Raw genomic sequence first — 144,179 nt, 5'->3', positions numbered from 1 at the left:
AAATGACACACCCACAGGCTCCATGACAGTTCCAAGGATCCATAAGGATCAAAAAGTGGGCAGTGGTCAATTTTTGGAAATCCCCGCCCCTTCCTGAAATACTCCTCTCACTCATTAGCCATGAAATTACCCGTCCCTATAAAAACTGACAACCTCCATATCCTGGTGACTTTCTCACCTTCTGAGATGGCCCACAATCTGTCTGTGGAGTGTGTTTCTCTCTAAATAAATCGACTTCTTACCTATCGCTTTGTCTCTCACTGAATTCTTTCTGCAATGAGACATCAAGAACTTGAGCTTCATTAAGTCCTGAAACCAACTGTGTGATCTCAGTTGGAAGACGGTGGGTTTTGGCCGGGTTCAAGTCCCGGCTGCGTGGGTTCTAGTCCAAGTCAGGGTTTTGGCCAGGTTTGAGTCCCAGCATGTAGGTTCAAGTCCCAATCTGAGGTGCACGGTTTCAGTTTACAGGTGCTTTATTTGTTACAAATTACTCAGATTTTACTATATTTTCCTTGGGGTGGGGGGAATCTTCCTTTTTTGGCTTTTTGAAAATAACATAGATTTCTTCATTTGTCAAAAGAATTAATGACCAGTCCAACAGCTTTTCTTTAGCCCTAAGACTAGAAGAATAGTGATTAACTCCCATCTACTGTTTAGTAGTTTCATTCCCTGCATTCATAAAATTTCCATTATATTCTTGCTGGAACTGTTCAGATTCTGTCTAAAACCAAAGGCTCTAGTACTACTGACAGTTTTGTTCGTTTGTTTTTTGTTTTTGTTTTTTTGGCCGCACCTAGGCCCTTGGCAGTGAAATCTGTCATAAGTATCAATGTTCTACACATTTTTACTCTCTTTACAATGGCAACAGTGCTTTATAGAGATATGTGCTGCTGTTAATCAAGGCCCGGAAAGGCTGGCCATTTTTTTCCCATGTCATGGACAAGGAAATTAGCCCCTTCTGAAATCAACACAAGAGCACAGGCACATTTCTAAAAGTTGAAAAGCCACCTAACAAAATAAGATACTTCATGTTTTACTCCATGGAACAAATATACAGAAATGTAACACTTCTACGAAGTCAAATTATTGTTTCTAAATTTAAGGTTCATACCTTTTGGCATCAGACTAGAGGGCCCTATCCATCCCAAGATAATGCAAATATTCAACTAGGTTTTTTTGGTATTTATTGTTTTATTAAAAGTGTTTCGACATTTCATTTTGCTCCTCTATATTTTTGTATTTTAACTTGAAAGATAATTAAAAATGAATAAGAAAAATAAAAACACATATAGGAGGTACACCGTGTCAAATAAATAATAAGGTAGACAATAAGGGTAGAAAGAGTTAGGGAAAAAAGGATGAAAACTAAAGGGTGCTAGATACAAAGTCCTTGCAATCTCAAGAGCATAAATATTTAGTGTTTTCCAGTAATGCAGGTTTGTTTTAGGCATTATTATCTTAAAATAAGGCTTCGTGAAGGAGGTAGGATTGATTTAGGCCTTAGAGAATGGAAGTAATATGGGTTAAGACGAGAGGAAAAAGAGTAGAAAGATCAGGGGAAGGAAAAATGCAACAAAGAATTGAGATTATCTTAAGAGGGAAATAAGCCAGTTTGTCTCAAGTATAATATTTAGGCAAGGAGAAAGCTAGGGTCATAGGGTCCACATTAGAAGAACTTGGAATTAGGATTTAAGGACTTTTACACTTTAATCTGCAAAACTCAGAGACAAATTGAAGAACTGACTAGAGTTTTAACTTGCATTTGCAAAGGAGACACCTAATCAAGAAAATAAGATGCATTTGCATAGAAAACCACACGGTCAGGCGATAACTCAGATTGTTACATGGTAGTGGACAATTCTGATTGGGTAACAGCTGGCTCCATTTTGATAAAAAGAGAAACAAGATGTTTCTGTCTTTTGAATAAGAAACAACTTTATGGCTTATCTTGGAATTCAAGGCTTTTAGAATATTCCTGTATTTCATGGCTTATCTTAGCGTGCAAGGCTTTTAGGAATGTCAGCCTTTTCCAGGCTGTGGTACAGGATGGGATTGATTAGCTATTATGGTAGACAGGGTTAGACAAGATATCAGTTTTCTTTCTCATGTTGTATAGACTAGAGTGTAGAACCTCAAACATCCATAGGCTTTAGCAGGACCACCAGGTAGAGTAGTGCTGATTGTACAGGTTGTGCACAACTCTAGGGAGTGCTATGCGCACAGTCCCCCTGGAGTTATACAATGCAGTCTGCTCAGCCATACTTGGAAACCTGGAGGCCAGGCAGGTAACACAAATCAGTGAAGCATCTAAAGGATTCCAACTAATTAAAAAACAATGTTCAGAACACTGAACACAGAACACAATTTGCAGACTATGTCCGGCCTTGGAGCTGGATCCAGTTTGGGACCTCTGCTACAGAATGTAGAGTCAGTCAATATTTTTGAGCAGGGTAATGATACATTAAAGAGGTTTATAAAATAGATTATAGAGAAAAGAGATTAGAAAGAAGGAGACCAGTCAAAAACCTACTTCAGTGATTTGGTGTTGAGGAAACAGGGACCTGGGCCAGGGCCATGGTAATAGGAATAGAAAGGAAAGAATTACTAGGATAGAATTCAGATTTGATTCAGAATCAAGTCAATTCAGATGATTTCCCATAAGAAAAAAAGAGAAGTGGTTCAGAGTAGTGCAAGGTTCTGAACTTGAGTCCTTAGAAATATACTTGGAGGGAAAATATTTAACTTTGAAACAAATTCAGATATTTTCTTAAAAGGATTTTAGATCTAAAAAAAATTAGATTTTACAAGCAAAAAGAAAATTGAGTTTTGAAAGATTATATAGGACTTCCCTGTTGGCACAGTGGTTAAGAATACTCCTGCCAGGGCTTCTCTGGTGGAGCAGTGGTTAAGAATCTGCCTGCCAATGCAGGGGACACATGTTCGAGCCCTGGTCCGAGGGAAGATCCCACATGCTGCGAGGCAACTAAGCACGTGTGCCACAACTACCGAGCCTGCGCTCTAGACCCTGAGAGGCACAACTACTGAGCCCACGTGCCACAACTACTGAAGCCCACGCACCTAGAGCCGGTGCTCTGCAACAAGAGAGGCCACAACAGTGAGAAGAGCCACGCACTGCAACGAGGATTAGCCCCCGCTTGCTGCAACTAGAGAAAGCCCGTGCACAGCCACGAAGACCCAACGCAGCCAAAAATAAATAAATAAATAATTTTTAAAAATTATATAATGTTATGGTACTGCTTACAATTAAAAATGTGGAGGGAATTCCCTGGCGGTCCAGTGGTTAGGACTCCGCCCTGTCACTGCCTGAGGGCCAGGGTTCAGTACCTGGTCCAGGAACTAAAATTCCTCAAGCTGAGCTGCGCTGCCAAAGAAAAAAAAAGCAGATGAGAGGGAGAAGGAAATTGGAAAAACTATGCAGAAATGTTAACAGGGGCTATCTATGCAAAATGTGATTACAAGTTATAATAATTCTCTTCTTTATGCATATATGGAGTGTCCAAAATTTCTACAATGAATGTGTTATATTTATAATCAGAAAAAATATTTGTAAATATCCTAAGGGATTTGCCTTTCGCATAGTCCATAAATTAAATCTCCACTATTTGTTTTGGTGGCAACCATTTGCAATAGCAAATGCTAAATAGGTCAGTTTTTTGGTGCTGGGAAAATAGGTCCTATTCTAGGGTGCTAGATACAAAGTCCTTGCAATCTCAAGGAGATAAATATTTAATGTTTTCCTGTAATATAGATTTGCTTTAGGCATTATCTTCTGATTCAAAAATTAATTTCAAATGTGTTAATATTTTCAAAGACATAGTTTTTCTTTTTTTCAGCATTAGCTATTAGCTATTAGCCTTTCTCAATCTGTATTTAAGACTTAAAGCCTATCATAGCTTTTGCCAAGAACATAAAGATTCTAGGTAATAAGGAATGATAATAGTATCGAAAATTAAAATAATAATATGTTTATAATACTGTAAAGTTTTTTAAAAATGGCTTCACATATATTTGATATGAGGCTCATATGACCTTTAAGAAAAAAATCAGGATGTGGTAACAGCAGGGTTTTTTATCTCTGTTTTGTGGAAGAGACATTGAGACCCAGGTAAAGTCTCTTGTTCAGTATCACTACTAAATAGTAAAACCAGAATTCAGGGAATTCCCCAGTGGTCCAGTGGTTAGGACTCTGTGCTTTCACTGCTGAGAGCTTGGGTTCAATCCCTGGTTAGGGAACTAAGATCCTGCAAGCTGTGTAGCTTGGCCAAAAAAACCCCCAAAACAACAACAACAATTAAAATCAAGGTCTTCCTTTTTCAAGCACTGTAACTTTTCCTACAGATAATGAATGGGAACCCATGAAAACCATGCCTTGCCCACTGGGTTAGATGTTTCTCTGAAATGACAGTGGAGCCTGTTAATCTTGTCACCTTTGCCCAGCCCCATGACTTGGTCAAGTTCCAGGCTCTCATAATGGTCCAGCCTGTTCCAACCTAGTGAAATCCAAAATACAATAAAGGAAAATAGAAAGTGGTTAAAAACTCTTTCATTAAGGAAAAAACACACTTTCTTTAAAATTTTTAAGGCATATTTGTCATTTTTAAATTTTCACAATGGTTTGCACATAAGTCCTTACTAAAATGAATAAAAGAGTAAAGGTCTGAGATAAATAATGGAAATGATTGGAAAATTTGCAAGTTTAGTACTGCAGTAAGTCACATCCACCAGCAAAATAATTTTTTATGCTTGACTCTTTTACTTATCATAAATGGTTAAAAGGGGAGGACAATTCTCTTGGATAATCTGAAGCAGAACTTCAAGAATCAGTTTCAGTTCCACCTGGTTATACCCTCAAAATTAGTTTTCCCTTCATACTTTTTTTATATGATCCCATTTGGCAGTCACACCCTCTTGCTGGAAGAATTTCTCATTGTTCTGTGATCAAGGGTATTCATTTGTCTTAACTGGTACTCTACTGTTCGTCATGCAAACATGATTTTTGCTTTGAACACAATTTTGATTTGATACATTCTTAGATTGTTCTTCACGCATGTGTGGGTTTTTAGTATATATCATTTTTCTCTGCCTGGTTAATTCTCACGTATGCTATCTGGGTATTTGTTCATGCTTTTATGCTAACACCCATACTGCTTTGTTCAGTAAAGCCTTATTGCTGGATAATTTGAATATAGTAGCAAATAGCTCACCTATCACTACTAACCACTTTAAAAGCAAAATTGCTTTCTCTAAAGTTTATAATAATGTCACATAACACATCTTTATCAAATGAATGATTAAATGGATATCAGCTAAGAGAAGAAGTATTATGGCCAACTTTGAGTGGGATGTTACAAAAAGTAGGAGATTCTAATGTTTTAAATATTTTTTGAAGTGTAATAAAAATGGTTTGTCTAGTCGTAGGTTAGAATTTGAAACATTTTAAGAAATCATGCCTAAGCAATAAAGGGTGAGCAGAAGGCTCACCCTAATAATTAGTTTCTGCAGAGAATGGTAAAAGTAAGAGCTGCACCCAACTTCATGTCAACTCCTATGTGCCAGCAGCTCCTTCAGATACTTCCTGGTGGCTGTCCCAAGACTCCAAGAACCTTGCTGCATTCTGTCCTCCTAGACAAAATTGCTCAACTAAGACTGAGTTCTCCCTGGAATGCTCAGGGTTTCATACCTAAACTTCTCCTCAATCACTGTCATGAGACCAAATTCTAAGAGTTATGTCCCACAGTGTGCTGTTAGCATAGACGCTGAGTCCACATCCTGCAGCTGTTACTACTGCAGCTACTCCTGCTCTCCCTACATTTCTACCATATAAATGTACTGCAAACAGGGGTTCATCATGCTCAATAATACCATAATGCCCAATCGCAGGGTACCAGGGAGCAGCCCGCTGTTCATAGGCATACAAGACCAGATATTTTAACATCTCCATGTTGGTATATGCCCTTCCTCAAGAGCAAAACCAGATGTCAGGTGGACAGGTGTTTTCTCTCATTCAAGACTTGATCCTTATTTTTGCCAGTGTAATCACTGTCATTGAGACCGAGCACTCAGAACTTCTTATGCTGCACTCTCCAGAGCCTCCATTCTAAGAATGATGAAACCATCTCTGTACTTCAAGCCCATCTAGTCAAAAAGACCGCCCAGAAGCCGGTCAGCAGTGCTACTGAGGTCCTGAGGCTTAAAACTGATCAGGGGGAGGGACTTCCCTGGTGGCGCAGTGGTTAACAATCTGCCTGCCAATGCAGGGGACACGGGTTTGAGCCCTGGTCCGGAAAGATCCCAGATCCCACACGCTGCAGAGCAACTAAGCCCGTACGCCAACTACTGAGCCTGCACTCTACAGCCCGTGAGCCACAACTACTGAGCCAAAGTGCCACAACTACTGAAGCCCGCGTGCCTAGAGCCCGTGCTCCGCGACAAGAGAAATCAGTGCAATGAGAAACCTGCACACCGCAACGAAGAGTAGCCCCTACTCGCCGCAACTAGAGGAAGCCCACGTGCAGCAATGAAGACCCAATGCAGCCAAAAATAAATAAATAAAATAAACAATTAAAAAAAAAACTGATCAGGGGTAACAACAAGAAACTCATGTTTCATCCAAGAAAACTAGCTAAACACTGAAAAACTTCAATAGTATGTGTGGGGGGGGGTGGTTATAAAATAAAATGAAATTTTAAGTAGAAAAAAAATTGAAACACATAGACTGAGAAAATGCCATGTTTAACAAACAATGCTAGTCTTAGATTATTTATATAGCTTTAAAAAAGCAGAGAGGAAGGAAGGAAGGAGGGAGGGAAAGGAAAAATATAAAAAGGGAGCCTCTTTATCCAGAAATCAATGAGAAAGGTATAAGCCTTGGTTCTATATACCCTGAAACTACCTTTTCAAGTTAGTTAACGGTCCTTCATAGCATAGTGCTACTTCTTTATTTATCATTGGTATTGCATAAATTTATGGCTGATGTACTTTATACTGATATGTTCGTATTTTTGTTATGTTGAGAATGCTTTATAGACTCTTTTGTAACTAAGACATAATTCACATCCTTTACTACATAAATTATTTGTAGCCATATGTAATCTTGATGTTCTGATGATTGATTGAGAAAAAGGCACAAAAAATTTCAAATAGTATCTCTGGTGCCAGGACAAACCAGGAGCATTGTGATCCTAACAGTTGTTCAAAGACTGAATAGTACTGACTTCCACTGCATACCAGAAGCCCACAGTAAGAAGATAAGCTACCAGGTATGACCTTCACGTCTGACATCATCAAATTAGGAGGAAGAATTTCAGCAGCAGAGCAAATTACAACCTCACTCCATTGATCTACCCAGTTAACACTCCATATTACAGAGTGGTGCATATGTGCAAAAGGAACCACTTCAAGTATCACAAACACTCACTATAGGATGCAGATAATGGTAAGGAGACTGATTAATGTTGTAAATTTGGGATAGCTTTAATTATATATGTTATTTCAAAAAGTTCTTCTTACTAGCAGGGTTTAAGAAATCATGACACCGACGTGAATTACAAGATCAATAAAACCTTCCAAGATTCTGCAAACCTCGCACTTCTGTCTCCTTGACATTCTCCTGTTACACTTGAGACAGGCTGTTGAGATTGAGGGGGAGGCTGAATGGACAGCCTGAAGAAAATTGTAAAAGTTTGTTAAAACCTGATGAGGGAATTTTGGAGAAGCAGATGGCTCAGAACAAATAAAAAGATTGCTAAGCTCTGTTGGAGGTTCACCTGAATTTAGAGGTCACAGATTTATTGTGGTGTTTGCATGCCAGACCCCTTAAGTTTATTTTCACATTTAATCCTCATGACATCCATATACGTAAATATAATTTTCCTGATTATACAGAATTTAAGTCACTAATATAAGCTTCCACTGCTAGTTAGTTAGGGTTTTATGGTTGTAGACAACAGAAAATTACTCTGGCTAATATAAGATAAAAGGAATTTCTTTTAAAGGATGTGTGCAAGCTGACAAAACAAAGAGGAGGCTAGTGAACCAATATGTAAAGGATGAAACTAAAGCATTTTCACGGGTCTCACTAATAGAAATGGATAGACTGATTCTTTAGGACATAGCTGCCTGTGTAAATCACTTAATGTCTTTGGATCACTCCACTCCAGAGTCCAATTCCAGAGAGAGAGAGAGAGAGAGAGAGAGACTATTTGCCCTAGCAAAGGTCATATGCTTACTTAGCGGGGTGCCTCCAGGATTGGAACACAGTGTTGGAGAGTTAATTCACCAAAGGAGAATTGGGATGCTGTCACCAATAGAAAAGGGGCTGCGATCTCTTACCATACTAAGATATTACATAGTTATTGACTAAATTCCCAAGCTGTACATTTTATCCCTGTGACTCATTTATTTTGTAATTGGAAGTTTGGAACTCTTAATCTCCTTCATCTATTTCTCTTCTCCTACATCATACCCTTGCCCTCTGGCAACCACCTGTTTCTTCTCTGTTCTATGATTCTGTTTCTGTTTTGTTATATTATGATAATTTTGAAATGTATAGAAATATTGAATCACTGTGTTGTACAATAGGAACTAACATAGTGTTGTAGGTTAATTACACTTTGAAAACAAACAAAAAACCAAACAAACTCATAGAAAAAGAGATCATATCTGTTACCAGAGGCAGGGGGTGGGGGAGGGGGAATTGAATGAAGGTGCTTAAAAGGTAAAAACTTCCAGTTATAATATACATAAGCACTAGGGGTGTAATGTACAACAATTAACATTGCTGTATGTTATATACAAAAGCTGTTAGGACACACACCTATGGTCAATTTATCTGTGACAAAGGAGGCAAGAATATACAATGGAGGAAAGACAGTCTCTTCAATAAGTGGTGCTGGGAAAACTGGACAGCTACATGTAAAAGAATAAAATTAGAACATTCTCTAACACCATTCACAAAAATAAACTCAAAATGGATCAAAGACCTAAATGTAAGGCTGGATATTATAAAACTCTTAGAGGAAAACAGAACACTCTTTGACATAAATTGCAGCAGTAACTTCTTTGATCCACCTCCTAGAGTAATGAAAATAAAAATAAACAAACGGGACCTAACTAAACTTAAAAGCTTCTTCACAGCAAAGGAAACCATAAATAAAATGAAAAGACAACCCACAGAATGGGAAAAAATATTTGCAAACAAAGCGACTGACAGGAATTAATCTCCAAAATATACAAACAACTCATGCAGCTTTATATCAAAAAGTAAACCAAACAATCTAATCAAAAAATGGGCAGAAGATCTAAATAGACATTTCTCCAAAGACATACAGATGGCCAACAAACACATGAAAAGATGCTCAACGTCACTAATTATTAGAGAAATGCAAATCAAAACTACTGTGAGATATCACCTCACACTGGTCAGAATGGCTGTCATCAAAAAATCTACAGTCTACAAACAGTCAATGCTGGAGAGGGCGTGGAGAAAAGGGAATCTTCTTGTACTGTTGCTGGGAATGTAACTTGATACAGCCACTATGGAAAACAGTATGGAGGTTCCTTAAAAAGCTAAAAATAGAACTACCATATGACTCAGCAATCCCACTCCTGGGCATATATCTGGAGATTCAAAAAATACATGCACCCCAATGTTCATTGCAGTACTATTTACAATAGCCAAGACATGGAAGCAACCTAAATGTCCATTGACAGAGGAATAGATAAAGAAGAGGTGGTACATATATACAATGGAATATTACTTAGCCATAAAAAAGAATGAAATAATGCCCTTTGCAGCCACATGGATGGACCTAGAGATTATCATACTAAGTGAAGCAAGTCAGACAGAGAAAGACAAATATACGATATACTCATATATGGAATCTAAGTTTTAAAAAAATGACAAAAATGAACTTATTTACAAAACAGAAACAGACTTACAGATATCGAAAACAAATTTATGGTTACCAAAGGGGAAAGGTGAGGGGTGGGGAGGGAATAAATCAGGAGCTTGGGATTAACATACACCTACTACTATATGCAAGATAGATAACCAACAAGGACCCACTGTATAGCACAGAGAACTCTACTCAATATTCTGTGATAACCTCTATGAGAAAAGAATCTCAAAAAGAATGAATATATGCATATGTATAACCGAATCACTTTACTGTACGCCTGAAACTAACACAACATTGTAAATCAACTATACTCCAATAAAATTTTAAAAAGAAAGGAAGTTATTAGGAGAGTACATTCTAAGACTTCTCATCACGAGGAAAACGGTTTTTTTCTATTTCTTTAACTTTGTATGAAATGATTGATGTACTTAGTGTGGTAATCATTTCATGATGTATATAAGTCAAATCATTATGCTGTACACCTTAAACTCACAGAGTGCTGTATGCCAATTATATCTCAACAGAACTGGAAGAAAAGAAACAAAGAAAAGGGGTTGGATGATGGTGAGCAAAAGTTAGTAAGTATCCACAGCAGATAAAATAGCAAAATTAAGATGTGAATTTGTCAGATGTAAAACCTAATGTTGTATGTTCTTTACCAAGTTGCCTCCTGATAGGAATGGAGAAGGTAGATTGCCATGTGAGGTTAGAGCACAAGTGGAACAGAAGAGTAAGAATGTGCAAACTTTGAGAATGCAGGAAATGATGGTGGCTGACAGGGTCTCTGAGCGAGGGAAGAGAGTGAGGCCAGGAGGGGACTGGAAAACCAGGAGAAGTGGAGGGACAAGGCAGTAAGACATGTGAAGTGAGGACATTTCTGAGAATGTTCTGAAATGATGCCAGAAATTCTATCATGTAAACCAAGCTAGAGATGTCCTGAGAAGCTGAGTATGTCATGAAGGGTCATCAAAGAACAAATACATTTCTAATTGTGTTTTAGTTTCTGACATGATCAGAAGCACACTAGTCATTTGGTTTATTGAAAAGTTCAGCAGGAGGGAGACAGTTAATGGCCATAGACATCTTCAAAATAAAAGCTGCCCCAGAAATATTATGGCTTTGTGTTAAACAAAGAAAAAATGAAAACTATATTGATCATGATATTTATTTATTTATTTATTGGCTGTGTTGAGTCTTTGTTGCTGTGCACGGGCTTTCTCTAGTTGTGGCGAGCAGGGGATACTCTTCGTTGCGGTGCATGGGCTTCTCATTGTAGTGGCTTCTCTTGTTGCGGAGCACGGGCTCTAGGCGCGTGGGCTTCAGTAGTTGTGGCATGCGGGCTCAGTAGTTGTGGTTCCCGGGCTCTAGAGCGTAAGCTCCGTAGTTGTGGCACATGAGCTTAGTTGCCCCGCGACATGTGGGATCTTTCTGGACCAGGGCTCAAGCCAGTGTCCCCTGCATTGGCAGGAGGATTCTTAACCACTGCGCCACGAGGGAAGTCCTTGATCATGATATTTAAAAAGTAAAGAATGTCTGAAGAACATTTTATGAATGAACTTATTTTTCTACCTACCCCCTTTCCCAAAGAACTGCGCTATGATTCTAATTCTCTCAAACAACAGAAGTGTTAACAGAAACCTAGAGGCAATAGGTTTTAGGTGCTTAAAGATAGTCTTACTGGTTGGAAAAAAAAAAAAGTAAAAAGGTGTCTTTATTTGCTTTGTATGAAAGAAAGGAAAATACATCAGAGGAAACCTGCCATTTATGAAAAGAGCAGAGCATACTGAAAATGAACCTTCCTAGAGAGTAGAGAAATGGCTGTGGCTATAAAAAGGCAACATGAAGGATCCTTGTGGGGATGGAAACACTGAATCTTGCCTGTATCAATGTCAATATCCTGGTTGTGATATCGTACTATAGTTTTTGTTTTGTTTTTGCAGTACGTGGGCCTCTCACTGTTGTGGCCTCTCCCGTTGCGGAGCACAGGCTCCGGACACGCAGGGTCAGCGGCCATGGCTCACGGGCCCAGCCGCTCCGCGGCATGTGGGATCTTCCCGGACCGGGGCACGAACCCATGTCCCCTGCATCGGCAGGCGGACTCTTAACCACTGTGCCACCAGGGAAGCCCCATGAACCTCTGTTGTTCTACCGGGAAGCCTGTGTTTTTCAACTGTGCCAGTGAGTAGTGCATAAGTCTGGGGAAAGTGTGAGTGTGCCCACTTGGCTACATCTTACAGTCAGCTTTATTAAGATGATATTTTGACCTTCATCTGTCTGACTCATATCTCAATTGATTCTGAATTCAGGAGGAAGAATGGGACAATATTTATTAGGTACCTGGTGCTTGCAAGGAAAGTTTTTTCAGCTGGTCTGAATTCTTAGATCAGACCCAGCGACCCTGTGGACATAACCTTAGATTTGCCTTCTTGCCACTCTGCTCTCCAGAATGTAGTGATGTAAGATAAATGTGGAATGTTAGTGGGTCAGATTACACCTGGTTTACAGAAGCACTCACTGTGAAATCTCTGACTGATGGGTTGCAGCTGCACTGGGAGGCATGTGACTTGGCACTCACTCCTAGAGAGACCATGCAGCAAGCATAGGACACACACAGGCAAGGGAAGAGGAAGGGTGGCTGCCCTAAGGTGAAGTTGTCTGCACCGGGCTCTACCTCATTCTTGGGACTGAACCCTGAGGAGTGGAGGAGAGTAGGAGCTGCACCTAACCTGTTGCCAGATGTCAGAAGGCCTCTGCTATTTGGCTTTGTGCATTGTTACTGTGTATCTTTCAAAGCTAAGTAAACTGGTGTAGGTGCCGGGAACATGTCTTGATCTGTGAGGCTTTTTATCAGTTTTGAACATAGGACCAACCAGTATTGAGTAACACTTGTAGCAAATAGTCCATGAAAATTCCAATACCTGCTACCTGCTCTTCAATAACGAGATAAAGTTCTTTGTTAAGTTCACTTGGTTGTTGCAGTACTTCTGTAGGTTAGTATATATATCACTCATTTCAACTTTATTTCAATTTTCCTTCCTTTTTTAGAGAAGCGGGAAAATAAAAAACTTACCTTCTCAGATTTCCTTTCCGTTAGAGGTGATCTCATGATTCAGTTCTGGCTAATAAAATATAAACTGAATTTTTCTGGCCCTGCCCCTTCTACTTCATTATTCTTCCCCAGAACACATGTGTGATGCCTGAGGCTTGGCAATCATTGCTAAATATGGTAAAGTGCAAGACAAAAGGGGATGGTTTCCTTGATGGCATTATTGAGCTACCATACCAGTCTTGGACCTCCCCTTTCCCAGACTTGCTGGTACATGAGACAAAGAGATCCTTTACTGTTTTAAGCAGTCAAGTGCAGTCTTAACTGATATATTCATCAATTCCATGTGTTGTAGGCAAAATAGTGGTCCCCTAAAATGTCGATGTCCTAATCTCTTGAATTTATGAATATATCACCTTACATGGCAAAAGGGGCTTTGCAGCCAGGATTAAGGACCTCCAGGTGAGAAAAGTATCCTGGATTCTCCGGGTGGACCCAATATGATCATAAAATTCCTTATAAGTGGAAGAGAGTGGCAGAAGGAAGGATCTGAGAAAGAGATGTGACAACAGAAACAAGGTCAGAGGAATGCTATGTTGCTGGCTTTATAGGAGGAAGGGAGCCATAAGCCAAGCAATGTGGGCATCCTCTAGAAGCTGAAAAAAGAAAGGAAATATTTATTTTTCCCCAGAGCCTCCGGAAGAAACACAGTCTTTCCAAAACCCTGATGTTAGCCTAGTGAGGCCTGTGTCAGACTTCTAACCTTTTATTTTTGGCTGAGTTGGGTCTTCGTTGCCGCACGGGCTTTCTCTAGTTGCAGTGAGCGGGGACTACTCTTCATTGCGGTGCACAGGCTTCTCATTACGGTGGCTTCTCTTGTTGCGGAGCATGGGCTCTAGGTGCGAGGGCTTCAGTAGTTTCAGCACGGGGGCCCAGTAGCTGTAGCATGTAGGCTCAGTAGTTGTGGCACACGGACATGTTCTCATTTAATTTTTTGCTATATATTCTTTTTTGCGGGGGCTGCATCAGGTCTTGGTTCCGGCATGCAGGAGCTTTTCGTTGCCATGAGTGGGCTTCTCTCTAGTTGTGACGCACAGGCTCCAGAGCGCACGGGTTCAGTAGTTGCAGCACACAGGCTTAGTTGCCCTGCGGCATGTGGGATCTTAGTTCCCCAACCAGGGATGGAGCCCACGTACCCTGCATTGGAAGGCGGATTCTTAACCACTGGACCACCAGGGAAGTCCCTGTGTATAAACTTTAGAATTAGTCCATCTCTTAACATTTTTTTCTTAAAATAGGGGTGGGTTTTATAGATGAATTTAGAAAGAATTTTACGTTTTATGATGTTAAGTTATCCTATCCTATGCCTTTGCATTTATTCAAATCTTCTTTTGTTTCCCTTGGTAGTTAGTTAAAAGTTTTCTTTGTTTACTGCACATTTTCTGTTACATTATTCCCAGGAATTCAATCTTTCTTTTGCTATTGTAAGTAGAGCTTTTTGAATAGCTTGTTGTTTATATGTATGAAAATGAGTGATTTCTGAATATTAATTTCATACTAACCCACCTCAATTGTCTGATAATCTGTAAGATTTTGTGTTTTCCTCTTAGATTTTCTGGGCATATAATCATATCATCTGCAAATAATTTATAAATTTACCACTTCCTTTCCATCAAAATTATTTTTTTCCTTTTTTGAAAAGTTGACTACTATACAATACCTTAACGCTTGGCAATATTTTTGAGATATAATTAAAATACAATAAAATCTATGATTTTAAAGTGTGTAAGTTAGTGATTTTTAGGATATTCACAAAGTTACACAGCTATCACCACTATCTAATTCCAGAAGATTTTTTTTTTTTTTTTACCGGTACGCGGGCCTCTCATTGTGTGGCCTCTCCCGTTGCGGAGCACAGGCTCCGGACGCGCAGGCTCAGCGGCCATGGCTCACGGGCCCAGCTGCTCCGCAGCATGTGGGATCTTCCTGGACCGGGGCACGAACCCACGTCCCCTGCATCGGCAGGCAGACTCTCAACCACTGCGCCACCAGGGAAGCCCCCCAGAAGATTTTTGTCACCCCAAAATAAACCCCATAGCCATTAACAGGCATTTCCCATTCCTCCCTCCCCTTAACCTCTGGCAACCACTAATCTACTTTCTGTCTCTATGAATTTGCCTATTCTGGACATTTCATATAAATGGAATCATAAAATACGTGCCTGTTTGGCTTCTTTCACTTAGCATAATATTTTCAAGACTCATCCACATTAGCAAGGTTCATTACTTTTTTTTTTTAATTTTAATTTTTGGCTGCACTGGGTCTTTGTTGCTGCGTGAAGGATTTCTCTAGTTGCAGCGAGCTGGGGCTACTCTTCATTGCGGTGGGCGGGCTTCTCATTGCAGTGGCTTCTGTTGTTGTGGAGCATGGGCTTTAGGTGTGTGGGCTTCAGTAGTTGCAGCATGTGGGCTCGGTAGTTGTGGCTCACAGGCTCTAGAGTGCAGGCTCAGTAGTTGTGGCACACAGGTTTAGTTGCTCTGCAGCATGTGGGATCTTCCCGGACCAGGGCTCAAACCCATGTCCCCTGCATTGGCAGGCGGATTTTTAACCACTGTGCCAACAGGGAAGCCCCCTCATTTTAGTTTTGATTTGTATCTCCCTGATGATTAGTGGTGATGAGCATATCTTCACGTGCTTATTGCCCCTTTGTATTTGGAGAAATGCCTATTCAAATACTTTGCCAGTTTTTTAAGTTGGGTTGTCTTTTATTGTTAGGTTGTTAGAGTTCTTTATATATTCAAGATACTTATCCCTTATCAGATATATGACTTGGAAATACTTTATCCCATTCCATAGGTTGTCTTTTCAGTTTCTGGATAGTGACTTTTGAAACACAAAAAATTTTAATTTTAACGAAGTCCAATCTATGTTTTTTTTTTTTTTTTGTGGCTTGTGCTCCTGGTGTCATATCTAAGAAACCATTGCTTAATGCAAGGTCACAGAGATTTATATCTGTGTTTTCTTATAAGAGTTATATATATATATATATTTTTTTTTTTTTTTTTTTTGACTGTGCCACTTGGCTTGGAGGATCTTAGTTCCTTAACCCAGGTCCATAACAGTGAAAGTGCCAAGTCCTAATCACTGGACCACCAGGGAATTCCCAAGAGTTTTACCTCATATTTAGGTCTTGATCCATTTTGAGTTAATTTTTGTATATAGTGTGTGGTACTTGGGTTCCAAATCGTTCTTTTGTTTGTAGATAATCCAGTTGTCCCAGAACTGTTTGCTAAAGACTATTCTTTCCCCTATTGAATTGTCTTGACACCTTTATCGAAAATGAATTGATCATAAGTGTATGAGTTTTCTCAATTCATTCCATTTATGCCAGTACCACACAGTTTGATTACAGCAGCTTTGAAATAAGGTTTGAAATGCAGAACTGTGAGTCCTCCAACTTTTTTTTTTTTTTGCGGTACGCGGGCCTCTCACTGCTGTGGCCTCTCCCGTTGCGGAGCACAGGCTCCGGACCCGCAGACTCAGCGGCCATGGCTCACGGGCCTAACCGCTACCACGGCATGTGGGCTCTTCCAGGACCCGGGCACGAACCCGTGTCCCCTGCATCGGCAGGCGGACTCTCAACCACTGCGCCACCAGGGGAGCCCGAGTCCTCCAACTTTTAACTTCTTTTGTTTGGTCATTTTGGTCATTCAGGGCCCCCTGCAGTTTTATTCAAATTTAAGGGCCAGATTTTCCATTTCTGCAAAAAAGGCTATTGGAATTTTCGTAGATTAATTTGAGTGAATATCATCAATATTAGGTCTTCCAATCCATGAACACAGATATCTTTTCGATTTCAAGTTTTCTTTAATTTCTTTCAGTGGTGTTTTGTTCTTTGAGTATAAGCCATCCACATTTTTTTGGTTAAATTTAAGTATTTTATTCTTTTTTATGTTATTGTAAATGAAATTGTTTCCTTAATTTCATTTTTGGATTGTTATTACTAGTGTATGGAAATACAACTATTTTGGGGACTTCCCTGTTGGCACAGTGGTTAAGAATCCGCCTGCCAGTGTAGAGGACACGGGTTCAAGCCCTGGTCCAGGAAGATCCCACATGCCACGGAGCAACTAAGCCCATGTGCCACAGCTACTGAGCCTGTGCTCTACAGCCTGTGAACCACAACCACTGAGCTCACGTGCCTAGAGCCCCTGCTCCACAACAAGAGAAGCCACTGCAATGAGAAGACTGCGCACCACAACGAAGAGTTGTCTCTACTCACTGCAACTAGAGAAAGCCCGCACGCAGCAACGAAGACCCAATGCAGCCAAAAATAAAGTAATAAAAACAAGAATTAAAAAAAAATACAACTATTTTTGTATATTGATATTATATTCCCACAACATTGCTGAACTCATTTATTAGCCCTAATGGATTTGTAAATTCTTCAGAATTTTCTTTAAATAAGATTGTTATCTGCAAAAAGAGATAATTTTACTAGTTCTTTTCCAATCCAGATGTCATTTATTTCATTTTCTTGCCTAATTGCCCTGGCAAGAACCTTCAGTGCAATGTTGAATAGGAGTGACAGGAGCAGGTATCCTTGTGTCCAGAATTTTTATACTTCTAATTTTTCTTCAAATTATAAAGATAATCACATTAGATAGAAAATGTTAGTGGAAATAGTAGTCATAATTTTTTAAAACTTTTGTTAATGAGAGTGGCTCTAATATTTTCCTATTGAACATAAGCTGGCTTGGGGGTTAAAATAGATTCATGTTAAGGAAGTGTTCTATATTCTTATTCTCTTTTTTTAAAAACATCTTTATTGGAGTATAATTGCTTTACAATGGTGTGTTAGTTTCTGCTTTATAACAAAGTGAATCAGCTATACATATACATATATCCCCATATCTCCTTCCTCTTGCATCTCCCTCTCACTCTCCCTATCCCACCCGGCTAGGTGGTCACAAAGCACAGAGCTGATCTCCCTGTGCTATGTGGCTGCTTCCCACTAGCTATCTATTTTACATTTGGTAGTGTATATATGTCCATGCCATTCTCTCACTTCGTCCCACCTTACCCTTCCCCCTCCCCGTGTCCTCAAGTCCATCCTCTATGTCTGCATCTTTATTCCTATCCTGCCTCTAGGTTCTTCAGAACCTTTTTTTTTTTTTTTTTTAGATTCCATATATATGTGTTAGCATACAGTATTTGTTTTTCTCTTTCTGACTTACTTCACTCTGTATGACAGACTCTAGGTCCATCCACCTCACTGGACAGCTCCATGTAAAAGAATGAAATTAGAACACTCCCTAACACCATACACAAAAATAAACTCAAAATGGATTAAAGACCTAAATTTAAGGCCAGACACTATAAAACTCTTAGAGGAAAACACAGGCAGAACACTCTATGACATAAATCACAGCAAGATCCTTTTTGACCCACTCCTAGAGAAATAGAAATAAAAACAAAAATAAACAAATGGGACCTAATGAAACTTAAAAGTTTTTGCACAGCAAAGGAAACCATAAACAAGATGAAAAGACAACCCTCAGAATGGGAGAAAATATTTGCAAATAAAGCAACTGACAAAGGATTAATCTTCAAAATTTACAAGCAGCTCATGTATCTCAATATCAAAAAAACAAACAATCCAATCCAAAAATGGGCAGAAGACCTAAATAGACATTTCTCCAAAAAAGATATACAGATTGCCAACAAACACATGAAAGGATGCTCAACATCACTAATCATTAGAAAAATGCAAACCAAAATTACAATGATGTATCACCTCACAGCAGTCAGAATGGTCATCATCAAAAAATCTACAAACAAAGGCTGGAGATGGTGTAGAGAAAAGGGAACCTTCTTGCACTGTTGGTGGGAATGTAAATTGATACAGCCACTATGGAGAACAGTATGGAGGTTCCTTAAAAAACTAAAAATAGGACTACCTTACGACCCAACAATCCCACTACTGGGCATATACCCTGAGAAAACCGTAATTCAGAAAGAGTCATGTACCACAATGTTCACTGCAGCTCTAGTTACAATAACCAGGACATGGAAGAAACCTAAGTGTCCATCGACACATGAATGGATAAAGAAGATGTGGCACATATATACAATGGAATATTATTCAGCCATATTCTTATTCTGTTTTTGTTTTTGTTTTTGTTTTTTTGCGGTACACGGGCCTCTCACTGCTGTGGCTTCTCCCGTTGCAGAGCACAGGCTCCGGACGTGCAGGCTCAGCCGGCCATGGCTCACGGGCCCAGCCGCTCCGCGACATGTGGGATCTTCCCGGACCGGGGCACGAACCCACGTCCCCTGCATCGGCAGGAGGACTCTCAACCACTGCGCCACCAGGGAAGCCCCATATTCTTATTCTTTTAATGACATTTTGATTCAAAAATAGATGTTAAGTGTTTTTATCAAATTCTTTGCAAAGTCTGTAGAATTGATCTTTCTCAGATCTATTCATAAAATATATGTCCTAATATTTAATCATCCTTGTACTCCTGAAATAAACCCGATTTTGTCATGTTATTTCTTTAAGATACTGCAGGATTCCCTTTCTTAATATTTTAGTTAGTATTATTTCATCAATATTTACAAGTGAGATTAATGACCAGGTTTTTTCCCCTATAGTCTTTGTCAGATTTAGTTTTGAAATTATTCTTGCTTTGTATAAAGAATTTGGAAGGTTTCTTTTTTTATATGATGAGATAGCTTAAATAATTTTGGCATTAGGTGCTCCTGAAAGGTGCAGCATAACCACCTATGAAATGCACCTGGCACTTTTTTTGTGCTTTTTTTTATGGTAATTAATTCGTTTAGACTTTCTTTTGAGATCAGTTTTGGTAAATGATAGTTTCTTTAAAAAGAATCTATTTTGGGACTTCCCTGGTGTCCCAGAGGCTAAGACTCCATGCTCCCAATGCCAGGGGCCCGGGTTCGATCCTTAGTCAGGAAACTAGATCCCACATGCCGCAACTAAGAGTTTGCATGCCGCAACTAAAGATCCCACATACCTCAACTAAAGATCCCGTGTGATGCAACTACAACCTGGAGCAACCAAATAAATAAATGAAATAAATAAATATTAATAAGTAAATTAATTAAAAAATAAAAAGTATCCATTTTATCTAGAATTTCCAAATTTTTGCACCAAGTATATTTTTGCTTTTTTTCTTAATTAACTTAGCCAAAAGTTTACTTTTTCAAGCAACCAGCTCTTGGGTTATTTAATTCTACCATGTTTGTTTGTTTGCTTTATAATTAAGTAATTTCTACTTTTATCTTTTTAATCTCCTCTTTCTATTTTCTTAGATTAATTTTCTGATCTTTGTTGAACTTCATTTGGATACCTCATTTGTTTTCATTCTTTCTTATTAGTTGATATAGTGAAATTTTCTAGGTGCTTTGTTATTTATTCACCTGTGAATAAGACCTAGTTTGGAATATTTGTAGAGCAAGATTCTAGGATATGTTTGTGTCAGCATAACTTGGAATATATGCAATTTATATCTGCAAAACCAAAATCATTTAAGAAGGCACTGACAGCCAGTGAAAAGGCTGGTCAAACTTAGCTTGACATAACTTTAGTCTGTTAAAGGAAGGTTAGGCCCTGAACTTTATGCAAACTTTCTACACTGTAATTTGTTTGCTCTATCTAAGACCCAAACTCCACCCCATGTGCCTAACCACTGACTAATACTTCCTGCCTTGATCTTCCTGTTTTTGCAATATTTGACATAGTTCGTTAAGTTTAGGACTTTCCTTACCGATTTTAATACACCACTTCTTCTTTCCACAGCCACCTGTCCCATGGTCTCTACATATAAAGCTATGCTTGGGCACTCCTTCTCAGAGATGTTTCTGGCTTCAGTTTTGAGTATCTGCCTATTGCAATAGTCTCCCTTAACGAAATGTTGCTTTGCAGACTCACCATTTTGCCTTGATACCAGAAGAATTTGTAAGACACTTTGATTCCTAGAGTTACATTGACTTTTCTCTAAGTTGAAGTATAGTAGGTTTACTATATTATTTATATTAGTTTCAGGTGTACAGCATAGTGATTCAGTATTTTTCCAGATTATACACCATTAAAAGTTATTACAAGGGCTTCTCTGGTGGCGCAGTGGTTGAGAGTCCGCCTGCCAATGCAGGGGACGCGGGTTCGTGCCCCGGTCCGGGAAGATCCCACATGCCGCGGAGTGGCTGGGCCCGTGAGCCATGGCTGCTGAGCCTGTGCGTCCGGAGCCTGTGCTCTGCAACGGGAGAGGCCACAACAGTGAGAGGCCCGCGTACCGTTAAAAAAAAAAAAAAAAAGTTATTACAGGATAATGGCTCTAATTCCCTGTGCTATACAACATATTCTTGCTCCTTACCATTTTATACATAGTAGTTTGTATCTCTTAATCCCATTCCCCTAATTTGCCCCTCTCCACTTCCTTCTCCCCTTTGCTAACCACTAGTTTGTTTTCTATGTCTGTGAGTCTGTTTCCATTTTGCATATACATTCATTTGTATTATTTTTTAGATTCCACACATAAGTGATATCAAATAGTATGTCTTTCTCTGTCTGAGTTATTTCACTTAGCATAATACCCTCCAAGTCCATCCATATTGAAAATGGCAATATTTCATTCTTTTTTATGGCTGAGTAATATTCCATTGTATACATATATACATAGCACATCTTCTTAATCCAATAGTCTATTGATGGGCATTTGGTTTGCTTCCATATCTTGGCTATTGTAAATAGTGCTGCTATGAACATTGAGGTGCATATATCTTTTCAAATTAGTGTTTTTGTATATTTTCTGGATCATATGGTAGTTCTATTTTTAGGTTTTTTTTTTTTTTTTTTTGGCTGCACCATGTGGCTTATGGGATCCTAGTTCCCCAACCATGGATTGAACCTGGGCCCCAGCAATGAAAGTGCTGAGTCCTAACCACTGGACTGCCAGGGAATTCCCTATTTTTAGTTTTTTGAGGAACCTCCATACTGTTTTCCATAGAGGCTGCACCAATTTCATTCCTAGCAGGTACAAGGGTTTCCTTTTCTCCATATACTCACCAACATTTGTTATTTGTAGACTTTTTGACAGGTGTGAAGTATTACCTCATTGTTGTTTTGAATTGCATTTCTCTAATAATTAGTGGGTTGAGCATCTTTTCATGTGCTTCCTGACCATCTGTCTGTCTTCCTTGGAAAAATATTTATTCAGTTCTTCTGCTCACTTTTTGACTGTGTTGTTTGGTTTTTTGTTATTGAGTAGTATGAGCTGTTTATGTATTTTGAATATTAACACTTTATCAGTCATATCATTTGCAAATATTTTCTCCCATTCCATAGGTTGTCTTTTTGTTATGTCCATGGTTCCCTTTGCTGTTGCAAAAGCTTTTAAATTTAATTAGGTCCCATTTGTTTATTTTTGCTTTTATTTCTTTTGCCTTAGGAGACAGATCCTCCATTGATTCTTGGATTGTAATTTTGCTGCTAGTGATTTCTACATTAACTAGTATGTTTATATATATAGTAGGTTTTTGGAATCCCCTAGTGCAATCCCTAGCTATTCTGAGCAAATCCAGGTCAATATATCTGCTAGTATGGCATACTATAAAAGTATTTAAAGTATAATGTTTCCTCTGAACACTGCTTTAGCAATATCACATATGTTTTGATATGTAATGTTTTCATTATCACTATTTTCTAAATAGTTGTAATTCTATGTGGATTTTTCCCTTGGGTTCAAGAACTGTTTAACCTAAGATATTTTACTTCCAGATGGGTAGAAGATTTTGTTTTCTTGTTACACCTTCTAGTTTTATTGCATCGCTACTAGAGAAAGCTGTCTGTACTGTTTTATCTTTTTTAGAATTTATTGAGGTTTCCTTTTTAATTGGGAATATAAATAGGAGGTATATTCTCTATTTTCAGAATCACAGAATTTGATATCTATAAATTAATTTTACCTTATTAATTATGTTATTTAAGCCCACTATATCCTTCTTTTTTTTTTAATGTGCTTCATCTGTCATGGACTGAGGGGATGAATTAAAGTATCCTGCCACTAATGTGCTTCTGTTCACTTCTCTGTGTAGACCTTAACTTTTACTTTAAGGGCTGTGTTTAAATTGATGCCATGTTATCTGTACATAGATATCTGTAAACGCTCTCTCTCTAAATTGGGCCCTTTAGCATATGAAGTGCCCTTCTTCTTATTTAATGCTTTTTGTCCCAAACTCAGTCATATTTGAAATGAAGATCATGACCACTTTTTTTTGCATTAGCCTATTCAGGTTTGCCCACTTATCATTTTTTTTTTCATTTCCTATTCTTTTGATGGTTTTAAGTTTCTCATTCTTTACAGTGTTAAATTATTTTTGTTTTGTATCCAATTTGACTTTTCCCCTTTTACTGGGTGAGTTTAACTCATTTATAATTATCATAATTATTGATATGAAAGATATATTTAGTCATGGTTATGTTGTGTTATTTTGTGTTATGATTCATGTTTTCAAGGTTAAAAAGTAATTTCTTGTGTAAGATTTTGCATGGTTTTATGTGCAGTCCTCTGATGATTATGAATGTTTGTATTTTTATGTAATGTATAATCTTCTTTCTTTAGACATTATAAATGCCCTATTCTGAATAATAATTAAATTAGTAGCTTTCCTCTTCCTTCTCCCCTTTCTCTCCACAACTTCCCAATTTTAATTAATTATATTATCTTTCTTAATATTATCTTTCTGTTTAATAACAATTATCCCCACATTTGTTTTAGTTTTAGTCTTATTTATCTGCAGTCCTTATGCTATCTACCTTATTCTTTCTAGTCATCCCTTTGATAAAACATGTCCACTGGCAGATTATTCAAATGAGTTCATGGAAACAATACCCCTAAAATCTTGTGTTTTCAAAATTGTTTGCCTTTATACCTAAGCAACAGTTTGACTGGGTATAGAATTCCTGGGCCACACCTCTTTCCTTGAGGATTTTGTCTGTATTGCTATATCTACAATGTCTTCTAGGAGTGAATGTTGTGATCAAATACAAAGTCAGCCTAAGTTTTCCTAATTATAAGTAACTTATTTTCTTTAACTTTCAAAGAATACTTTATTTTTGAAATCTAATAATGTTATGAGGACATATATTGGTGTTGACCATGTGGAATCATTTTTTAAATTAATATGTGTCCTTGTACATTTTCAGACTCAAGTCTCCTTTCATTTCTGCAGTTTTTTCTTGAATTATATTTTTCCTATTCCATTATTTTTTTCTTCTTTGCTTTCAGGATCTGGATTTATGTTTCTCATCATTTCTGGAAAGTTCACAGCCATTATCTCTTTATATATTACCTCTATTCCTTTCTCATTTTTCTTTCTATTTGGAACTCTATCAATTGTTAGATCATATCATTCTATCTTCCATGTCCTTTAATCTTTCTTTCATATTTTCCTTTTTTGTTGTTGTTGTTTCTCTTTCCTGAAGTTCTTCAGATATATCTTTTGGTTCACAAATTCTCATTTGAGTTATCTAATCTAGTTAATCTCTCCACTGAGGGTTTTTTTTTTTTTTTTGCTGCCAACAATTATATTTTTTATTTCTGATTTCTTTGGATTGTTTCCAAAACATTTCTGTTCATTCCTGAGTGGATTTTTTTGTTTGTTTGTCTGTTTTTTTGTGGTACACAGGCCTCTCACTGTTGTGGCCTCTCCCATTGCAGAGCACAGCCTCTGGACGCGCAGGCTCAGAGGCCATGGCTCACGGGCCCAGCCACCCCACAGCATGTGGGATCCTCCCGGACCGGGGCACAAACTCGCATCCCCTGCATCAGCAGGTGGACTCTCAACCACTGCGCCACCAGTGAGGCCCCATTCCTGAGTGTTTTTAGCTGAATGTTCACTTTTCAAATTGCATGCTTTATTTAACACACTTCCCATATATGTGTTTTATGTTATATGTATGTAATTATAACTCCAATACTTGAAATCTTTGGGAAATTTAAATCTGCTGTTTCTTGTTTCTGCTGATTCTCACTCATGGTTATTGCCTTCTTGTGTGTTTGGTAGTCCTGTTTGTGAGTTCATTGCTTGATCATAATATGTGGGAGTCTCTGAACCAAACTTGGATAGCTCTCCTTCAGACAAGGTTTGTTTCTGTTTCTGTCAGTAACCAGGACCACTCAATCCTTCTTGGAGTTTGGGCTTAGAGTGTTCCAGGTTCAGTTTGTCCATACAGCTGCCATTCCAAGATTTGGTACCCACTACAATTGTATTGCTATAGGAATACTTCCTTAGGCCAACACTGTACTGTCTGGCTTCCTGCCCACCCAGGCAGCTTCCTGCTACTCTGGCTCTCTACTGTTTTTCAAGCCATCAGGAATTTGGATTATGACCCAGCATTCTGCGTGTGAGTCTGTTTGACTTTGACTTCTCCCCAGCCAATGGAGGTAGGCCATTACAGGGATGTTTGCAATGTAAAGTCTCTCTTCTCCCTGACTGTCACAGATGCAGACTGTTTTCTGCAAAAACAACTTGTCCGTGTGATACGTATGTTGCTACACTTTCTCTGCTTCTTGGAACTGTATGGGGTCTAGAGAAGCTCCTCCAAACAGCCTGTGAATCTCATTCCTACCTCTGAAATGAAAGATTTAGGCTCTAACAAGAAATTTAAGTTATGTCCTTAACCTTTACGCAGTATATTTAGCTACTTAATCCTAACCCTGACCCATATCAAATCCCAAACCCTAAATCTAACAAGATCTTTCTAAAATATGCACTCTTAACATCCTCCCATACTCAGCCCTTCTACTTTTTGTAATTTAGGGATTTGTCTCATAATTTCTTCTGCTCAGTCTGCTTGTCACTTCTGAGTGATACTCCCCCAAAAAGGAAAAATTCTAACTATACTGCTGTCTTCAAATCTTAAGTCCCACTATATCTTTTGTGATAATTTCATTTTTGAAGGTACAAGATGCACTTTAAAAACTGTGTTTGGCAGTTTGTCTCCACTAACATTCAACTACTAGGTGCAACTCATCGTGGTTTAAATTATTTTCACAAGACTTTAACTTTTCGTGTGGTTACTGTTGTGTGGACTTCAGTGTTTAAAAAAAAATGTTATCAAGGATTTTGAAAGTGTTTTACTAGAGCAAAAACATAATGATAAAAATAGTAATGTAAACATTAAAGTTCAGAATGTCATAAATGTAAAAAAATGGACAGTACTTCCATTTTTAGGTAAACCAAGAGGCAAATATGATAATTTCATAGAAACAAGTGAAAAAGAAAAAATATAAACACAAGTATGAGAGTGGATATCTAAAAACTCACAATCCAGCTACTTTTTTTTCTCACTGTGTTATCTTCTGAGAAACTTGGTCAAGTTTCGGCATGAAGTTAATGCTTTCATTTCAATTTCTAACAAAACACTGTGGCTTCTGGTAACCCAATTAAATTTTTCATTACTAAAACAAAAAATATGGTACAAAATTAAATAATTCTTTTGCTAAAGTCAGAAAGAGGCCAAAACTGCAGATATTTTATACAAAGTTGCACTCCTTATACACTAAAATAGGCAGTTCTTACTGTTCTTGAAAGGTTTGTAAAAATCAGCTGCAAAGTTATTGAAAATACACTCAGAGCAAAACAAGCTATTGGCAAAATGCTATTGTCGTATTATTCATCATTGTGTAATGTCAATGCCATACAACGTGAAAGAGGAATTATGGCCCTGTGTATATGCTACCAAGTATTGTTTAGAGCTGGATGAAGCCACTAACCACTAGAAAATGAATCAGTTCGTGGCATATATGTGGTGTATGAAGGAGAAGTGCTAAAGTAATTTTTGTTCTGCTCATTACTAAAATCCATTGCTTCAGGAGAAAATATTTTTATTTAGATTATCAGTATTTTGTAAGCTATAACATAGACTGGAGGAGTATGCTGGATTCAGTTCTGATGCTACACCAGCTAAATACATGTAACAATGCAAGGTGCACTTTAATGCCAATACATGCATTGCTTTATAAAGAAGAACAGGTGGTCGATAATATGCCTCCAGATCTTATTTAAAAGAAACTGTAAAAAACATGAATAAACCAAAGGTTGGCCACTTGTCCAACTCCCCAGTGTGTTGTGTAAAGCCAATCAGGCTTTTATCTGCATCACCAATGAAATATCCCTTATCAAAGTCGCCAAACATTTTTATCTTGTCAAATCTAATGATTTAAGTCTCTGTCCAAATCATAGTTAATCTCTTAGCAATATTTGATCATTCTTTTTTCTTTGAAACATTTTTCTCTCTATGCCACATTTTTTTCTCTAAGCCACAGTCTCCAAAATTCTTCATCACTGGCTGTTCCTTGTTAGTCTCCTTTTGTCTATATTCTTTCTCTATGTAATCTCAACCAGTCCCATGGCTTTATGACAACAATATGGTATAGATTCCTATAGCCCTGCTTCCCTCACTAAACTCCAGATTCATTTATTCAATTGTTTGTCTTTTTTTTTTTAAGTGCTTTTATTTATTTACTTATTTGGCTGCATCATGCGGCATGCAGGATCTTAGTTCCCAGACCAGAGATCGAACCCATGCCCCCCTGCAGTGGAAGCACGGAGTCTTAACCACTGGACGGCCAGGGAAGTCTCTCCAATTGCTTTTTTGACTTCTCTGCTTGGGTATTGAAAAAGCTACTCAAAATTAACATATCCTAAAGATAATTTTGTTTCTTCCCCCCAAACCTTGCTCTTTCTGCATTCATTGCTGTCTCAGTTATGGCACCACCATCCACCCTTTTGCTTCAGCCAAAAACCCATGAGACATTCCAAATGGTGTTCCTGATTTGTCTGTTGTTCCACTACAACTTGCTCTCCACATACAGTATCCAAAGTGATTATTTCTTATTTATACTTTTAAATCTATGAAATATAGTCTACATACAGAGAGTATATACAATACGTTATAAAGTGAATGTCCATGTATCTACACACAGCTTTAGAAATTGAACACTATATTCAAAAGAATTATGTTAAACTCTCTACCTCACACTATATACAAAAATTAACTTAAGATGTACCAAAGATCTGAATGTATGAGCTAAAGCTGTAAAACTCTTTGAAGAAAATATAGGGATAAATCTTTGTGTCTGTGGATTAAAATATGACACCCAAAGTATAAGCAACCAAAGGAAAAATATATATAAATTGAGCTTCATCATAATTAAAAACTTTTGTGCTTCATAGAAATGGAACTTCTGTGTTTCATAAGGCTACTTCCTACTCATATCTCTTCCCTCCTGTTGAAATAACCACAGTACTTATTTATTTGTGTTTTGGATCATTCTGTTGCTTTACTTTAGTTTTACTATATATATATATATGTACAATATAGTTTAGTTTTATCAATCTTGAAATTATATAAATGGAATCCAACTGTATATGTTCTTTTGTGACTTGCTTCTTTTTTCTCAATATTATGTTCATAAGCTCCATCCATCCTGATGGATATAGCTGTAGCTCTGTATAAAATTTTATAATATAACATACCATAATTAATACCATTAGATTATACTAGTTATGGACTTTGGGATGTTTTCAGTTATTAACAGTGCTACAATGAACATTCTGATACATGTCTCCTGGTACTTATGTGCAAGTTTCTCTAAGATCTTTATCTATGAGACTGTAGATATTGGACTGTCTAATAAACATGAAGGTATGCATCCTCATTTTTCCAAAATAGTTACACCAATTTAATACTCTGACAACTAGTAGAGGGTGAGTTTGCATTGATATTGTCAATGTTTTGGTAATGTCACATTTTTTCCCACTTTTACCAAGCTAGTGGCTTATACAGTTATGTTATTGCAGTTGTTTTTTTTTGGGCGGGGGGTGGCTAGTAAAGAGCTGGCCTTTATTTGCCTCAGAGATCTCCAGGCATAAGTCTCCTCACATAAATTAGGTCTGAACCATTGGACCAAAGGTTAAGGTAAAAGGGGGCTTATAATTAGACACAGAATGGGCCAAGCTTCCGGGTAACTGAATGTGCAGGTTTCTGAGAGAAGCAGTCTCCAAACTAACCAGAAATGACTAGCAAGTCTTCTCTTGTTTGGTGTGTTTGCCTTATTATTTCTCTCTTCCTTTGTTATAGACAATCAGTAGCTTAATGCACAGGGAGAATTGCAGGCCTGTAAGCTTTGTATGCTTTTATGACGGAGGCCAGCCCTCTACTGGGAGTATATTTGAGCTGATTCCAGAGCAATTAGCTGAATGGAGCATATTTGATTGTTATAATGAGTAGAGCAGAACTATCCAGAAAACTGTCCTTTACATCACATCTCCCCCTTTGGAGTTTTCTCAGTGTTAGTGGAGGTCGTTGTCTTTGAGACTCAACTTCTTGAAACCTTGAAGAGCATACATCCCACCCCGGATTTGATGGACTCTTCTCCTTTACCCTGCTCCAGAATCGAGCTCCAGGCCCTGGGCAAGATCTCAGAAGGAGAGGAGCTGACCGTGTCCTATATCGACTTCCTTAACGTCAGCTAAGAGTGCAAGAAGCAGCTGAAGAAGCAGTACTACTTTGACTGCACGTGTGAGCACTGCCAGAAAGGGCTGAAGGACAACCTCTTCCTGGGTGTGAAAGACGACCCAAAGGTACAGGCAGCCCCACTACTGGAGTGCTTCTGGGCATCTTCCCCAAGAGCCAGGCAAGGGCAGATTCCACAGCTAACCAAGCTACCGCTGCCCTTATGGGTGGTGGACAGAGCACTGCAGATGGGTCCCAGCTAGCATCCTGGTACCACTGCTTGCCAGGTGTTTGAGTTTGGGGAAGTTACTCTGTTTTCTCATTTGTAGAATAGGAGTGATGGCCCCCACTACAAGGGGTTGTTATGAGGATTAAACAAGATGATATATGTGAAAGGAGTGGCATAGAGAGTAGACACTCAGTAAATTTAAGTTCCTCTTCTTGCCCCTTTGCAGGTTAAGTGATGCTGAGAATTTCATATAGAGAGACAAGATGGGCAAAGAGATTTGTTGTCTGGTTATCACAAAGATATTCCTAGTCCCATGGAAATTGGCAATGTGGAGATGGGGCAATGTTTAGATTGCTTAGTATGCTTAACTTGCCTAATTGATGGTGAGACCACTGAGCATTGGAAGTCTTACCAAGGGGGATGTCAGGAGCTCTGCTGAGTTGGGAGATAGCTAGGCTGCCAGGTGTCAGAGTAGCCGATTAAAGCAGCAAGCCTTTAATCACTTCCTATGATGGTAAAGAAGGAGACTGAGACTACAGCAGGTGCCAACTCCCCCTGGTCCATTTTTCCCCCATGGGAAGGCACACAGGTGGAGGGTCAGATGGATCAGCACAGATGTGAGGGTCGGCTCACTGCTGAGGGACCCAGAACAAAAGGCTCCAGCAGTTTTAGGGACCCTGAGGAGCATGTGTTGGGGAGGAAGGTGGGGGAAGGGTGAGGAGTGGAAAAGTACTGGGTACAGAGTCAGAGTGGGGAAAAGTGCCTTCAAATCTCCCCCAACCCTCCCTTCACAATAAGCAGGTCTTAGTAGAGCCTCCTGAAAAAGACCTCAAGACCTCAGATAATCAACTATATTTCAATTAAAAAAAAAAAGAGAGAGAAAGAGAGAGAGACTTAGGAATGAAAGCAACCTGGGCCAGGAATGCAAATATGCGAAGAGCGTGACCTGCCAGGGGGACCTGAGTCCTTGGCTGCATCTCCCTTCACAGACTGTCATGCACTGGCCCTGCACCAAATCCCTTGTGGGGAGGGCAGCTTTCCCCCAACCCATGAGGCCTGCCAGGTAGAGCCTTTGTAATTGCCTATGGTCGGGTCTGAAAAATCACACATAGGTTTTTAACCGGGAGCCATTTTCCTTGGGGAGGCTAACCCTGCACTTCTATATAATTCACAGTTCACCAGAGGATTTAAGATACAAATATACTTCTGAATTAACTTCTGCATCCTAAGTGTGAGCAGAAACTTTTCTCTGGTTAGAGCAAAGGCTACAAGCAAGCCCTTTTTTTTTTTTTTAACACCTTTATTGGCGTATAATTGCTTTACAATGGTGTGTTAGTTTCTGCTGTATAACAAAGTAAGTCAGCTATACACATACATATATCCTCATATCCCTTCCCTCTTGCGTCACCCTCCCACCCTCCTTATCCCACCCCTCTAGGTGGTCACAAAGCACCAAGCTGATCTCCCTGTGCCATGCAGCTGCTTCCCACTAGCTATCTATTTTACATTTGGTAATGTATATATGTCAGTGCTACTCTCTCAGTTCTTCCAAGCTTAGCCTTCCCCCCTCCATGTGTCCTCAACTCCATTCTCTATGTCTGTGTCTTTATTGCTGTCCTACCCCTAGGTTCATCAGAACCATTTTTTTTTTTTTTTAGATTCCATATATATGTGTTAGCATACGGCATTTGTTTTTCTCTTTCTGACTTCACTCTATATGACAGACTCTAGGTCCATCCACCTCACTACAAATAACTCAATTTCGTTTCTTTTCATGGCTGAGTAATATTCCATTGTAGGGCTTCCCTGGTGGCGCAGTGGTTGAGAGTCCGCCTGCCGATGCAGGGGACACGGGTTCGTGCCGTGGTCCAGGAAGATCCCACATGCCATGGAGCGGCTGGGCCCATGAGCCACGGCCGCTAAGCCTGAGCGTCTGGAGCCTGTGTTCCGCAACGGGAGTGGCCACAACAGTGAGAGGCCCAAGTAATGCAAAAAAAAAAAAAAAAAAAAGAAAAAAAAAGAAATTCCATTGTATATATGTGCCAAATCTTCTTTATCCATTCATCTGTCAACGGACACTTAGGTTTATTCCATGTCCTGTTATTGTAAATAGTGCTGCAGTGAACATTGTGGTACATGACTCGTTTTCAATTATGTTTTTTCAGGGTATATGCCCAGTAGTGAGATTGCTGGGTTGTATGGTAGTTCTATTTTTAGTTTTTTAAGGAACCTCCATACTGTTCTCCATAGTGGCTGTATCAATTTACATTCCCACCAACAGTGCAAGAGGGTTCGCTTTTCTCCACACCCTCTCCAGCATTTATTGTTTGTAGATTTTTTGATGAAGGTCATTCAGACTGGTGTGAGGTGATACCTCATTGTAGTTTTGATTTGCATTTCTCTAACGATTAGTGATGTTGAGCATCCTTCATGTGTTTGTTGGCAATCTGTATAACTTCTTTGGAGAAATGTCTATTTAGATCTTCTGCCCATTTTTGGACTGGGTTGTTTGTTTTTTTGATATTGAGCTGCATGAGCTGCTTGTATGTTTTGGAGATTAATCCTTTGTCCATTGTTTCATTTGCAAATATTTTCTCCCATTTTGAGCATTGTCTTTTCATCTTGTTTATGGTTTCCTTTGCTGTGCAAAAGCTTTTAAGTTTCATTAGGTCCCATTTGTTTATTTTGTTTGTTTGTTTGTTTGTTTGTTTAGCGGTATGTGGGCCTCTCACTGTTGTGGCCTCTCCCGTTGCGGAGCACAGGCTCTGGACACGCAGGCCCTGTGGCAATGGCTCACGGCCCCAGCCGCTCCGCGGCATGTGGGATCCTCCCGGACCGGGCACGAACCCGTGTCCCCTGCATCGGCAGGTGGACTCTCAACCACTGCACCACCAGGGAAGCCCTATTTTTGTTTTTATTCCCATTTCTCTAGGAGGTGGGTCAAAAGGATCTTGCTGTGATTTATGCCAAAGAGTGTTCTTCCTATGTTTTCCTCTAAGAGTTTTATAGTGTCTGGCCTCACATTTAGGTCCTTAATCCATTTTGAGTTTATTTTTGTGTATGGTGTTAGGGAGTGTTCTAATACCATTCTTTTACATGTAGCTGTCCAGTTTTCCCAGCACCGCTTATTGAAGAGGCTGTCTTTTCTCCACTGTATGCTCTTGCCTCCTTTATCAAAGATAAGATGACCATAGGTGTGTGGGTTTATCTCTGGGCTCTCTATCCTGTTCCATTGGTCTATAGTTCTGTTTCTGTGCCAGTACCATCCTGTCTTGATTACTGTAGCTTTGTAGCATAGTCTAAAGTCCAGGAGCCTGATTGCTCCAGCTCCGTTTTTCTTTCTTCAGATTGTTTTGGCTATTCGAGGTCTTTTGTGTTTCCATACAAATTGTGCAATATTTTCTTCTAGTTCTGTGAAAAATGCCATTGGTAGTTTGATAGGGATTGCATTGAATCTGTAGATTGCTTTGGGTAGAATAGTCTTTTTCACAATGTTTTTTCTTCCAGTCCAAGAACATGGTATTCTTCTAGTCCAAGAACAAGCATCTGTTTGTTTCATCTTTAATTTCTTTCATCAGTGTCTTATAGTTTTCTGCTTACAGGTCTTTTGTCTCCTTAGGTAGGTTTATTCCTAGGTATTTTATTCTTTTTGTTGCGGTGGTAAATGGGAGTGTTTCCTTAATTTCTCTTACAGATTTTTCATCATTAGTGTATAGGAATGCAAGAGGTTTCTCTACATTAATTTTGTATTCTGCTACTATACCAGATTCATTGATTAGCTCTAGTAGTTTTCTGGTAGCCTCTTTAGGATTCTCTATGAATAGTATCATGTCATCTGTAAACAGTGACAGTTTTACTTCTTTTCCAATTTTGATTCCTTTTACTTCTTTTTCTTCTGTGATTGCTGTGGCTAAAACTTCCAAAACAATGTTGAATAATAGTGGTGAGAGTGGGCAACCTTGTCTTGTTTCTGATCCTAGAGGAAATGGTTTCAGTTTTTCACCATTGAGAACAATGTTGGCTGTGGGTTTGTCATATATGGCCTTTATTATGTTGAGGTAAGTGCCCTCTATGCCTACTTTCTGGAGAGTTTTTATCATGAATCGGTGTTGAATTTTGTCGAAAGCTTTTCCTCCATCTACTGAGATTACCATATGGTTCTTATCCTTCAATTTGTTAATATGGTGTATCACATTGATTGACGTGCATATATGGAAGAATCCTTGCATTCCTGGGATAAACCCCACTTGATCATGGTGTATGATTCTTTTAAGGTGCTGTTTGATTCTGTTTGTTTGTATTTTGTTTAGGATTTTTGCATCTATGTTCATCAGACATATTGGCCTGCAGTTTTCTTTTTTGTGACATCTTTGTCTGGTTTTGGTATCAGTGTGATGGTGGCCTCATAGAATGAGTTTGAGAGTGTTCCTCCCTCTGCTATATTTTGGAAAAGTGTGAGAAGGATAGGTGTTAGCTCTTCTCTAAATATTTGATAGAATTCGCTTGTGAAGCCATCTGGTCCTGGGCTTTTATTTGTTGGAAGATTTTTAACCACAGTTTCAATTTCAGTGCTTGTGATTGGTCTGTTTATGTTTTCTACTTCTTCCTGGTTCAGTCTTGGAAGGTTGTGCTTTTCTAAGAATTTGTGCATTTCTTCCAGGTTGTCCATTTTATTGGCATAGAGTTGCTTGTAGTAATCTCTCATGATCCTTTGTATTTCTGCTGTGTCAGTTGTTACTTCTCCTTTTTCCTTTACGATTCTATTGATTTGAGTCTTCTCCCTTTTTTTCTTGGTGAGTCTGCCTAATGGTTTTTCAATTTTGTTTATCTTCTCAAAGAACAATCGTTTAGTTTTATTGATCTTTGCTATTGTTTCCTTCATTTCTTTTTCATTTCTTTCTGATCTGATCTTTATGATTTCTTTCCTTTTGCTAACTTTGGGGTTTGCTTTAGGTGTAAGGTTAGGTTGTTTATTTGAGATGTTTCTTGTTTCTTGAGGTAGGATTGTATTGCTATAAACTTCCCTCTTAGAAATGCTTTTGCTGCATCCCATAGGTTTTGGTTCATCATGTTTTCACTGTCATTTGTTTCTAGGTATTTTTTGGTTTCCTCTTTGATTTCTTCAGTCATCTCCTGTTTTTTTAGTAGTATATTGTTTAGCCTCCATGTGTTTGTACTTTTTACATTTTTTCCTGTAATTAATATCTAGTCTCATAGCATTGTGGTCAGAAAAGATACTTGATATGATTTCAAGTTTCTTAAACTTACCAAGGCTTGATTTGTGACCCATGATATGATCTATCCTGCAGAATGTTCCATGAACACTTGAGAAGAAAGTGTATTCTGTTGTTTTTTGATGGAAAGTCCTATAAATATCAATTAAGTCCATCTTGTTTAATGTGTCGTTTAAAGCTTGTGCTTCCTTATTTATTTTCATTTTGGATGATCTGTCCATTGGTGAAAGTTGGGTGTTAACATCCCCTACTATGATTATGTTACTGTCGATTTCCCCTTATCTGGCTGTTAGCAATTGCCTTATGTATTGAGGTGCTCCTATGTTGGGTGCATAAATATTTCCAATTGTTATATCTTATTCTTGGATTGATCCCTTGATCATTATTAGTGTCCTTCTTTATCTCTTGTAATAGTCTTTATTTTAAAGTCTATTTAGTCTGATATGAGAATTGCTACTCCAGCTTTTTTAAAATTTCTATTTGCATGGAGTATCTTTTTCCATCCCCTCACTATCAGTCTGTATGTGTCTCTAGGTCTGAAGTGGGTCTCTTGTAGACAGCATATATATGGGTCTTGTTTTATTTATTTATTTATTTTTGGCTCTGTTTGGTGTTTGTTGCTGTGTGTGGGCTTTCTCTAGTTGCAGCGAGTGGCGGCTACTCTTCGTTGTGGTGTGTGGGCTTCTCATTGTGGTGGCTTCTGTTGCTGTGGAGCACAGGCTCTAGGCCTGCAGGGTTCACTAGTTGTGGCACACGGGCTTAGCTGCTCCACAGCATGTGGGATCTTCCCGGACCAGGGCCGAACCTGTGTCCCCTGTGTTTGCAGGCAGTCTCTTAACCACTGTGCCACCAGGGAGTCCCCATGTCTTGTTTTTGTATCCATTCAGCCAGTCTATGTCTTTTGGTTGGAACATTTAATCCATTTACATTTAAGGTAATTATTGATATGTATGTTCCTATGACGATTTTCTTAATTGTTTTGGGTTTGTTTTTGTAGGTCTTTTCCTTCTCTTGTATTTCCTGCCTAGAGAAGTTCCTCTAGCATTTGTTGTAAAGCTGGTTTGGTGGTGCTGAATTCTCTTAACTTTTGCTTGTCTGTAAAGGTTTTAATTTCTCTGTGGAATTTGAATGAGATCCTTACTGGGTAGAGCAATCTTGGTTGTAGGTTTTTCCCTTTCATCACTTTAAATTTGCCCAGCCACTCTCTTCTGGCTTGCAGAGTTTCTGCTGAAAAATCAGCTGTTAACCTTGTGGATATTCTGTTGTATGTTATTTGCTGCTTTTCCCTTCCTGCTTTTAATATTTTTTCTTTGTATTTAATTTTTGATAGTTTGATTAATATGTGTTTTAGCGTGTTTCTCTTTGGGTTTATCCTGTATGGTACTCTCTGTGTCACTTGAGTGACTATTTCCTTTCCCATGTTAGGGAAGTTTTCGACTATAATGTCTTCAAATATTTTCTCAGACCCTTTCTTTTCTGTTCTTCTGGGACCCCTATAATTCGAATGTTGGTATGTTTAATGTTGTTCCAGAGGTCTCTGAGACTGTCCTCAATTCTTTTCATTCTTTTTTCTTTATTCTGTTCCCTGGCATTTATTTCCACCATTTTATCTTCCAGCTCACTTATCCATTTTTCTGCCTCAGTTATTCTGTTATTGATTCCTTCTAGAGTATTTTTAATTTGAGTATTGTGTTGTTCATCACTGTTTGTTGCTCTTTAGTTCTTCTAGATCTTTGTTAAATGTTTCTTGTATTTTCTCCTTTCTGTTTCCAAGATTTTGGATCATCTTTACTATCATTACTCTGAATTCATTTTCAGGTAGTTTGCCTATTTTGTCTTCATTTATTTGGTCCTGTAGGCTTTTACTCCTTCATCAGTAAGATATTTTTCTTCATCAGTAAGATATTTTTTTGTTGTTTCTTTCTTTTTTTTTTGATGGGTGGTGCTGTATTCCTGTCTTACTGGTTGTTTGGCCTGAGTCGTCCAGCCCTGGAGTTTGCAGGCAGTTAGATAGAGCTGGGTCTTGGGGCTGAGATGAGGACCTCCGGGAGGCCTCACTCTGATTAATATTCTCTGGGGTTTGGGGTTCTCTGTTAGTCCAGTGGTTTGGACCCAGAGCTCCCACTACAGGAGCTCAGGCCTGACCTCCGGCCTGGGAACCAAGATCCCACAAGCTTTGTGGCATGGTAAAAAAATAAAAACGGCTTCCCTGGTGGCTCAGTGATTAAGAATCCATCTGCCAATGCAGGGGACACAGGTTTGAGCCATGGTTGGGGAAGATCCCTCATGCCACGGAATAACTAACCCTGTGTGCCACAATTACTGAGCCTGTGCTCTAGAGCTTGTGAGCCACAACTACTGAGCCCATGTGCCACAACTACTGAAGCCCACGCACCTAGAGCCCGTGCTCCACAACAAGAGAAGTCACCACAATGAGAAGCCTGTGCACTGCAATGAAGAGTAGCCCCTGGTCACCGCAAGTAGAGAAAGCTTACACGCAGCAACGAAGACCCAACGCAGCCAAAAATAAATAAGTAAATAAATTTTTAATTATTATTTTAATTATTATTTTAATAAAAATGATTAAGATGGTCAATTTAATGTTATAAAAAAAGGAAGAAAGAAAGAAAAAAGGAGCAGTACAATATCAAAGGATAAATAACAAAATAAAAATAGAAAGATAAAAATTTTTTAGGAAAAATAAAAGTATAATTGAAACCACTGCAACAAGGTAAAATAAAACCACAGCAGAAAAAAGAAAAAAAAGGGGGGGAGGCAACAAGCCAAAAGGAGAGATCACTAACAAAGTATAAAGAATAAAATAGAATTAGAAAAATAAAAGCTTCATTAGGAAAAATAGAAATATAAAACAATCAACAATAATGAATCAACAAGGTAAAACAGAACCCCGATGTAACAGAGGAAGAAAGAAGAAAAAAAAACCCTTGGCTATGGGGGCGGAGTTTAGTTGGGTGGTGGAACTTAGGCAGGGGCGGGGTTTAGGTGGGGGGGGGGGACCTAGGTGGGGGTGGTGGTGATGTTTGAGCATGGGGCAGGGCCTAGGCAGGGCAACGTTCAAGCGTGGGGCGGGGCCTCTGCTTAGGACCTGTGCAGAAGGGGAGAGGCAGCATGTGGAAAGGAGGGCACCTGGAGTGTGGAGTTCAAGAGTTTGGAGCTAGGGCCCTGCGTGAGGGTGAGTGGGTGTGGCTTAGGCCCAGCTCTGTTGGAGGGTGTCTCCGAGTGTAGAGGTAGAGGCCTGGGTGGGGGTGTATTGGGGGGCTTGGGCTTTGTGCGGCAGAAGGGAGGCTCCGAGGTCAGAGGATTAGGCCTGGGAGCTCAACAGGCTCCCTGGTGCCTCAGTGGACAGGGAAGGCGCTGGCCCCGCTCTGTTCCGTTCCTTCGCACCCCTCCCCCACCATCTCTCCCAGGGTCTCCGCCTTCCCCACTGGACCGTTAACCGTGGGTGGCTCCCGCTGGGTGTAGGGACTCCTCCCCTCCCCCAGCCACCCCTCAGGGGTGCTGGTCCCAGAGGCCCAGCCTTTACTTTTGCTCCCCCTTCCCTCCCTCCCACTCCCTCAGGACCCGCCCAGCTGGAGGGGGCCTGTGTGGGCAGAGGATCAGGCCTGGGATCTCAGCAGGTTCCTGGGGGTCCAAATGGTCAGGGGAAACCTGGCCACGCTCCCTTTTGATCCTCTGTCCTCCCAATGGTTCCCCAATTTCCCCCCTTCTGGCGTGGGATCCCTTCCCCTCCCCCAGCCGCCCCTCAGGGGTGCTGGTCCCGTCCCACCTCCACTTCTCCTCCCCCTTCACTCCCGCCACACCTCACATCCTACCCGGTCACTGGGGTTTCCTCCCGTTCCCTTAGGTGTCCATGGTCCCTCACAGCTACCTGGTAGATGCCCTAGTTGTGAGGAGATGCTAATTCCACGTCCTCCTAGTACATCATCTTGACTCTGCCCCCGTTATTGCAGTTTTAATACGTATTTCCCTGGTTAATTAATGAGATTAAACATTTTTCATATCTTTATTGACTATCTGCATTTCCTCTTTTGGAGAACTGCTTAAGTATTTTGCAAATTTTCTAATTGTGTTCTTTTTCTTTTATCATATTGATTTGTAGGAGTACTTTTAATACTCTAGGTACTAGTCTTCTTCAGTTATTTGTTTTGCAGATACTCCTCCCAAATTTATGGCTCCAAATTGATCTGTTAAAAATGCCTATCGGGGCTTCCCTGGTGGCGCAGTGGTTGAGAGTCCGCCTGCCGATGCAGGGGACGCGGGTTCGAGCCCCGGTCCGGGAGGATCCCACATGCTGCGGAGCAGCTGGGCCCGTGAGCCATGGCCGCTGAGCCTGCGCATCCGGAGCCCGTGCTCCGCAACGGGAGAGGCCACAACAGTGAGAGGCCCGCATACCGCAAAAAAAAAAAAAAAAAAATCCTATCAGATCTAGTCATATCCTTGTAAAGTATATAATTTAATAGATTTAAATATTTTCAGAGTTGTGCAACCATCACCACAGTCAATTTTGGAACTTCTTTATCCCCCTCAGAAGAAACCCTGTACCCATAAGTAGAGCATTTGCTCTTTACACGTGAATGCTAGTCTCCAGGTTTCATAAGACTGACAACTTCTTGACAAGTCTCAAGTAAAACATTACCATCTCTAGGGAGACCAAGTTACTGCCCCTTTTAATTATTCCCTGACTCTCTGTGGATGACAGTGTTTGTTGCTTACACTAATTCCCTGTGCCCTCCTCTTCTCTTTTAACAGAACCCTGATTTTGTTCAAGTATCAGGTGGCTATATGCTACAGGGGCAGTCAGGCCCATCCCCAACCCAAGAGATAAAGCACGACTGATCTAAGCCAAAGGTGATGTCTCATTTCCCTTGGCAATGATTAGTTTAGTCATGGTATGCGTTATAATACAAGGGTACTGCTGGGGGTTCTTCTAGGCAAATATTTTGTGCTCTTACAATGGGACATGTGAGAAAACACAGTTCCATTTTCCCTGCCTCCAGACACCTTAGCATGAGAATATATTGCTTAGACCCACAGATCCATCTTACAAGCATGAGAGGAAAACTCAAGAGAATCACAGAGATGCTGAGCTGGAGTCACAATGCCATTGAGCCACTGAGTAACCAGCCCTGGAACCATCCTACTTTGACTTTTCATGTGAGATAAAAACCTTAAAGTTAAAGCATTTTGAATTGGGTTTTCAGCCACATCTATCCTACCTCATAATCTATTACATTGCCCTCTTTTGTTTTCCTCTTAACACTTAGTTTCTGTAATATTTTGTTTATTGCTTGTCTCCATCAATTAGAATGAAAGCTCCTTGAGATCATGGTCCTTCTCTTCTTTGCCACTGTACCTGAAGCATCTTAGGTAGTACCTGGTATCTAGTCAATACCAGTAATTATTAGTTGAAAATTAATGAATGAACAACACCTTTATTTCTCTCTTTCCCTTACTTCCAGTCCTTCAGCAAGTCTATTGGTTCAATCTTCAAAATATATCCAACTCTGACTACTCTGACCATCCCTGGGGCTGTCATCAGTGCATGTCCAGGTGGGAAGTGTTGTCTCACCCTCCTGTTCACCTGGTAAACTCCCCACTCTTCCTATTTTCACTGACTCTACTTTTGCCAAGGTACATGCAGGGCATTGGTCTGCCCGTATGAACCCACAGTCTAGTGGGGGAAGTGGGAGAGGGGTACTGACACAGATCTTTTCTGTGTGAGATATGAGGAATGCAGAGGTGGGTATGGTGGTCTGGGCGGGTGGAGAACTGCAATCCCCACTCCAGTTGCACAGAAGACTAGGCAAGAAGAAAGGAGCCCCTCCTCTGTGGTCTGTGTGGGGGTAGGGGTAGGGCTTAGGATTAGGGTCAGGAACATTTCTGTTTCCTTTGTGTATATGAGGAGAGGCCAGACAAACCCTTGCACCTGTTCTTCCCCTCAAATAATACTCAAGACAAAAATAATCCCTCAGTCCACAGTGAGTATATCTTGTCATACAAATAATTAGGTGGGAAGGCCCAACCAGCTCCATTTCACAGACAGAAAAACTGAGACTCATCAAGAAGCCATTTCCCCAGGGTTGTGCATCTCTTCTGCAGTAAGGCCACAAGCAGACCATAGGCCTTTTCATTCAAGAGCAATTCACATTACAGCTCGCTGAGCACCCAGCCCAGAGGCTCCCCAGAACAGGGGCTCAACACGTAGGTGTTTCTGACCCTTTCTGGACTCCTCTGAGAGGCCCTCCTGTTAGAGATGGGGAACCTGAGAGGAAAAGTGACTTGGCAAGGAATAACAGAGCAGACAGGCTGACCTGCTGCAGGAGCTCTGATTTTAATCATAAGAGTAGCCAATATTTATAGAGTACTCCTGGGTGGTAAATCCTATTCCAAGCCCATTACACATGGTATCTTTTTTCATCCAACAGCAACCCTGCAAATTTATATACCTCAAGCTCACAATCCCTAATCTGTAATTCGGAAACAAAAAACCTCTGAAAACTAACAGACTTTTCCTATATTTGCTGCCCAAACTCTTTTGGTGGCAAAATTTGTCTCAAACAGATGTGAGGCTGTTTCAATTATTTATAATTTTTTATATCTTTTATTTATTAATTTTAAAGATCAGGGAAAAGCATGAATAGCCATACCTTTATTAGTTTTCTATTGCTGTGTGATGATATTACTACAAAGTTAGTGATTTAAACCAACACATATTAACTGTCTCTAAGTTTCTGTTGGTCAGGAGTCTGAGTGTGGCTTAGCTGGGTCCTCTGCTTAGGGTCTCACCAGGCTTCAATCAAGGTGTCAGCTGGGACTGCAGTCTCTTCTGAATTCAGATGGGGAAGGATCCACTTCCAAGCTTACTTGTGTTATTGGCAGAATGCATACCTTGAGTTAGTAGAACTGAGGGCTTCAGTTCGGGTGTTTTTTTGTTTTTCTTTTTCTGCCTGTCAGCCAGAGATTGCCTACATCCTGGTTGTATGGGGTCCCCTAATGTGGCCACATGCTTCCTCAAACCCGGTAAGAAGTGGGGCGAGGGGAGGCTGAGACTGAGACTCCAGCAAGATGAGTGCTGCAATCCTATATAACATAATCACATATGTCTAATCATATACATCCTATTACCTTTGCCTTATTCTTTCAGTCAGAAGCAAGTTACAGGTCCTGCGTAACACTTGAAGGGACTAGATCACATACCACCAGGAGATGGGGATTGTGGGGCCATCTTAAGAGTCTGTCCACCATAATTTTGATACCTTTCAATGCAGAAATGTTAATGTTTTGATTATGCCCTAGACCCCCATGGGGGTGTCTCATAATATCTGGTATATGTACCATGACATCTTTCTAAAATCCTGAAAGTTTTGAATTCTGAGACATACTGTCCTCATGGGTTTTAGGTATGGTACTATATTACTATTGCCATTTTACAAGTGAAGAAATTGAATTACTCAGGAGTCAAGTGACTCAGTCTAACACACTCACATCTGTGTTTTTCTCCTCTACTCTCAATACTGTGGTACTCCAAGGACTAAAAACAAGATAAACTCAAAGGCCAACATCGCAGGGACAGAGAGTTACCAGACACTTATCACTCTGTCACATAGTGACCATTACAATATCCCCGAACCCTCCCAAGCAGCATATGCCCTGCTCCTTTCCCATCCCATATAAGGAAAGGTATTTGTCCTGTTCTTCTCCCGCTCTGCACACTGGAAGTATGCATACCCTGCCCAATCAGCAGGTGACTCACATGTTCCTTTGTTCCCTGGCTATAAAAACAGACCAGTAACCGCTGCTTGGGGTTGGCTCTCCTGGATTATCAGGAAGTCAGCCCGCTGTTCCGGCAGTGACCCTTCCCTTTAATAAATTCTGTCTTCTTTATATTCTGCCTTGTGTCTGGAAATTCTTTTCCAACCCACACTTGGACCACGACAAATACTACACTACTACACTTCTTCACTTCTGACCCCAGCTGTGTAGGTTTTCCACACATCAAGCAGTTCTGCAATTCCAGCTGGCTGTCCTATAATTAAACTCAATTCTGACACTATTTACCTGGAGATAGCATCAGATCCCATAGGTTAAGGATTCAGTCCCACAAGGCTGCCTTCCCACCAGGTGCCAATTGCAAGTCCAGGTTGTCACCTGGGCTTCTGACCTTCTAGCTATAAATTGGAGGTTCCCCTCCCTGGGTTCAATTATACTTGCTAAAGTGGCTCATAGAACTCTGGAAAATACTTTACGTACTGCCTGTTTATTATGAAAGGATATAACTTAGGAACAGCCAATGGAAGAGATATATAGAGCAAGTTTTATTGGTGATTGATTCAGTCCCAGGCCCCTCTCCCCTCCCCAGAGGTTGGGGGGCAGGGGCTGAAAGTTCCAACCATTTAATCACTAGCTGGTTCCCTTGGCAACCAGCTCCCATCCTTAGGAGCTTTCCAAAAGTCAACTCATTAACATAAACTCAGGTGTAGTTGAAAGGGGCTTTTTATGAATAACAATGTTACTGAACTCAAGTCCCTGTGCCTAACTCACAGTGAGGCCAAACAATACTGAAGTTCAGAGTTTGGAGCAGAGAAAGGTTTATTGCAGGGCCATGCAGGGAGATGGGTGTCTCAGGCCTTAAAAAGCCTGAACTTCCCGAAGGCTTTCAGCAAAGCCCTTCTAAAGGCAAGTTGAGAGAGGGCCATGGTTAGTTGTTGCAAACTTCTTGGTATTGGATCCTTTGTTCTTGCAACTGTCCATGTTGGTCAGGTCACCATGTTCCTGTAAACATCCAGCAAGACAGATGTTATTCTCTGTTCAGGTCACGGTCAGGTTATCCTGTATATTTCAAGCTATAGGCAACATTCTTTTACAAAAGGTGCAGAGCCAGCATGACTAAGCACAGGCAACAGAGCACAAAGGTTAAAGTAAGGTTAAAGCAAAAGGAACAGATCTAATATGGTGTCAGATTTGTTCTTCCCTATTAGAACAAGATGTTCCTCTGAAGCTGTTTCAGGAACAAAGACCAAATACTATAACAAAAGATGCTTCCCTTGCTCTTATTGCTTAGGAAAGTACGAGGGTTTTAGGAGCTCTTTGCCAGAAACAGGACAAAGAACAAATAAATATATATTTCTTGTTATAAATCACAATATCACACTAATCTTGGGCCAAAATAAGGGTTCAGACTCTGAGGTCAGGGCCCAACCATGCAGGCTCCATGGTTCTGAGATTTAGGGGTCTATGATGAAGAGATTCCAAGTGTTATCACTGCCATGACAGCAACCCAGGGTCAAAGGCTTCAGAGCCCCAGGCACTGAGGTCCTGTAGATACACATGCTTCCTGATGCCATTGTAATAAGGAAGAACAAATCTGACTCCATATTAGATCTGTTCCATTTTACTTTAAACTTTGTGCTTTGTTGCCTGTGCTTAGTCATGCTGGCTCTGCACCTTTTGTAAAAGAATGTTGCCTATAGCCTGAAATACATAGGATAGCTTATTCGCAAGGCTCTTGACTTTTAAGAGTTCATTCATATAGAGATAAAAAGTTGCAGAACAGAGATTAACATTTATCTTGTTGGAGGTTTACAGGAGCATCATGACTTGCCCTAAGTGGACAGCTGCCAGAACAAAGGCTCCAACGCCAAGAAGTCTGCAACAACTAACCATGCCCCTCCCTCACCTGGCCTTTAAATAGGCTTTGCTGAAAGCCTTTGGGGAGTTCAAGGTTTTTCTAATGCATGAGCTCCTTGTGTGGCCCTGCAGTAAACTTTTCTCTCCTCTAAACTCTGTCATTTCAGTATTATTTGGCCTCACTGTGTGTCAGGCACATGGACTTGTGTTCGGTAACACCATCACTGCTACCACCATCTCCAGCAGCACCACTGCCACCACCACCACCACCACTGTTCTTTTTCCCTGGAGGGCACCTTCCACCTGTTTGTAAGGGGATTGAGGATTCTAGGTGGGGGCTCTGGAGAGGTGTAGCCTTTGGGGAAACCACTACCAGGCTCAGCTCTGTTCAAGACATGCTGTGATTCACTCCCCACAGCTTCCTCCATTCTTCACACTGCAGCCCAAATGGTAACAATCCCCTTCTTTAAACTTTTAGTGGTTTTCATTGCATCTTTTTTTTTGGACAGTTTTTAGTTGTACCTTTATTCATCTTAATTCATTACAAATGTACTTGTTTTAAAGATCCTATAGGGACTTTCCTAGTGGTACAGTGGTTAAGAATCCATCTGCCAATGCAGGGGACACGGGTTCGAGCCCTGGTCCTGGAATATCCCACATGCCGCGGAGCAACTAAGCCCGTGCGCCACAACTACTGAGCCTACGTGCCACAACTACTGAAACCCCCATGCCTAGAGCCTGTGCTCTGCAACAAGAGAAGCCACCACAATGAGAAGCCCGCGCACCGCAACGAAGAGTAGCCCCTGCTCCCCACAACTAGAGAAAGCCTGCATGCAGCAATGAAGACCCAACACAGCCAAAAATAAATAAATGAATAAATAATAAAGATCCTATAAATAGTGTCTACCCACTAATGTGGGATATAAGTCACCCCTCTCAGCATGGTATTTTTGTCTTTAGAAAGCAGAATTCTTATAGGAATCTTATTGATCACACAGTGGTTACAAGAATGTCAGATATAATGATGTATACAATCTAAACAGGACAGGCTGATTAAAAATGTACATAATGCAAAAATATACTTATTAAAAGTTAGCCATGGGGACTTCCCTTGTGGTGCAGTGGATAAGACTCTGCACTCCCAATGCAGGGGGCCCGGGGTTTGATCCCTGGTCAGGGAACTAGATCCCACATGCGTGCCGTAACTAAGGGTTTGCATGCCACAACTAAGGAGCTCGTGTGCCACAACTAAGACCCAGCACAACCAAATAAATAAATATATATGTATATATTAAAAAAAATTAGCCATGAGGACAGATGAATGCAGTGGGAAGAGTAGTTGATTGGGGTTGACGGCCCATATACAGTGATACTGCTCTTTCTTCCTCCATTACAGTAAAAAACTGCCACTAATAGATACAGGTATTCCACACACATCTAACTACACAAAGGTAGGTGGTGACCTGCTACGTGTATAGTCTAAAGTGGGTCTGTGATCCTTCTGTGATAAGTCTCACAAAAATAGTACATAGTGAACCCCATGCAGGTAGTAGGAAACACTGGTTATCCATTCTAGTTAGACTTTGAAAATGTTTAACTTTTGACATTAATATCTGTAAAGAACATGTTTCCTTTTGCTGTTTTCAAAATTAACAGGCACATAGAGTGGAGGAATTTTGATGGTTGCTTTTCCCAACAGTGATAACTGAAATACTCTTTTTAAATTTTTTTGAATTTACTTATTTTTCACTGCATTGTGTCTTCACTGCTGTGCACAGGCTTTCTGTAGTTGCAGCAAGCAGGGGCTACTCTTTGTTGCGGTGCACATGCTTCTCATTGTGCTGGCTTCTCTTATTGTGTAGCATGGGCTCTAGGTGCAGGGGTTTCAGTAGCTGTGGCACATGGGCTCAGTAATTGTGGCACATGGGCTTAGTTGCTCTGCGGCATGTGGGATCTTCCCATACCAGGGCTCAAACCCGTGTCCCCTGATTTGGCAGGCAGATTCTTAACCACTACACTGTCAGGGAAGTCCCTAAAATACTCTTTAAAATACTTTTTAGTAACATATTTCATTCACATACAACATAAAACGTGGATCATCTACAGCTTTAAGCTGAAAGGTAGAGGACATGCATCTGAATTTTAATGCTTTTACTTTCAGTATTCTGCAGTTTTCTACCTTTGCCGTGAAGAATGAAACTGATGTAACTGCTTGTTTATTTTCCATTTCATTTTGAATAACATTCAAATTCAGTTCTTTGGTCATCAAGGTTTTACCTGGTCTGGCTTCTGACTTTTCCAATCTTATCTCCTACTATTCCTCGCTCCACACTGACCTCTTTCAGTCCTTCAAACTTTACTAAGTGCATTTTTTGCGTCAGAATGTCAACCAGAAAAATAATGCAGGAGGCTCCAAATAAGAAAGGAGTTTATTTGGGGTCTTAAGAACTGCAATTCGAGAGACACAGATTCAGGTGAACCCAAAGGAGAGTTCTGAGGAAGAGAAAGGGTCAGGAGCTTATAAAGACAAAAAGACAAGGCTGTTAAAAGTTGCCTGGCAAGAATTGTGATTGACTCTGATATGAGTCAGAAAATATCTGTCCTTAGGAATTACAAGTTGTTTTAGGATAGGAGTCCAATAATTAGATAGACTATCACAAGTTATTTTAGGGTAAGGATCCAATAAGTATCTTGGGTTTCTGGCAGGTGTTCTGGATTACTTCATCAGGTCAAAAGGTCAGATTCCATCCAGACTGAGATGTGCATAAGCCATACTTCCTTAATGGTCTCCTGGCTCCATTTTAGAGAGCTCTCTTAGCAATGCTGACTCCATTTTTACTTTCCTTTCACGAGAGTCTTTCTCTTCCCTCTGTCCCCAGATCTCTGCATGGTTATCTCCTTTTTATAGTTCTGGTCTGAAGTATAAAACAATTAAATAGGGAAACAATTAGATTGGGGTTGGCTCTAATGCCATGGCATCCTATGTAAGCAAACCAAAATCTAAGCCTGTAAACGCCTTCAAAGTTATGATATCAAAACACTTAACCAATAACAAAGAGCCAACTAAGCTTTAAGCCATAGCCAACCAAATAATTTCCTTCTTTGCTTTCTCTGTGTAAGTCTTTCCTCCCAAATCCTATTAGCAGAGCACTCTTAACCACTTCTAGTTTGGCACTGCCCAATTCTAAGCAGTTTTTGCTCAAATAAACTCTCAAAATTTTTAATAAGCTTCAAGTTATCTTTTAATAGGTTTCAGCAAAAATGTCACAGCCTCAGAGATGCCTCCCTTGACCATCCGAGCAAAAGTAATCCTTCTCTCATCTCTCGGCCTCTCCCGACACCCTCTCTCTCCCTGATCCTATCTTGTTCTTTATAGTCCTTATCTTATCTCCACATGTTGTTTGTTTGTGTGCTTGTTTTCTATCTCTCACACTAAAATCTATACTCCGAGGACATGTTTGTTTACTGATACATGCTCCCTGGCACATAGTAGGTATTAAATATCTGTTTGACTGAATGTAGTTAATGGATTTTAAAAGTCCCATTTAAATGACCAATAAATGTGAGTTAGGAATCATATAATTTTGTAAAAATAAAAATAGCTGGTGACGCTAACTAGAAAAAGACAAGGTTGTCTTTGCAGTGGGTCAGCATCCTGATGAAGGACAACAATTGCCATCTCTGTCACTGTTAAAAAACTGATCATTATTATGTTGGCATTACTAAGCGATTATTCTTAATTTTCAAAATGTTAATGACATTTAATTACATTATCTAAAAATCAGGGCTTCCCTGGTGGCGCAGTGGTTGAGAGTCCGCCTGCTGATGCAGGGGACGTGGGTTCATGCCCCGGTCCGGGAAGATCCCACATGCCGTGGAGCGGCTGGGCCCGTGAGCCATGGCCACTGAGCCTGCGTGTCCGGAGCCTGTGCTCCGCAACGGGAGAGGCCGCAACAGTGAGAGGCCTGCGTACCGCAAAAAAAAAAAAAAAAAATTCAGTGGTCTGTTTATGAATTGGATATTTTCCACTCTATCCTTCTCTACTCTGGGCTCTAACAAGCCGACCTTTATAGATTGCATAAACTAGGATCCCTTGACCTCTGATTTCTGGTTGGGTTGAGGACATGACCGCAACAGCAGACCAAAAGGAGAGGTAGAGAATGGGTTAGAGTATTTATTCTTCCAGCTCTCTCCTGGCTGGGTTGCCACAGGCTGTTTACCCTAACTGACCCAAAGGCCATAGCTCCTTTTAGGTGGGTATGGCCATTCTCTCCAGGTCTCGGTAACTTTCCCTCCCTGCCCTTTCAGGACTAGGAGAGGTAAGGGCTTCCTCCTATTGCTAGTCCTAAGGTATTGAAACATTATTACCCCTGCTTTCCCTTAACTGTGCCCAAACCTTTGTAAGCAGCCCCTTTATTAACACCTCCTTGCTTATCCTGTTTGAATTCGCCCAGCTGTTTCCTGCCTTGGATCTGGAGTCATACACTGTATGCCTCAAACTCATGAGAATTTGAAAGACATGGATCTATATAGCCTAGAAACAAATTAAATCAAGGATCGAGCTAATGGAAAATGTTAACAATGCACAAGAACTCATGATCATGGGCACTATTGTTTCCAATTTGGAGTGAAGACATAAGTTGAGATATAAAAAGAAATTAAATAAAAAGAACGCATGTTATTTTCACATTACCTCGAATTAAGGACACTCCTACTGGGAAATAACCTGCATATGGTAGGATAATAAAGTAGTGGCTCATTTGGCTTATCTTTATTCTATTTGCCCTTAGCCCCCTTCAAAGTTATAACCTAAAGATCAGGTTTTAAAAAGGTACCAGACAAGGGATTGGCTACTTTCTACTCCCATCTTTGCCATTTTCCTGCTCGGAAATCATAGATGTGGTCAAGACGGCAGAGTAGGGAGACCCTGAGCTCACCTCCTCCCATGGGCATACAAAAATTAAAACTACCTATAGAGCAACTATCTATGAGAATGACCTGAAGACTAGCAGAAATGATTTTCCACAACTAAAATATAAACAAGCAACCACAGTGAGATGGGTAGGAGGAGTGGAGACACAATATAGTCCAGACTCATACCCCTAGGTAGGCAACTCACAAACAGGAGGATAATCACAATTTCAGAGATTCTCCCCAAGGAGTGAGGGGTCTGAGTTCCACATTAGGCCTCCCAGCCCAGGGGTCTTATACCAGGAAGATGAGCCCCCAGAACATGTGGCTTTGAAGTCCAGTGGGGCTTGCTTATGCAAGAGGCAGAGGGCTGTAGGAAACAGAGACTACACTCTTAAAGGGAGCATGCAAAATATCACATGCTCTAAGATCTAGCACAGAGGCAGTAATTTGAAAGAAGCCTGGGTCAGACCCACTTGCTGATCTTGGAGAGCCTCTGGGAGAGGCAGGAGGCAACTGGGAATCACCCCTGGAGACAGAAACTGGTGGCAGCCATTCTTCTAAGTTCATTCTGCCATGAAGACAATGGTGTTGACAAGCGCCAACTTAGAATCTTCCCTCTAGCCTATTAGCACCAGGGGTTACCTGTCCACTAGTGGGAAGGCATCAGTCAGTCCTGGACCCCTTCACCCCCAAGACCCAGCCTCTCTCATCAGTGGGCCAAGGGCACCCCCATAAGACTGTCAGCTGACTTTTCAAGCAGAAACTTTGCCGGCCAGAAGGGAGTAGCATGATATTCAAAGTGAATTAAAGGAAAAAAACCTATAGCCAAGAATACTCTACCTGGCAAGGCTATCATTCAGATTTGAAGGAGAGATAAAGAGTTCACAGACAAGCAAAAGCTAAAAGTTCAGCATCAATAAATTGGCTTTATAAGAAATGTTAAAGGGACTTCTCTAAGCAGAACATAAAAGACCACAGCAAGACATGTGAAAACTACGAAAAGAAAAATCTCATTGGTAAAGGCAAACATACAGTAAAGTTAACAGGTCAACCACTTGTAAAGCTGGTAGGAAGGTTAAAAAACAAAAGTAGTAAAAGCATCTATACTCACACTAAGTATTCAAGGGATATACAAAACAACAAGATGTAAAATATGATGTCAAAAGTATTAAACGTTGGTTGAAAAGATAAAAGAAAAAGAAAAAAGGGAGGAAAAAAGAAAAAAAGAAGAAAAAAGTTAAAGAGTGGGAGCAGAGTAAAACTGCAAGGTTGTTAGAATGCATTCAAACTTGAGATCATCAACTTAAAATAATCAAGTATATGTATATAGGTAATTATATATAAACCTCATGGTAACCACAAACCAAAAACCTACAATAGATACACACTCGTAAAAAGAGAAAGGAATCCAAACATAACACTAAGGATAATCATCAAATCACAAAGGAAGAGTACAAAAGAAGAAAGGGAAAAAAAGAACTATAAAAATAACCAGAAAACAAGAAACAAAATGGCAATGAGTACATACCTATCAATAATTACTTTAAATGTTAATGGACTAAATGCTCCAACCAAAAGACATAGAGTGGCTGAATGGATACAAAACCAAGACCTATATATATGCTACCATCAAGAGACTCACTTCAGATCTAAATATACACACAGACTGAAACTGAGGGAATGGAAAAGATATTCCATGCAAATGGAAATGAAAAGAAGACCTGGGTTAAAAATACTTATATCAGACAAAATAGACTTTAAAAAAAGACTGTAGGACTTCCCTGGTGGCGCAGTGGTTAAGAATCCACCTACCAATGCAGGGGACAAGGGTTCAATCCCGGTTTAGGATGCCACGGAGCAACTATGCCCACGCGCCACAACTACTGAACCTGCGCTGTAGAGCCCACGAGCCACAACTACTGAGCCTGCTCACCACAACTACTGAGGCCCGTGCGCCTAGAGCCCGTGTTCCACAACAAGAGAAGCCGCTGCAAAGAGAAGCCCGCGCACCGCAACAAAGAGTAGCCCCCACTTGCGGCAACTTGAGAAAGCCCATACGCAGCAACAAAGATCCAATACAGCCAAAAATAATGTTTATAATAAATAATAAATAAATAAATAAATTTATTTAAAAAAAAGACTAACAAGAGACAAAGAAGGATATTACAGAATGATAAAGCAATCAATCCAACAATAAATATAACTTATTATATTTATAATAATTGTAAATATTTTTGCACCCAACATAGGAGCACCTAAATACAAAAAGCAAATATTAACAAACATAAAGGGAGAACTTGACAATAACACAATAGTAAAGGACTTTATTACTTTTCTTCCAATTTTATTGAGATATTATTGACAAACAGCACGTATAAGTTTAAGGTATACAGCAAAATAATTTGACTTACCTCATGAAATGACTACCACAAAAAGTTTAGTGAACATCCATCATCTCTTGAGATATGAAATTAAACAGAAAAAATGTTTTTCCTTGTGATGAAGAAAATCTTAGCATTTACTCACTTAGCTTTCTTTTTCTCTTTTTTCTTTTTCTGCAAAACGCTTTACTGTTTTCATTTGGTCCAAGGCTTGGGAGAGGGTTCCAGGGTGGTTAAAAAGCTGCCTAGAGGCTGCAGAGTGGGACTTCAGGTAGAAGCCCTGACACCAGAGGGGCTCCTCAAATGTTTCTGGGCTTCAGAAGCTCCTAGTCATGCTTGCGGTTAAGCCTTTTAAGCCTTTCGAAGAGATACTCACCCAGCCCAGCCTGGGGACCAGCCAGCCTGCAGATGTTGGTCAGGTGGTCGCCCAGTTTCTAGATGAGTTTCACCTCCTCATCTAGGAAGTGACTCTCCAGGAAGTCACAGAGGTGGGGGTCTGCACGGGCAGAACCCAGGGCATGCAGATCCAAAAGGGCCTGGTTCAGGTTGTTTGCCATGAGTACAGCAACTTCCATAACATCCTGGGTTTACCCCTCTCATCTTGAGGTGGCTTCTGCACATCCTGGAAGAGGGTGTGGCTGCCACGATGGTTTTGCATTTTCAAGAGACGGTCCTGCGGTGCCCTTGTGATTCTCCTTGGCCAGTTCGTGGATATAGTGCCCCACGCCCTCCGGGGCCACATAGTCACGGTGGAAATAGAAGCCCAGAGAGAGGTAGGTGTGGGAGGCCCACACGTGCATGTTAATTCTGACGAATCTGGGAGGTCATGTTTGTAAGGAGTTGAGGCCAAAAAATGGTGTTGGCTGGTGCCAGTGGCTGATTCTGAAGGTTGCAACTGGAAAAAATGTTGGAGGATGGTTGCAGAGGCTGGAGCATGGAGGCGTCCCTGGGTCTGTTCAGTCCAGACACTGTTGAAGCAAGAGACAGATCCGTGGGACTCCAAGCACACTGCGACTTAACTTTCATATATAATATTCAGCAGTGATAATTATATTTAGCAAGTTGTACATTACACCCCTAGTACTTATTTATCTTACAACTGGAAGACTGCCTTCATCCACTTTCCCCTCCACACTCACTGCCTCTGGTAACCACAAATCTGATCTCTTTTTCTATGAGTTTGTTTGTTTATGAAATATAATTGACCTACAACAATATGTTAGTTTCTATTACACAACATAGTGATTAGATATTTCTATACATTTCAAAATGATCGCTATGATAAATATAGTTACCATCTGTCACCATACAAAGATGTTACACAATTATTGACTATATTCCCCACAGTGTACAACTCATACCCATGACTCATTTATTTTATAACTAGAAACTTGCACCACTTAATCTCCCTCACCTATTTCTCTTCTCCTCCCCACAAGTCCTCCCCTCTGGCAACCACCTGTTTGTTCTCTGTATCTATGACTCTGTCTCTGTTTTGTTATGTTTGCTCACTTGTTTTGGTTTTCAGATTCCACATATAAGTGAAATTATATAGTATTTGTCTTTCTCTGTCTGATTTAATTAATTTCACTTAGCACAATATCTTCTAAGTCCATCTATGTTGTTCCAAATGACAAGATTTCATTATTTTTTATACCACATATTCTTTATCCATTCATCTATTGATAAGCACTTAGGTTGCTTCCATATCCTGGCTATTGTAAATAACACTGCAGTGAACATAGTGGTGTGTATTTTTTTGAATTAGTGTTTTTGTTTTCTATGGATAAATATCCAGGAGTGGAATTGTTGGATCATATACTAATTCCATTTTTAATTTTTTGAGGAATCTCCATACTGTTTTCCATAGTGGCTGCACCAATCTACATTCCCAACAGCACTGCATGAGGGTTCCCTTTTCGCCACATCCTCACCAACACTTGTTACTTGTCTTTTTGATAATAGCCATTCTGACATGTGTCAGGTGATAGCTCACTGTGATTTTGATTTTTATTTCCCTGATGATTAGTGATGTTGAGCATCTTTTCATGCATCTGTTGGCTATCTGTGTGTCTTCTTTGGATAAATATCTATTCAGGTCCTCTGCTCATTTTTTAATCTGATTGTTTTTTTTGTTGTTGAGTTGTATGAGCTCTTTGTATATTTTGGATATTAACCCCTTATCAGATATACTGTTTGCAAGTATCTTTATATTCAGTAGATGGCCTTTTTGTTTTGTTGATAGTTTCCTTTGCTGTGAAAAGCTTTTTAGCTTGATGTATATAGTCCCACTTGTTTATTTTGCTTTTGTTTCCCTTGCCTGAGGAGACATACCCCCCCAAATATTGCTAAAACCAATGTCAAAGAGCATACTGCCTATGTTTTCTTCCAGGATTTTTATGGTTTAGGACTACATTTAAGACTTTAATCCATTTTGAGTTATTCAAATATATGGTGTGAGAAAGCAGTCCAATTTGATTCTTTTGCACATAGCTCATGACTACATGCTTAAGAATCCAGCTGTACAGCCTGATTGCTTGGCTTCAAATACCAGCTTTACCACTGATAAGCCATGTGGACTTGGACATGTTTCTTACTCTCTTTGGACCTCTGTTTCCTCATTTGCAAAATGGGTGATAATGATAACGATACCTACCAATCAGGGTTACTTTGAGGATTATATGAGTTAGAACTTGTAAAATGCTTACTGTGTGCAAGGCATTATTCTAACCACTCAATAAATATTCATAGTCATCATCGATACTGTTAAAAGAAAATTTTCCAGAGATAATTTACTGATCAAGTAGGCTTTTATTCAGCAATTCATAAATGGGACAGCATCTAATCTAGCAGATAGAAAGGAGCTCAAAAGAGCCATACAAGGCAAGAAATGTTTACAGACCAAAGCAAGGAGGTATAAGGAAGTGACACTGGGCATTTGTTGATTGGTTTTAACCAATGGCAGTGTTACTTCCATTATATGGAGCAAAGGGAAATCTTGGAGCCACGTCAGGTTAACTTCTACTGAGCAGGCAAGCGTTGACTGGTTGGCCTAGGTCTTCTGTTGGGAGAGCAGAGGATAGAAACTAAGTTAAACTCTGATTTGCAAATGTGGGGGCTTTACATAAATGATTCCATCTTCGGCCTACCCTGGTCACTTTAACAATAGCCAACTGAAATGACTTTGGGTTAGTAATAGATGATGATGTGCATGTTATACTGAATTGAAAATTAATATTAGAGGAGCAATTGCTATTTTTTTTAAATTAATTAATTTATTTATGGCCGTGGTGGGTCTTCGTTGCTGCATGTGGGCTTTCTCTAGTTGCGGTGAGCGGGAGCTACTCTTCATTGTGGTGCGTGAGCTTCTCATTGCAGTGGCTTCTCTTGTTGCAGAGCACAGGCTCTAGGCATGCAGGCTTCAGTAGTTGTGGCACATGGGCTCAGTAGTTGTGGCTCGCGGGCTCTAGAGCGCAGGCTCAGTAGCTGTGGCGCATGGGCTTAGTTGCTCCACGGCATGTGGGATCTTCCTGGCTCGAACCCGTGTCCCCTGCCTTGGCAGGCGGATTCTTAACCACTGCGCCACCAGGGAAGTCCGCAATTGCTGTTTTGAATCCAGATATAATCAGTATGGCTTAAGAGTGAAGAACCTAACTCATGGCCTATTCTTATATTTTGAGATACGACATGTAAAGATGATTTGAACAATTTATTGCCATCTGCTTATGTGCACACATGTTCTTATTATTGACCCAATATTCACTTATATATAGCATAAGAGATATACTTAAATCATTTTATATATATATACTTATTATATATTTGTATACACACACTAGGAATGAATACCATGATTTAAGGAAAGTAATATTGTTTATTATTCTTATATAACCTGCCCAGAGGAACAAACTATAATAAAGTTTTCTTTATATGGTATCTAGGGAAGGAAATGGAGAAGGTTCTGAGCTAGAGGTAACTACAGTAAAGTGGACACAGCAAGCAAAGAGGCAAGAAAGGAAAAATGACATCTTGCCCTTTGCCCAGCCTGTCCACAAATCACTGACCATGCACCAGAAGAGACGTCCATTCCTAATAACCTTGCATTCCAAGATAAACAATGAATAATAGGAACCTCCTAAAAGCCTTGACTAACAGGAAATCCTAAAAGCTTTGCCTCCTGAGATAAGCCACAAAAACAAGAACATCCTGTTTTTCTTACCAAAAGACAGGAACATCTTGTTCTTATCCAATCTGAATTGTCAGCTGCTGTATCTGAACTATAAATATCTGCCATATCATCTGGACTACAATTTCCTCTCATTCTATTTGATGAGCCACTATTTCTAAAGGCCTAGTTCCCTTGCACTGCTAGTAAAAATGTTTCCCTGTGTTCACTATTTGTCTCTGAATTTTATTTTGACAGAGTTCCTGAATAGTCAGCAGTAGTAACTGATTCTCTTGGGAAGTCCTGAGGTCAGATGCACCAAGAGCCAGCCTCATGGGGGGGGGCACTTGTGCAGCTGCACAGGCCCCACCCCTGGTTTAATGCTCTGCTATCACCGTCTTGAAATTCTTAATCACTTTTATATTGCTCGTCCTGGATGTACCATAAACCTCTCTCCTGAGCGCCCAAACAGTAGAAAGAGCATGGTCTTTGGAGTCTGACACACCTTCTTATTTGGGAAAGTTCTCACTTTATAAAATAGCATGATACTTCAGGCTGATGATTACGTGAACTCATGTAAGTATTTATCATGTTTGACATCTGGGTAACTAGGTCCATAAATAATAGTTCTGAATTGCCCCATTTTACCTTCTTTGAAGTAGAGCTATATAGCCTTATACAATCTACTTCTCTTCTCAGCATGAATCTAAATAGAAGCAGCAATTCATCTGAACAAGTATTTATTTGAGTGAGAGTTGGGATACAGTACTCAAAACTTCAAGTTGCAAGCTTTCAAAGATGCGAACGTTTGTTCACACGTCCAATCACGCAAGTTAGTTCACATGTCTTGCGTACATTGTCACATGCGTGCATCCTCTACAACTGGTAGTGGTTTTGTGTACTTTACTGTACAGTACTGTATAGAGTACAGTATCTTTATTTAAAGCCCACGATGTCTGGAAGCAAGAGTAAAAGCAGCAGTGATATAACTGGTACTACTCTATTTTTCAAGGTACCGTACGGTAAGATTAAAAATGTTTTATTTTTTTGTGTTTGTTTTTTATGTATTATTTGTGCAAAACATATTATAAACCTATTACAGTGCAGTACTATATAGCCGATTGTGTTAGTTGGGTACCTAGGCTAACTGTTGGACTTACAAACGAACTGGACTTACGAACACACTCTCGGAATGGAACTCATTCATATGTAGGGGTCTTACTGTACTTACACATTCATTCCCTCACCTCCCATTCATTCCTCTCATTACAATCAGGCTACACCCTCCACCACCACCTCAGTGACCCTCAGTGACCTCCTTGCTGCTAAATCACCTTCAAGTGTTATCTTAGTTGACCTCTCTGTAGCATGTGACAATTTTGGTGATGTTTATCTTCTGTAGTACCTATTTCTTCCCTTCCTCTTTGGCTATTCCTTCTCAGTGTCAATTGCCAGCCAATTGCTATTCCTCAGCTATCTCTCCAAGGACTGATTGTTCTCTATATACAACTCTATATACAGCTGTTGAGTGAGCTCATCTATTCCTATACCTTCAATTTCTGTCTATATGTTGGTGACTCCTGCTATGAATATGTAACTGTTAGGCTGTTTGAGGCAGCAAGAAGCAGAAAACTCAAGTCAACCAATTTTATCAACAACAAAAGGGATTAACTGAATTATATAACAGAAAGTAGTGTTGAAATAAATTTCTAGGTCCAACATGAGGCTGCTCCTGTCCAGGATGGCATGTCAACAAACCCAAACTTAGATAATTTTCATGTTCCTGTAAATGCTCTGCTTGATCAGAAACACAGTATCCAGCCAGCCAATCCCCAACTGCCAAGAAACTGTGATGATTTCCTTGTTTTCAGATATGCAACCCCAGCCAATCAACTTAAGCCAAATACTCTTTCCTTACTCCCTGACTGACCTGCTAGCCTTATAAGGAAATACCTGACCTCCTAGCCAATCAATCATGCCATTTCCTCATTGCTGCTTCAAACACTGTGTAAAATGCACTGTTGCCCAAACATCCCTCAGGAAGAGTGCTCCACTGTTTGTGAAGTACTGTATTCCCCCAATCCATAATTGTTTCCCCTTGAATAAAGGATATCAAACTCCTTGTTTCATTTTTGTCATCTGATAGTAAAGAGGAGGGGTGGTGTTTATGCATGATTCAATCAGGTCTCCGGCTGTCTTCCTGTGATTCTCTTACTCTGTTTTCCTGTTTAACTTCATTCAAAATGACAATGATGAGAGAACAGTGTTGCTTCACAAAGCATCATACAAATAAATATGAGGAAACTTCTTTCCCAGAAATCTCCAGAAAAACTTTTCCTGCTTCTTATTGGCCACGAATGAGTCACATGCCCACGTGCCCATTCTTGAACCCATCTTGGTGGCTGAGGGAATATTGTAGTTTCTTGATTAATCTAGGCCTGCTAACCTTTGAATCAATTACTATAATAATCACTGATTAGCCTTAATCTGGACCCACCACTGAAGATGAAGTCAGTCCCCAAACCACAGTGCTGCCAAAAAATAAGGTAGGAATGAGATGAGTACGTTAGGGCAAACACAACATACATCAGACCTATATTATTCAGTGGCAAGAAACTCAAATTCTTGACACAGTTATGCTAAGTAACTGAGAGGCTAGTTTGTAAATTGTAGGCCCTAAAATCTGCAGGAAATCATTGTAAAAACACTTCTAAGAATTGTGATATCATGAGGGTTTACAAATCTTTGACCTTTAAAATAATTGGCTAGAAATAACTAGGACTTTGTTATCTTACCTTTTTATATAATTGACATTTTCTTAAAAAGAAAAAAACAAGGGGCTTCCCTGGTGGCGCAGTGGTTGGGAGTCCGCCTGCCGATGCAGGGGACACGGGTTCGTGCCCCGGTCCGGGAAGATCCCACATGCCGTGGAGCGGCTGGGCCCGTGAGCCATGGCCGCTGAGCCTGCGTGTCCGGAGCCTGTGCTCCGCAACAGGGGAGGCCACAACAGTGAGAGGCCCATGTACCACCAAAAAAAAAAAAGAAAGAGAAAAACATAAAAAAGCAGCTGTGACATTTTCTTTTGACTATCTAGAAGAACGCAGGCACCCAAAGTTTAACACCTCGTAATACTGGGGCAGTGACCTACACTTTTCTGCTGTTGAAGAATCAGGTAATCAGCAGGAAGAACTAGATGGATAGCTGTGTAGCATTCAAGCTGGGCAGCACTCAACAAACAGATAGGGACCATGAAGTCTACCCTTATCTGATCTGTCAAGGTCTTCCAAGGTCCAAATGACTCCCAGAGCAGCAGACGATTCTTCCCCCAAAGTACTGAATTCATAAGTAAATACATGTACTATTGCTGCTATTCAATCTCACCTTTAAAAGCAAGACGGCATAATTTCCAGACCTATAGCCCCAAGGCTATATCTTCCATAGACACTGCAAAATTCATATGTCCAAAATTTAATCTCCCCTTGTTTTCAAAAAACCCCTGTAATCCTCTCAGCTCATTAAAATGGCATCACCGTATGTCACCCAATTCTCCAAACCCAAAGCCTAGAAATTAGCCTTGACTCTTCTCTTTTCCCCCCACTCCAACCAATCTCTAAATCCTATTGGCTCTATTTCCATTACCTGTTGAATCTGTCTATCCAGTCTGCTGCTATTACTTTAGTTTAGGCTATTAACAAAAGACACCTTTCTAGTCTCCAAGTCTCCATCTGTGACCGCTACAATTCGTTTACTACTTAACAGCTAGAGTTCTTTCAAAAACTCATCCTTCCTATGCATGTACTGTCCTTGCTTAAAACCTATCTATGACTCTGCACAAAGTACTTCAGACAAAGCCTAAACTGTTTAACGTAACACAGGCCATCATGCCCCCATTTTAGCTTTCTAGATCAGAAGGCAAGCCACCACAGCCATCCAACCCAGGCCGCTGCCTGTTTTTGTACAGTTTTCAATGTAAGGTTTTTACATTTTTAAATGGTTGAAAAAAATCAGAAGATGAATGATATTTCATAACACTGACAACTACATGAAATTCAAACCTCAGCATCCATAAAGTTTTATTGGAACACACCTCCCCCACCCCTGCCATTCATATGGTCTATGGCTGCTTTTGAGCTACAAGGTGAGTAGCTGTGACCTCCTAAGGTCAAGGATGAAACCCAGTCCTCCTAAAACCGAGTTTCCCTGCCAAGTTTATGATTAACCTCTCTTGTCCAAAACTTATTCCCTTTCTTGTCCCGCCCCTGTTCCCCTCACGATTGAGGAGTATGAAAGAAAAGTGGGACTGAAACAAAGCAGGACCCTGTGAGGCCTTCCTGGGTACAAACTTCTCGTATCCCCTGCTTCTTGCTTGGCCTTCCATGAGTTCCAGAGCAGACTCAAGCAGTTAACGATTAGAACAATAGCCACAGAGCTCCTAGCTCTCCTGAAGGGATATAGATAACAATCTGATGCATATCTTTGAGTTGTTCTGCAGAAACTAAGATCCCCAACCAGGTAGAGGATGTTGAACACACGCTGACCACAGGCACACAGACCCCCAGACTGGATGGAACCAAAGGATGATAATTAATATTCCCCAAACATCACCCTGTTACCTCACTACCAACCAATCAGAAAAATGTCCATGAGCTGATTATGCACCCTGCCACCCTCACCTGTAGTGTTGCCTTTAAAAACTCTTGCCTGAAAGCCATCAGGTGAGTTCCGGTCTTTTGATCACCAGCTGCCTGTTCATCTTGCTCGGCGCCCTGTACTTTCCCTCACCACAACCCAGTTGTCAGTAGATCAGCTTGGCTTCAGGTAGGACACGCGGAGCCCAGTTCGGTTCAGCAACAAGGGATGTCCCACAAAACCTAAAATATTTATTTTCTGCCCCCTTATAGAAGAAGTTTGCCTGTTCCCTCCTCTACATGCACCTCACCACTCTCCACTGTAGCCATCCTGAACTATTTGCAGTCCCTAACTGGCCACGTTTTTCTCTCAACCTGCTCCCCCCACCCTTCCATGGGTGTTCCGGTAGAACTAACTCCATCTTAGTATTTAACAGTTGTTCTGATTGTCTTTTTACTTGTCTGGTTCAAGGGTTCACCACTGAAGCCTCAGCACCCAGCACAATCCCTGCCCTCCTTCAGTGCTTGGTAAATGCGTGCTGATTGAATAAGCAGCATCCTGAAGAGATGAACAAGACTGGGTTCCAACTTTCAAAAGCTTACAAAAGGAAGACATATAAACAACAAGTTAATCTACAAGGAAGAATGAAAAAGCACCAAAAAGTAGCAAGTACTCTGCAGCATAACCAAGGAGAGACAATTCCACCTGGGGAAAGGTCCCTCCTCTTTAGAAACCCTTCTGATTTAAACACAAGCCCCTGTCTCCGTGATGAAATGCTTACTGAGCTTTTTTGTAGGCACGTAATGTCCTCATCTGTAAAATAAGCTAAATAATTCCGACTTCACAGGATTAAAAAAAATATGGTTAATTACTGAAAGCACTCAGCTCAGTGCGTGCTTTCTTACAGAAAGTGCTCGGTAAACGGCAGTCACTCTCGGATCCGCTAAAACTCTCTGTTTGACGGTCACGGAGTCTGTATCCAAGGGGGTCCCTGGTGTGCATCGCCAGATGCTCGGCCCAGCATCAAACGCACCCCTGTAGTAAGAGCAGCGACCTCGCAGCCACGCGCGGCTCCAGGGGTACCGGGCTAGGTCGCGCGCGGGGCTGGCCGACTCGGGAAAGCGCCGGAGCCCGGCCGCAGGTCTGCAGAACGACAACTGCCGCAGCGCTTCTCTGAGAGTAAGGTTCCTTTCCATTTTATCCCGCCGCCGCTCCGGCGCACGGCGCCGGGCTCCGCCCCAAAGGGGCTCGGCAGTCGCCAGCGCGCCCGCGCCTGGTCACCGGAAGAGGCGGGCGACGTCACAAGGGCCTGCGCGTCTTGTCGGGGCCGGAGTTGACAGACGGTCTCTGGCTGGATTTCGACGGCCCCGGGACCGCGGAAGAGGCTTCCGAGGGCGGCCGCGATGCCGAGCCAGCAGCGGGTCAGTCAGCTCCTGGATCTGTGAGTCCGCCCCGGCCCGCCTCCCTGTCGCCCCGCCCCGGCGCCGCCCGCGCCCGCCTCCCGCGCCCGCCGCCCCGCGCGGCTTCCCTTCCCCGCCCCCTTCTTGCCTCCCACCGAGGAGGCCCCGCGGGTGTTTCTAGACCTGGGTCGCTGGTTTTGTCTTCTCCTCGCTGAGGACCGTCGTACCAGAGGGCTGCCCGGCAGGCTTGCCCCTCTGGCCCCCGATAGATGTCCTATCAGTCAGCCTTGACAGCTCCACGCCCGGGCGGTTCCTGGCAGCGGCCTGTCTCTGACGGGAGCTGAAAGCCTTGGTAAAACAAAACAAAAAACAAAACACTGGATGGGGCTCTCAAAAGCCTTCAGCAAAGTTCCACCCAGTTACTGTAACAGGGATAAATATTGATTCTTTGACACAGCGCTCAAATCCTTGATTGTGCTTGCTGGGTTCAGCTCCGGTTTTGCTGTTATTCTCCAGTTGTGTGACTATAGGAGAGTAATTTCACCTCTCTGGGCCCTAGTTCTTGATCTACAAAATTAGTATAATAGTACCTATCTCATGGCGTTGTAGTGAGCAATAAACTTAACATATTTAAATCCTTAGAAGGCTACCTAGTATTAAAAGGATTAACCTCCTTATTACTTAACAGCTAGATTAACACCTAGTATTAAAAGGATTAACCTCCTAATTAAAAGGATTAATTAATTAAAATAAATTTTTTTACTTGATATGAATATTTTATTGAGGGAGAAACCAGAAGCACAGAGGCATGTAGTTACAGGATGGCTTATAAAGTGAGCGCGAGGAAGTTGTTTAACCTTTACAATGGTTATTACGTTGGAAGTTTACAGACAGCAGGGGATTGGTTAAAAGTGATTATCTTACGCTATTTTAAGAAGACAATTTACGTTGATTATTAGAGGCATTTACAAGGAATAACCTGTTAAGTGTCACTTATGTTCATGATATAAACTAGATTTGGTTTCGCTTATGTGGTCTAACTGCCTTGGTCAGCTTGGGGGATTTTCAAGCCTGGTCTCCATTTATTTTATTATAAAAGTCTCCGACTTTTGGTCTTTCTCTCGACAAGCTGAGAGTGTGAACCAATATGGTGTTACTCCCACTACCCCTTAGATGTAGTCCTTGGCATGGATGGTCATGTAGTTGCTGTTACCGGCAGTTATATAGTCACCCTGAATACGGTCAGTGGGATCATTGAGTTCTTCCAGTTGTCTAATCCTGATGGATAACATTTGATGTGTGAGTAGTCGCTGAAAGACATTTAAACTCTTGAGAGGATACAAGGCACTAGGGAGGTTAATATAATGACTATGAGGGGAATAGTAGTCAAGGATTGAAAGATTCTCCAGAGCAGAGAGTCCCAGGAGCCATGATTTAACCAACTAAATAATCAAGGGAAGAAGCGTTGCCTATTTGATTAAAGATCTTTAAGATCTTTTTGATATATTAACATAGAAACAACATTTTTGTTTACCAGTTACAGTACATGCACTTCTGTCTTGGGTGGTTAGGGTGTCTAAGGCTATGCAGTTGTCTAAAATAACTCTGGCTAAAGAATTTACAAATTCTTGCTGTAACTGTAGAGATTTTGCAGAGGATAAGGTCTCTCCCAATGAAGTTTAAGTGCAGTCTTTTGTTGGTGTCTTTTCCAATAAACTGAATCTCTGGGTTCTAATATATGGGGCACATTGTCTTCTTTGGAAGCAGATCACAGAAAGCTTTATGGACCTGTGGAAATAAGCCTTTCAATATTGCATTAGTGCCTTATAGTACTGAACTATGTCATGATTACTTAGAATGGGATAAACATGAGGATGTCCTATTTTAGGAGGCGGTGCTATAGGTAAGCTTCCATCTAAGTAGGCATCTATATGGTGTGAGCAATCAAGTATTCAATAAGAAGCATTTCTATGGAAACAAAAAAGGGCAAAGATTAAAGATTAGTTGGAACAAATTATAAATGTAGTTGTTGAGTCTAGAGAGCAGCCCGTCGAGAAAATTTTTGGAATTGAGCTCGGATTTTTAGATGAAGGTGGAATGAAGGTGGCAGTTTCCAACTGATAGATTTTCCTGGTTTGCAGTTTGAATGTCTTTGATGATGTCATCAGGTGTTCTGCTGAGCTCTGAGTGGCCTGCATAGAAGTAGGTATGAAGGTTGTCTTGTCTATACATGATCTGTTGTGACTTCTCTGAAGTCTGTATCAAGACTGATAGTTTTAGCTTGTAGGGTTTGAGGAAAAGGACAGTTTTAGTTTTTATTTCAAGTCAGAAGGGTAGGAGAAAATTGAAAATATTAGTTTGGAGAGTCATAGCCAGATACTGGAGAAAACTAGAAGAGTTCAGGACCCAGTCCAGTTTACAGTTAGATACAAAACCTCAAAGACAATAAACAGGACTCGAATTTGATTATGAATATGCCAAAGTTTTCTGTTTAAACATAATTTTTCTCTCTGTAGTCACCTCATTTTTACCAAAGATAATCATAAATAATTTGTTGGTAAAATAAGCCTAGTCTTTTTAAACTTGGCTTGTTATTTACATAAGTGCAGCAAGAACAGTGATTTTATGCACATTCTCAAATACGATACTCCAGTCAAAGCTTTGGTAATATCCAAGGGGCTTTATTGGCTCCATAAAGTCAACTTTAGATCCTTAAAACTGTCTTAATAAGTAAACTCAGGTTAGATCTTTAAAAGCCTCTTTATACTAAGAAGGCAAGCCAAGGACTTGTCCAGTTGTGTCCTGTTACAAAGAGAACAGATTCTTATTGAATTTACGCAAACATCTATATTGCCATGAAAATAAGAATACTTAGTAAAGGTCGTTTTTTTTTTTTAATTTGTTTGTTTTAATTCTGAAGGGATCAGGTAAGGAGAAAAAGTAAATGTTTCATTTTTGCTTTTAAAAGTATACTTTACCAAATTGTTTTAAGTTTAGATAGCTTAGAAGGAGAGGAAAAAAAGGGTTCTTTAAATCTGGAAAACAAGCATTGAAGAACTGACAGTGTTTCAAACAAAGTCATAAAAGTTATAATTATTTTCATCAGTTCATTTGGTCCCATGTAATTAATCATTTTGCTTGATCTTGGGTTAGCAGTTTTATGAATTAAGCAGTTTCTCCATTAGAGTTCTAGAAATTCTTACTCAGTTTAGTGGTATGAGCTTAAAGTTATCAGAAACCTGTATTCCAGAGTACTTGTCAGGGTCCTTTCCATGAATCTCCATAAAGACAAAGCATTTTGGCCTGTAGTTGATTGTAAATGCTTTACTGTGAAGCAAAACTTAGTTACCTGTTCAGCCAAAGTGACAACTAAAAGATTTCAAAAGCAAATACAGAAAGTTACATAGTTGTAAAAGACAAAACAAAACCAAAAAAACCTTACCTCTTGTAATGTTGTAAAGATTCAGTTTTCCTAAGTAGTTAGGTAACATGAAGCACAGGAAATTATTTTGCTAAGACACAGAATCTTTAGTTCCTAGACAGTTTACACAAAAGGTAAAGAAAAACCTTTTATAATACAGTAAGTCTCCTACATACAAACAAGTTCTGTTCCGAGAACGCGTTTGTAAGTCCAATTTGTTCATAAGTCCAACAAAGTTAGCCTAGGTACCCAACTAACACAATCGGCTGTATACTGCTGCTTTTACGCTTACTTCTGGACATCCTGGGCTTGAAATAAAGATACTGTACTACTGTACTCTATACAGTACTGTACAGTGAAGTACGCAAAAACACAACCCTTGTAGAGGATGCACACATGTGACTATGTATGCCAGACACGTGAACTAACTTACGTGATTGGACATGCGAATGCACGTTCGCATCTTTGAAAGTTCGCAACTTGAGGGTTCATATGTAGGGGACTTACTCTATCTTATTAAGAGCAGACCAATAATTTAAACTTTGTGCTTTTAACACAGAGGGTAAAAACGTTCTAGTTTGTTTCAGTTTATTATTGAGCTCATTTTTTAAAACCCTTATAAATAATTTTAGCTAACTTTGACCTTCCAACATAAAATTTCTAAACAAGCACTTTCTATATCCATTTAGAGTTTGTGTTATTCCTTTTCTCTTTCTCATTCTGGAATGAACAGTAATTTTACTTTACAAAATTACTGTACAAAATTACTTTCTTTTTTCCATAACAAAAATACAACCTATATTCTTTGCATGCTCTTCTTCTAAAAATACATCCCATTTTCCTCTCATACTTTGTATACAAAGTTGTTTTCTTTCTTTCTTGTTTCTAGTATTTTTTTATATATTGATTATAAATTTTAACCTTTATTAACATTTATTTTCCAGTGAAAACTAGGAAGCATGCAGTTGAGAACTGTCATAATTGCAGCATCCTATAGTAGATTAGCAAATTCATGAATACATAATTACAAAAAATTATATTTTTTAGAGATGTTTTCTCACAGTACAATTTTTTCTTACAGTTTTGTGGAGCTATAATTGACATACAGCACTGTGTAAGTCTGAAATATACAGCATAATGACTTACATACACAATAAGTTTAGTGAACATCTATTGTTTTATACAGATACAAAATTAAAGAAATAGAAAAAAGGGTTTTTTTCTTATGATAACTCTTAGAAATTATTCTCATAACAGCTTTCATAGGTAACATACAGCAGGGTTAATTATATTTATCATGTTGTGCTTTATATCCCTAGTACTTATTTATCTTATAACTGGAAGTTTGTAGCTTTTGACTGCCTTCATCCAATTCCCCCTGCCTCTGGTAACCACAAATCTGATCTCTTTTTCTATGAATTTGTTTGCTGTTTGTTTTTGAAGTATAATTAATCTACAACACTATGTTAGTTACTGTTACACAACATAGTGATTCAGTATTTCTATACATTTCAAAATGATAACCATGATAAATCTAGTTACAGTGTCACCATACAAAGATATTATATAGTTGTTGACTATATTCGCTACACTGTACATTTCATACCCATGACTCATTTATTTTGCTGCTGGAAGTTTTGTACCTCTTAATCTTCCTCACCTATTTTTTTTCTGCCCCCCATCCCCTCCCCTCTGGCAACCAGCTCTTTGTTCTCTGTATCTATAACTATTTCTGTTTTGTTTGTTCAGTTTTGTTTTTTAGATTCCATATATAAGTGAAATCATACAGTATTTGTCTTTCTCTGTCTGACTTACTTCACTTAGGATAATGCCCTGTAGGTCCATCCACATTGTTGCAAATGGCTAGATTTCATTCTTTTTAATGGCTGAGTAATATTCCATTTTAAAATATATATCACATCTTCTTTATCCATTCATCTGTTGATGGGTGCTTAGGTCGCGTCCATGTCTTGGCTATTGTAAGTAATGCTGCAGTAAACATAGGGGTGCATATATCTTTTTGAATTAGTGCTTTTGTTTTCTGTGGATAATTACCCAGCAGTGGAATTGCTGGATCATATGGTAGTTCTATTTTTAATTTCTTAAGGAATCTCCATACTGTTTTGCATAGTGGCTGCACCAATTTACATTCTCACCAACAGTGCACAAGGGTTCCCTTTTCTCCACGTCCTTGCCTACACTTGTTATTTGTTGTTTTTTGATAATAGCCATTCTGACAGGTGTGAAGTGATATCTCTGTGGTTTTGATTTGCATTTCCCTGATGATTAGTGATATTGAACATCTTTTCATGTACCTGTTGGCTGTCTGTGTGTCTTCTTTGGAAAAGTATCTATTCAGTTCCACTGCTCATTTTTTAATCGAGTTGTTTGTTTTTTTTAATGTTGAATTGTATGAGTTCTTTGTATATTTTGGATACCCCATATCAGATATACTGTTTGCAAATATCTTTATATTCAGTAGATGGCCTTTTTGTTTTGTTGATTGTTTCCTTTGCTGTGCAAAAGCTTTTTAGTTTGATTTATATAGTCCCACTTGTTTATTTTTGCTTTTGTTTTCCTTGCCTGAGGAGACGTACCCTAAAATATTGCTAAGACCAATGTCAGAGAGCATACTGCCTATGTTTTCTTCCAGGAATTTTATGGTTTCAGGTCTTACGTTCAAGTCGCTAATCCATTTTTTGTTGTTGCGTTGGGTCTTCGTTGCTGGGCGCGGGCTTTCTCTAATTGCGGTGAGTGGGGGCTACTCTTCATTGTGGCGCCACAAGCTTCTCATTGCGGTGGCTTCTCTTGTTGCAGAGCACAGGCTCTAGGCGGACAGGCTTCAGTAGTTGTGGCTCGTGGGCTCTAGAGCACAGGCTCAGTAGTTGTGGTGCACAGGCTTAGTTGCTTCACAGCATGTGGGATCTTCCTGGGCCAAGGCTCGAACCTGTGTCCCCTGCATTGGCAGGCAGATTCTTAACCACCGTGCTACCAGGGAAGCCCCTCTAATCCATTTTGAGTTGATTTTTATATATGGTGAGAGGAAATGTTCTAATTTCATTCCTTTACATGTAGCTTCCAGTTTTCCCAGGAACACTTACTGGAGAGACTGTCTTTTCCCCATTGTATATTCTTGCCTCCTTTGTCATAGATTAATTGACCAGAAATGTATATTTCTGGGCTCTCTATTCTGTTACATTAATCTGTGCTTCTGTGCCAGTATCATACTCTTCTGATTTCTGTAGCTTTGTAGTATAGTTTGAAATCAGGAAGCATGATACCTCCATCTGTGACCTTCTTACTCAAGATTATTTTGGATATTGGAGGGTCTTTTGTGTTTCCATACAAAATTTAAGATTATTTTTTCTAGTTCTGTGAAGAATGCCATTGGTATTTTGGTAGGGATTGCACTGAATCTGTAGATTGCCTTGAGTAGTATGGTCATTTTAACATTTTTAATTCTTTCAATTCATGAACACAGTGTATCTTTCCATCTATTTGTGTCGTCTCCAATTTCTTTCATCAGTGCCTTATAGTTTTCTGAGTACAGATCTTTTACCCTCTTAGTTATATTTATTCCTAGGTATTTTATTCTTTTTGATGCAGTTGTAAATGGGATTGTTTTCTTAATTTCTCTGTCTGATAGTTCATTGTTAGTATACAGAAATGCAACAGATTTCTGTATATTTATTTGTATCTTGCAACCTTACTGAATTCATTGATGAATTATGGTAGGATTTTGGACAGTGTCTTTCGGATTTTCTATGTGTAGTATCATGTCATCTACAAACAGTGATGGTTTTACTTCTTCCTTTCTGATTTGGATTCCTTTTATTTCTTTTTCTTGTCTGATTGTTGTGGCTAGGACTTCCAATACTATGTTGAATAGAAGTGGTAAGAGTGAGCATCCTTGTCTTGTTTCTTATCTTAGAGGAGATGTCTTCAGCTTTTCACTGTTGAGTATGATGTTAGATGTGGGCTTGTCATATATGGCCTTTATTATGTTGAGGTATATTTCCTCTGTACCCACTTTGTTGAGAGTTTTTTATCATAAATCGTTGTTGGATTTTGTCAAAAGCTTTTTCTGCATCTATTGAGATGATATGATTTTCTTCTTCAATTTGTTAATGTGATGTATCACATTAATTGCTTTGTGGATATTGAAACATTCAAGGATGAGATTGGTTCAATCCCATCCCCGGGTTAAATCTGCATTGATCATAGTGTATGACCCTTTTCATGTATTGCTGAATTCAGTTTGCTAATTTTTTTTTTTTTTTTTTGTGGTACGCAGGCCTCTCACTGTTGTGGCCTCTCCCATTGTGGAGCACAGGCTCCGGACACGCAGGCTCAGCGGCCATGGCTCACGGGCCCAGCTGCTCCGCGGCATGTGGGATCCGCCTGGACCGGGGCACGAACCCGTGTCCCCTGCATTGGCAGGCAGACTCTCAACCACTGCGCCACCAGGGAAGCCCAGCTTGCTAATATTTTGTTGAGGATTTTTGTGTTTATGTTCATCAGTGATATTGGCCTGTAATTTTCTTTTTTTGTGATATCTTTGTCTGGTTTGCGTATCAGAGTGATGCTGGCCTCACAGAATGAGTTTGGAAGCATTCCTCATTCTGCAATTTTTTGGGATAATTTGAGAAGGACAGGTGCTAACTTTTTTCTAAATGTTTGGTAGAATTCACCTGTAAAGCCATCTGGTCCTGAACTTTTGGGAGGTTTTTAAGTTACTGATTCAACTTCATTCACATTCATAATTGACCTGTTCATATTTTCGATAGTACAGTTTTTTAATCTGGGAAAAGACATGTTTATTATAACCCCAAGTAGCTTCTATCTGTAAAAATTAAGAAGCCAAAAACTTATGATAAATTTATGTTTAGCAATTAATGTTTCAGTATATTATCTTATTTGGAAATGATCTAGATAGGATATAATAGATAATGAATATCCATCATTTAAGTTAACTTAGTATAAACTTTTATCTTACATCTATTTAATTTACTTGTTTTTAGTAAATATGCTTGGATTAAACAGCTAATCATCATCTTATATTGTTTTTCTTGCTGCCAAATTTTATAATATAAAGATAGCATGAGCTTATTTTACTAGTAAACCTGGGTAGAAATGTTTGTATATTTGCATTATATTTAATGTTGACAACCCTATTTTATTAAACCAACACATTTAAAGTAGCTTTTATTTACCAAATATCATTCCAGATCACACCAACTTGAAAAGCATTTGGATTAGTTTCTATATTTCTGAGAATTTTAAGAGCACTTAATTTATATAAGTGCTTATTTTCCTTTAAGCAGATTAAATAGAGCTCTTTAAAAAATATCACAGACCATACATGAACTTGTATATACATAAATATATAGACAGACACAAACAGAGATTGTATAACTTTCATTTTTAAATTTTAACCATGTGTCAGGTACAGTAATATAAAACTCAAAAGAATAGCTGGATCCAAATTATTTCTGGCAGATGTAATAAATTAAGGTTACCTGCTGATGGCTAGAGCTTTTTACCAAAATTTTTTTGGTAAATTTTTTTCTGTGTGCTGTAAGGATTCTTTTAGAGAAGCTGTTTTTGGAGTCATTTTGTCTTTTAGAAGCTTTTGCCTACCATCGTCTCTGAGAAATTTGGAATATTCTCTTTTTAAGGGTGTCCCTAAGGTGGACTATCTTATCTAAATTAAAGGTTCCCCAAAGTGGCCACTGCAATTCCAGTCATCCTTCATAAAGTTCACCCATTTTTCCAAAAGGCACAAGATCCTGGTCTGTGATTTGGACCAGGTGGAACCCATCTTCACCTTAGATTCTCCAGGACATCTTAACTCTGAGGGGTCCTGTTTTTGAACAGCTGTTCTGAAACACAGGGAATTACACTCCCGCCCCTTTTTGAACAGAATAGGGTGACTTATCAAAAAGTTTCGACAATAGTTGCTCGGTAAAATTGGAGAGCTCAACACGAAAGGGAGTGAAGCTTGGATTCAAGAGAGGTGTACTGTGAAACTTCTTGGTCAGTGAGAAAACAGTGAGCATAATGGGCTCCATGAGTACTGGCACTTGTTTACTCACCAGCCTCTTGACTAATCAGGGATCTTCTGTAGGTCCCACTTCTGACACCAAAAACTGTCAAAAGAAAATTCAGAGAGTTTTTTTGATATGAATATTTTATTGAGTGAGAAATAAGCTATTTGTGAACAGAGAGACTTCAAACTGAAAGTGGTTAGAAGCTCAGAGGCATGTAGTTACAGGATGGTTTTTAAAGTGAGAATGAGGAAGTTGTTTAACATTTACAATGATTGGTTGTTACAGTGGGAGTTTACAGATGACAGGAGACTGGTTAAAAGTGTTTATCTTATACTATTTCAGAAGATGATTTAAGTTCTGCTTATTGTTATCAGAGGCATATACAAGAAATAATGTTACCTTTTGCTTAAGTTCATGAAATAAGCTATCAATAGATTAAGTTTAACTTATGCAGCCTAACTGGTTTTGTTTGCTTGGAGGATTTTCAAGCTTGGTCTCCATTTTATTTTACTTTAACACTAGCAAATAATAAACACTACTAAACGTTAGTTATTGTTATTATTAGTTATTTCACACCAGAAATTGTGCTGAAAATTGCAGTTATAATGGCAATTGCTTCTCTCCAGGAGCTTTCAGTCCATTATTATTCCCATGTAAAAAAGTTAAGGCTAAGGAGAACAATCACTATAATCTACTGAATGCCTTCTAAAACAGTAGGATTTGACATTTGCGTTATATCTCATAAACTTCTGGCCCTCGGTCCACAGTCAATTTTCATAAAAGGGAAATCTGTTGATTCTCCTTTGTTGATTCTCAGACTTGTGTAGAGTCCTGAGAAAAGTATCTTTACTTTAGTTCTTGGCGAAACTTTTACACCTCATCCAAACAGAATATCCTTTCTGTTAGTAAAGACAGAGTAAGTTAAGGGTGCAAGTTAGGAAAACAGACTACATGGGTTCTGTACATACACCTAACATTTACTAGTTATACAATCTTGAGCAAATGTTTCAACTTATCTGGGATTCAGTTTTCTCCTCTGTAAATGGAAGATGATGATATTATTACCTACCTTACTGAACTGCTGTGAAGATTAAAAGCCAGTACATGTCAATTCCATAAAACAGTGCTTGGCACATAGTAAGTATTCATTTACGTTAGTTATTAATGTTATATCATTCCTACCATGGAAAGCACTGTAACAAGGAATATGTTACCTAAGACCTGACCTTTTTTCCTAAGGCCTAGCTTAATTCCTACTCTTAGTTCCAATCTCTATTCTAAGGCTCCGTGAGGGTTCCATGCAAATGATCCTATGAACTCCTGGGGCCAGAATCAAGTCTTTTGTCTCTTTGTACCCACAGTTCCTTATTTTTAGGAGTTACTATTCAGTTAAGCATGTATATAAAGAGGACATGTGGCATATGAAGCACTATGCTGATGATTGTTGGAAATAACTAGCATAAAAGAGGTATAGTCTTATGGGACTAGCACAAGACAAGTATATGAATAAATATAATCTAGGTATAATAATACCACAAAAGCTGGATTTACAAATGGGAGGAAATGCGTTCAAGAGGGAGTACAGGAATTTCCCTGGTGGCACAGTGGTTGAGAATCCGCCTGCCAATGCAGGGGACACGAGTTCGATCCCTGGTCCAGGAAGATCTCATATGCTGTGGAGCAACTAAGCCTCTGCGCCACAACTACTGAGCCTGTGCTCTAGAGCCCACAAGCCACAACTACTGAGCCTGCATGCCACGACTACTGAAGCCTATGCACCTAGAGCCTGTGCTCTGCAACAAGAGAAGCCACCGCAATGAGAAGCCCGCACACCGCAACGAAGAGTAGCCCCTGCTCGCCACAACTAGAGAAAGCCCACGTGCAGCAACGAAGACCCAATGCAGCCAAAAATAAATAAATAAATAAATAAATAAATAAAAAAGAGGAGTATAATAATAAGAGCAAAGGCTTGATGAACAGGAAAGTTAGAAATATATGAGAAGACCAGAAAATAGTATTTCTATTTGGCTGGAGAATACAATATGGATAGTGTAATAGTAAGACATAAAGCCAGATAATTAGGATCAGAACCTTGGCCACCAAAATGAAATAAGAGTGTTTAATTCTGTAACATGGGAAGCTATCAAAGGTTTTGGAACTGCTGGGAGCAGAGGGAGAGTTGAATTAGGGGGCAGTTAAGAATAAGAAGACAGGAAACTGTTTTAAAATTTTGGAAAAGAGTAAGGAGAGCCCAAACTAGGAGACATATGTGAAGATGTTCTTGCAGAATTCATTCTGGTAAAAGAGAATTGGAATGTCCATCACTGGGAGAGGTGCCATGGAATGTTATGCAGCTATTAGAAAAGTAAAGAGTAAATGTGTATATATTCACATGGATGGAACTTGAAAACATAGTGCTTAGTGAAAAAAGAGGAAACAAGAATATATTAAGAAAAATTATCCAAAAATTGGAATTAAAGCAAAAAGATGACCATATGACCTTCATTGTCATACGAAAGTGTTGTCTCCCATGTAAAGGTCCACATTTAGGATAATATTTTCTAACCTTTTTTGGGATGAGATATGGTCAGGCTGGCAGTTGTTCAGCAAGCTGTTTCCGGGTTACCTTGGGTTTCTGTTACTTTGGTAACAAGCTTGGTTCAGAATAGCAGTCAACTGTTTTACTAAGTGCACTGTTAAGTCCACAGGAATGGGACTTCTCCGTGACTGAAAACTGCTTTGTTTACATCCTTGCATAAGTTCTTAACCTCTTCACTGGACCAGCACTTTGAGTAGCACTGCCTTGGAGAATCCTTTGGATCTGTGATATGGTGAACAATTTTGAATAAGGGGAGCAAGGAAAGGCAAAAATCAAAAATTACTGTAAAGTTTTTAGCTTCATTGGCCAGGAGGATGGTGATATCGTTAGATAATTGTGGAGGAGTAAGTATCTTTTCAGGAAAATTAATCAGAACATCCAGTTGAAATAGGCAGTTAGGAATATAATTTAAAACATTTTTAATTCAGCTTTTCTTTCCGCCATCTTTCCATGCCACCATAATGGTGCACATGAATGCCCTGGCTGATGCTCTCAAGAGTATCAACAATGCCGAAAAGAGAGGCAAACGCCAGGTGCTTATTAGGCCATGCTCCAAAGTCATCGTCAGGTTTCTCACTGTGATGATGAAGCATGGTTACGTTGGCGAATTTGAAATCATCGATGATCACAGGGCTGGGAAGATTGTTGTGAACCTCACAGGCAGGATAAATAAGTGTGGAGTGATCAGCCCCAGGTTTGATGTGCAACTCAAAGATCTAGAAAAATGGCAGAATAACCTGCTCCCGTCCCGTCAGTTTGGTTTCATTGTACTGACAACCTCAGCTGGCATCATGGACCATGAAGAAGCAAGAAGAAAACACACAGGAGGGAAAATCCTTGGATTCTTTTTCTAGGGATGTAATACATACGTGCAAATAAAATGCCTCAGAGGACAAAAACAAACAAAACATTTTTAATTCAATTTATTTAAATTAAAAAAACCCGAACAATTAACCCATTTCTCCCACCTCCCACCTCCGAGAACCACCAATCTGTTTTCTGTAGCTATGAACTTTTGTTTGGGGTTTTTTCATTTTTGTTCTTAGACTTCACATATAAGAGAAGTCATATGGTATCTCTCTTTCTCTGTCTGACTTATTTCACTTAGCATAATGCTCTCTAGGTCCATCCATGTTGTTGCAAATGGCAAGATTTCATTCTTTTTTATGGCTGAATAATATTCCACAGTATATATACCACATCTTCTTTATACATTCATCCATTGATGGACACTTAGGTTATTTCCATATTTTGGCTACTGTAAATAACGTTGCAGTGAACATGGGAGTGCAGATACCTTTCCAAATTAGTGTTTTCATATTCTTTGGATAAATACCCAAAAGTGGAATTGCTGTATCATGTGGTAGTTCTATTTTTAATTTTCTGAGGAACCTTTATACTGTTTTCCATAGCACCTACACCTATTTACATTCCCACCAACAATGCACAAGGATTCCCATTTCTCCACATCCTTGCCAACACTTGTTATTTGTTTCTTTTTGATAATAGCCATTCTGACAGGTGTGAGGTGACATCTCATTGTGATTTTGATTTGCATTTTTCTGATGATTAGTGATATTGAGCATCTTTTCATGTATTGGTCATCTGTGTGTCTTCCTTGGAAAAATATAATTTTTAATTTGAAAGAGATATCAAGGAGTAAGTCTAAGATTAGGAGTAAACTTATAGATAGTAGGTGAAGCCATGGTTAAGTTTGAGGAAGAGGATATAGAGAGAAGAAAAGGAGGCCAAAGACCAAATTTTATGCAACACTTACATTAGAAGCAGGCCATTTTGCCTGAATTCATTTCTTTGTTAGATTAATTTACTGTATAATTGATTGGCTAAATATTAATAAGTTGTTTCTTTTAACTATAAAATTTAGAGCAGTTCATATTGGGTGAGATATCTATTTCTCCTCCCACACCCATACCCTTTTTTTTTTACAGCTTTTGAAGATTTGTTTAGTTTTAGCTGACCACTTTTCATTTTTGTCTTGAGAACTGAGATCACCTATGTTAACCTTTGGGATTGAGAACTAAGATTGCTTATGTCAATATAACTTTTTGCTCCAGGAAATTTCTACAGTCAGTTTATCTAAATAAACATTTGGTTATTAAGGTGAACATTTTGATTGTTAGGGCAAACATTATATTTATCAGGATAGATTATTCATGAGGCTTACTTCAAGACCCCATGTCCATCATTCTTAAACCATTACATCACAAATTTTGCCTAATCCTATCCCATTCCCCATCTTGGAGGGGGAGAACCCTCTTAAACTACTTGAGCTTTCACCCTCAAATCCTGAATGTACTCTTCCCTACCTTTCCCCTATTAAGACACTATCAAAACCCTGTTAAACCCTCGCTGCAGAGAATTTAATAAACTTGCTTTGTTTGACCAACAGGCTTTTTGGATGGTCTTTGTGAGCCATTTAATAGTTCTCATAGCAGCATATTAAGAAATATTTAATTTGTTTCTGTCCCGGCTCTCTGCTAGTGCTGCTGTAGGAAACTGGAACAGAAAGAGGAAACCCTTTATTCTGTGGAACACATTGCACAGCCTGAGCTCAGAGAAGAGACCAAGAACAAAATGAAAAAGACCGAGAGGAAGAGGGAGGTGGGAGGGCTTCCCTGGTGGCGCAGTGGTTGAGAGTCCACCTGCTGATGCAGGGGACACGGGTTCGTGCCCCGGTCTGGGAAGATCCCACATGCCGCAGAGCGGCTGGGCCCATGAGCCATGGCCGCTGAGCCTGCGCGTCCGGAGCCTGTGCTCTGCAACAGTGAGAGGCCCGCGTACCGCAACAAAAAAAAAAAAAAAAAGAGGGAGGGGGGAGAAAAAAGGGTGTTATCATGGAAAGAAGAAAACATTTAAAATATAGCTGAAATCTGTATAAAGGAAAATATAAGAGGAGTGATTGTGGAATTTGATTTTTCTCTTCTTCAAGCTAAAATGTTTTTAGCTTGGTCTTGTTTCACGAATGCTGGTAGAAGACTAAAGCCTTGGGTCTTGGGTCAGAGACCCTAAGGACTTTATTATTCATTGCACAACAAGCAGCATGAGCATTAGCATGTTTATGTCACTTCCCCTTGACCTCCAAGACACACGCCAGCAACACAGAAGGCCAAGCTGGATACCTACACAAAGGGCAGATTGTGTTACAGGAGACAGACTCTGAATTTGGGGACTCTGCATTTATAGCAAGCAGTAAGCAACCTCTTTGTTCTGGAGGGAGACATTATGTCACAGTGTTGCTCATTGTAAACACAACCCTGAGAGTGGCCCAGATAGAGTGTCAGGGCCTTATAATCTTGTCATTCCCAGCAAGAAAGGTAAGGCCATGAAAAACCTGTAGAGAACTGCCTTTCCCAACATTTCACCTTTTGGTCCTACCACCTTGGCATCTGACAAATTATCACATGAGTATGATGCTTCTTCATCACACTGATTCATTTAATCAGCAGAGGCTAGGACCAAATATATTCAATTTGTGTCATACAGCAATCAACTAAAGCTATTAATATCGCTCCCCAAAGGAGGATGAGGCCAACTGGCAATATTGACTTCAGCTGTGACTCCAGAGTCCCAGAGTCAGGCAACTGTGACTAAATCCCAGGGGAGACCAGTAGGTCTTATTTCAGAAATCCAAGATGTAGTGTAAGCCCAGGATATTCTCCATTATGGCCTGCACAAGGAAATTTAAGTTTACCTGTTAATCTTTGGTGCTGTTATCTGTAATTACAGGGACATATATAATAGATGGGCCAAGAAAGAAACCCAACTGAGAGATATTCCGTGGCCTATTCTCTATAGACAAGCATATAAAACCAAGAGACACAGGTCACTCTAGTTTGGATTTATTGTTAAACTTGATTTGGATCACCATGACATTGTTTTGCATATATCACATGGGAAAGTGTCACTGAGTAGTTGCAGCCTTGATTGTTAACATGTAGCTCAAGATCACTTGGACATCCAGGAAAACATGCATTTTTATTTGTCATATTGAAACAAGTTGTGCTGGTCCATGTTTTTATACCCTTATGAAGAGAGGCTAGGCAAAGCAGAATAGTTCAAGGCCTTCCATATTTACATGAATTATTCACTTATCATAGCACAAAGACAATGATGAGAAATCCAACAGTAGGTCAGATTGTCAGCTGCAGCGGCTGCTTGCCTCAGGTGGACCATATAATTGTTTTGCCAAGGTGCAATGCTGGATCTAGAGGTGGAAGGGAGCATTAATTCCTCCCCTTCCTTAAGTACTTACTTCCCAGGGTCTAAAGTGTTCCCTCCCCAGGTTCTGGAGTTATTGCCATCCCTTATGATCATAAAATTGGTGTGCCCCATACCAGTGCAAATGATTTCACTTTTTTCCGATCATCTGCTACTCACAGTGGTCAAGTGCAGGAGGGACAAGGGGATTTTTATTTTTGTTATTTTTTTAATTTATTTTTTTGTTACTTTAAAAAAATATCTTTATTGGAGTATAATTGCTTTACAATGTTGTGTTAGTTTCTGCTGTATAACAAAGTGAAAGAGCTATATGTGTACATATATCCCCATACCCCTCCCTCTTGCGTCTCCCTCCCACCCCTCTACGTGGTCACAAAGCACCGAGCTCATCTCCCCCCGTGCAATGAAGCTGCTTCCCACTAGCTATCTGTTTTACATTTGGTAGTGTATATATGTCAGTGCTACTCTCTCACTTCGTCCCAGCTTACCCTTCCCCCTCTCCATGTCCTCAAGTCCATTCTCTACATCTGCTTTATTCCTGTCCTGCCCCTAGGTTCTTCAGAACCATTTTTTTTTAGATTCCATGTATATGTGTTAGCATATGGTATTTGTTTTTCTCTTTCTGACTTACTTCACTCTGTATGACACACTCTAGGTCCATCCACCTCACTACAAATAACTCAATTTCCTTTCTTTTCACGGCTGAGTAATATTCCATTGTATATATGTGCCACATCTTCTTTATCTATTCATCTGTCAGTGTACACTTAGGTTGCTTCCATGTCCTGGCTATTGTAAATAGTGCTGCAATGAACATTGTGGTACATGACTCTTTTTCAATTATGGTTTTCTCAGGGTATATGCCCAGTAGTGGGATTGCTGGGTCATATGGTAGTTCTATTTTTAGTTTTTTAAGGAACCTCCATACTGTTCTCAATAGTGGCTGTATCAATTTACATTCCCACCAACAGTGCAAAAGGGTTCGCTTTTCTCCACACCCTCTCCAGCGTTTATTGTTTGTAGATTTTTTGGTGACAACCATTCTGCCTGTGTGAGGTGATACCTCATTGTAGTTTTGATTTACGTTTCTCTAATGATTAGTGAGGTTGAGCATCCTTTCATGTGTTTGTTGGCAATCTGTATATCTTCATTGGAGAAATGTCTATTTAGATCTTCTGCCCATTTTTGCATTGGGTTGTTCGTTGTTTTGATATTGAGCTGCATGAGCTGCTTGTATATTTTGGAGATTCATCCTTTGTTCATTGCTTCATTTGCAAATATTTTCTCCCATTCTGAGGGCTGTCTTTTCGTCTTGTTTATGGTTTCCTTTGCTGTGCAAAAGCTTTGAAGTTTCATTAGGTCCCATTTGTTTCTTTTTGTTTTTATTTACATTACTCTAGGAGGTGGATAAAACAAGATCTTTCTGTGATTTATGTCAAAGAGTGTTCTGCCTATGTTTTCCACTGAGAATTTTATACTGTCTGGCATTTAGGTCTTTAATCCATTTCGAGTTTATTTCTGTGTATGGTGTTAGGGAGTGTTCTAATTTCATTCTTTTACATGTAGCTGTCCAGTTTTCCCAGCACCACTTATTGAAGAGGCTGTCGTTTCTCCATTGTATACTCTTGCCGCCTTTATCAAAGATAAGGTGACCATATGTGCACGGGTTTATCTCTGGGCTTTCTATCCTGTTCCATTGATTGATATTTCTGTTTTTGTGCCAGTACCATACTGTCTTGATTACTCTAGATTTGTAATATACTCTGAAGCCAGGGAGCCTGAGTCCTTCAGCTCCGTTTTTCGTTCTCAAGATTGCTTTCGCTATTTGGGGTCTTTTGTGTTTCCATACAAATTGTGCAATTTTTTGTTCTAGTTCTGTGAAAAATCCCATTGGTAGTTTGATAGGGATTGTGTTGAATCTGTAGATTGCTTTGGGTAGAATAGTCATTTTCACAGTGTTGATTCTTCCAATCCAAGAACATGGTATATCTCTCCGTCTGTTTATATCATCTTTAATTTCTTTCATCAGTGTCTTATAGTTTTCTGCATACAGGTCTTTTGTCTCCTTAGGTAGGTTTATTCCTAGGTATTTTATTCTTTTTGTTGCAATGGTAAATGGGAGTGGTTCTTTAATTTCTCTTTCAGATTTTTCATCATTAGTGTATAGGAATGCAAGAGGTTTCTGTGCATTAATTTTGTATCCTGCTACTTACCAAATTCGTTGATTAATTCTAGTAGTTTTCTGGTAGCATCTTTAGGATTCTCTAAGTATAGTATCATGTCATCTGCAAACAGTGACAGCTTTACTACTTCTTTTCTGATTTGTATTCCTTTTATTTCTTTTTCTTCTCTGATTGCTGTGGCTAAAACTTCCAAAAGTATGTTGAATAATAGTGGTGAGAGTGGGCATCCTTGTCTTGTTCCTGATTTTAGAGGAAATGGTTTAAGTTTTTCACCATTGAGAATGATGTTGGCTTTAGGTTTGTCATATATGGCCTTTATTACGTTGAGGTAAGTGCTCTCTATGCCTACTTTCTGGAGAGTTTTTATCATGAATGGGAGTTGAATTTTATGAAAAGCTTTTTCTGCATCTATTGAGATTATCATATGGTTTTTATCCTTTAGTTTGTTAATATGGTGTATCACATTGATTGACATGCATATATTGAAGAATCCTTGCATTCCTGGGATAAACCCCACTTGATCATGGTGTATGATCCTTTTAGTGTGCTGTTGGATTCTCTTTGCTAGTATTTTGTTGAGGATTTTTGCATCTATGTTCATCAGTGATATTGGTCTGTAGTTTTCTTTTTTTGTGACATCTTTGTCTGGTTTTGGTATCAGGGTGATGGTGGCCTTGTAGAATGAGTTTGAGAGTGTTCCTCTCTCTGCTGTATTTTGGAAGAGTTTGAGAAGGAAAGGTATTAGCTCTTCTTTAAATGTTTGATAGAATTCGCTTGTGAAGCCGCCTGGTCCTGGGCTTTTGTTTGTTGGAAGATTTTTAATCACAGTTTCAATTTCAGTGCTTGTGATTGGTCTGTTTATATTTTCTATTTCTTCCTGGTTCAGTCTTGGAAGGTTGTGCTTTTCTAAGAATTTGTCCATTTCTTCCAGGTTGTCCATTTTATTGTTATTTAGTTGCTTGTAGTAATCCCTCATGATTCTTTGGATTTCTACAGTGCCAGTTGTTACTTCTCCTTTTTCATTTCTAATTTTGTTGATTTGAGTCTTCTCCCTTTTTTTTTTGGTGAGTCTGGCTAATGCTTTATCAATTTTGTTTATCTTCTCAAAGAACCAGCTTTTAGTTTTATTGATCTTTGCTATAGTTTTCTTCATTTCTTTTTCATTTATTTCTGATCTGATCTTCTTGATTTCTTTCCTTCTGCTAACTTCAGGGTTTTTTTGTTTTTCTTTCTCTAATTGCTTTAGGTGTAAGGTTAGGTTGTTTATTTGAGATTTTTCTTGTTTCTTGAGGTAGGATTGTATTGCTATAAACTTCCCTCTTAGAACCGCTTTTGTTGCATCCTGTAGATTTTGGCTCATCGTGTTTTCACTGTCATTTGTTTCTAGGTATTTTTTGATTTCCTCTTTGATTTCTTCAGTGATCTTTGTTATTTAGTAGCGTATTGTTTAGCCTCCATGTGTTTGTATTTTTTACAGTTTTTTTCTTGTAATTGATATCTAGTCTTATAGCGTTGTGGTCGGAAAAGATACTTGATACAATTTCAAGTTTATTAAATTTACCAAGGCTTGATTTGTGACCCAAGATATGATCTATCCTGGAGAATGTTCCATGAGCACTTGAGAAGAAAGTGTATTCTGTTGTTTTTGGATGGAATGTCCTATAAATATCAATTAAGTCCATCTTGTTTAATGTGTCATTTAAAGTTTGTGTTTCCTTATTTATTTTCATTTTGGATGATCTGTCCATTTGTGAAAGTGGGGTGTTAAAGTCCCCTACTATGAATGTGTTACTGTCGATTTCCCCGTTTATGGCTGTTAGTATGTGCCTTATGTACTCCTGTGTTGGGTGCATAAATATTTACAATTGTTATATCTTCTTCTTGGATTGATCCTTGATCATTATGTAGTGTCCTTCTTTGTCTCTTGTGATAGTCTTTAAGTCTATTTAGTCTGATATGAGAATTGCTACTCCAGCTCTCTTTTGATTTCCATTTGCATGGAATATCTTTTTCCATCCCCTCACTTTCAGTCTGTATGTGTCCCTAGGTCTGAAGTCAGTCTCTTTTAGACAGCATATATATGGGTCTTGTTTTTGTATCCATTCAGCCAGTCTATGTCTTTTGGTTGGAGCATTTAACCCATTTACATTTAAGGTAATTGTTGATATGTATGTTCGTATTAGCATTTTCTTAATTGTTTTCGGTTTGTGTTTCTAGGTCTTTTCCTTCTCTTGTGTTTCCTGCCTAGAGAAGTTCCTTTAGCATTTGTTGTAAAGCTGGTTTGTGGTGCTGAATGCTCTTAAGTTTTGCTTGTCTGTAAAGGTTTTAATATCTTCATTGTATCTGAATGAGAGCCTTGCTGGGTAGAGTAATCTTGGTTGTAGGTTTTTCCCTTTCATCATTTTAAATATGTCCTGACACTCCCTTCGGGCTTGCAGAGTTTCTGCTGAAAGATTAGTGGTTAACCTTATGGGGGGGGCGGTTCCCTTGTATGTTATTTTTTGCCTTATCCTGCTGCTTTTAATATTTTTTCTTTGTATTTAATTTTTGATAGTTTGATTAATAGGTGTCTTGGCGTGTTTCTCCTTGGATTTATCCTGTATGGGACTCTCTGTGCTTCCTGGGCTTGACTATTTCCATTCCCATGTTAGGGAAGTTTTCAACTATAATGTCTTCAAATGTTTTCTCAGACTCTTTCTTTTTCTCTTCTTCTTCTGGGACCCCTGTAATACGAATGTTGGTGTGTTTAATGTTGTCCCAGAGGTCTCTGAGACTGTCCTCAATTCATTTCATTCTTTTTTCTTTATTCTGCTCTGTGGTAGTTATTTCCACTATTTTATCTTCAAGGTCACTTATCTGTTCTTCTGCCTCAGTTATTCTGCTACTGATTCCTTCTAGAGAGTTTTTAATTTCATGTATTGTGTTGTTCATCATTGTGTATTTACTCTTTAGTTCTTCTAGGTTCTTGTTAAACGTTTACTCTTTTTTTCTCCTTTCTATTTCCAAGATTTTGGGTTATCTTTACTATCATTACTCTGAATTTTTTTTCAGGTAGACTGCCTATTTCCTGTTCATTTGTTTGGTCTGGTGGGTTTTTACCTTGCTTCTTCATCTCTGCATATTTCTCTGTCTTCTCATTTTGTTTAACTTATTGTGTTTGGCATGTCCTTTTCACAGCCTGCAGGTTCATAGTTTCCATTGTTTCTGGTGTCTGCCCCGAGTGGTTAAGGTTGGTTTAGTTGCTTGTGTAGGCTTCCTGGTGTACGGGACTGGTGCCTGTGTTCTGGTGGGTGGGGCTGGATCTTGTCTTTCAGTTGGGCAGGGCTGAGTCCAGTGGTGTGTTTTGGGGTGTCTGTGAACTTACTATGATTTTAGGCAGCCTCTCTACTAATGGGTGGGCTTGTGTTCCTGTCTTGCTAGTTGTTTGGCATGCAGTGTCCAGCACTGGAGCTTGCTGGCCGTTGAGGGGAGCTGGGTCTTAGCATTGAGATGGAGATTGCTTGGAGAGCTCTCGCCAATTGATATTACGTCGGGCCGTGAGGTCTCTGGTGGACCAGTGTCCTGAACTCAGCTCTTCCACCTCAGAGGCTCAGGCCTGACACCAGGCCAGAGCACCAAGACCCTGTCAGCCAAGTAGCTCAGACGAAAAGGGAGAAAAAAAAGAAAGAAAAAAAAATAAGTAAAATAAAACTATTAAAATAAAAAAAATTTTTAATTATTAAAATACTTTAAAAAAAGAGAGCAACGAAACCAATAAACAAGTCTACCAATGATAACAAGCACTAAAAACCATACTACAATAAACATAAAAATCAGAAAGAAGTCAGTTGCAGGCAGCAAACCCCAAGTCCACAGTTGTTCCCAAAGTCCACCTCCTCAATTTTGGGTTGATTTGTTGTCTATTCAGGTATTCCACAGATGCAGGGTACCTCAAGTTGATTGTGGGGATTTAATCCACTGCTCCTGAGGCTGCACGGAGAAATTTCCCTGTCTCTTCTTTGTTTGCACAGCTCCTGGGGTTCAGCTTTGGTTTTGCCGCCACCTCTGCCTGTAGGTTGCCCTCAGGCTTCTGTTCCTGCCCAGACAAGATGCGGTTAAAGCATCGGCTGATTAGGGGCTCTGGCTCACTCATGCCAGAAGGAGGGATGGGTGCAGTAGTTATAACTGGAATACGGGGTGAGCCAGCGGTGGCAGAGGCCGGTGTGACATTGCAACAGGCTGAGGCGCACCATGTGTGTTCTCCCAGGGAAGTTGTCCCTGGATCATGGGACCCTGGTAGTGGTGGGTTGCACAGGCTCCCTGTGGGTATGGTTAGTGACCTGCGCTTGCACACAGGATCCTTGGTGGCTGCAGCAGCGTTAGTGTTTCCTGCCCATCTCTGGTGTCTGAGCTGATAGCCATGGCTCACACCAGTCTCTGGAGCTCATTTAGGCAGTGCTCTGCCTTCTGTCGGCAGACAGGTAAGGAATCCCCTCTCCTCGTGCACCCCAAAACAATGGTTTCTTGCCTCTTAGGCAGGTCCACACTTTTTCCCTGACTCCCTCCTGCCTAGCTGTGGCTCATTAGCTCCCTTCAGGCTGTGTTCATGCAGCCAACCCCAGTCCTCTTCCTGGGATCTGAACTGCGAAGCCCAAGCCTCAGCTCCCAGTGCCCACCCGCCCCGACGGGTGAGCAGACAAGCCTCACAGGCTGGTGAGTGCTGGTCGGCACTGATACTCTGTGCAGGAATCTCTCCACTTTGCCCTCTGCACCCCTGTTGCTGTGCATCCTCCATGGCTCCGAAGCTTCCCATTCCCCCGCCCCCATCTCCGCCAGTGAAGGGGCTTCCTAGTATGTGGAAACTTTTCTTCCTTCACAGCTCCCTCCCAGAGGTGCAGGTTCCATCCCTATTCTATTTTTTTTTTATCGTGGTATGCGGGCATCTCACTGTTGTGGCCTCTCCCGTTGCGGAGCACAGGCTCCGGACGTGCAGGCTCAGCGGCCGTGGCTCACAGGCCCAGCCGCTCCGCGGCATGTGGGATCTTTCTGGACCGGGGCACGAAACCCGTGTCCCCTGCATCGGCAGGTGGACTCTCAACCACTGTGCCACCAGGGAAGCCTGTGTCCCTGTTCTTTTATCTCTGTTTTTTCTTTTGCCCTACCCAGGTATGTGGGTATTTTCTTGCTTTGGGGGAAGTCTGAGGTCTTCTGCCAGCGTTCAGTAAGTGTTCTGTAGGAGTTGTTCCACGTGTAGGTGTATTTTTGATGTATTTGTAGGGAGGAAGGTGATCTCCATGTCTGACTCCTCCGCCATCTTGAGGGTCCCCCTAATTTATTTTTTTGGGGGTCACGCTGTGCAACATGCAAGATCTTAATTCCCTGACCAGAGATTGAACCCGGCCCCCTGCATTGGGAGTGTGGAATCTTAACCACTGGACCACCAGGGTAGTCCAACAAGGATATTTTTCCAAAATTTATAGGAATCTATCATATTTCCCACCTTCTTGGGCATGGGCTACTGCAGGGGAACTTGGTGAGCAGTTTACTCAACCAAATGGTCATTATCTTCATAGGATAGAGGTTGGCAAACTTTTTCTGTAAAGGGCTGAGGAGAAATATTTTCAGTTTTGTAGGCTTCTGTCACAATTACTCAACACTGCCTTTGTAGAGCAAAAGCAGCCATAGACAATACATAATAAAGAAACAGTCATGACTGTGATTCAGTAAAACTTTATTTACAAAAGCAGGCAGCAGACCAGGCTCGGCCCATGGGTTATAGTTTGCCGACTTTGATCTAGAACCAGTTCAATCCAAAAGGAGAATACAGGTGACTAAACCAAGATTAAGTTTGAATTCTATAAGCTCCTTTTCGGCCAGGCTGCCACCCAGCTGTACCAACCAGGCTGGCTTGGGGTAACTGTTAGGGAAAAGAAAGATGCATCATGCTCAGGAAATGTCAGAATAGAATTCTAAAATTTCAGAATTGGTCAAGATAACCCCTCCACCCCTTTTATCCTGATCATTATCTAGAAGGTGGCCAAGGGGATGTGAACTCTTTCAGTGGATGCTTGCATTTAATTAAGATGTGTGGACCAGGAGAAAGTGAAGGAGGTAGAGTCAGAAATCTCTTTAGTTGACTTTTTTAAAAATCCATTTACCTCTTGTTGGAACCAGCAGCTTGAGGATAATAAGGGATATGAAATGTCCATTGAATACCTTGACTATTGGTCCAGTGTTGAGTGAACCTTTGCAGTAAGAGACATCATACTGTCCAACTGAATATGGCCTGAAAGGCCAAAAACATAACACATTTTATATTATGGCCAATGTGGCTTGAGTTGGTTGATCAGACTGGAACAGTGACACCATAACCTGAAAACATATTGACAACAGTAAGGCATCAATGGAGGACCCAAGGCAAGTGGTCAAAGGCTCAATATAGTCAGCTTGTCAGGAGTGAGAGGGGACAACACTCTATGTATTGTGGCCTATTTCATTAGAAAACAAACAGGCAAACTTTTTTTAAAATTTATTTTATTTATTTATTTTTGGCTGTGTTGGGTCTTCATTGCTGTGCGCGGGCTTTCTCTAGTTGCAGCAAGCGGGGGCTACTCTTCGTTGAGGTGTGGAGGCTTCTCGTTGCGGTGGTTTCTCTTGTTGCGGAGCATGGGCTCTAGGCTTATGGGCTTCAGTAGTTGTGGCGTGTGGGTTCAGTAGTTGTGGCTCATGGGCCCTAGAGTGCGGGCTCAGTAATTGTGGCACACGGGCTTAGTTGCTCCGCAGCATGTTGGATCTTCCTGGACCAGGGCTTGAACCTATGTCCCCTGCATTGTCAGGCAGATTCTTAACCACCACACCAGCAGGGAAGCCCAACAGGCAAACTTTTGAAAGGAGGCACAAGACTGGCATGCAGTGGTAGCTTTAACATCAGACACAGATAATCCTTACTTTCCTCGGCCATGATGGTGGATGTGTTGCCATGTTCAGTGTGATGATGGATTCCCAGTAGCAGTGACAGGGATCTGGGTGGGGCATACTTAATTAACAGCATGAACCCAGCCCATTCCATTAGAGAATGAGCCATTGCCATGTATATCAGCTATAATTTGTTTCTACAATTCACAGTCCTAAAGAGGACTTGATCTTTAATCTACCGTCTGTGGTCTTGCAAATGGCAGACCAGGTGACTAGGCAATTGGCAATAGTCCAAGAGTCAGTAAAAATATAAGCTTTAATCTTAATAGTATTACCGTTATCTAAGGTAGATATTGGCAAACTGCTGTAAGTCTAGACAATGAATATTTTCAGACTTGCAGGCCATACAGTCTCAGCTCTGCCATTATAGTGTGTGAAAGCAGCCATAGACAGTACATAAATGAACAGACATGGCTGTGTTCCAAGGAAACTTTATACACAAAAGCAGATAACAGGCAAGATTTGGCCCATTAGCCATAGTTTTCTGACCCCTGGTCTAAGACAGTGGTAACAGCTTTTATTGTATTTACCCAGAAACTGCCTTTGAGAGGACCCAGATGTTGGACTTAGCAAAGACTTAAAGAAACTACTATAAATGTGTTCAAAGAACTAAAGGATACCATACTTACAGAAGTCAAGGGAGAAACAGCTTGGCAGTTCCTCAAAAAGTTAAACATAGAATTACCATATTACCCGGCAATTCCACTCCTAGGTATGTACCCAACAGAATTGAAACTGGGTACTCAAACAAACACTTGTACACAAATGTTCATAGCAACACTGTTCACAACAGCCAAAATGTAGAAGCAACCAAAATGTCCATCACCAATGAATCAGTAAACAAAATGAGGTATATCCATACAATGAAATATTATTCAGCCATAAAAAGGAATAAAGTGCTGATACATGAGCATGGATGAACCTCAGAAACATTATGCTAAGTGGAAGAAGCCAGACACAAAAGTTCACATTTATATGAATTAATTTATATGAAATACCTGAAACAGAAAATTCCATAATGAAAGAAAGCATATTGGTAGTTGCCAGGTACTGGGGAAAAAGAGGAATGGAAATTAAATCCTTAATAAGTGTAAGTTTTCTTTTGGGCTAATGAAAATATTTTATAAGTATAGAGGTGGTGGTTACACAACATGAATATACAAAATGCCACTGAATTGTACACTTTAAATGATCAATTTTATATTATGCAAATTTCACCTCAATTTCAAGAAAAGGAAAATAAAAGAAGTAAAGAAAGGCATGATGACAATGTCTCATACAGTAGATACAATAGAGAATATTTATATAGAGATAGAAATTATGTATAAAAAAGAACCAAATGGAAATTCTGGAATTGAAAAAGTACAATAACTGAAATTTAAAAATCACTAGAGGGACTCAGTAGTAGATTTGAACTGGCAGAAGAAAGAATTATGAACTTGAAGATAAATAATAGTATGCAATCTGAAGAGTGGAAAGAAAATAGGATGAAGAAAATGGAACAGAACCTCAGAGAAGTATGGGATAAGCATGTCAACATACATGTGTGGGAATACCAGAACAAAAGGAGAGAAAGGAGTGGAAAAAAATTCTTGGAAGAGATAATAGCTAAAAGCCAGATTTAATGAGAAATACTAATCTACACATCCAATAAACTCAGTGAATTGAAATTAACTCGATGAATTTGTAGGATAAATACAAAGAGATCTAAACACAAATATCATAGTAAAAATGCTGAGGCCAAAGACCAGAAGAAAATCCTGTAAGCAGCAAGAGAAAAATTACTCATGTATAAAGGAAGCCTAATTAGATTAACAGTGGACTTCTTATCAGAAACAATGGAGGCAGAAGGTAATGGGATGACATATTTAAAGTGCTGAAAGAAAAACCTCAACTAAGAATCCTATAAATAGCAAAACCCAACTTAAAAGTGGGAGCAGGATCTAAACAGATGGTTCTATAAAGGAGATATACAGATGGCTGACAAGCACATGCATAGATGCTCAACATCATCAGCCAGCAGTGAAATGCAAATCAAAACCACAATGAGGGGCTTCCCTGGTGGCGCAGTGGTTGAGAGTCCACCTGCCGATGCAGGGGCCGCGGGTTCGTACCCCGGCCCGGGAGGATCCCACATGCTGCGGAGCGGCTGGGCCCATGAGCCATGGCCGCTGAGCCTGCGCGTCTGGAGCCTATACTCCACAACAGCAGAGGCCACAACAGCGAGAGGCCTGCGTGCCGCAAAATAAATAAATAAATAAAACCATTTTAAAAAACCCACAATGAGCTATTACTTCATAGCCACTGGGATGGCTATATTAAAAAATGACAGATTAGGGACTTCCCTGGCAGTCCAGTGGTCAAGACTCCACGCTCCCAATGTAGGGGGCCCGGGTTCAGTCCCTGGTCAGGGAACTAGATCCTATGTGCATGCCGCCACTAAGAGTCCGCATGCCACAACTAAGAGCCTGCATCCCATGATGAAGATCCTACGTGCCGCAACTAAGACCTGGTGCAGCAAAAAAAAATAAATTAATTAATTTAAAAATAAAGATTAAAGAAAAAATCAAATATTGAAAAGGATGTTGAGAAATTGGAACCCTCATACACTGCTGATAGGAACATAAAATGGTGTAGCCACTTTGGAAAATAGTTCAGTAGTTCCTCAAATGTTTACACATAGAGTTACCATATGATCCAACAGTTTTATGTGACCCAGCAACTGAGCTCTTAGATATGTCCCCAAAAGAAATGAAAACATATGTCCATCCAAAAACTCATACACAAATGTTTATAGCAGCATTATCCATAATAGCCCAAAAGTAGAGACAACCCAAATACCCATAAGCTGATGCATGGATAAACAAAAGACGGTAAAAAGGAATGAAGTGCTGATACGTGTTACAACGTAGATGAACTTGAAAATGCTATGCTAAGTGAAGGAAGCCAGTAATAAAATACCACATATTTTATGATTCCATTTATATGAAATGTGCAGATAGGCTAATCTAGAGATACAGAAAATAGCACCCTGTCTCGATGTGTCCTCACATGGTAGAAGGGGCTAGGGATTTCTGTGGAGCTTCTGGTAGTTCCCTAGGCTGTGGAAGGTGGGGAGGATTGGCAGGTGACTGCTAATGGGTACAAGATTTCTTTTTAGTGTATTGAAAATCTTCTGGAATTAGATAATGATGTTGGATGCACAACTTTGTGGATTCACTAAAAACCACTGTTATATCAGTTATATCTTAATAAAGCAGTTACTCCCCAAATGATCTTTTTTAGTTAAGCTTTTAACTTTTAGAATAAATGACATAACTTTCTATTGATGGTAGAGCATCTGATTTCAATATCATAACAGAGTTGAGGATAATGAGAGCTGAGAGAGTCTAAACTCGTTACCCTTCTTATTTCTTGTAGTCCATCCAGTATGAATTACTTAAAATGTGTAAACAACCTAAATAATGCATAGTTTTGGAAAACGGGAGTGAAATCCATGGAGATGTGCCACCCAGCTCATCCTTCAGGGAAGGACTTTCTGCCCTCCTGTGGGAGGAGGGTGGGCAGATAGCTTCCATTACTCAGCTCCGTCAGAATCTACCTCTGTTGCAGAGCCACCTAGCTTGAGGTCATACTCTTCCAAGAGCAGCCCACATGAATGGCAAGGATATAAAGTCCCAGCCAAAAATAGAATTCCTGTTTAAAAACTAGTATCTCGTGCATTTATTATATGCAGGTGTATGGTTTGAATTTTCACTGTTAGTATCCTCAAGATGGATACATAACAGTTAACTATGCTTTGGAATTTGTGAATAATTATGAGGTCTGCTATGGTCTGAATGTTTTTGTACCTCTAAAATTCTTATGTTGCAATCCTGCCCCTAAAGGTATGCTGGTAGTAGCTGGGGCCTTTGGGAGGTGTTTAAATCATGAGGGTGGAGCCTTATGAATGGGATTAGTGCCTTTACAAAAGAATCTCCAGAGAAATCCCTAGTCCCTTTCACCATGTGAGGACACATAAAGAAGGTCCCAGCTGTGAATCAGGAAGAGAGCCCTTACCCAACCATGCTGGCACTTTGATCTTGGACTTCCAGCATCCAGAACTGTAAAAATTAAAGTTCTTTTGTTTTTAAGCTACCTGGTCTATGGTATTTTGTTACTGCAGTTCAACAAGATAAAGACAGGGTCCTTAAGAAGAGGAAAACTGAAACCTTCTCTGCGAGGTTTGCTTTCACAACGCAAAGAATACAGGACTCTCCTGCAAAACTACTTGTGCAAAGAAGCGTTAACAGTCAAAATTTATAAAGTATCTAAAGAAAAAAATCACATGAAAGAGACTCAACAGAAAATAGGAGAATTGACACTTTAAGAACTACAGACAATAGAATTTTGAAAAATATTTTAAAACAAAGATATTGGAAATGTTCAAAAACAAAGGAGCAGTTATCCTTAAGGGAAGGATATAGATAAAATAACAGACAGATCTTTTAAAAATTAAAAGCCCTAAGAAAGAAAAAGGTAGTAATTGAAATAACCACCTAAATTCCTTTGCATGTTTCATAATGGATGATAGACTGGATTTTGACCACATCCTGTCTTAAAATAAGACCTACTAGTTCCCCCCACCCCCACCCCATTCCATACTTTTTCACAGTTAGCTGAGTCTGGGACCCTGCAGGCACTTGTTTTTTTTTTTAAGTTTTTTTTTTTTAACTTCTTTATTGGAGTATAATTGCTTTACATTGGTGCTTTATAACAAAGTAAATCAGCTATACATATACATATATCCCCATATCTCCTCCCTCTTGCGTCTCCTTCCCACTCTCCCTATCCCACCCCTCTAGGTGGTCAAAAGCACCGAGCTGATCTCCCTGTGCCATGTGACTGCTTCCCACTAGCTATTTTACATTTGGTAGTGTATATATGTCCATGTCACTGTCTCACTTCGTCCCAGCTTACCCTTCCCCCTCCCTGTGTCCTCGAGTCCATTCTCTATACCTGTGTCTTTATTCCTGTCTTGCCTCTAGGTTCTTAAGAACCATTTTTTTTTAATTCCATATATATGTGTTAGCATATGGTATTTGTTTTTCTCTTTCTGACTTACTTCACTCTGTATGGCAGACAGAGTCCATCCACCTCACTACAAGTAACTCAGTTTCGTTTCTTTTTATGGCTGCCTGCAGGCACTTTTGAGGTCATCATTACTGCAGGTTGGCCTTATCCTGCTACTTGGAGTACTATTGATAATAGCTTTAATTAAATGCTTTAAGTGACAAATTGAACAGATTTGGTTTTAGCCTCTGTTGGTCAAATTAATTAAAATGGCTGACAGAGTGGCATACTTACATGAATATTTGAATTCAGCCAAGAACATGTTGGGGTAGATTGTTGGGAGAGGCAGTGCTGTGGACCTGCACATTTTTGCTGGGTATACCAAGAATGCGGGACCTTGATTACCTAGGACATTTCTCAAGGTTGTGTTTGTAGCAGACAGACTTGAGGGATGAAGTATTTTCTCCTTCCAAAAAGAGCAGTCTTGCTTCAGTTTGATATAAAAATGGTGAATTCCCCCAAGCTCAGTGTTCTTCTCCTGTAATACAACCCACTGCATGGGCAAACATCTATCTTGACCTACCTACATTATATTAGCAGGACTTGGAGGGCATGGGGAACCAACAGAAACATGACGCTCTAGCTACTGCTCTTGTCATTAGTAATAAAGTCCTTTTTCTCTGACCCAGGGATCTCATGTCTTCTACTAGCATTCATGAAATGGTAATAAAGCTAACTCATAAACAAGTAAGTAGGGTAAACTCTCAGACTCTGCACAGTTCTTGACAATTGCAAAAATCAATTACAAGAGGGTTTTTAAGTCAAAAAGTGAAAGGTAAAACAATGAATGAATTTTTTCTAGAAGAAAGCATAGGAGACTATTTTCATGAATGTAGAACAGTGAAAGAGTTCATAAACAGGACACAAAAAAATACTTGCTATAAAGAAAACACATTGGACCTCATCAAATGTACTTTTCTACAACATAAAACATGATTAAGAGAATGAAAAGGCAAACCACAGAATGGGAGTCTATAATTGCAACATACATAATCAACAGAAGGCTCATGTCTGTAATATAAGAGGAACTCCTACGTACCACTAAGTAAAACAGTCAACCCAAAAGAAAACTGGACATGATACTTGAACGGAAACTCCAAGAGACTATCCAAATGTATCAATACAATAAAGGAATGAAAATGTGCTCAAATTAATAATCTGGGGTTGAAATTTAAAGCCACAATGCATTGTTACTATACCCTCACTATATTGGCAAAAATTAAAGAGACTGACAATGCCAAGTGTTGACAAGGATATGGATTCCAGAAACTTTCATTGACTGATGGTAGGATTTTGAATCAGTACAAACACTTTGGAAAACTGTTGGGCATTAAGCTAAACATATGCATACCATATGAGTCAGCAGTTCCACTCCCAGGTATAAACTTGATTGAAACATAGGCACATGTGTACCAAGGGACATGTCCCAAAAAATTCATATTAATATTCCTAATAGTAAAAAATTATAAACCACCACACTGTACATCAACAAATAGAAAAATAAATTGTTTGTACAGTGGAATATTATGCAGCAGTGAAAATGGGCATGAACAAACTATAGCTATCTACAACAATGCAGATGAATCTTGCAAAGATGTTAGCAAAAGAAGCCAAAGAAAGATGGTGGAGCAATAGTAAAACCAGACTGAATGGTTTTACTGAAGTGAAAAACATCAATATAGATAGAGACATTACTTAAGGGTAAAAGGAATGTTCCACGAGAAGATAAAATGATCATGAATTTGCAACCAACACCATAATCTTATAAAAAGGAAAGCTATCACAATTACAAGGACAATTGTCAAATTTAGTCATGGTAGGAAACTTAATACACGATATTTTATAAGGACAGAAAGAATACTATATGCTCTTTATGCATATATACTTTAGTATTAGAAGTATAATAAAATCATGGACAGAAACTATTTTTAAAACTTCATGGTAGTAGTTGTTTCTGCAAAGGGAGATAAAGAGAGTCAACCTGAATAGGTTGACAGAGGCTTTAATTTTATCTGAAATGTTATATAATGGATTTAATCTTATTAATATTATTAGTATTAATATCATAATTATATTATTGATTAATAATTATATTATTAATATTATTAATATAATGTTTTGAAATGGATTAAAGACCTAAACATAAGGCCAGATACTATAAAACTCTTAGAGGAAAATATAGGCAGGACACTCGTTGACATAAATCACAACAAGATCTTTTTCGATCCACCTCCTAGATTAATGAAAATAAAAACAAAAATAAACGATTGGGACCTAATTAAACTTAAAACCTTTTTCACAGCAAAGGAAACCATAAACAAAATGAAAAGACAACCCTCAGAATGGGAGAAAATATTTGCAAACAAAGCAACCGACAAGGGATTAATCTCCAAAATATACAAACAGCTCATGCAGCTCAATGTCAAAAAAACCAACCCAATCAAAAAATTCGCAGAAGATATACATAGACATTTCTCCAAAGAAGACATACAGGTGGCCAAAAAGCACATGAAAAAATGTTCAACGTCACTAATTATTAGAGAAATGCAAATCAAAACTACAATGAGGTATCACCGCATACCAGTCAGAGTGGCCATCATCAAAAAATCTACAAACAGGGACTTCCCTGGTGGTCCAGTGGTAAAGAATCTGCCTTACAATGCAGAGTATGCGGGTTCGATCACTGGTCAGGGAACTAAGGTCCCACATGCCGCGGGGCATCTAAGCCCGCACACCACAACTACTGAGCTTCCACGCCTCAACTAGAGAGCCCACATGCCACAAACTGCAGAGCCCATGTGCTCTGGAACCCGTGCACCACAGCTACAGAGCCAACATGCCCTGGAGCCAGTGTGCCACAACTAGAGAAGAGAAAACCCGCATGCCACAACTAGAGAGAAGCCTGCACACTGCAACGAAAGATCCTGCATGCCTCAATGAAGATCTTGCATGCTGCAACTAAGACCTGATGCAGCCAAAAATAAATTTAAAAAAAACAAACTACAAGCAGTAAATGCTGGAGATGGTGTGGAGAAAAGGGAACCCTCCTACACTGTTGGTGGCCATGTAAATTGGTACAACCTCTATGGAGAGCAGTATGGATGTTCCTTATAAAACTAAAAATAGAACTACCATAGGGCCCAGCAATCCCACGCCTGGGCATATATCCAGAGAAAACCATAATTCAAAAAGATACATACACCCCAATGTTCATTGCAGCACTATTTACAATAGCCAGGACATGGCAACAACCTGAATGTCCATCAACAGAGGAATGGATAAAGAAGATGTGGTACATATATATATAATGGAATATTACTCAGCCATAAAAAAGAATGAAATAATGCCATTTGCAGCAACGTGGATGGACCTAGAGATTGTCATACTAAATGAAGTAAGTCAGACAGAGAAAGACAAATGTATCACTTATATGTGGAATCTAAAAATAGGGTACAGATGAACTTACCTACAAGAGAAAAATAGAGTTACAGTCATAGAAAACAAACTTATGGTTACCAGGGGATAAGGAGAGGGGGAGAGATAAATGGGAGGTTTGGATTGACATATACACACGACTGTATATAAAACAGATAACTAATAAGGATCTACTGTATAGTACAGGGAACTCTACTCAATACTCTAATGGCCTATGTGGGAAAATAATCTAAAAAAGAGGGGATATATGTATATGTATAACTGATTCACTTTGCTGTACACCTGAAACTAACACAACATTCTAAATCAGTTATACTCCAATAAAAATTTTTTAAAAAAAGAACAACTTCATGGTAGTAGTTGTTTCTGCAAAGGGAGATAAAGAAAGTAAACCTGAATAGGCAGACAAAGGAGGTTTTAATTTTATCTGAAGTGTTTTATATCTTATGAAAGATACCTGACACAAAATGATAAAATAAATTTTTAAATTCTTGGTTTTGGGTACATGATTTATATCATTCTATTTTATTTTTCTGTATTTTTGAAAATTTTCATTATAAAATGGTAATGTACATAAACTAGCAAAAACTTGTAGAAATAAAAAGAAAAGTTGATTTCAAAATACAAGTATTGCAAACTAAGAATTCTACAGATTTAGTAGAAAAAATAAGAACATAGAAGTATTAAGATACTCATCAATAAATAATCATATACACAATATATTTTTGTACTAATCAATAAATAATCATATACACATATTTGTGTATACATACACAGAGAGAGATATTTAGACACACATATATAATACACAGAAAGAGAACATTACATTTCTCAGATAGAGAGTATACATTCTCTGAATATTTATAGAGCATATACAAAATCAGTCATGTATTTGGCCACAAAAATAACTCTTACAAATTTAAGTAAAAAACAGCAAAATAGACAAAGGATATGAATAGACAATCCTGAGAAAAGAAAATCTAGATAGCCAGCACGATTATGAAAAGATATTAAATTTACTAGTAATTAAAGAAATACAAATTAAAGTAATGAGATACCACTTTTCACCCATGAGATCTTCCAACATTTAAGAGTAAGTAGATCTTAAAAATAGTGCTAAGGGATTTCCCTGGTGGGGCAGTGGATAAGAATCCACCTGCCAGTGCAGGGGACATGGGTTCGAGCCCTGGTCCGGGAAGATCCCACATGCCGTGGAGCAACTAAGCCCGTGAGCCACAACTACTGAAGCCCATGCACCTAGAGCCCGTGCTCTGCAACAAGAGAAACCATCACAATGAGAAATGCATGCACCACAACGAAGAGTAGCCCCCACTCGCTGCAACTAGAGAAAGCCCATGCATAGCAATGAAGACCCAACGCAGCCAAAAATAATAATAAATAAATAACAAAAAAATAAAACAAAACAAAAAAAACAGTGCTGAGTGAAAGACTAAGCAAATCTATGACAAATACCACATACATAAATTAGAAATACATCCATATAACAATCATGTTGAGGGTACATACAACAAAAGGATACATATTAGACATTAGAATGGTTTCCTGGAGTGGTGGGGGATGAGATTGGGAAATGGACATAATGGAAAAATAAATAAAATGAACAATAATACCTACTGCTTAAGGATGTAGAGGAAAGGGAACCCTCCAACACTGCTGATGGAAATATGAAGAAAACAATCTGACACCATATGTTAACATATCCTAGAAACAGTGGAATTCTCATCAATAGGGGATGACTAAAATCATCCACACTGTGAAATATTATATCGGCATTAAAGGAAACTTAAAACCACACTTGATGCTTTAAAGAATTTCCTAAGGTATTATTGAATGAAAGAGGGTGTAGAAAAGTGAGTATACAGTGATGCCATTCTAGGAAACAGTGATCTCTCCCCACCCCCAACCTAACCCTTTAAATGTATGTTTGAGTACATACATACATGTGTGAGTAAACGTGTGTGTGTACAAGCACAGAGAAAAAATAAGAGGGAACATACACTGAATAGGGTGAGGAACTAAATAATGGAAGGAGGAAGGAAAGGAGAGGGAAAGGCAGAGGCAACCAAAAGAAGAAAAAATAAAGATTGCACTAAAAAAATTCAAGTGTATGATCATATTTATTCATGAATGTAAAAGTGTATATATGAGGGAGTATTTGTAGGCAGAAATTAAATAAGGTTTGTATTGGGCTTCCCTGGTGGCGCAGTGGTTGAGAGTCCACCTGCCGATGCAGGGGACACGGGTTCGTGTCCCGGTCCGGGAAGATCCCACATGCCGTGGAGCAGCTGGGCCCGTGAGCCATGGCTGCTGAGCCTGCGTGTCCGGAGCCTGTGCTCTGCAACGGGAGAGGCCACAACAGTGAGAGGCCTGCATACCGAAAAAAAAAAAAAAAATGTACACCCTGTTTATGAAAGGACTAAGCACTAACAAATAGCATTTGGAGGTTCCTTAAAAAAATTTTTTAAAATAAATAAATAAATAAAAATAGAACTACCATATAACCCAGCAATCCCACTATTGGGCATATACCCTGAGAAAACTATAATTCAATAAGAGACATGTATCACAGTGTTCATTGCAGCACTATTTACAATAGCCAGGACATGGAATCACCCTAAATGCCCATCGACAGATGAATTATCATAAAGAAGATGTGGCACATATACACAATGGAATATTACTCAGTCATAAAAAAGAACGAAATTGAGTTATTTGTAGTGAGGTGGATGGACCTAGAGTCTGTCATACAGAGTGAAGTAAGTCAGAAAGAGAAAAACAGATACCATATGCTAACGCATATATATGGAATCTAAAAAAAAAAAATGGTACTGATGAACCTAGTTGCAGGGCAGGAATAAAGATGTAGACATAGAGAGTGGACTTGAGGACACAGGATGGGAGGGGGAAGCTGGGACGAAGTGAGAGTAGCATCAACATATATACGCTACCAAATGTAAAACAGCTAGTGGGAAGCAGCTGCATAGCACAGGGAGATCATCTTGGTGCTTTGCGATGACCTAGAGGGGTGGGATAGGGAGGATGGGAGGGAGGCTCAAGAGGGAGGGGATGTGGGGACATGTGTATGCATATAACTGATTCACTTTGGTGTACAACAGAAACTAACACAGTATTGTGAAGCAATTATTCTCCAATAAAGATCTATTTTAAAACAAACAAATATTAGGAATCAGTACCTGTACAGTGTAATTTACTATATTGTATTTGTATTTCAGATGCCTTTGGTGCTTCATGAAGAATATTTCTAGATATATCACAGACATTAAGCCTTTGCCACCCAACATAAAAGATAGACTGATCAAAATAATGAGCGTGCAGGGGCAGATAACAGATTCGAATATAAGTGAGGTAAGAGCATATACAAAGAGCATGTGTAGCCTGTAAAGCAGGCTATTATATTTTACTGTTTAGCTATGGTTTCAGATTTTTGGAACAGTGGTTTATAGTAGGATTAGTAATAATTTTAAAATATAATAAAGTGTTGGGGTTCTTTTTTTCTCCAGATAACCAGAATGTCCATGTGTAATAGTTTCTAAAAAACCTTCTCCCACTATTCTTTCAGGTGTTTCTCTTGTCTTCATGGTACCAGCGTCCATGAACTCCATATTTTCAAGAAGTTTAAACTTTTTGATTGAGTTCACATTAATAAAGCTGGAAAAAAATTAAAATGCTGGGTGAATAAACAAATGGCAAAAAAAAGACCCACAGTAAGAAATATATATGTTACATTGTGACGCTAGCACACAAGCCACACCTCTGTGTAACAATACTCTGTACAGTACACTTGGATATTTTCTATTTTATTCTAGTATGTCTTATTCCATTTAAAAAATGATCGTAGCCTATTGACTTTGTCCATTCATGGTTAGCAGTCAGTTAAAAATCACTCTTCTAAATTCTTCTCATTCTTCTTGGGTACCTCACTCCAGCTAATTTATACTTACTCCCCTTCACTAACTAAGCTAAAATTAACTATTCTGTAAGGGAATAAGTGTAGTAAAGGCCTCCAACCTGAATTAAAATTCTAGCCTTGCTACTCTTTCTGATGTTGAACCACAGTTGTCTTAACTGTAAAATGGGTTTGCAGCTATCATCACTCACTGCCTACAGAGACTGGAACTACTTATTGCTGACTTTACTACATATTCTGCCCAAAGCCTGTGATCAAAAGGAAGCAAGCTCTGATGGTAGCACTCCCCATATGTCTACAATGGTGACTTCACATTGGAATTGTGCTTCAGTGTGCCATAGTGTTTCCTCTACATTAACTTGATGTGCCTTTAATGCTTTATTTTCTTCCTGTTAGCTTGCATTTGAACATAGACATTTTAGTGTTGTAGTCTGCTTTGCTCTTTGGAGGTAGACTCCAGCTCTTATTGTTGATGGTTCTGTGGATGTATATAATGTATGTGTGGCTCACAGATGAAACATTGACGCTACAGAAAACGTGGTTTTCTTCACTTCCCCACATCCCTTTAACCTGTATTTCAGTGACTTAAATTTTTGTTTTATGACAATCCTGAACATTCACTTAAACCTAATTTTACCTGAATAAAAAAGGGCTAAGGGGGTAAATGAGATAGAAAAATCAAAAGCGTTATTTCCCTTGGTGTTTCCATCTAATCCCCATCCTTATGAAAGTCCTGCTTATGAAATTATTTAAAAGACCAGATCTAACATTTTTTTAAAAGTTGCACACATCTGGGGATGGCTTTTTTTGAAAAATTTCCTAAATCTTTTTATAGTCTCTGGGTGGAGAAGGCCTTTTTAAACATGACACCAAGTTAGAAAACAAGAAGAAAAAGATTGATAGATTTAAATATATAAAAATATAAACTTCTTTATGGCAAGAAGAAAAAAATTAACAAACTAGGAAAAATATTTGCAGTATGTATGAAATTCTATTTTGTTTTATCTTGCCAATGTAAATCATGCCTGCAAACCACTAAGAAAAATCAAAACAAACAAATAATAAAATAGAAGAATCAGGAAATACTCCAAGGAAAAAATATAAATCAGCAATAATACGTAAAAGGATATTTAACCTTATTAGTAATCAAAGTCACAGTTTGTCTTTCAGTTTAGCAGAGACTTAAAAAATAGTAATACCTGGTGCTGGCAATAGTGTGGGGAGCAATCACTTTTATCCCCTGCTGTGAGAGTATAAATTGATTTAAAGAAACCTTTTAGGAGGACAGTTTGGCATTCTATCAAAAGTCCTAAAAATTTGCTTACCATTGACTCAAAAATTTCACTTCTGTAATTTTTTTCCAGCTTTATTGAGATATAAGTGACATATAACCTTGTGTAAGTTTAAGGTGTACAACACACGTGATGACTTGATACACTTATATATTATGAAATGGTTACCACGGCAGGTTAGTTAACATCTCCATCACCTCACATAATTACCATTTACTGGTGTTAATCTCAAGAAAATAATAATTTAGAAAGCACACAAGAATGCTCAGCATAACATTTTCATAATAATAAAATAGCTAACAGTTATATATAGCATATATTATAAGCAAGGCACCTTTATTTCTCACAAATATCATCCTCACCTTAATGAGGATAGTGAGGCACAAAAAGAAAGCAGAGCTTGATCACAATCACAGGGTTGGAACTCAGGCAGCCTGCCTCCAGAGTACATGCTCTTATACACTGTACTATATTGCCTCTTAAAATCAGTCTGAATGTTCAACTTAAGTGTTTGCCAGTGTAGGATGCATTTAATAAGTTACGGTGCATGCATAAAATGAAATAGTATGCAACCACAATTAATTATTTTTATAAAAAGTGCCCATTTATAAATATATGTGATCTGATCCCATTTTTCTTCAAATATTTTTTTAAAAACTCAAAAAGCATCAAAACTAATATTATGTTTGTCACTGGGTGTTGATATTATGGGTAATTTTAGCTATAACTAGTTAAACGCATAGCCTTTGGAATTAGGAAGATCTGGCTTCCAATCCTAGCTCTGCTCCTTTTTTAGCTGTGTACTTTGTGTTGCTACTTAAGCTCTGGGTGACTCAATTTTCTCATTTATAAAATAGCAGTGACCAATCTCTTAGGGTGGTGTGTGTGTGTGTGTATGTGTGTGTGTATGTGTATGTGTATGTAAGAGAGAGAGAGAGAGAGAGAGAATATTAAATGACATATTTTATGTAACACTTAGTACCCTTCCCGGTAAGTGCTCAATAAATAGAAATAGTTATTTGTATCATTTCTGTAATTTTTCTGTGCTGTCTGAATGTTTTATAATAACAGTACATTACTTTCATGTTCAGAAAAGTGTAAGCCATTTCTATTTTCATAAAAATAAAGCAAAAGAGAAGGAAAATACCCCCAGAAAAAGAGCTCAGAATGCTTTGAAATTGATCTGCTATTTGTTGCCCTCAAGTAAACATTCAGGAATACTGGGTTTGTTTGTACTAGCTCCCAAAAATAAAAATGAAGGAGGTAAATATTCTAGATAAGCATTTGGTATATAAGTGCCTGAAGACTCGTACTTGCTGAGCAAAGAGACACAGAGTTAGAATCTCTAATAATAGGAACCACTGGAAGAGGATAAGCTCCCACCACCACCTTGGTTCTGCTTGCAGGTCTAATGGGTCCTTACTCTGTACCAGCTGTCTCAACAGTGCTCTGTGTCCCAGTAAGACTTTGGGGACACTAGAAGCTGCACCTCCAGTTGGAAGTAGGTTGGTTTTTTCCTGCTCTATGTATCTGTCTTCACACAGATATGTTTCTGTATTCTTTGCTGTATTTTCCACCTGCTGTTTGTCTTTTATGACCATCAAAACACTGAATATGGAATAAACATTTATATTTATAGGAAATATTAATTTCTCAAAATCATGTATTTATTATAGATTTTACATCCTGAAGTCCAAACTCTAGATCTACGAAGCTGTGATATTTCAGATACTGCTCTCCTGCACCTATGTAACTGCAGAAAATTGAAGAAATTAATTTTAAATTCCTCAAAAGAAAACAGAATTTCCATAACTTCAAAAGGTATGTTTATTAACACAATGAATTGGTTGAGTACTATTCACCATCTGGCATAATTTTGGAGCAGAGAAGGGGAAAATATGTTAAAAGAGAGTATAAGTATGTCAAAGAAATAGGCACTGTATTTATCAATAAAATATTCAAACTAAGCTAAAGAATCCAAATTAGAATTCTTGCTTATAATCAGTGCTGAAAGTTGGGAAATACACTAAGTCACTACCTTGAAGTTTAAACATGTTTAAAATAAACATGGATAGATACCTCTATATTTTAAATATTTTACCTAGTATAGTGAAACCAGAAATGACCAGTTCATACTTTGTTAAGGCTTTCTTGTAATATTACAACAGAAAGTTAGATCATCATCAGGTTAAATTTACTAGGCACTCTCCTGTCAGCCTGTTCACTGCATAGTTTTGTAGCCAGAGCATAAGCTGCCCCATTTTGAACAGCACAAAACTAATCATGTATTTTCCACTTCTGCTGCCATAAAACTATATTAGACAATGACTGATTGACTAGGAAAGAACTAATCCTGCTTGCTTAATTCCAGATACCAACTTCAAAGACATTGGCCTGGAAGATGGCAACAATTTATACTATAAGCCAGTCAAATAGCAAAATCACCAAGCTCCCAGTTCCCTGAAAGATATAAAGGTCTAACACACACTCCTAAGTTGTTTTTACAGGAAGCATACCCCCACGAGATGAAAACTGCTGACCATCAGCACGTAGACCCCAGACTGGTTGAAACCAGAAGGTTGGTGTTGCTTGAAACTTCACCTTGATGCCAACCAATCTGAAAATTGTGTACAAACTGCTCATGTACCCTGCAGCTCCCTCCCTCACACTGCCTATAAAACCTTTGTCTCCCATCCGGCAACTTGGAGATGGTCTTAGGACAGTAGTCCACCAGCTTCCCAGGTTGCTGGCCTCCTGAATACAGCAGACTTTTCCTTTTCCACCAATACTTGTCTCTGGAGTATTGGCCTTTCAAGCAGCAAGCAACTGAACTTGGTACTGGCCTTGTCCAGTTACAGGGTTTTTTTTGTTTTTTTTGTTTTTTTGCGGTATGCGGGCCTCTCCAGTTACAGTTTTTTATAGCCAGACAAACTGCATTTTTCAGTGTGACTGTTACATGAATTAATGGATTTTTACCATTTTTTTTAATAGAGGATTTTTATCTTTTTCTTCAGTATAAGAAAGAAAGAGTTATTTGGCTACCTAGGTTTCTGAAAAATCTTGTGGGTAGTTGGCTCTATTTTACAATCAGCTTGGTTAGCAAGTTAAGATATTCATAATACTGCAAAGAAGCATAAGTTTTAAAATGTTTACACAAATATTGATTCACTAAAAAGAACTTTCATGCTGGACACTAATGAATAAAATAAGAGTTCTTTCTTAAGATATGGAAAACAATAAAAATGACCTACACACGAATTTACCATCTTCCCTTTTGTGTATTTTGCCCATGAAAGTTTCTTTTAGCAGTGCTATAATGTTTGTCCATGACTAAAGAGCCCAGGATTCCTGAAGTACATTTCTATTTATGTGGCACATTATCACGTACCTGTCACCAGAGTGCTTTTACATCAGTTGAATTGAATTTAAGGGCTTCTGTTTTCTTGACCGTTGATAAAATGTAAGATTGGTCCAGGCATGTTGGTAGCAAAGGGCAGAATCAAAGAGGGAAGAGAGAACACAGAGATACAAGTATGATTCCTAAGGATAAGCATGAAAACTATTACTTAAGACATTTGGGCCATTTAACTTTTGATTTCTTTTCAGAGTCCACGAGAAAATTAACTTTATTTAAAACTTTTAACAAAAAGGAGAATCATCTACTATTTAATTACCTATTTTGGTTCTGAATGACTTTTGGCTATTTCCTAAAAGCAAGTCTAATCATAAACAAAAAAGTCTTGTCATTAATTGCAGATATTCTGAAGAATATACTACAGATTATGTAGAGAATTCTTGAAACATTCCAAAAGAGTTTTAAATAATGACAACATCGCTGGAAATAAAGTATATCCCCACATGCACTACTTTGAAAAAGGCTAACATGCAATTGGATGTATCAGTACTGGTGATTGATGAAATGAAAATCAGTCACATTTGTCATATATAAACATATATAGCTCATTGATACAGAATTATGTTTTCCCTCAGGAATAAAAGCTGTGGCTTCATCTTGTTCTTACCTGCACGAAGCTTCTTTGAAAAGATGCTGCAATCTCACTGATGAAGGAGTCCTTGCTCTTGCACTCAATTGCCGGCTGCTAAAGATCATTGATTTAGGTGGCTGCTTAGGTATTACTGATGTGTCCTTGCAGGCATTAGGAGAAAACTGCCCATTTTTGCAGTGTGTTGATTTTTCAGCTACTCAGGTAAATGAAATACAGACTTGAAAGGTAGAAACTGTATGTATTTGCCCAGAGTATTTCCATAACTCATCAGAACATAATTCTTTTTGTTGTTGCTAAAATTTTTTTTATTTATTTGTTTATTTATGTATTTATTTATTTTTGGTTATGTTGGGTCTTCATTGCTGCGAGCGGGCTTTCTCTAGTTGCGGAGAGTGGGGGTTGCTCTTCGTTGCAGTGCACGGGCTTCTCATTGCAGTGGCTTCTCTTGTTGTGGAGCATGGGCTCTAAGGTGTGCGGGCTTCACTAGTTGTGGTGTGTGGGCTTCAGTAGTTGTGGCTCGCGGGCTCTAGAGCGCAGGCTCAGTAGTTGTGGCGCACGGGCTTAGTTGTTCCACAACATGTGGGATCTTCCCGGACCAGGGCTCGAACCCGTGTCCCCTGCATTGGCAGGCGGATTCTTAACCACCGCACCACCAGGGAAGTCCACTAAAATTGTTGGCTTCATGCTTTGATAGTTAAATAATTACAGTATAATTTGGCACCCCCCCCAATTATTTTCAGTAAGGGTGGAAGGTATGTGTGGCTAAGACACCTTTGCCAAACGGGAGGAAATAAAACTATATCTAAATAATTAATAATTTTTATAAAAGTTTGCTTCCATCATCTCCATTTACGTGCTATGTTCCTTTTTTCCTTTGCTCAGGTATCTGACAGTGGTGTGGTTGCGCTTGTTAGTGGACCTTGTGCCAAGAAATTAGAGGTAATTTTAAAATATCTGTAAAGATGATGATTATCTGAATTCACATTATCCTCAGAAATTCTTTTTTAAACCTAGAAGACAACCAGTGCCTTATTCTCAATTAGATATTAACATGGACTTTTTTTTTTTTTTACCTCCACCTCTTTATTCCCAGAGTGAAGAAAAACTGGTTAAAATTAGGAGATAAAGTATACTTTATAATAAATCCCATTTTACTTCCAATAAAAGTTCTTATTCTCCAGAAATTTTAGCTTCTAATACATTTAAAGATAGTCTTATTATGGATGAAAATTTATCAATGTAAAATGACATTCTTTAGAATTTTCACGTCTGGCTGATATTTTTACCAGGACTACTTATTCTCTTGCCAGTGTATTTTTCTTGACATCATATTTATTCTCTTGCCATCATCTTTTTCTGAATCCATGAAGGGATCCAGACTATACCACTGTGGCGTAAAAATTATTTTGATCTGAAGATGTCTGAGAAACAACAAGGGTTAAAAAAAAAAAAAAAGACTTTGTCTTAAACCCCACCTTCCCCCATCTGCCTAAAAGCAGACCATTCCAAAAGAATTCAACTGCCTCAAACCCCCTTTAAGGTAGGCTTCCCATACATGGGGAAGTCAGATGACAAATTGCATTAAATAAACATTGTCACAAGATTATCGTTAAGTCCCATCTATTCTCCTAAAGTTCATTTTGTCTTCCCTAAAAAGTCACCTGTTTTTCTGAGTGTCCTTTCTCCCCCTCCCCTTCCCCTATTAAGATGGTATATAAACTCTAAATTCTAGCCATTTCTTTGAGCCACTTTCTTTGTGATCTTGTGAATAAACTTCATCTTTTCTCTTGCTAATCTTACTGTCAGTTTAATTCGAAGGCTTCCAAAGACAAACAAAAGAGGATAGAGAAAAGATTTTTCCTCTCCAGAAGCCACATTGTGCAGCTGTTTGAAAAGATCTTAAATTAGTGTTCAACCTTTGTATCCAATGACTGATGTGATACCTGTAACCTATTTCTAAATATGAAGAAGACTTTTGTCCCAAGATTTTGTTTTTTTCCTTTTTCAGTTTACAGTGTTTTATTTTGTTTTTACTCATAACTAATATAGCTGTGCTTTTCAACAATAAATCACATCAAATCCTTTTTGGAAGTAAGCTGGCTATAAATGAATTATAAAAGTTAGTAATCACTATTATAATAGAATGGTGGTGCCATGTTTTTGCCAAAATATTTCTGCTTGATTTAATGCTCAAATAGTTTTTTGGTGATATTTATATATTTGCATTCTGCTTGTATTTATGTGTGTACATATGTGTGTATATAAAATAGCATATATATTTTTACAAATCTTTTAATTAAGAAATTCCTTTCTTTAAAATATGAAGTTCCAAATTCCAAATTACATTCTAACTGTAGGGACAATAACTGCCATAATTTTTACTGTTTAAATACTAACATTTGTTGAGCACTTACTACATTCTAGCCTCCATGCTACTGCCTTATATTCATTAGGTTATTCAATTTTTACATTATCCTATAATCACCATCATTTTTTTTAACATTTTTATTGGAGTATAGTTGCTTTACAGTGGTGTGTTAGTCACCATCATTTTTAACAAAGTTCTCAAACAGTTAACCTAGTTTATCACTTCCTAATAAAACCACCAGGAAATTAGTTGTTATGCAGTGGTAGGAAATATACCTACATATTTACTTCAGCTTTATAAAATTAGGAGCACCAACCTAAGCAGACTTAGGAAAAAATCCAGTAACCAATGTGTTGGTCATTGTAGTGTCATTGAATTTTTCACTTTTTCAGTTTTCCAAAGCTTATTTCTGTTAAGTGCCAAAACATTTTAATGGAAATCTTTCTGAAATTTGTTAGAACTTAATTCCTTCCTTAAAGGAATATATTTTAACCTTTGGCTCATAGCATCTTTCTGACTGAAACTGAAATACAGATGTCTTCATCTTTTTAACTGATTCTTCTCTTTTGGGTAACATGTATGCCTGCTATTTATTAGATACCCTGTTTTAATCTGTTGCTTTTAATTTGTTCAATTCTGGAAAATTAAATTACCAATGTTGCTAAATAGTTTATAATTTGAAAATAAATTTGATTAAAAGTCTAAGGACCTCTCTTAAAGATTGACATTTAGTACAAACGTATGCTACAGCGTTTGTTGAATGTCAGGATTGCCTCTGAAATCTCTGTTGATCTGAGTTCTCAGTGAGCATGGACCATTTTGTTCATCACTTTGTTGTCATTTTATCCCCAGGTTTGACTGCAGTTCCAGACACATGGTAGCACCTAATAAATGTTATCATATTCTTAACTTCATATTACAGTCATTTTATAGTTTTCTGTAGTCTTCATGATTAAAAGTTTAATTTGCTGTATAAAATTATTCATTTATTAAACAAATATTTATTGAGTATCTGCTGTGTTCTAGGCACTGGCATATCAAAGAACAAAATCTGTCCATGTTATGTATCACTTTCCTTTAATCATTTTTCTAATGTTGGTAATTCAGATTATTTACAGCTTTTAGCTACTGGAAATATTCATATGTTGGGACATATCACTTTTTTCTTCCATTGCTATAATGAACCCTCCATAATGAAACAAGTGGATCAATAGGTATGAATCCTTTTTTTAATGGTCCCAAATTCAGATTGCTGAATTGTTTCCCATAAAGGTTATGTTGTGAATTCACAGTTTTTGCTAGGACCCCAATTTGCCAGAGTTGAATATTTTCTTTTTTTTAATGCCTTAATATATTTTAAATGAAACCTGACTTGAACACTGTTCCTTCCATCTCTTGTTCTCAGTTGTATTTCATTGTCTGTAGCCTTTGCCAATTCATATCATAGGATGCCTTTGCCAATGTATAATATACAATGCTTTCTGCCTCAATTTTTATGAGTTTTCAGTATATTCAAGTTTCCTTTATTTCTAAGATATGATTAATTATAATATGTACACCAACATAGTATTTCTTTTCTCCTGAAAAGCTGATATTACCATAAGTATACATATCAATTACCACATGAATCTTATTTCCAGAATTGTTAAATTTTTTTAATGTGGGCAAATATACATAAAAATTGCTATTTTAACCATTTTTAGTGTACAGTTCAGTAGAATTAAGTACATTCACATCATTGTGCAGCCATCACCATTAACTATCTCCAGAACTTTTTCATCATCCCAAATTGAAACTCTACCCTTTAAACAATAACTCCCCAAAATCTTCTCCCCCAGCCTCTGGCAACCTCTGTTCTATCTTCTGTCTTTATGAATTTGCCCATTATAATCACATTTTTTTTTTAACCCATTCATCCATTGATATGTTTCCACCTTTTGGCCATTGTGAATACTGCTGCTATGAACATAGGTGTACAGATATCTGTTTGGGTCCCTGCTTTCAATTCTTTTGGGTATATCCCTAGAAGTGAAATAGCTAGATCATATGCTAATTCTATGTATAATTGTTTGAGAAACTGCCATACTGTTTCCATAGCAACTGTATACTTTTACATTCTCACCAGCAATGCAAAAGGGTTCTGAATTAGAACAGTAAACAAAAGATAGATAATGTTTCAAATATATGAAAAAGTATAGAAAGTAATATAACAGACCTGTGGACCAACCACTTGAATTTTAACATTTTCTGCATTTGTTCCAGTTCTTTTTTAAAAAATTATTATATGTTACATCTAAAGCTCCCTCCCCTTATTTATTCCCCCTTTCTTCCTTCAGAGGTAACCACTCTTCTGTGCATCTTTCCTTCCATATTTGGATGCTTCATCTCTCTCTCTATGCATATGTGTGTGTATGTGTATATATATCCATAAATAAGATATTGTATTGTTTTATATGTTTTTAAATAGTACATAATAGTTTCATAGTGTATGTGTTGTTTTACAATTTGCTTTTTTATTCAAAATTATGTTTTAAAATTTTTTCAAGCTTTATTGAGGTTTAATTTACATACAATAAAACTCACCTATTTTAAGTGTACAGTGTGATGAATTTTGGTAATTGTTATACAGCCTTGTAACCACGACCACAGTTAAGTATAGAATATTTCCATCACCCTAAGAGGTTATCTCCCATCCCTTTGCAGTCAGTGCCCTGCTGTGGCCCTCTCCCAAGCAACCACTGATTTTGTCAGTATAGTTTTGCCTTTTCTATACTTTTATATGAATGGAATCATGCAGTAAATTGTCTTTTGGTTTTTTACTTTTTTCTTTTACTTCTTTCACTTGGCATAATGTTTTTGAGATTCACCCATGTTGTTGAACGTGTTAATATTTCATTCCTTTTTTTTTCTGAGTAGTATTCCATAGTCTGGAATATGACACAGTTTGTTCATACATTCACCATTTGATGGACATCCAGGTTGTTCCAATTTTGGACTATTATAAATACTGCTATGGACATTTGCATACAAGTCTTTGTGTAGACATATGGTTTCATTTTGAGGGGGTAAATACCTAGAATGAAATTGCTGGGTCATATAGTTGAGTACATGTTTAGCTTTATAAGATGCTACCATAGTGTTTTCTAAATTGTCTGAACTAACATTATGTTTAAGATTTATGTCTATTAATACAAATAGATATTTTTCATTGTAACTGTTTTATCTTATTACAATATATAAATGAACCACCATTTATTTACCCAGTCTCCACTTCTTTACTATTACAGATAATATTGCAATTGGCATATTTATAAGTTGTTTCCTTACGCACATGTACAAGAGTTTCTCTCTATATAGTGGACATCTGCAGTTGGAATTGCTGGGTTCTGGGGCATACTTACTGTCAGTTTTAATAGATACTGCCAAATTGCCTTATAAAGTGGTTGGGCATTTAACTCTTAAAGGTGCTATACCTTCCAAATTACTACAGAATTTCACTGGTCCTTTCTATAGAGTTTTTCTTGCAAGTTGATATTTGGGTTTTTTGTTATCAGAGTACAGTGTTTCCCAAGCTTTTTCACACTGTTATTATTGTCCTATTTTTCCTTTTGATTATACTTTCTTTATTTTTAAATAGGAGATTCATATGGGATATTGTGTGAATCTGACTGATGAAGCTGTAGAAGCTGTCCTTACTTGCTGTCCTCAGATATGTATATTACTCTTCCATGGATGCCCCCTGGTAACAGGTTAGTATGAGGCTGCTTGGGTTCAAATCTTGGTTTCACCTTTTAATAACTGTGTGACCTTGAGTAAATTACTTAACCCATTCCATTATTCAGTTTCCTCACATTAAGTGGGTATAATGACAGTATCTACCTCATAAACTTGGTCATGATGATTATCTGACAATACTTCATATGGTGCCTAGCACATAGTGAGGGCTCAGTAAATGTTAAGTCATGATGATGATGGCGATGTGGTGATGGCAAATGCTCAGTAAATGTTAACTGCCTTGAGGAGGACGATGGTGGCAGTGGTAGTGGTCATGATATTAAACATTATGCTTTATGAAGTCAAGTTTATAATATTACATCTTTCAAATATGCTAAATGACCTGCTTTTTTTTTCCTAATTTATTTTATTTACTTATTTATTTATTTTTGTCTGTGTTGGGTCTTTGTTGATGTGCACGGGCTTTCTTTAGTTGTGGCGAGCGGGGGCTACTCTTGATTGCGGTGTGTGGGCTTCTCATTGTGGTGACTTCTCTTGTTGTGGAGCACGGGCTCTAGGCGCGCGGGCTTCATTAGTTGTGGCATGCAGGCTCAGTAGTTGTGGCTCGTGGGCTCTAGAGCACAGGCTCAGTAGTTGTGGTGCATGGGCATAGTTGCTCCGCGGCATGTGGGATCTTCCTGGACCAGGGCTCAAACCCGTGTCCCCTGCATTGGCAGGTGGATTCTTAACCACTGCGCCACCAGGGAAGCCCCATAAATGACCTGTTAACTGTAATCTCATCAAGCCGTAGCCATTGAGATTCAGAATCATTTGGCTAATGTGGTACTTCACTAAAGTAGTCACAGCCCTTTTGGCTTGTATAAGAGCCATAATACCCCTTTCACATCACCCCTACAGTGGGTCCCATACCACAACATAACCAGGATCTTATGTGTGAGTCAGTACTTATGCCCAGCCCTTCCAGCTCTTTTTCCTAATTACAGTCTAATAGTTACTATCCTAGAAGTCCTTTTTGTTTGTTTTTGTTTTTGTTTTGCGGTACGGGCCTCTCACTGTTGTGGCCTCTCCCGTTGCGGAGCACAGGCTCCAGATGCGCAGGCTCAGCGGCTATGGCTCGCGGGCCCAGCCACTCCGTGGCATGCAGGATCTTCCCGGACCGGGGCACGAACCCGTGTCCCCTGCATTGGCAGGCGGACTGTCAACCACTGCACCACTAGGGAAGCCCTAGAAGTACTTTTGACATCTTCTGGTTTTTCTTGTGTTTGGACTGCCAATTTAAACTAAGCCTGTAATGGGTTGTATTTGGTTATCAGTGACATCTATAATGAAAACTAAATCTTATTTTAGGCAGACATCTCTCAACACTAAAGCCAAAAGTGATGTTAGAAACTGTTACCAGTGGGTACCTCTAGGGAAGGTTGTGGAGAAACAAGACTAGGAAAAAGCTTTCACCATATACCCGTTTGTCCTTTTGAATTTTGTATCATGTGAATGATTTTACCTATTAAAAATTAGTAATCATAATTTTAAGAAAATAATTTAGAACCAGAAAAATTCATGTGACTGAGTACGGGGAATTGGTACATGTGAACACTATTCTGGGGGTTATGAGAAGGCAGGCAGAGGCTCTCTGGTCATCAAACAAGGCAGAAAATTATATTCTAACAAGTAGGCTATTATTGTAAGGTGGAGGAGACCACAGTATGTGAAATGTAATAACAGCAATTTTGGATAATAGGTCTTTTCAGAATACCAACTAAAAGTATGTAAATCTACTCACTGAGCTATATGTACATTTAATCAATACATTGAACAAGAGAGTGGTACTCACAAAGTGACTCCATTTTCCTCACACTATATTAATTACAGGTTTAATCTAAAGGGCCTAATATTTCCCAAAGCCAAATGAAAATCTCCGACATGTGCCACTGACTTTTCTTATCATTCTCAGATAGTTAAAAGTCTTGTCATTTCATATCACTGAAACCCTCTCATTTCAGCAATTAAAACGTCTTAGACCCACGTAATACTCCAAACAAGTTCAAATTAAAGCTTTTTGCTCCTCCAGTCAGCTCAAGTTTGCTGTAGGTGGAAACGCTGCTGCGGGTAAGGGGACGTTGTTACTCTGTTTTACCACCTTGCGCTTCTCTTCTTCCTTTCCCAGCTTGCCCACCATGGTTTCTGACCCCACAAATGTCAGTACAGGGTGGGACTGCAGTGAGCAGAAGGGAAGGGACGGGAAAGGAAAGTCTAACTTGACTACTACGGCTGTGATCTAGCGGCAGCACTGAGGGCCTGTGGGGAGCTCATCCTGATCCGTGCTCTCTCAAAAGTGGGGCACTTCTGATCTTCCTCAGGGTCCACTTTCTGCCACTCCCCTCATCACTGCATATATCTCCTACATCTACAGTTCTCTTGATTCAAGCAAATGTGTCTCTTCTGGCTAGTAGCTAGCATTTTCTTCCTCTGCACCCAGGCAGCTGGTGGTACACCTTCAGTCTCTTTCTGTTGAGGTTTCCTAGACCATCCAAGTTGCTTTCATGAGCAAACTACAAGGCAACCCATGCCAGCCCACATCTGTCCACAGGAAACAATACTTTAGACAGTAAGAGTGCAGGTTATTTCCCAACTTCAGTCCTCTCTTTAGCCACGTGGACTCTTACCATAGCCTTTTGCTTTTTAGTTTTCTCAGGTCTGATATTAGTGTAATGTGTCTCCCAAGCTCCAAGGGACAAATCAGATTCTCCAACTGATCTCCTTAGAGCCCCCTCTCACTAGGCTTGAAGGCAAGAGCAAGCACCTGCAACCCTCTTTTGACAACTCAAATCATAACTGTCTTCAAAAAAATCCTTTCTTCAATTTCCGGTTTTCCGTCGCTTCCCACTTTAACACTTTTATATCTTTGAATGGATGAGGCACCACGGATTCCAAAATGAGTTTTCAGCCAAGCATTTGCAAATCATGTACAAGTCTGGTATCTCATTTTGGAATGAGAGAGTAGCTGGTACCTCTAGTCCTGGAACCTTAGCTGAAATAGTTAATGTTTTAATGTTCTGTTATATTTGTCTCAGGATAACTTGGCTACATAACATGTTATAAACTCAGCCTTTGCTAATTTTATCTTGATTATCTTTCTGGCTACAATTTGGAAATAGTTAATTGGCATTTTCCCTCTACTTTTAATAGAAGTGAAGACAAACTATACACACAGTCAACCAGAAAAACTTATCCTTAGGCAAACTGCTTCAAACAATCATCAAAGACCCTATAGGTAATGAAATCTTTAGAAGGTACAACCAAAAACTTAAAATTTGAGTACAACAAGGCCAATAATAAAATGCTTAAAGGTGCCTGTATCAATATAGAAATGACTAACAAATATGAATTTTGAAGTCTGGAAAATATGTTGCAGTCATTAGTCAGATTTTTAAAGCAGAAGGCTTTTGAGATAAATTATATAATTACTGAGATCACTGGAAACCAAAGATGTATTATCAGTTGGTGAATTCAAGAGAAATGCCTACCTGGTATGATTATAGATACTAGGAAAACTTAATCCCACTAAATCTTTCCACATCCACATAATGGCTCAGAATACTGAATTTACCAACTATCTTGCTGCTGAGCAACAGCTACATAACCCCCCCTCCTCAGCTCAGTCTTCTGGGAATTCCCTTACCTTACTCCCTTTCTGAGTAAGTGGAAGTTCTGTTGTGAGGGACTCCCCTTCCATGCAAACCTATCAAAGTGCTGCCCAATTAAAGCTCATTGTGTGCTACTGCCACCTTGTGGTCGTATCTTTTTCCTTGCTCTGCCCCACAATCCCTTGATCTCACTAACTACAGTTATATGGTATGGTGTTCTAGAAGACATCAAGGGATAAAGCATAAAACAAAATATGTTTATATGTCCAAATGTTTGGGAAATGCAACATACCACTATAATGAATATTAATTTCTCAAAGGCTCTGAGAAATACTATTGCTAAGAAGCTTAACTTTTTTTATCTAAGTGCCAGGGAGTTAGACGTTTTCCTCTACCCTTTTAGGTTCTTCCGGCTGGTCTAAGAATTAAATTGATAGGAGGCAGATTAAGAGGCGAAAATCAAACAAAAGTTTAATAACATGTATACATGGAAGAGACCCAGGAGAACTGAGTAACTCACCAAAATGGCTGAAACCCTCGCCTTAAATAACATTTTCAGCAGCTAAAGAGGATGTTGGGGGTAGAGGTTTGGGAATTCAAAAGGGAGGAAGGCAATTCACATGAAAGATGAAAAAGCAAATGTTTGGTAAACAAATATTTGTTGGGCCATGCAGCGCAGTTGCGCCATAAAGGTACTCTCACCTCTAGGCCCTGCTGAGTTTCCACCACCACACCTAGCCCATATTCTTGCAGACAACCTCTGGCGATAACTTGATCTATACTTCTTTTAGGCAGTAAGGAGGAAGGTCAAAATTTCTTCTTGAGTCTTTTGGTCCTTGATTGTTATCAGCTTGAAATAATCCTCATGCCAAAGAGACATTTTGGGGTGGCACGTTTTGCTCCCCCACCCAAGCATTTCCCACATATTTTTTAACACAGAATAATTCATGTATTATTATTTTGATCCCTCCTTTCACAGAAGAGGAAAGTGAGAAACTGAAATGGTATTTGTCCATTGTGACATAGTTTTTAATAACACTGCTAAAATTAAACAAAAATCTCAAGATAAAGTGAAATGAGCACCAATCCCTAGTCTCCTACCATCTCTCCAAAACACTGAATAACTTAACTTCTGTAGACCTCAACTTTTCCTTACATATAAATGTCAGTCATAAAATTGGGTGATCTGATAATAATATAAGAGTTCACATACAATGGCTTTTACCGATAAAGGTTCTTAAAGATAAAAAAAGCTGAAGTTTTTCAACTACCCAGATCACCTCTACTCTTCCTGCTTTCCCGTCAGCATCTACCATTGTATATTTTTGCTACCATCATTGAATGAAAATAAAGTGGACTAATATATTCACCATATATATATATATATATATATATATATATATATATGTTTTGTTTGTTTGTTTGTTTGTTTTTGCGGTACGCGGGCCTCTCACCGTTGTGGCCTCTCCCGTTGCGGAGCACAGGCTCAGGACATGCAGGCTCAGCGGCCGTGGCTCACGGGCCCAGCCGCTCCGCGGCATGTGGGATCTTCCCGGACCAGGGCACGAACCCGTGTCCCCTGCATCGGCAGGCGGACTCTCAACCACTGCACCACCAGGGAAGCCCTCACCTTATATTTATTTGTTAATTTCTCTTCTTTCCAGAAAAGACAAATGCTTTTTTTTTTGCCTGATAAATGTTCTTTCTTCTTTCATGACACCTTATATGTTTCCTCTTACGTATTCATGTGATTGCTCACATCTGACTAGATAAGACAATAATGATACATATTCTATAAAAAGAATGTATGTATATCATATGTTTGTGCAATTCTAGTGTTATGTTATCCTCAAAGCAACCTGACCCCCAAATTGGCAGTGTCAACTGTAGTTACTCATCAGATTCCCTGAATTAATAGGTTTATCTTCTCCACTGTAAGTTTTTATAAAATTTCTTAACATTACAATCAGACTGTAAGCAAAACTCCACATTATAAATTAAATCTTGAAACTGTTAGAAGCACTCTGATTTTATTTCTGCAGAAGAGACCAAAAACCTAAGCTGCTATTTAAAATACTGTAGATCACAGACATTATGGAAACAGAAAATAATTTTTAAATGTATTAAATTATTCTAATTTAAATTATGTCTGCAATGATTTTCAGTAATTTCAACTCACACAGTTTTATTAATCTCCTACAATGGACATGCATTTCAGTTTCTATCATTATCTAGACGTGTTTCACAGTAATCACAGGCATCTAAGTTTAGGTTTTAGAAGGGCAATGAAGCAATTAGCACTAGAGTCCTTATGTTTACATTGAAAGGCAGGAAAACCCAACAGGAAATCTGCCACTTTGATTTAATCGACTCAAATTTTAGTGATATCAGAGGATTTGTTTGATTCAAGGATCAGCTTGATTACTTTACAAGCAAGTTCTTTACTTAGATTCCTGGATAATAAATATGTCAAGATTTACCACAAAGAGACAAGTGGTTTGCTTCAGAGTTTCCCTGTAATTAAAGCTGATTCCTTGCTTCAAGGACAACTACTTTTTAAATTTCGTATATTTTATTTTCTAAATCCTATATTATTTTCTTTCCTTATCATTATTTATTCATACATTACTAATCCAGAATTACGAAACTTCTTTATGCCATACACTGTAGTGATGCATCAGAACCTTGATCATTGTTTGTAAAAATGTGTCCAGCCTCACTTTTTTCACTGTGTATTCTATAAAAATGTCTAAATTACATTTTCCTTAATCATTTGAAAAACTTAGTTTGTTAACTTATATTTCCCATAGTTTCTTCTTTTTCTTGGGGCTCCAAAACCTCCCATAATGAACCTCTTTCAAAAAGTGGTCTCCAACTACATTAGTCAGAGATTTTTAGAAAGATGGCAAAAGCTTCCTTAGAAGTCATCTACACAACTCCCTTGTTTTAAAAATAAGGGAACAGAGATACAATGAATTTAGGTGGCTTGCCCCAAATCTTAGAAATAGTTAATAGTAGAACTGGAAGTATAAACCTAAATCACCTAATCCACAGTTTCTACTTCTTTCCCCAGTAGAGCAATTTCCTAAGCCTTTGGTGTCAAGTGGTTTCACTATTAGTAGAAAAGGGAAGGAAGTAGGAGAGTGACATCAAGCATCAGTAGTGTGATTGGTATAAACGACCTTTAGAGTCTTTTTCAGTCCTGAGAGTCTGTGTTTTGGTGAGTGGCAGAATAAGCCACCCCAAAATATGCCTCTTTAGCATAAGGAGTATTTTAAGCTAATTTTTCGCAGACACTGGAGGAGCTCTGAAAGCAGTAGAAGTTACCCTTTTGTCAGGAAAATATACATTTATAAAGGAAATCTCCATTTGTAAAGTGTCTCCCTCTCTGTACTAAGAAGGGAAGGGTGACTCTAAATCAGAATCATATTCAGTGGAGAAGGCACTGACTTAAATCTGTATAGTGAGTCTTACTGTTACCAAACCAAAATCAGGTCTCCTTGCTCCATGTGCAGCAAAGCCAATCTACTGACACCGGGTTGTGGTGCAGGGTGCAAGCAAGGAGAAAGGACAGCTGATGCTCAAAAGACTGGAACTCCCTGATGGCTTTCAGTCAAGGGTTTTGAAGGCAACGTTAGGGATGAGGGTCACAGGGTGTGCGATCAGCTTGTGGACATTTTTCTGATTGGTTGGTGGTGAAATAACAGGGTGATGTTCTGGGAATCTTAATCATCAATCTCCTGGTTCCAGTCAGTCTGGGGTCTGTGTGCTGGTGGTCAGCATGTAGTCAACATCCTTCACCTGGTTGGGGGGGGCGGGTCCTAGTTTCTGCAGAACAACTCAAAGATATGTCAGATTGTTATCTCTATCCCTTCAGGAGGAACTAGGAGTCCTGTGACTCCATTGTTCAAGCTATTATTACTTTTCTTGTTTGCCTGCTTTCTTTGTTTCTACATTTTCTACTTCTCTAATCATTAACTGTTTGAGTCTGCTCTTTGGAACTTGGGGAAGGCCTAGGAGACAAAAGCTTTTTCTGCAAACAGGAAGTGGGAGACATGGAGGGGCTTGTACCCAGGAGGGCCCAGCAGGGTCCTGCCTGGTTTCATTACCCTTGTTTACTACGCTTTTCCTGGTAACTTCCCATAACCGGTCTCCCCACAACACCAAAATCTTTCTTTTGTCTTTAGCTGAAGATGGTATTTAAGGTGGTGGCTTGGGCCCTCTCAGGGAGTTTACTCATTTTTCCTGGGTATCTCCCATGTATACATGAAGTATACTTGTTGATAAACTTCTGTTTGTTTTTCTCTTGTCTGTCTTTGGTCACAGGGGATCTCAGCCAAGAACTCAGAAGGGTAAAGAGAAAATTATTCTTCCTCCTCCACAATTTCTACAGAGTATTCTGGCAAGAGATATGAAATACTTAGAGACCCCACAGTTTCTCCCTATAGCGTAATAAACTTACAGGCATCGAATATTCCTACTATTGACTCACTGCTCTAAATACTGTATACTTTTATGGGGAAAAGAAAAGCTGCCTGAGGAGACTTTGAGTAATGTAATACTGCCCTCTAGCATCCAGTTTTTAAAATTACATAAAAATATACTGTATGCTCACAACTAGAGGGAAAAGTGTTTTTCTATTTATGTACAATAATAAATTCCTACAGAAGAGTGACAAATATAGTCAGAAAACAAATATTTACATATAATATTTGATAATATATTCATAACTAGTAAAAATGCCAAAATAGTCTTAGAAACACCAGCTAAAGTGAAATTGGGAAGTACACGTTTCCAATTTTGTTCTTTTTCAAAACTGTGTTGGCTCTTCTGGGTCCCTTGAATTCCTATGTAAATGTTAGAATCGTTTTGTCAATTTCTTTTTAAAAAGTTTGCTGGAATTTTGCTAGGGATTGCATTGAATCTGTAGTCAGTTTGGGGAGTACTGCCATCTTAATACTAAGTCTTCTAATCTATGAACATGGACATCTTTCCATTTATTAGATCTTCTTTGATTTCCTTCAACAATGTTTTGTAGTTTTCAGAGTATAAGTTTTTCATTTCTTTTGTTAAACGTATTCCTAAGTATTTTATTCTTTTTTTTTTTTTTTTTTTTCGGTACACGGGCCTCCCACTGTTGTGGCCTCTCCCGTTGCGGAGCACAGGCTCCGGACACGCAGGCTCAGCGGCCGTGGCTCACGGGCCCAGCCACTCCGCTGCATGTGGGATCTTCCCGGGCCAGGGCACAAACCCGTGTCCAGGCGGACTCTCAACCACTGCGCCACCAGGGAAGCCCTATTTTATTCTTTTTGATGGTAATGTAGATGAAATTATTTTCTTAATTTCATTTTGTAACGGAACCCAGGTTTGGCTGCTTGCCACTAATATGCCAATAATTCAAGAGGCAACTGTCAGTAGAAAAGAAAGGTGCTTTGGGACTTCCCTGGTGGCGCAGTGGTTAAGAATCTGCCTGCCGGGCTTCCCTGGTGGCGTAGTGGTTGAGAGTCCGCCTGCCGATGCAGGGGACACGGGTTCGTGCCCCGGTCCAGGAAGATCCCACATGCCGCGGAGTGGCTGGGCCCGTGAGCCATGGCCGCTGAGCCTGCGCGTCCAGAGCCTGTGCGCCACAACAGTGAGAGGCCCGCGTACCGCAAAAAAAAAAAAAAAGAATCTGCCTGCCAATGCAGGGGACATGGGTTCGAGCCCTGGTCCGGGAAGATCCCACATGCCGTGGAGCAACTAAGCCCGTGCGCCACAACTACTGAACCTGTGCTCTAGGGTCCGCGAGCCACAACTGCTGAAGCCCATGCACCTAGAGCCTGTGCTCTGCAACAAAGAGAAGCCACCTCTATGAAAAGCCCGCACACCACAAGGAAGAGTAGCCCCCTCTCACCGCAACTAGAGAAAGCCCACCTGCAGCAACAAAGACCCAACACAGCCAAAAATAAATAAATAATAGAAAAAATAAAAAGATATCACCATTAAGAAAAAAAAAGGTGTTTTAATCAGAAAAGACAGGGTGATTCCCTGGCGGTCCCGTGGTTAGGACTCTGTGCTTTCACTGCCAAGGATCCGGGTTCAATCTCTGCTCGGGGAACTAAGATCCTGCAAGCCACACGATGTGACCAAAAATAAGAAGAAGAAGAAGAAAGATAAAGAAAAGATAGCAATCTGGGGAGATGGTAAACTCATGTCCAGAGACCAACTCCAAAGATTCTGCTCAGCCATGAGAGTTTTTAAATGGAAAAATGGGGGAAAGAATCTCATTGAATCATTGAGGCATGAGGTTGGGTTTTGCATCATTCTCCATTGAGTGCAGACTGGCTGACTCTTTCTTCAGAGAGAAGAAAGCCTTGCCTGCATGGTCTGCCTGTAGGATTGCTAAGGGAGCTGTTGCGGGTAGAAAGCAAGTCACTTTTTTAACTGCTTAATTCTTCATACTTACTTCTTTTTGTCTAGGAAAAGAATCAACAGGTTAGACAAGGCATGATGTGCGTTCAGGAGAGCATAAGTCAGGAGTTAGTTTCAATTGCTTAGTGATCTCATTTCTATAATTAGGTTCTTTTAAGGTTAGAGGGGAACCCAAATGGGCAAACAGGAAAAGGACAAAGAGCTGCTTTTAATTTTTGGATTGTTCATTGTGTAGAAATAAATTGATTTTTGTATATTGATCTTGTGCCCTGCAACCTTGCTGAAATCATTTATTAGTTCTAATTTTTAGTGGATTCCTTAGTACCATATTACCTAACTACAAATAAAGAGTTTTACTTTTTCCTTTCCAACATGGATGCCTTTTCTTTTTCTTCCCTAATTTCCATGGCTAGAACCTCCAGTGCAGTGTTGCATAAAAGTGGCAAAAGGAGAAATCCTTATCTTTTTTTTTTTTTTTTTTGGCGGTACGCAGGCCTCTCACTGTTGTGGCCTCTTCCGTTGCGGAACACAGGCTCCGGATGTGCAGGCTCAGCGGCCATGGCTCACGGGCCCAGCTGCTCCGCGGTATGTGGGATCTTCCCGGACTGGGGCGCAAACCCGTGTCCCCTGCATCGGCAGGCGGACTCTCAACCACTGCACCACCAGGGAAGCCCCAGGGAAATCCTTATCTTTGTTCCCGATCTTAGGGGGAAATTATTTAGTCTCTCACCATTAGGGGTGATGTTAGTGGTGGGTTTTTCATAGATGCCCTTTATCAGGTTGAGGAAGTTCCTTTCTGTTTCTGGTTTGTTGAATGTTTTTATCATGAATGTTGGATTTTATAAAATGCCTTTTCTGTGTCTATTGAAATGATCATGTCGTTTTTGTCCTTTATTCTATTAATATGGGTGCCATAGGCAGAAATATGCCCCCACCCAAAGATGTCCATGTTCTAATGCTCAGAACCTACAAGTATATTGACCTTAAAATAGGGAGATTATCCTGGATTATCCAGGTGGGCCCAATGTAATCATAAGGGTCTTTAAAAGTAGAAGAGGGAGACAGAAGGAGAACCATAGAGATGGCAGCATAAGAAAGACTTTGTCCAATGTTGCTCACTTTGAATATGGAGGAATTCAAGGAATGTGGTGGCCTTTAGAAACTGGAAGAGTCAGGGAGGTGGATTCTCCCCTAGAGCCTCCAAAAAGAACTCTAAGCTCCTAATACCTGCTTTTAGCCCAGGAAGGCCCATTTTGAAATTCTGACCTTCAAAACTGTACAATAATAAATTTGTGTTGTTTTAAGCCATTAAGGTTGTGGTTATTTGTTACAGCAGCAAGAGGAAACTAATACAGTGTACTACATTAATTGATTTCCAGATGTTAAACTAACCTTGCATTCCTGGGGTAAATTCCAGTTGATCATGGCATGTAACCCTTTCTGTGTTGCTAGATTTGGTTCGCTTGTGTTTTATTAAGGATTTTTGAGTACATGTTCATAAAAAATATTGGTCTGTTGTTTTTTGTGTATGTGATGTTTTTGTCTGGCTTTGGTGTCAAGGTAATACTGACCTCATAGAGTAAGTTGGAAAGTGTTCCTCCCTTTTCTATTAGTATAACCACTACAGCTTTGTTACAGTTGCTGTCTGCATGATATATCTTTCTCCATCCCTTTACTTTCAACCTATTTGAAACCTGTCCTTAATCTAGATCTCCTGTAATAACAGACTTCCTCTATAATAACTGATATTTTTTATGACAATGAAAACTGCGCATTTGTTATATTTTTAGCTGCTTTTAAAAAAATTACCTGCTGAAGTAAACCTTTGTTTTCACAACTATAACTTCTTGTTTCCAAACACTCTCTAGTTCTCTTTCTTGCACTAAATCTTTAATGTTTTGGCTTATTTTTGTTTTACTTAAAATAAAACTTAGTAACCATGTGTTGGGCCTGCTTTTTTTCCTAGTGGTCTACGAAATCTTTAAGTCTGAGAACGACTAAACTAGAAATTTCCCAAGACTAGGTTAGAGATATGTTATACACACAACATAGGTTGTATCTATGGAACAAGTTTATTAAACTCCTGAATAATTTTTAAAGTAATAAAATTTTAGCAGTATTTTTGCATTAAAGCATTAAAAGCATTAAAAGATACTATAAAACTGACTTTGCAAAAGATATGTAAACTATATTAAAATCACTGCTATATATTGTGAATAATTGAAAACCATCTAAATGTCCAGTCATACAGATTGGTTAAATTACAAGGAATTCATGTAATAGTTATCTATTTAAAATCATGTTTTATAAATATTATATGACATGGAAAAATGTTCAACTACAGGTCAAGTTGTCCTGTTTTAGTAACTACTCTGTCCCCTAACCCTCATGGGCATGTTGCAGCTTCCCAAGGTGTTTTACCATACCTGTTGGCTTTCTTTAATCATGTTTTCTTTAATCACTCCTTTGTAGTTAAAACCTGTTCAAGCACCCTAGTTTAGTGTGTCATCTACTTCCTGCCAGGACCCTGAGAAACTTTAACCCTATTACTCTCTGGTTGGTGAAATTAAGATGAAATTACAGAGAAAACAGTAAATACCTGTTTTTTAGAAGTATTACTATGATATGTTTACTGCAGCTAATAATAGTGATGGTTACCACTAATTAAATGTATTTTTAGCTTATAGTATGCTTTATATATCATCTCATTTAATCCTTTAAATAACCCTATGAGATATAATAGTTATCATCATCCCCAGTTTATACATGAGGACACATTCAATATCTTTGATTACTGTGAATTAATATATTGTCATTGTTTTCTTTTGTAGATCATTCACGAGAAGTCTTGGAGCAATTAGCAGGCCCAAACAAACTAAAGCAAGTGACGTGGACTGTATATTGATGCTTATTGAAGCTTATCAAAGCTATGATCTTCATACAACTTTCCCAGGAAACAACGCTCTAGAGATTGGCTTTCCAATAATATGATTTATGCTTTGAAGTTAACCAGGCTCTTAAACATTTTAATAGTGCTGTTATTTCTAAGTTTGTTTGAGGAGTGATTGTTCTTGAAATGACAATCCTAGCATGCCCTCTGATGTATTTGGGGAGGGTATTGTGTTTGTTTCTTTAATAGCAAAGTTTTAAATTACCTGTTTTCCCTGGAAATTTCCTTCTCCTACCTAGATATTTGAGCTGCTGTAAGAGAAATTTACCAATATGGATAAACATTAGGAGAATTCTAAGTAAAGGTATTTCTAAAAGCATTAATTACCTACCTAGCTATTTTTTGGCTGCTACCTTCCAAATTATTTAAATGTCCACTGGCCAGAAAGCAAAGCTGAACATCAGGCCTGTAACTTCTTCACAGAATTTATTATTTCAATGAAACAAAGGAATATAATAGTTTAATGTCATAATCCAGGACATCATATACCTTAGCCATTCAGCATATGAATGTTACTGAGTATGGCTACTTTTCCCAAATACATGCTATTCATCTACAAACTTTCGTCCTTAAAAACTGCAGTCAAGAATGTGTAAGAATGCGTAAACACGAAATGTCATCACAGAGGTTGTATCCTGAAGCTCTACTGGTTTCACATTGTGAAATAAACACACAGGTCTTAGTTTTCAAATGAAATGTATTACTCTCTATAATCACAAAATTCTCTGAAGTATACTGTGCTTAAACTACCCCCAAATTCAGCATATTCCCTGTGCCATGAGCCTGTCTCAGTCGGACTTTTCTAAAGATTTCCTATTTTAACTGTGATGTAGTGAATAACAGGGAAAGTGTGGTATGGTAGATTTCTTGTATATGTTTAGAAGGAAGGGTTTACATATTCAACTCTACTCCTTGTCCTTACTATTAACTACTTTATAAATGTGATATGTTTATAGCGTAGATAACATATATTGCCACTGCAAAGGTGGTTCATATGTATATATGTGTAAAATGGGTAAGGCCTGTTCCATCTATGAAATTTTTCTGAAGACAAATTCAGTAAGATTTAATATTGAACACCTAACCAAGTCAATAGCTTTTTCCGCTTTGGGGGAAACTAGTTTCAAGATCTAAGGTATCAGGTTTGTAGAGTCTATAAAGGACTCATCATCCTAAAGCCGTTTGCAGCTTGACCTTCTTTTTTTATACTGCTAGTTACCTTAGCTGTTTCTCGGCACTCTGTTTAAAATTTGGGTCTCCCATCCCTATCCTACCTATCCCTGTCACCCTTATCTGTCACTCTAGACTCTATTTTTCCCCTTGCCACCTGTCACCATCTGACATGTTTTATTTTTTATTTGTTATCTGTCTCCCCACCCTAGTATATAAGCTTCATGAAGACAAATTATTTCTCTTTTTTTCACTGCTGTATCTCCAATACCTAGAACAGTGTCTGGTACATAATAAGCACCCAAGTATTTGTTGAATGAATAGACAAGAAAATAAATAAAAGTAATACCCATACTTCAAGTTTCTGGTCTGTGACGTACAGAGATTAGATGTCATCACTCCTGTCCTCACAAGATAAAAGCTGAACAAACTGAAAATCATGAAGCAGTACAGTGTTTATTTCAAAATGGACTTGTATTAGTTGTAAATATACACTGCAAACTCTAGGGCAACTGCTAAAACACTTTTTTTAATAAATATAACTGACATCCTGAGGAGAGAAGATGGAATCACATAAAATCCTCAATTAAAACCAGAAAGGGGGGAATTCCCTGGTGATCCAGTGGTTAAGGACTCTGTGCTCTCACCGCCGAGGGCCTGGGGTGTGATTCCTAGTCAGGGAACTAAGATCCCACAAGCCATGAGACGCAGCACACAAAAAAAAGATAAAACCAGAAAAGGCAGAAAAAGTAGACCACAAAAAAGAAACAACAAAGGCAACGAATAGGGAACAGTTATAAATATGGTAGAAATTAATCCAACTTTATCAATAATCTCTTTAAACGTGAACAGTCTTAATACAAACATGTTTGTTATGCTATGAAGTCATTTCAAGGATCACTGTTATATATATATGGGCAATTTAAAAATATTTTAAGCAATATTTGGACGTCTCAAAGACCTTCTTGTACCCTCCTCATAAATACTTAAGAAAGGATAACAGAAACAGTGTTGTAGATATTTATTTCTGGCTGTGTTGGGTCTTAGTTGCGGCACGCGGGATCTTTTGTTGCGGCGCTCAGGCTTTTCATTGTGGCGCTTGGGCTTCTCTCTAGTTGTGATGCGTGGGCTTAGCTGCCCTGCGGCATATGAGATCCTAGTTCCTCAACCAGGGATTGGAAGGCAGATTGTCAACCACTGGACCACCGGGGAAGTCCCATGTAGATATTTAAAATTAAATCTACTCTTGGCCTCTTCAAGCTGATTTCCAACAGTGCTCCAGAGTATAATTTCCTTTAATTTTCTCTGTCTTATCTTGCTGAGAAGGACAATACCCAGCAGACTATCCTGAATTTTCAAAGAATATGTCAACAAAACTCTTTCCTCTCAAATGCCATCCAGTGCCACCGTAGCCTATCATTTCCATTGATTTTAACCAATGCTGAATCAAAATTTTGAGTTTATAATTAAGCCCCAGTAGACCGATGGAAATTGGATACAACAAGAGTTGATTCATTGGGTTGTAATAAACTCTGACTTCCAGAGTTCAAGAATCACAAGATCCTCTGTGACCCAGCTCCAAAACTCCCACCTAATGATATTGTTTTCCTGCCTAAGCAACAACCTGCCCTTAACTGCTTTCTCTACATTTCTTTTGAATGACTGTAGCTCTGATCATGTCTCCCTGGTATCCTAATCCCACTGGCATGTGTGTATTGTTAGAAAACATAAAATGCAAGTGTCATAAACAATTCCTAAGCAATATATGAGAACACGAGAGTACAGCTGACCCTTGAACAACACGGGTTTGAACTGCACTTGTATGTGTTTTTGTTTGGTTTGTTTCAATAAATACTACAGTACTACACGATCCATCCCCGGATGCAGAAACTTGGATGCGGACTGTAAAGTTATACATAGATTTTCAACTCCAGGGGGTGGGTGGGGTAGTCAGCACCCCTAACGCCCAGGTTGTACAAGCGTCAACGGTACATTCGCAAGGCTGCGTTTTATACCTGTAACATATATCGTGGTCACGTTTTGTTTTAAATTGGAGAATAGGAAATATAATACATGTAATCGGTACGAAATTACAAGACCCAAAAGTAAGAACTAGGTCTCCCTACCACCCTCATCCACCAGCCACCTGGTACCCTCTCAGAAGACAACCACTGTTACCAGTTCTTTCCAGGGATATTCTATATCTACTACAAGTAAATATGCATTCTTTACACATACGTTCATAGGTAGGTATATACATACATCTTTTTTACATAACTAGTGTATACTGTACACATTCTTCACATTGTTTTTCATTTATGTCCTAATGTTCTTATTGATATATAAGATCCTGACAAGCTGGGGCATGTAGTGGTGGCATAACCAATTTCTAACTGACCTTAGTAAACCATAAAGAGGCATCATAGGGTATCACAGTACTGAGTATGTAGGAAATTCTAAAATCTTTATCTGTGTTTCTTAACTGATGCCCTATTATGTACTTATCCTATATTACACACTTTATACTTTATTATAATAACCCTTTGAGGTGCAGTTTATTAAATTTTATTACTATTTTATAGGTGAAGAAATGAAAGCTCAGAGAGCTTAACTAGCCCAAAATCCCAACTAGAAAGTGACAGAGTGGCCTCACTCCGAAGCCCATGTACAGTAAGTCCCCTACATATGAACGAGTTCCATTACGAGAGTGGGTTCGTAGGTCCAACAAAGTTAGCCTAGGTACCCAACTAACACAATCAACTATACAGTATTCTACTGTAATAGGTTTATAATACTTTTCACACAAATAATCATAAAAAACATACAAAAAATAAAACATTTTTAATCTTACAGTAGAGTACCTTGAAAAGTACGGTAGTACAGTACAACAGCTGGCATCCAGGGGCACTTTAATATCTTTGAAAGTTCACAACTTGAAGGTTCGTATGTAGGGGACTTACTGTATTCTGTACCATACCAACTGCATCTCTGATCTTAACAGATAATTTTTTTTAAATACAGTATTCTTCTGTATTTTTTATTTTGTTTAATTCAAAGATACATCACAGTTGTCCTCAACTATAGAAAGAGACTCTGCTAAAATATCTAATTCAGCTACTTGAATTACACGTGGATATTGCCTTCTATAATTATATTCCTATAGCAGTAAAACTAGAAAAAAATTACAGATAGAGATTTCTATATTTGGCTTACTGCAGAACAAGTTACATGACAAAGGGTGACAAAACTTCAACCTTCATATTTTGGAAACAAGATTTGCCATTTAACACAAATTTCCTTCTTTGAACTGGACAGTCTTTAGGGTTAAACCCAAACATAGCTATATCCATATTGGAGGTACTGCAACAGCTCAAGGCTGAAATTCCCACACCGTGCTTGTTGTCAGTCCGTTGTTCTCCTGCCTAGTGGGCTCTGGAAGTGAATATTCTGCTACTTTGTGCAGTTGATGCTGAATTCTATGTCCACTGAACTGGGGTCGCCCAGGGTCACCAATCAGTACTCGAGTTCTGTAGACCCAAAAGCAATTTTTCAGCCATTGATGTAGACTGTCTGCAAGGTCTTCATCATAAAACATATCTCCAAGCACAACAAGGTCCCACTTATCTTGTTCCAAATCCAGCATGTTTTTGGTTAAAATGGGAAAAGGATTCAGTTGGTTCAACTCACAGTTTAGTGTAATAGCCATTCCTGCAACTTTAAAAAAGCACATAGTGAATTGGTATATGCTAAGTTGTTTTAATTCCCTATTAATTAATTTAAATAATCTAGAAAATCTCCAACAATATTTTTTTCCCATTCTGTTGAAAGTTGTTTTTTTAGGTAAAGAAGCCTAAAGTATATGCCAATATAAGCTATTTCCTGCAATTCTCAAATATATGAATATCCTGAAAAGAAAACAATACCAAACACCTGGAAATGTTGAGGTTTTAAGGAACATTTGCTGATCTACAAGCCTTGTGCAGCAGGATGACAAGTTGGACCTGAGACCCCCATATACAATAAAGCTCCTCAAGGGCTAGATCCTCAGTGAAAGGGAAGACTAGAAGAAAATCAGATAAAATTAAACCTTACCTGTCTCAACTTGGGTTCGAATGGAATAAAATCTCCCTCAAAGACACCGGCCTATCTTCACTTGGGTTTTGGTCAAATAAACACTACCTACATATTTCAGGAAATGCCTAGCTCAGCAATGACCAACAGTTAAGTGCTCCCAGGTTGGAATCACTTTGGTATATGTGCCAGACACAAATGGAAGTCCTCCTGTGAAAAATGCACCATCAACTCAGGCCTCAGAGGATTCCCACAGATAATGTCCCACTGAGTAAGTTCACAATATCAGATTATAAGATTCACATGGAAATGGGCTAGGCTATGATGGGTTGAGGCATCTGTAGATATTTATCCTGGAAGAGAAAAAGATGAGCTTCAAATATTTTAAAATGTGAAATTCTTACTAGGGTCTATGTCATTGGCCAAGATCCTTAAAGCTCCACTCATCTTAGCAGCGATAGCTGTAGCTCCACAACCACTCCCAATATCTAACACAGATTTTCCTCTGACAACGTCAGGATTATCCAAAAGATACCTAAATTAGAAAGAAAAGGGAAAACATTATCTAAGATAGAAGAAGGTCAATAAGAAGTATACAAAAATTTTTCTTTGGATTGACTGGACAAAGAAATAGTGAAACTTAGCAGAAGAATTTGGTCCAACATTGGCAAGTTTGGCCTGACTAGAATGAGATAAAATGTCAATCTTAAGAGCTGGGCAGAGGTGACAGAGAGAGGACCTAGTCATTTTGGTCTTTCTCTTTGGCAGGTGTGAAGAGCAGTTCCATACAACTGACTAATCATGCTCTTCAAGTCAACTTTTTAGAAGTATTGAGCACTTATATGATCCAGAAACTACTAAACACCAAAAACACAGACTGACAAAATACTGCTAAAACCAGAACTCAGTAAGCTAGATGCAAAATTCACAGTCTCCTTTTCATTGTTCAACAGAGAGTGGTTTTACCTACTGCTTGAACTGTTTTATAATGACCTCTCTGGTAAGGTACAATCAAAGTCCAGTTCAACCAAAGAATTTGGACCTGGGCTAGTAATTACCAAGCAAGTGAAGATGAATGGGAAAACACTGAAATAATAAATGTCAACTGACACTCGACCTTAGTATTGTAATAATAAAGAAGAGCAGAGGGAATTCCCTGGCGGTCCAGTGGATAGCATTCCACTCTTTCACTGCTGAGGGCCCATCAGGGAACTAAGATCCAGCAAGCCAAAAAAAGACTAAGGAACTATGGCAAGGTGGGGATGTAGTACCCTGTCAAAAGGGGCACCTGTTACCCATCTTGAGCTAATTGTTGCCCCACAGAAATGGGGTGTTATCAGAGATTTAAATCCAGTGTTATCAGATATTCTTTTTTTTGGCCCTGCCTCGTGGCTTGTGCCGTCTTAGTTCCCCGACCAGGGATTGAACTCAGGCCAGGCAGTGAAAGCGCCGAGTCCTAACCACTGGACCACCTGGGAATTCCCCAGAGATTCTTTTTTTCCAAATCGAAATAAATTTTTACATGCAATCCCTCAAGTTTTAAATGTTAGCAACTGATTTTTTTTTAAGTTTACAAGTAAAGGCCAAAGAAAACACATCTGTGGATCACCTATTTGTGACCTCTGATTCAGACAAGTCTCTTAAGGAATTTGATGGCACTTATATTTGGAGTTGATAAATAACAACTTGCATAGATATCACTTAAAATGTATTCTTTTTAATGATATAAGTAAATAAAGCTTGAAAATTTGGCAACACAACAGCCAGAATATTGGACTTGTTAGATATTGGAAAGCTTTCCAGAACTTAGGATTCTCCAAAAGCTCTATGTTTGCATTTATTTATTTTGCATTTAAAACTATATACAACCTGAATTCTGCTAGACCATACCATTCCTGTGAAAGAGAAGTCCTTATCCTTTTCCTTTCAGTTTTGTAACCTCAAGGCATAAAAAGATTAAATCAGTTACCAGTCTAAGAGCAAAGACTAGATTAAAATGCTATAAGTTCTTGCCTTTGTTTCAGTGGCTGTTTTAATAAAAAGCACTGTGTGAATGTGTGAGAAAATGTCCTAAAGAAGACCTTTGCAGTATGGGGAGTTAGAAAGGGGGAACCTTAAAAATGCAGAGGCAGTGCCGCAACTAAGAGCCCGTATGCCACAACTAAGACCGAGCGCAGCCAAATAAATAAATATTTTTTAAAAAATAATTTTAATGCAGGTGCAACTCCAGAGTTCACCTGAGTAATGTCCCAATCACTCACATCCCTCATCCTTTGGGAGCCTGGGAAGAGGCAGTGATGGAGGAAGTGTAAGGTTTAAGGAGCAATATTTACAGGATTAAACCAGGCGACCTGAAGGACTGGGGCTTTAAGCTCCACTGAGGAACTCTGCACGGGCCATGCATCATGAACCATGAACCTGAGAACAGTGTGAGATTTCTGGATCATGACCAGCTACCTAGGGTCTTGATAGCTGACCTAGGATTTCTCTTGGGGAGAGAGCTATATATCGGGAAACACCTTGATAAGCTTGGAGCAGAAGGTAAAGCTATGCAACAAAGCAACCCAAAACTTTTCCTAAACTGCTCTAAATTAAGAAGAGAATTTGGGGTTTTACTCTGGTTTTCTGTGAGAAGCAGGGAGAACAAGGCATTGGAAGGGGCTGAAAAGAGAAAGGCTATGCGGAGCCCTAAAGGTTCCCGCTTCACTTACGGCCGTACCTAGACAGGGCTTGGCCTCCTGGCCAGTAGACTGCCCAGTAAGGATCACTGTGGGGCCACAGGTCAGCTCTCTCCCACCAGAACTTGCATCTGGGGGTCAAAAGCCGCAACTGGATTTCAGGGGTGAGGCTACCACGGCTGGTGACTTCAGTGTTCTCCTCCAGGAAAGCTTTCATCTCAGGGTCCAAAAAGCTTCCGGTTCCCCTCCAGGGGCAGTGGCCCCAGGGAAACAAAGGAAAACTGCTGCTTCTCACAGCCTTCCGAAGGACACCACAGCAGTTCATGGCAAATGATGTAAACGCTCTCCAAACTGGGCTCAAGGCCATCGGTCCTGTCCCAAAGCACAGGTTTGTTGGTGCTGCTCTTGATAACAGCTGCTCCTCCTGGGGAAAGAATAAGGGTCTGGCTGCCAAACTGATCTCAACTGGAATCTCTGGACCTCTAAAAACATAAATAATACTGAAAACTCCAAGGCTCACCAACACTTCCAAATCCTATTGCATAGTAAGAAAATGTTAGTGTTAGCTCTGTAGCAGATGCTACACAAGTGCAAGTTCATTTTAGGTGAAAGCGCTGGTGCATTAATTTAGGAAAATCCAATCTTCTAAAAGATGCCTTTCCACAACAGAATCCTTTTCAGTAACTTACAACAACAAATATACAAGCATCTGATTTTGAGAGAATCCTCAGGAACACGCCTTTTACATAAAATAAGGTACACCTTTAAAGTTCTTTCATTCATTTAATAAATCACTTCCCTTTAAGCAGGCACTGTGCTTGGCAACTGTGAACAAAATAAACAAAGTCCCCATCTTCAGGAAGCTTAGATTCTAGTGATGGAATAGAGCAATTATCAGGGCAAACACAGTTCTTGCCTTTATGAAGTCTAGCCAAGATTGTGCAGATTACCAAATTGTAACTGTGGTTAGAGATACACAAATTATACTGACTGCTCAATAAAGATAGTCCTAGCATAAAACATCAATGTAATCAAGATTCAGGTGTTTTCCTAAAAACAAACAAAAACAAAACAAACAAAAAACTATGGATTTAATTGTAATAAAAGAATATCAACTCCCAAATCTCTTTCTGTAAATACCTCTGAGGAGTCATCTTTACCAAACCTGGACTTAACAGAAAGACACCTTGATAAAAATAAGAACGAGGAAGAGCAGTTTAAGCACAAATTATACACCCAGTTGTTTGGGACCTCTGATCTGTTCTGCATAAATATATAAATAGTCTTACATCCACCCAAGTACTTAGAGTAGGGGCCCCAAACTCAAATGCCTACCCAGGGCCAGACTGGTGATAAATGAGTGATGCAGGCTGGTTGTCAGATCACAGAAGGGCTGTGGCAAACTGGAAACTATTTCAAAACAGTCCAAAGGAGCCAGCCAGGGGACACGTGACCAGATAGATCTTTCAATTTCTCAAAACAATCCAGCTATTTACCCATAAACTCCCACTTTTAAACGTGGGCAGTTAGTTAAAATACCAAGACACGAGGAGGGGCAAAATGTCTGTCTGTGAACCAAGGTCAGAACTTAAGTGGGTGCAGCCCACGTTTATCCCTTGTAATCTCAGGGTCTCTAACGGCCTGACCTCATTGGACTAATCGTGTAGGGAAGGATTGGGTCAGCCCTTGAATCTCACGAGCCTAAGGTTTGAAAAGAAAGCAGAGCAAATACAAGATGATTGATTTTGGACACCCTGTCATGCAGACCGATGATGCCCCGCCCACGCCAGCACCAATGAAACATCCGTTATGAATACGTGATTATGCGGTGGACACTTGGTACCTGGATTAACTGGTACGGTGAGAAGACAGGTTTAAAGGGGCAAGTTACAAAGTGTTAGCACGTAACTTCCCTCGAAGGAGGACGGGAGTCAGTCTTAAAGGGGCAGGCACAGTCCTCCTTTTCTCCTTACCTGGCTGTGCTAACACCGTCCTGGGAAGCTAAGCACAGGGCAGGTCTGTCACTAGCCTTTGCGCCTCTTTTCGCGCCTTCTTTACAACTGCACGCTCGGTCCCACTTCCCCCCCAGAGCCGGCCCCCAACACCCAGCACCCCCACCCCCGCCCTGCGTCCCCGCTCCGCCCTCCTGCTCCGCCCTCCTTCCCGGCAGCACTTTCTCTCCCTCACCTGGGCTTCTTAAAGGGACAGGAAGTGCGAAATCAGCCGGCGCCCTGACCTAATTTGGGAAATAAGGGAATGTCAAATACTGATTTCTAAAAAATCCACTCTGAAGCCGTGGATCATCTGCTTCGTGTCAATCACACTTCTAGGCACTGGGCATAGAGCGGTGAGCAAAATAGACACAGCACAAACCCTTAATGACGCTTATATTCAACTGGAATTAAATCATAATATGTCATCCCTTTTATAATAATTTTCATACACGTACAATCTTTTTTGTTTTTCAACTGTAACTTCTCATTTCAATAACACTCACTGATTCTCTTGCTAGTAATAATTCTTAATAGATGTTCAAGATCAGTTTGTCTAGGGACTTCTCTGGCAGTCCAGTGGTTAAGATTACACGCTTGCACTGCAGGGGGCGCGGTTGCATCCTTGGTCAGAGAACTAAGATCCCGCATGCCGCCCACCCCCCACTCCCCACTCCCCACCCCCGGTTGAAAAATCAATTTGTCTAAGGATTTTTTTTTTTAATGGATGAGCAATCAAGCCACATTATTTTTGGCTGCCTTGGGTCTTGTTGCTGCGCATGGGCTTTCTCTCGTTGCGGCGAGCGGGGGGCTACTCTTTGTTGCCGTGCGCGGGCTTCTCATTGCGGTGGTTTCTCTTGTTGCAGAGAAGGGGCTCTAGGCACGGGGCGCTTCAGTAGTTGTGGCTCGCAGGCTCAGTAGTTGTGGCGCACACGCTTAGTTGCTCTGCGGCATGTGTGATCTTCGCGGACCAGGGCTCGAACCCGTGTCCCCTGCATTGGCAGGCAGATTCTTAACCACTGCGCCACCAGGGAAATCAAGTATTATTGTTTTTAACCAGCTTCTGTATTCTATCCCAGTGATAGTTTTAAAATCGATCTGCTTCTCTCCATCCCTCCTGCCTCTGCCTTATGATTGCTTGCTTGAATTCCTGCTACTGGTCTCTCTGCAATCCTGCTTTCCTCTATCCCATTCTCTATAGTGCAGCTGAAATGGTTTTTTCTGAAACTTTCATTCCATAGTCCAAAAAAAGGCCTTACATTCCTACAAGATAAGATAAACCAGATAAGCCAAGAGAAACAGACTGTAAACCCTGAGAAACAAACGTGGATTTTCTTTTCTATTGTTTGGTGTTGGTTTTTTTTGTTTGTTTTTTGTTTTTGGTCACGCCACTTTTCATGCGAGATGATCTTAGTTGCGCAACCGGCGCCCCCTGCATTGGGAGCTGCCTGGTCCTAACCACTGGACTGCCAGGGAAGTCCCGCCCTTTTGTTCTTTTTAATTGAAAGAACTGTCTCGCTTTTATCAAAATTGACCCAAATGCAACAAAGCAGACCCATCAACTGTCTGATAACAATTGAGCTATCATCTGACCTTGTGATTTTTGCCTTTAAATATGTGCCTACATTTTTGTACACGAGCCAATTCTCTAATAACTGGACACTCTTGCAAGTGCAAGTAAAAAAAATTTATCCCCATACTCGAATTTGTTTTTAAGCGTTTTTTGAACAAGTTATTTAATTATACTTATTAGCTGTATGTCCTTGGGCACATTATTAAACCTTCCTAATGAAGGGGATTAGGATATGCCATTGTGGCACAGGAATTATTTTGAGCGAAAGAGTTTCTGGAATCTCTTATCTGCCTAAAGCTGACGCTCCCAAAAGAACTCAACTGTCATAAAACTCCTCCTTGAGAACAACTTTAATCTTCTTGGACTTGAGAAGTGGGCACCACACCCAAACAGACATTGTCTCAAGGCTATCATATCTCCTATCTACTCTCCTAAAAAAAACATTTATCTTTCCAAAAAGTCACTCCCATAAGTGCCCTTTCTCTCCTTCCCCATCACCTATGATGAAATAAAATATATGTTTTTTAAGGCAGGACAAGAGAATTTAAGCATAGCAGATGCCCTTCCTGACAGGGCTCTTCCTAATGTGCAATATGCATCTACATTATACATTAACCAGACCTCCTCAAAGGCAGGAATGTCTGCTCAACCATAAAGATCATTTTTTCCCCTTCTGACGCCAGCAATGTAACTCCTTAGAAGATAACATTCTTTTCTTAATCCTGTAAGGGGTCATGGTGACCTGCTGCTCCCTTCCTACATGTAGGTCTGGACTTTGTATCTCTGGTTAACGTTATGTAAAATGTCAGTGTGTCATTTTGATGAACGATCCTTTGTCTCAAAAATGTATATAAATGTGCTTTCGACTTCTAACTAGGGGAACAGTCCTCAGAGTTTTCTGAAAGACTGTCTCCAGGGTTATAATCCTCAGGTTGGCTCGGAAAAAACCCTCTATTTCTTCTTTAGATTGACTATTAATTAATTTCTCATCAACACCTACTAAGTTAGGTATATAAACACAAAATTTTAACCACCCCCTATGAGTTATTCATCACTGAATTCTCATGTGCCTATGCACTGCATGTGTAAACTCTGTGTTTTTTTCTCCTGTTAATCTGTCTTTTGTCAGTTTAACTTGCAGATCCCAGACACTGAACATAACAGGGTAAAGGAAAGTTTTTCCTCCCCTACACTAAGTATCAGTGTTCTCCTCTGTGAAATAATAATAATGTATTGGGAGGATTTAATGGGATAAAAAGTAAAGTACTTAGCGCAGTTCCTGGCATATTGTAAACGCTGTGATTATCATTATTGGAACTATGGAGTTAGTGCTGGTAAGACGCAGACTGGAGGCTGAAGATCAGGTTTTCAGCGAAGAGTGAGGGAATCAGATTTGAGTTTTAGAAAACCGTTTTAAGCTGCTGGTATGAAAGAGAGAGGTTGGACTGAAGGAGACATCCCTTGAAGAATGTGGTGGTAACCCAAGCAAGCACTGATGAGGGCATGGAAAGAATTGGACACATCTGAACGTGACTCAGGAAAAGCCATTAGCAGGACTTGGAGAGCAATTAAATATGCTTGCTTAACCATAATGAGAGACAATCTAAGGGAAAGATATCATTTTTTCTTTATCAACTTGACCTGAATGACCGTGCTATCTGATCTCATTCTTCCTTGTTTGAAAGCCTCTCTGGCTCCCCATGCCTTCAATACCAGAGCCGAATTCCTGATCACAGCTTCCGAAGCTCTTAGTAATCAGTCCCTACTTACCCATCCTGCCTTGTTTCAGAACGCTCCCCTCCTCTACACTTTGCTTTCTTGTGGCAAGCCCTTGTCCTCTCACTCCATGCCTTGCTTAAGACAAAGTTGCTGGGGCCACCACACATACACCCTCTCCTCACTGACCCTAACCGCTTCCTTACCCTTCAGAACGCAGCTCAGAGTTAAGGCCCTCAGAAATGGCCCCTACACACACACTGATCTTGACATTTTCTTAGCTTCCTATAGATATATCTGTAAGGCCAACTGGCCCGAGGCAGGGGAACGCAATCAGACTCAGGTTGCATCAGACTGAAACTTTCCGGACCACCCAGTTCCAGGAACTGACCTGGGGACTTTCTGGACCACCCAGTTCCAGGAACTGACCTGGGGACTTTCCACCCGGCCCAGCCTTCCCGCCTTTCGAGGGGCGGGACTAACGGTCCCAAGACTGATGCAACCGGCACCAGATATTGCCACGATACCGAAAAGACCACCAAATAAGGAATACTCTGCGCCCTCCCGGATTCACCACACCCCTTTCCCTTCTTCCCCTATAAATTCTGCCCAAACCCTCACCCGGGCGCGACTTCTCTGGCCCCTTTCTCTCGGACCAGTGAAACTCGCCCGGGAGCGTACCCAAATAAAGCTTGTTTAAGCTCTTCTCCGTTTCTTGGTGCCGTTCCTTACAATATCCAGCAAGAGCGCCATGCAGAACTGTCACTGCCTGCCTCCTCTACTGGGCTTAGAGGCAGACCATCTCACTCCTCTTTTACCTTCTGCCACAGTTAAGACACTCAATAAATTCTGTTAAATGAAAGAGAAAGCAAATAAAGGAGGAAATTAACAAATATTATATATCAGTGTCTCATTTCCAAATGTTATTTTTAACAGCTTTATTGAGGTATAACTTACGTACAATAAACTTCACATATTTAAAGTGTACAATTTGGTGTTTTGCTATGTGTATACCCTCGTGAAATTGTCACCAGAATCAAGAGACTGAACGTATTCAGTGCCCTGTGTTATCTCTCCCTCCTGTCCTCCACATCCCCTCCATCCCCAGGTAGCTGCTGATCTGCTTTCTGTCACTATAGATTAGTTTGCATTTTCTAGATTTTTATATAAATGCAGGTTATACAGTATGTTCTCTTTTGTCTTTGCTTTCACTCAACATGATTACTTTGAGATTCATCTGTCGTTTCATGCATCAATTGTTCACTCCTTTTCATTGCTAAGTAGTTTTCCACTGCATGTATATATAAAATGTGTTTATCCGTTTATCTATTGATGAATATCTGGGGGGGTTGTTTGTTTGCTATTACAAATAAAGCTGCTTTGAATATTTGTGCACATGTCTTTGTATGGACATATGCTTTCTTTTCCATTGGGCAAATACTTAGGAGTGAAATGGCTAGATCACATGGCGGTGTGATTAACTGCAAACCTTCTCCAAAAGGGTTGTCATTTTCCATTCCCATCATCAGTGAATGAGAAACCCAATTCCTTCCATGTGATGAGGAAAACAATTTCATTTTTCTGAGTTGCGGCCTAGTTGTTTTACAGTATAAAAACACCACTCACACCTGGAGTCTGAGCATTTAGAAAAAAACTTGAGTCGAGGATACCCACAGTAAGTACCCGCTTTGTGTTTCCCGGGGCACCTTTTAAAATAACCACTTTGGGTTAAGCCTGCTGAAAGTTAGTGACCTCTGCCCAACTACCTCATGAGTAACAGGTGCTTGCTACCCTGCTCTCCATCTCCTGCTCGCCCGGCTCTCCCTTCCCCCAGCTCATTGTACCCTCTTGCTTCTGGGGTCTGTAAGTAATAATAAATCTTGTGATTCTACTTCCTTTGTGTGGGTGTGCTGAAATTGCATCTTCAATCAAAATGACCTGTGGGGCTTTACTTCCCTAAATGGGAGCTCGGATGCTGAGGCAGCCTGACCCTGGATGGGTGTCTTGTGCCCCTTCATTCATCAGGTCATAATCTACATATTCTTTTTTTTTTTTTTTTTGCGGTACGCAGGCCTCTCACCGTTGCGGCCTCTCCCGTTGCGGAGCACAGGCTCCGGACGCGCAGGCTCAGCGGCCATGGCTCATGGGCCCAGCCGCTCCGCGGCATGTGGAACCTTCCCGGACGGGGGCACGAACCCGTGTGCTGTGCATCGGCTGGCGTACTCTCAACCACTGCGCCACCAGGAAAGCCCCCTAGGTAAGCTTTTAAACACCGGTCACTAAGTCATGCCTAAAAATTCCGGCATCTGGCCCTTTAAGACCAGTTTGTTGTAGAAAGGATTGCGCGCCCACTGAGAAGTGAAATCCTCAGCCAACTAAAGCTATAGTGCCATCTAGTGGTAATTTAGGTGTATCTGAGCTAAAATGGTAAAAATAAAAAATAATAAAGAGCAAAGATTCTCACCCACAATTTGACCACACACTGGTATACTTGTTTAGTTGTAGGATGTGGCAGAAATACTTCGCACTGATAAAAGTTAAGGCCTGGGGCTTCCCTGGTGGCGCAGTGGTTAAGAATTTGCCAGCCAATGCAGGGGACACGGGTTCAATCCCTGGTCCGGGAAGATCCCACATGCCGCAGAGCAACTAAGCCCCGAGCGCCACAACTACTGAGCCTGCGTTCTAGAGCCCGCGCACCACAACTACTGAAGCTTGTGAGCCTAGAGCCCGTGCTCCACAAGAGAAGCCACCGCATGAGAAGCCCGTGCACTGCAACGAAGTGTAGCCCCCACTTGCCGCAACTAGAGAAAGCCTACGCGCACCAACAAAGACCCAACGCAGCCAAAAATAAATAAAATTGATTCTTTAAAAAAAAAAAAAAGGAAAAAAAGAGTTAAGGCCTAAAATTTAGGAAAGATTTGGTATCACCCATGACACATTCTCCATCTCTGGCTGTCTCCCTTTCTCTCTCTCTCTCTCTCTCTCTCTCTCTCACACACACACACACACACACACACACACTCCACAACTAACCCCCCAGGAAATCCATAGGCTCTACCTTCAAAATATACCCAGAATCTGGCCTCTCTTCACCACCTGCAGCACTTCCCTCTAGTACAAGCCACTATCACCTCTAGCCTGGATTATCGTGATGGTCTCCTAACCAACCCCTTGATTTCTGCCCTTGCTCCCTGTGGTCTATTTGCAACAAAAAAGCCAAAGTGATCCTTTTAAAAGGAAGTTAGGTCCTGTCGATGCTCCCCTGGAACCCTCTGACATCACCCCGTTGCCCATTCCCGTCACATCCAGCCCAGCCCCTTCTCTGACTTCCACTCCGACTGCCTTCCCCTTTCGACGACTTTTCAAATACACTCGACCAACTTTTGGTTTGTTTTTGCTGTCCTGCGAGGCTTGTGGGATCTTTTTCTCCCCACCAGGGATTGAACCCGGGCCCTCCACAGTGAGAGCACGGAGTTCTAACCACTGGATGCCAGGGAGTTCCCTCCGCCTACAGTCTTGATGTTTTGTAAACACACCTTGCTGTTTCCTGCTTCAGGGTCTTCACACTTGCTCCACCAACAGCCTGGGATGATCTTATCTTAGACATGTGCACAGCTAGCCCCTCATATCCTTGATTTTTGTCAAATGTTTTTTCTGCATCAAAGAGAGGATGGCGTGGTTTTCCCCTTCACTCTGTTAATATGGTGGATTACACTGATCAACTTTTGTATTTGAATCATCCTTGCCTTCCAGAGGTGAATCCCACTTAGTCATGGTGTATAATCCTTTTAATGTGCTGCTGAATTTGGTTGTCTAGTACTTTGCTGAGGATTTTTACCCCCCAACTCCTCTAAGTCTTTGCTCAAATGCTACCATCTCCATGAGGTCTGACCACCCTATTTAAAATTGTGAACAATTTCCCAGCTTTGTTTTTGTTTTTTAAATTTATTATTATTATTATTTTTTATATTTATTTTTGGCTGTGTAGGGTCTTCGTTTCTGTGCGAGGGCTTTCTCTAGTTGCGGCAAGCAGGGGCCACTCTTCATCGCAGTGCGTGGGCCTCTCACTAACGCGGCTTCTCTTGTTGCGGAGCACAGGCTCCAGATGCGGAAGCTCAGTAGTTGTGGCTCACAGGCCTAGTTGCTTCGCGGCATGTGGGATCTTCCCAGACCAGGGCTGGAACCCGTGTCACCTGCATTGGCAGGCAGACTCTCAACCACTGCGCCACAAGGGAAGCCCCCCAGTTTTGTTTTTCTCCGTAGACATTCATCATTTATTTGGCTTGTTGAACTCCCACGAGGACAGGGACTTGCCGTGAGGACAGAAATTTGTTCCCTTTTTCCCTTTTCTCTAATTGAGGTCTAATTCACATACGCTGAAGACACAAATCTCACGTGAACAGTCTGATGAGAATTTTGATAAATGTAATGCACGTAACCATGTAACACACACCTATTGAAACATAGAACATTCCCATTGCCCCAGGAAGTTCCCTTCTGCCCCTTCTCAGTCAGTCTCACACATCCACCCACTCACTGTGTTGATGTCTATCACCATAGGTTAGCTTTACTTGCTCTGGAGTTTCATACAAATGGAATTATACAGTTTGTACCCTTTTGTATCTGGCTTCTTTTGCTCAGCATAATGTTTTTGAGATTCAGTCACATTGTTGCTTGCAGTGGTCCTTCGCTCCTTTTTCTTGTTCAGTAGCATTCCACTGTGTGAACATAATTCATTTTTTTTACCTCTTTTTCTGATTATTGACATTTGTGTTGTTTCCAGTTTGAGGCCATTATTGATAAAGCTATAAAGCATCTATGAACATTCTTGTAGAACTCTTCTTGTGGGCATATGTTTTCATGTCTTTGGGGTAAATAACTAAGAGAGGAATTGCTGGACTATAGGGTAGGTGTATGTTTAACTTTATAAGAAACTATTGAACAGTTTTCCAAAATGATTATAACATTTTAAGATTCCTACCAGCTGTGTGTAAGAGCTGCACATCATGGACTGTAGTGTCAGCCATTTCAATTTTAGCCATTCTGCTGGCTGTGGGGTGGGATCTCATTGTGGTTTTTAACTTGCATTCTCCTATGACTTATTTCCACATGCTTTTTTTTTAATATAAATTTACTTATTTATTTTGGGGCTGTGTTGGGTTGTCATTGCTATGCGCGGGCCTTCTCTAGTTGTGGCAAGCGGGGGCTACTCTTTGTTGCAGTGCATGGGCTCTAGGTATGTGGGCTTCAGTAGTTGTGGCACGAGGGCTCAGTAGTTGTGGCTCACGGGCTCTAAAGTGCAGGCTCAGCAGTTGTGGCACACGGGCTCAGTTGCTCCGCGGTATGTGGGATCTTCCCAGACCAGGGCTTGTACCCGTGTCCCCTGCATTGGCAGGTGGATTCTCAGCCACTGCACCACCAGGGAAGTCCCCTCCACATGCTTATTGAAGGCTGGGATTTTGTCCATTTTATTTATTGCTTTATTTCCTGCCCATTAGTGCAAGGTGGAGCCCATATTAGGATATCAATGAATATTTGTTGAATGAATTAATCAATGATTTACTCTAAGAAATAAACAAATTAGATTGGATTCAAGGTTGTTATCCCTTAATAATAACCCAAAGAACATTCTCTCTGACTTGGATTTTGAAATCTTTCTTTAGTGGAAGAGAAAAGATATCCTAGCTTAGTTCACTAGGAATGATATTCAACTCACAGCCCATTTTTCCCATTATGAACTAATATTACATTGATAGTCATGGTAGTTAGAATTTGCCATAGTGCTTTAGTTCCCTAAAACTTCGTTTAAATTTTTTCAAATTATTTTATGCCCATAGTGCTGTTGCTACTTTTGAACATCATCAGGCTTTTATAGCTTGGGGAGAAAAAAAAATGTAAGAACTTTTAATAAAATTTAGGTAACTAATTGGAAATTATCCTTGGGTTTTTATTTGATACGCTCAGAATTCTTAAAGTGTAATGACTACCATGTGCACAAGCTTTCATAAACTATTACCTTATTTAATAAAGAAAAATTAGGCTGGGAATAGAGGTGTTAAACTATAAGAATCTCTGAGGTTAGAATTTCTAACAGTAGTAGGGAAAATTTTGTTTTAATGGAAAACTATGCATTGTTTAGCCTACAGCCTCTCTCAGTCATCCGAGTCTGATTCTCTGGGAACTATTTTACAACTTTGTAAATTGTAGACAGCTTACAGCAATCCTAAATAAATCCCAACCATAGTCATGTAAATCTTGTCCTGTCCAGTTTCCTTCTCTCCTGCTCTACAGAAAAAGAAGCTAGTTTTGCCTCCATCTGCAGATTCATTTCAGTTCTCCTGCTCTATGAATGAATCTGTTGGAGTCCTCTTTGAACTGGTTGTAACAGCTTACCTGTGTCAAAAGAAAATTCAGAGGGAATTCCCTGCCTGTCCAGTGGTTAGGACTCAGCGCTTTCGCTGCCGGGGCTGGGCTCGACATCTGCTCATGGTACTAAGATCCCACAAGCCAGCGAGGTGC

General features: G+C 39.5%; 3 protein-coding genes and 1 long non-coding RNA gene across 9 annotated transcripts; 2 read left to right on the top strand and 2 right to left on the bottom strand.

The window, feature by feature from the left end:
- Nucleotides 1-39,170: 39,170 nt before the first annotated feature.
- LOC149747975 (uncharacterized) lies at nucleotides 39,171-62,172 on the bottom strand. Of its 3 annotated transcripts, none has more exons than XR_016394892.1 (3): nucleotides 58,879-62,172; nucleotides 51,949-54,979; nucleotides 39,171-43,768 (listed from the first exon to the last, which is right to left on the bottom strand). It is a non-coding gene; the product is annotated as an uncharacterized LOC149747975 (long non-coding RNA). The 3 variants fall into 3 exon arrangements; XR_016394890.1 differs by lacking the exon at nucleotides 39,171-43,768 and adding an exon at nucleotides 46,257-47,538; XR_016394891.1 differs by lacking the exon at nucleotides 39,171-43,768 and adding an exon at nucleotides 46,257-47,538 and having other exon boundaries at nucleotides 60,757-62,172.
- On the top strand, nucleotides 61,991-125,985 carry AMN1 (antagonist of mitotic exit network 1 homolog). Of its 4 annotated transcripts, none has more exons than XM_089920468.1 (8): nucleotides 61,991-62,153; nucleotides 99,360-99,492; nucleotides 103,023-103,167; nucleotides 105,337-105,554; nucleotides 106,236-106,292; nucleotides 111,359-111,470; nucleotides 122,005-122,096; nucleotides 124,343-125,985. In XM_089920468.1, exons 1-8 carry the CDS (start codon nucleotides 62,116-62,118, stop codon nucleotides 124,370-124,372), a joined length of 825 nt encoding a protein of 274 aa, XP_089776594.1. In that variant the 5' UTR covers nucleotides 61,991-62,115; the 3' UTR covers nucleotides 124,373-125,985. The 4 variants fall into 4 exon arrangements, with proteins under 4 accessions (XP_089776594.1, XP_089776596.1, XP_022433615.1 ...); XM_089920469.1 differs by having other exon boundaries at nucleotides 62,010-62,133; XM_089920470.1 differs by lacking the exon at nucleotides 99,360-99,492 and having other exon boundaries at nucleotides 61,991-62,133.
- LOC111176891 (small ribosomal subunit protein uS8) lies at nucleotides 74,616-92,194 on the top strand. Its single transcript, XM_089920472.1, has one exon. It carries the CDS (start codon nucleotides 74,644-74,646, stop codon nucleotides 75,034-75,036), a length of 393 nt encoding a protein of 130 aa, XP_089776598.1. The 5' UTR covers nucleotides 74,616-74,643; the 3' UTR covers nucleotides 75,037-92,194.
- Nucleotides 125,986-126,068: 83 nt separating the features above from the next.
- On the bottom strand, nucleotides 126,069-134,857 carry ETFBKMT (electron transfer flavoprotein subunit beta lysine methyltransferase). The gene is made up of 3 exons (XM_089920471.1): nucleotides 132,422-134,857; nucleotides 130,107-130,237; nucleotides 126,069-129,345 (listed from the first exon to the last, which is right to left on the bottom strand). Exons 1-3 carry the CDS (start codon nucleotides 132,745-132,747, stop codon nucleotides 129,002-129,004), a joined length of 801 nt encoding a protein of 266 aa, XP_089776597.1. The 5' UTR covers nucleotides 132,748-134,857; the 3' UTR covers nucleotides 126,069-129,001.
- Nucleotides 134,858-144,179: the final 9,322 nt, after the last annotated feature.

The sequence above is a fragment of the Delphinapterus leucas genome, chromosome 11, assembly GCF_059928025.1.
Source record: "Delphinapterus leucas isolate spDelLeu-1000000601 "Yukka" chromosome 11, BTC_Dleu_Yukka2, whole genome shotgun sequence".
Taxonomy (NCBI): Eukaryota; Metazoa; Chordata; class Mammalia; order Artiodactyla; family Monodontidae; genus Delphinapterus; species Delphinapterus leucas.
The sequence above is the reverse complement of the archived record's forward strand: the minus strand, read 5'-3'. Positions and strand labels throughout refer to the sequence as shown.

Coding starts and splice junctions, on each gene's coding strand:
- AMN1 (XM_089920468.1), top strand. CDS start 62,116: ATGCCGAGCCAGCAGCGGGTCAGTCAGCTCCTGGATCT. Junction 105,555..106,235: donor TTGATTTTTCAGCTACTCAG/GTAAATGAAATA, acceptor TCCTTTGCTCAG/GTATCTGACAGTGGTGTGGT. Junction 122,097..124,342: donor ACGGGCCCAGCTGCTCCGCG/GTATGTGGGATC, acceptor TTTCTTTTGTAG/ATCATTCACGAGAAGTCTTG.
- LOC111176891 (XM_089920472.1), top strand. CDS start 74,644: ATGGTGCACATGAATGCCCTGGCTGATGCTCTCAAGAGTATCAACAAT.
- ETFBKMT (XM_089920471.1), bottom strand. CDS start 132,747: ATGGCCTTGAGCCCAGTTTGGAGAGCGTTTACATCATTTGCCATGAAC. Junction 130,238..132,421: donor GGAGGCCAAGCCCTGTCTAG/GTACGGCCGTAA, acceptor TTTCTAATTTAG/GTATCTTTTGGATAATCCTG. Junction 129,346..130,106: donor GGCCAATGACATAGACCCTA/GTAAGAATTTCA, acceptor GCTTTTTTAAAG/TTGCAGGAATGGCTATTACA.